The 122,265-nt window shown below is 32.3% G+C and overlaps 6 protein-coding genes, 1 long non-coding RNA gene and 1 other non-coding gene across 10 annotated transcripts; 4 read left to right on the forward strand and 4 right to left on the reverse strand.

Moving 5' to 3' along the window:
* Window positions 1-20,788: 20,788 nt before the first annotated feature.
* LOC110653212 (cytochrome P450 714C2) lies at window positions 20,789-24,721 on the forward strand. Its single transcript, XM_058143408.1, has 5 exons — window positions 20,789-21,058; window positions 21,140-21,366; window positions 21,460-21,710; window positions 23,726-24,080; window positions 24,179-24,721. The coding sequence occupies exons 1-5, from the start codon at window positions 20,797-20,799 to the stop codon at window positions 24,602-24,604; spliced, it is 1,521 nt and encodes a 506-aa protein (XP_057999391.1). The 5' UTR covers window positions 20,789-20,796; the 3' UTR covers window positions 24,605-24,721.
* Window positions 24,722-59,847: 35,126 nt separating this feature from the next.
* Window positions 59,848-63,661, forward strand: LOC110656420 (cytochrome P450 714C2-like). Of its 2 annotated transcripts, none has more exons than XM_021813155.2 (5): window positions 59,848-60,143; window positions 60,225-60,451; window positions 60,546-60,796; window positions 62,634-62,988; window positions 63,087-63,661. In XM_021813155.2, the coding sequence occupies exons 1-5, from the start codon at window positions 59,882-59,884 to the stop codon at window positions 63,510-63,512; spliced, it is 1,521 nt and encodes a 506-aa protein (XP_021668847.2). In that variant the 5' UTR covers window positions 59,848-59,881; the 3' UTR covers window positions 63,513-63,661. The 2 variants fall into 2 exon arrangements, with proteins under 2 accessions (XP_021668847.2, XP_021668848.2); XM_021813156.2 differs by having other exon boundaries at window positions 63,363-63,661.
* A 7,918-nt stretch (window positions 63,662-71,579) lies between these two features.
* On the forward strand, window positions 71,580-75,138 carry LOC110653023 (cytochrome P450 714C2-like). Its single transcript, XM_021808644.2, has 3 exons — window positions 71,580-71,790; window positions 71,906-72,133; window positions 74,830-75,138. The coding sequence occupies exons 1-3, from the start codon at window positions 71,788-71,790 to the stop codon at window positions 75,136-75,138; spliced, it is 540 nt and encodes a 179-aa protein (XP_021664336.2). The 5' UTR covers window positions 71,580-71,787.
* Window positions 75,139-81,851: 6,713 nt separating this feature from the next.
* Window positions 81,852-81,925, reverse strand: TRNAV-AAC (transfer RNA valine (anticodon AAC)). The gene has a single exon. It is a non-coding gene; the product is annotated as a tRNA-Val (tRNA).
* A 74-nt stretch (window positions 81,926-81,999) lies between these two features.
* LOC110648420 (THO complex subunit 4A) lies at window positions 82,000-84,729 on the forward strand. Its single transcript, XM_021802639.2, has 5 exons — window positions 82,000-82,323; window positions 82,421-82,567; window positions 83,039-83,107; window positions 83,194-83,375; window positions 84,364-84,729. Exons 1-5 carry the CDS (start codon window positions 82,159-82,161, stop codon window positions 84,524-84,526), a joined length of 726 nt encoding a protein of 241 aa, XP_021658331.2. The 5' UTR covers window positions 82,000-82,158; the 3' UTR covers window positions 84,527-84,729.
* Window positions 84,730-86,872: 2,143 nt separating this feature from the next.
* On the reverse strand, window positions 86,873-94,954 carry LOC110648422 (uncharacterized). 2 transcript variants are annotated; one of them, XR_009147417.1, is made up of 4 exons: window positions 94,775-94,954; window positions 93,876-93,960; window positions 91,184-91,229; window positions 86,873-87,048 (listed from the first exon to the last, which is right to left on the reverse strand). It is a non-coding gene; the product is annotated as an uncharacterized LOC110648422 (long non-coding RNA). The 2 variants fall into 2 exon arrangements; XR_009147416.1 differs by lacking the exon at window positions 86,873-87,048 and adding an exon at window positions 87,494-87,749 and having other exon boundaries at window positions 94,775-94,952.
* A 1,583-nt stretch (window positions 94,955-96,537) lies between these two features.
* Window positions 96,538-100,794, reverse strand: LOC110648430 (ACT domain-containing protein ACR9). Its single transcript, XM_058143432.1, has 6 exons — window positions 100,356-100,794; window positions 99,298-99,513; window positions 99,100-99,205; window positions 97,811-98,162; window positions 97,068-97,352; window positions 96,538-96,821 (listed from the first exon to the last, which is right to left on the reverse strand). Exons 1-6 carry the CDS (start codon window positions 100,507-100,509, stop codon window positions 96,675-96,677), a joined length of 1,260 nt encoding a protein of 419 aa, XP_057999415.1. The 5' UTR covers window positions 100,510-100,794; the 3' UTR covers window positions 96,538-96,674.
* A 3,070-nt stretch (window positions 100,795-103,864) lies between these two features.
* On the reverse strand, window positions 103,865-104,547 carry LOC110648428 (histone H4). Its single transcript, XM_021802652.2, has one exon. It carries the CDS (start codon window positions 104,478-104,480, stop codon window positions 104,169-104,171), a length of 312 nt encoding a protein of 103 aa, XP_021658344.1. The 5' UTR covers window positions 104,481-104,547; the 3' UTR covers window positions 103,865-104,168.
* Between the last annotated feature and the right edge of the window lie 17,718 nt (window positions 104,548-122,265).

The following is a 122,265-nucleotide window of genomic DNA, read 5'->3' on the forward strand; positions in this document are numbered from 1 at the left end:
CAGAGGAGGCCTACACTTTCTGCCATATAGTGCCTCATAAGGTGCCATCCCTATGCTAGAATGATAACTGTTGTTGTAGACAAACTCCACCAAGGGTAGCTAATCATCCCATTGACCTCCAAAATCCAAAACACACATGCGAAGCATGTCTTTCAGTGTTTGGATTGTCCTTTCGAACTGCCCGTCTGTTTGAGGGTGGAAAGCGGTACTAAAGTTCAACTGTGTGTTAAGTGCCTCCTGCAACTTCCTCCAAAATTGAGAAGTGAACTGGGGCCCTCTATCAGATATTATGGAAGCAGAAACTCCATGCAATCTGATTATTTCTCAAATATAGAGCTGAGCGTACTGTGTAACAGAATATGTGGTCTTCACAGGCAAGAAATGAGCTGATTTAGTCAAACGGTCTACAATTACCCATATTGAATCATATCCCCGCGTGGTACGAGGCAATCTAGTCACAAAATCTATAGTAATCATTTCCCACTTTCATTCTGGGATAGGGAGCTCTTGCAGCTTCCCTGATGGCCTCTAGTGTTCAAACTTCACCTTCTGACAAGTCAAGTACTTGGACACAAAGTCTGCTATGTCTCTCTTCATGCCATTCAACCAGTACCTGTCTTTCACATCATGGTACATCTTGGTGGAGCCTGGGTGGACATTGTACAGTGTATAGTGTGCCTCTCACATGATTTCATTTCTGAGATTGTCCACAATGGGCACACATATCCTGGAACCTTGCATAAGGGCGCCATCATTGGTAAATCTAAACTCACCACCTTCACCCTGCTGTACTCTTTCTATGATCTTCATCAATTCTGCTCTCTGTGCTAGGAAACTCTAACTCTATCTCGCAGGTCTGGTCTCACTGAAAAATGGGCCAACGATACCCCCTTATCAAAAAGATCTAAAATCAGACCTTGATCCATCAACTCATGTACTTCCTGAATCAATGGTCTCTTCTCCGTTGATATGTGCGCCAAGCTGCTAGAAGATTTTCTGCTTAAAGCATCTGCTATTACATTGACCTTCCCAAGGTGGTACTGGATGGTAAAATCATAGTCCTTCAGAAGCTCCATCCATCTCCTCTGTCTCAAATTTAAATCCCTCTGTTGGAAGATGTACTTCAAACTCTTGTGGTCGATGTATATCTCGCACACTTCACCATACAGGTAGTGTCTCCAGATCTTTAGTGCAAAGACCACAGCTGCCATTTCTAAGTCATGGGTGGGATAGTTCTGCTCATGCCTCTTTAGCTGCCTTGAAGCATAAGCCACTACTTTTCTATTCTGAGTCAAAACACACTTTAAGTCAATTCTGGAGGTATCACAGTATACGGTATATCCTTCACCACTCATCGGTAATGTCAACAAAGGGTTGGTGGTCAGACACTCCTTCAGCTTCTGGAAACTCTCCTCACAATCATCTGTCTAAATGAATGGAACATGCTTCCGAGTTAATTTAGTTAGGGGAACTGGTATCCTCAAAAAATCCTGCACAAAATGCCTATAGTAGCCAGCTAGGCCTAGAAAACTTCGCACCTCAGTGATTGTTGTAGGCCTAAGCCAATTAGTTACAGTCTCAATTTTCTTGGGATCCACTTGAATGCCTTCACTAGAAATCACGTGTCCCAAGAATGAGATGCTTTCTAGCCAAAATTCACATTTTGAAAATTTGGCATATAGCTGGTGTTCCCTCAAAGTCTACAACACCATCCTCAACTGCCACACGTGTTCTTCCTCAATCTGAGAGTAAACCAAAATGTCATCTATGAATACGATGACGAAACAGTCCAGGAATGGCCTGAACAACCTGTTCATCAAGTCCATGAAGGCCGCTGGTGCATTAGTGAGTCCAAAAGACATCACCAAGAACTCATAATGACCATATCTTATCCTGAATGCTGTTTTGGATACATCCTCATTCCTGATTCTCAATTGATGGTAGCCTAATCGTAGGTCTATCTTGAAAAAGAATCTAGCCCCTTGGAGCTGATCAAACAGATCATCGATCCGAGGAAGTGGATACTTGTTCTTCACAGTTACCTTGTTCAGCTGTCTATAATCAATACACAAACTCAATGACCCATCTTTCTTTCTCACACATAGAATAGGAGCGCCCCAGGGTGAAGTGCTCGGACGTATAAAACCCTTGTCCAAAAGCTCCTGTAGTTGCTCCTTTAGCTCTTTCAATTCTGTTGGTGCCATCCTGTAAGGCGGCATTGATACGGGGTTTGTACCTGGCACAACATCAATGCAAAACTCTATTTCCCTTCTTGGTGGAAACCCTGGAAGCTCCTCAGGGAAGACATCCATGAATTCTCTGACAATAGGAATATTTTTCATATTAACACCTTCTATCGATGTATCTTTCACCAATGCCAAATACCCTTGACATCCACGCCTCAACATCTTTCTAGCACTAATTGCTGATACCAAATTATATGGAGCCACGCTCTTGTCACCATTAAAGCTAAACTCTTCCACACTAGGTATGTGGAAATACACCTTTTTGTTTATGCAGTTTAAAGTGGCATAATGAGTTTCCAACCAATCCATTCCTAAAATTACATCGAAATCCATTACTGGTAGAGGAACCAAGTCTGCTGGGAGGATTCTTCCATCCACTACTACTGGACTACCTGAAAAAACCATATCTACATCTATGTTATCACTAAGGGGGGTAGCTACAGATAAAGGGCATTCTAAAGTTATAGGGTTCCTACCCAATCTCATGGAAAACACTGGGGAGACAAATGAGTGCGTAGCACCCTGATCTATCAAAACACGAGCCTCATAAGAACAGAATAGTAGAATACCTGCCACAACTGCATTGGAAGCTTGAGCATCCTGGTGGGTCAGGGTGAAAACCCGAGCTTGACCCCTACTCTGTATTGCAAAACCCTGATATTGACTTCTACCTCCTGATCTACCTCCAAATCCACATTCTCCTTGTCCTTGGGCCTATTGGCCACTGAACTGACTGCCTGCCATGCTGGAAGCACCAGGATACAACTGACGAGGAACATTTGCAACAGAACCCTGTGACCCCATATGTGGCTCACTGAACACTGGACATTCTCTAGCAAAGTGACCCTATTGGCCACATCGGAAACATACTCCTAAACCCATCATACAAGGTCCTGAATGTCCTCTTCCACACTGTGTGCAAGGTGTAAAGGAGGATCCTGAACTAGACCCAGAACTGCTATAACCTGAACTGTGACCACTGCTGGATCTGTACCCTGGTCTGAATCCTCGAGATTTATGTTTAAAAGCACCTTTCTTATTGCTTCTACCTCTTCCTCTGTAGTGACCTTGGTCGCCACTATCCGTGGTACCCGTGTAGGGAACACTTAAAGAACCTTCTGCTCTATTCTTTTTTGCTCTTCCACTGTCATCTCTTGTATAGCTAATCTTAATCTGTCGGGCTCGATCAACTACCATATCAAAAGACTGATCAGACATCATGGCCAGATTTGCATACTTTCTGTCCAGCCCCTTTAGGAACCTTTTTGTCACGACCCAACCTATGGGCCGGACCGGCACTAGGACCTGGGCCAGCCTAAAGCCCCCGAGGCCCGTAGTAAGCCTAACTGTTCATTAACCCAACTCTAAGGCCCATTTAGGCCCAATTTCAAGAAACCAAACGAACAGAATCCGGCCATAAAATGGACTTTCCAACGGGGAGTTTTCGACTCACCCGACCTGTAAACATAATAAATACTCAATTGGGGAGCTCAGCTCACCCTCCACATACTCATATCCTCATAAAAATAAATGGGAGCTCAGCTCCCTCATCCAATCCATCAAACATACATATCATTATACGCTGTGTCCAACATGATAATAATATTACAGACCATAATCAAATAAATACTTCTAACACATGCGGAAATTCTAGGAGTAAATAAAATTATACAAATATTGATAAACAACCTGCGAAGGAGAAAAGCAGGTTAACCAAAAATAAAATCCTCCTGTAGCCTGAAAAAAATATTGAACAGGAGTGAGCGTTCGACTCAGAGAGTAAAATATCAATTTTAACCATAATCTCTATAACTATCTAAAACTAATGCACCCTGTAGAGTGAAATGCAACATCATTTTCACATCATAACATCAAAAAGGTAATTTGGAGCACTCACGCACCCTGTAGCATCAATCATAACATATGGGAGCTGATCCCCTATACAGCTCTCTTAAATCCAACCTGGTGCCAAGAACTCAAGCCGGACTTTCGCTTAATAAACCAAATCGAGAGTCCCAAGAACTCAAGCCGTGACTACCCTCAAGGATCGGGTCCTGCCAAGAACTCAAGCCGTGACTACCCGTCCTATCCATAGTCCACACCACATCACACGCACGCCAACGCACGCACACTGCTCCAAATTACCACAACAACATCATGGCACTTTAACAGTTATCAATGCATCATAAATTGTGCCTAGAGTTTAACTACATAAATATATGCATATAAGTGATGCATGGGCATGCTGAATATATAATAATATCGAAATTACAATTAAAATTAATATTTTACTCACAGACTTGACGGTGGTCACTGAGGCGGCTGGGCAGAGGAAGAAGGCTGTCCCGGCTCACCTGACAATTTTATTACAATCATTTAATACAAATGACTCAATACAAATCAAGAAAAGACCCAATACGTCCTAAGTCATGCCTGAAATCCGGCAGAGTCTCCCCTATACCTAGGACCTACCCAACCTGTAAAAGGGCTCAAAACACACTTCTATATCCACAATCCATATATCCACAACTCAATCACATCACACAGCCCCTCCCGCCCATCAAATCAATCATCCATCACAATATGTAAAATTTCAATTTAGTCCTTATAATTGATCATTTTTGCAAAAACTGCTCAAATAAACTCTAAAAATTATAAAACTCTGCCCCGCGGTCCTTAGAAATATTACTAAGCTATTGCAAAAAGAATCGTAATTTTCTAAGCTATCACGAATATTTTATGGATTTTTAATCATATTTAAGCACTAGAAAATTACGAAAAAGCAAGGTTCGTTTACCTTTGCCGATTCCGACTTCGAACGTGCTCGATGCCTAACAATGGTGGGGTAGCCAAAATCTCGATCCAATTCGAGACTTTTCCAGAGTCGGTGCATTTGGCCGGAATTCACGCATCCGACAACCGCCGAATTTCCGCGAATTGAGGATACCTACACGAAGCCCAATAATAATATAAAAATCAGGGTGTTACATTCTTCCTCTTACGTAAAAATTCGCCCTCGAATTTTTACACAAGGCGTAATAAAGTACATGATTACACATTGAATGATAAGGGTACTTGCTACGCATGTCCCGCTTCGACTTCCAGTGCACTCTTCCACTGACTGGCTCCTCTACAAAACCTTAACCATAGGGATCTGTTTTGATCTTAGCTGTCTCACTTGGTAGTCCACTATGGCTACAGGTTGCTCCTCAAATGTCAAGTTCTCTTTTAGCTCTATCACATCCGGCTGCAGTACATGAGAAGGATCGGGAATGTATTTCCTGAGCATGGAGATGTGAAACACGGGATGAACGTGAGAAAGGTTGGGTGGTAGCTCCAACCGGTAGGCAACTGCTCCAACTCTATCAGTAACCTCAAAAGGTCCAATATACGGAGGTGCCAACTTGCCCTTCTTTCCAAATCTCATGACTCCCTTCATCGGAGAAACCTTCAGGAATACATAGTCGCCTACTGCAAACTCCATATCCCTCCGTCTGGGGTCTGCATAACTCTTCTGCCTACTGAAAGCTGTTTTCAATCGTTCCCTGATTAAAGGAACTATCTCTGAAGTGTACTGCACTAGGTCTACATCATGCACCTTCGCTTCTCCCATTTCTGTCCAACACAGAGGAGACCTACACTTTCTTCCATATAGTGCCTCATAGGGTACCATCCCTATGCTGGAATGGTAACTGTTGTTGTAGGCAAACTCCACCAAAGCTAGCTGCTCATCCCATTGACCTCCAAAATCCAAGACACTCATGCGAAGCATGTCTTCCAGTGTCTGGATTGTCCTTTCGGACTGTCCGTCTGTCTGAGGGTGGAAGGCCGCATCAAGTTCAATCAGGTGCCAAGTGCCTCCCGCAACTTTCTCTAAAACCGAGAAGTGAATCGGGGCCTCTATCGAGATATTATGGAAGCCAAACTCTATGCAATCGACTATTTCTCGAATGTAGAGCCGCGCATCGTGCTACGTAATATGTAGTCTTCACAGGCAAGAAGTGAGCTGATTTGGTTATGCGGTCTACAATTACCTATATCGAATCATATCCTCGCGTGGTACGAGGCAACCCAGTCACAAAATCCATAGAAATCATTTCCCATTTCCATTCTGGGATAGGGAGCTCTTGCAACTTCCCTGACGATCTCTGGTGTTCAAACTTCACCTTCTGACAAGTCAAGCACTTGGACACAAAGTCTGCTATGCCTCTCTTCATGCCATTCCACCAATAGCTATCTCTCACATCATGGTACATCTTGGTGGAACCTGGGTGGACACTGTACAGTGTATAGTGTGCCTCTCGCATGATTTCATTCCTGAGGTTGTCCACATTGGGCACACATATCCTAGAACCTTGCACTAGGGCGCCATCATTGGCAAATCCAAACTCACCACCTTCACCCTGCTGTACTCTTTCTATGATCTTCATTAATTGTTGGTCTCTGTGTTGGGAAACTCTAACTCTATCTCGCAAGTCCGGCCTCACCAAAAATGAGCCAACAAGACCCCTCATCCGAAAGATCTAGGATTAAACCTTGATCCATCAACTCATGTACTTTCTCGAATCAACGGTCTCTTCTCTCGCTGAAATGTGCGCCAAACCGCTGTAAGATTTTCTCGCTAAAGCATCTGCTACTACATTGGCCTTCCCATGGTGGTACTGGATGGTGCAATCATAGTTTTCCAGAAGCTCCATCCATCTCCTCTGTCTCAAGTTTAAATCCCTCTGTTGGAAGATGTACATCAAACTCTTATGGTCGGTGTATATCTCGCACACTTCACAATACAGGTAGTGTCTCCAGATTTTTAGTGCAAAGACTACAACCGCCATTTTCAAATCATGGGTGGGATAGTTTTGCTCATGCCTCTTCAGCTGCCTTGAAGCATAAGCCACTACTTTTCCATTCCGCATCAAAACACACCCTAGGCCAACTCTGGAGGCGTCACAGTACACGGTGTATCCTTCACCGCTTATAGGTAGTGTTAACACAGGGGCAGTGGTTAGACACTCCTTATCCTCGTCATTATAACTGACTCTATCGAGCTCTCTTCCTGTCCTTTGCATCTTATCCACTTCCCTTTTCCTATTTTTGGTATTGTTGGTATCTTTTCAACCTGCTGTACTTATTCCTTAATTTTAGTCCTATCTCATCCTTACACCTTTTCCTTCAAAGATGTCTATCCCATCATCAACTTTAACTTTCTTTTTATTTCTTAGTCTTATCTTGATTGCTAGTTTCATTACTGAGAGAATTCTAACCCTATGATTTACTCCTACCAAAGACATTCTTCACCTTATGTAACACTTATAATTACCCATAGAAAATTTTTCTTGTATCCCCTTTTTCCAACTTAACTATCGAACATTATCATTCCCTACCAGCCTTAGTAGGAAATTGCTTATCTGGATGAATATGAGCCCCATAAACTATAAGTTCCATCCGAACTAACACTACTGTAGGGAAATATGTGTCATGCCTTAATTCCAAACAAGATACTTCACGTGTTCATTCTCCTTAATATAATCATATATACTGCCCATAGCTTTCTAAACTTCAACCTCAAATTACCCATCAGCAACAATTTCATCTATTGAAACTCATCCATAAATAGTACTTCATCTAGCTCATAGTTTAAAACAGTCGCAAGCCTTAGTAGCTAACTCAATTTAACTCCTGTCATTACTCTGATCGTCCTTTCATACTTAACACTAGGTATGTACTTACTGTCATTCTCATATCAGGAAATTGTATATGAATTGGTGCCTATCAAAATCTCAAATAACTAGGTCTCCTTGCCTCGCCTCGCTCTCCTTATATAACGCTCGAATAAAAACACGAGCTAAACTTGAAAAGAAAGAAAATATCCTCTATATTCAACTACGCCCGATTGTCCATATAATAACGTTTAACCTATGTTTCTTAGTCTCTCTTCAAATTTCATCATCTCCTAGCACAATTGTGCTCTACCTATAAGGTATCATCTGCATGAACCCTTTACTGTACCATCGTCCTTCCTGACATAATATTTTATAATTTATTAACTTTACTTATACTCGACCTATGATTCATATCTATCATCGTTTATATTGTGCCCTTAACCCTTGTTGAATCCTGAAAGATTTCTCTCGCTAATAGATTCTTTCAACACTAATTCCACCCTTATCTATGGTCATTAATTTGATCCTTAAACTTTCTAGTGATTTATTACCATCCATACTGGTTACTTTATATTCAACCCCTCATCGTTGCTCTGTTGTTATTGCTTCACCGCAAAGTGATTCATTGATCACACTAAAAATGTTTGCCTGACATTCATAACGAACCTCTAACTACCTTTTCACTATCTCAAAAGTCTAACCTAAAACCTATGTGTCATTATCTATCATTCTTTTCCTCTCATCATACCTATTTGATCCCTTAGACTGACTTTTATTCAACTTACTGCTTACTAACTTCTCTTTCTCTACCTATTTAGGTAGTCCGCAATACCATCGCACACCTTCTAACATTTACTCATTATTATTGTATTCCATACCTCCATCACTTTTCTCACTAATGTGGTCCCATTTTGGGTTTTCCATCCTTGTCATTCTCCTTGCCAAGAATAACACTTAGCCTATCCTATATCTTAACTTTGTTCCTTTTATTATGCGCTCTTTAGGTTGTCCTTTCATTTATTTCCTTTGTCTTACCCAAAATAGAACTTGACTATTCTATCCCTGGTTCCATTCTTTTCCTAACATAATAGCTGTATTTGCTAACTATATCTTCAGAGTCTCTATCGCGTTATCATATGTCCATACTCAGATTTAGTCCTTTGACCACTCTAGCTAGTACTTCCACTAGCATTTAGATTATATTGCATCTGCAATTAATTGTCCAAACTTTCATTCTGCACTTTCTTTATCCATTGGCCTTCTGTGATTTATCTTCGCTAATTTATTACTCTTAGCACTATTATAATTAGATTATACTATTGTTTTGAATAATTTGAAATTAGAAAGGAACTCAGCAAATTACAGTCATACTTTTATTGTATGATCTCTATTCTTATCCTTTAGCTTACATAATACCCTTACCACCTCGAGAACTGATTCTGTAGTAATTTTATTTATTTGTTATTATTATTATTATTATCCATGTTTACTCAATTAGCCAAAACTTAAGGTTCCGGGCACCCAAACCCGTCATCCAATTCAAAGGATTTACATCCATCGTGATCTGATTATATATGATTCCTATAATGGAACTTGTATCCTCTCCAGGATACCCGAGCCAACTACTCTCTACCACACTCTACAGTCCCATCTGGGGCACTATTTTGTGGGTCACCATTATTAGTAATAACTTTCGATCCCTTCTGAAAAGATAGGACTATACCCTAACTTGCTGCAACAAAGGTACTACATTTACCACCTTGCCCAAAACCATGTCAAACTAATGTCTCTCTTATCATATCATAGCTCTGTAAATCATATATTCATAGTTTCGACCTTCTCTAGGTAGTAGGGTTGTACTTTTATTCCATACTGATACACACAAGGTATACTATTCTCACTAAGCTCTAAGCAAAATGTTTGTCATACTGCAAAAACCATCCAAAATTCCATACCGAAGACTAGATGGTCTCACTCTATAGGTGTCACCTTTACTTTGCAACTAGTCCGAAACCTCTGGTCTGATAGCAACTCGTAACTCTAGCTCATGCGAGGGTAACTGGGTCACTGACGCTAGTTACCACCCAACTGTGCCCTTCGATAGTCTAGCTCTAGATCCCTAACCAAGAGTTCCCCACTCCGTTGCAGATATAGAACTCGCTCGCATTATCAGTACCAAAACAGTATGCGCAACATCCTCATCATAAACACTACAGTGGAAGTACGCAGCTCTACACACAATAATCTCATGTCTGCATCGTAATCTGCAGCTACGTAATGCATACATCGAGAATATTGTATAGTTACTACGATACGCCCCGCGCATCAGGTCTCTTAATCTCTTATCTCTCTTGAATATTCTATTATCATAAACTTATTCTGTCTGGGTCATCCATTGATGACTGCCAGCAATGGTATCCTCATCCTTATCTAGGGCAACTGTACTTTCAAGACTCACTTTTATGTACTCGTGCCTTGCACGAAATGGGCACACCATTTAAACCCATACTGACGAAAATATAGTATTTATTGGAGTACGTGTTTCCAAGGTAGATCTCAATAAGTTTGCTAAATCTATTTCATGTTTCTATGTACTCCACGAAAATCAAGACACTAACTGAGGTAATCTTATATTTCCCGAGGTATAACGTAGAATCTAGAAACAATGAATTACAGAAAAGACGAAATGTAATCCTATACTCCGCATGTGACTCCTAGTAGACTCTTCCCAATACTTTAGATGAACATTCCCTAAGAATCTGGAGCCTAAGCTCTGATACCACATTTGTCACGACCCAACCTATGGGCCGGACCGGCACTAGGACCTGGGCCAGCCTAAAGCCCCCGAGGCCCGTAGTAAGCCTAACTGTTCATTAACCCAACTCTAAGGCCCATTTAGGCCCAATTTCAAGAAACCAAACGAACAGAATCCGGCCATAAAATGGACTTTCCAACGGGGAGTTTTCGACTCACCCGACCTGTAAACATAATAAATACTCAATTGGGGAGCTCAGCTCACCCTCCACATACTCATATCCTCATAAAAATAAATGGGAGCTCAGCTCCCTCATCCAATCCATCAAACATACATATCATTATACGTTTACAGGTCCAACATGATAATAATATTACAGACCATAATCAAATAAATACTTCTAACACATGCGGAAATTCTAGGAGTAAATAAAATTACACAAATATTGATAAACAACCTGCGAAGGAGAAAAGCAGGTTAACCAAAAATAAAATCCTCCTATAGCCTGAAAAAAATATTGAACATGAGTGAGCGTTCGACTCAGAGAGTAAAATATCAATTTTAACCATAATCTCTATAACTATCTAAAACTAATGCACCCTGTAGAGTGAAATGCAACATCAACATCATTTTCACATCATAACATCAAAAAGGTAATTTGGAGCACTCACGCACCCTGTAGCATCAATCATAACATATGGGAGCTGATCCCCTATACAGCTCTCTTAAATCCAACCTGGTGCCAGCGAAGAACTCAAACCGGACTTTCGCTTAATAAACCAAATCGAGGGTCCCAGCGAAGAACTCAAGCCGTGACTACCCCTCGAAGGATAGGGTCCCAGTGAAGAACTCAAGCTGTGACTACCCGTCCTATCCATAGTCCACACCACATCACACGCACGCCAACGCACGCACACTGCTCCAAATTACCACAACAATATCATGGCACTTTAACAATTATCAATGCATCATAAATCGTGCCTAGAGTTTAACTACATAAATATATGCATATAAGTGATGCATGGGCATGCTGAATATATAATAATATCGAAATTACAATTAAAATTAATATTTTACTCACAGACTTGACGGTGGTCACTGAGGCGGCTGGGCAGAGGAAGAAGGCTGTCCCGGCTCACCTGACAATTTTATTACAATCATTTAATACAAATGACTCAATACAAATCAAGAAAAGACCCAATACATCCTAAGTCATGCCGGAAATCCGGCAGAGTCTCCCCTATACCTAGGACCTACCCAACCTGTAAAAGGGCTCAAAACATACTTCTATATCCACAATCCATATATCCACAACTCAATCACATCACACAGCCCCTCCTGGGCCCATCAAATCAATCATCCATCACAATATGTAAAATTTCAATTTAGTCCTTATAATTGATCATTTTTGCAAAAACTGCTCAAATAAGCTCTAAAAATTATAAAACTACGCTTGCGGTCCTTAGAAATATTACTAAGCTATTGCAAAAAGAATCGTAATTTTCTAAGCTACCACGAATATTTTATGGATTTTTAATCCTATTTAAGCACTAGAAAATTACGAAGAAGCAAGGTTCGGGTTTACCTTTGCCGATTCCGACTTCTGGAACGTGCTCGGGATGCCTAACAATGGTGGGGTAGCCAAAATCTCGATCCAATTCGGAGACTTTTCCGATAGCTGGTCTGTCTGGCCGGAAATTCACAGATCCGGACAACTGTCGAATTTCCGTGAATTGAGGATACCTACACGAAGCCCAATAATGATATATAAAAATCAGGGGTGTTACACTTTTTACCTTCATACTTTCTGTAGCCACTGCTGTAGGGACATACCTGCTCAGTTCCTGAAATTTTATAGAATATTCATCTACATATCTGCCATTCTACCTTAAGGCCTCAAAGGCTCACTGCTTTTAATCTCTGAAACTTTCTGGCATAAACCTATTGATAAACAGTTCCACAAACTAGGTCTAAGATAATCCCTCAATACGAGATAGTAAGTAGTCTGTCATCCACTGTCTTGGCACTGGGCCTAATACACACTGCACACACTCTATAAGCCTCCTATCAGTCAATTGCAACTCCATCCCTGCCTGTTTATAGGAATTCAAAAGCCGATAGGCATCGTCTGACACATCATAAGTACCAGGTACCAACTTCTTGAAATTAATTATTTGTTTGTAAGGTTCCCCTCTTGGTGCTGTGGGCTGCTACTGTTGGGAAGGATGGACCATATACTGTGCCATCATATCGATGGTTCTCTACAATCCGGCTAAGGTAGCTGCCATTGGGTCCATGAGACCCTGAGCCACAAAAGACTGATCCTGAACTGGTGGCAGCTGCTCTTCTACTTGAGCAGCTCTAGGCCTCCTACCCCGCCTCCTTGGGGCAGGCGCCTCATCTTGTGCCGATACCTCGTCAGGCATATCAGGTTTTGGTGTTGTGGCAGCTCTTCTATTTCTATGCATTTTCCTAAAATTCAGCAGCATTAGCCCATAATATTTCAAAACGGCATGTTACACAGCTCTATAGACTTATATTTATGCACAATTATATAAAGTAGAAACTAGAAGCAAAGATGACAATGCAAGACGAATGTGGACCCTATTCTCCGCATGTGACTCCTATTAGACTCTTCCCAACACTTTAGACATATTGTCCTTATGAATCTGGAGCCTAAGCTCTAATACCATATTTGTCACGACTCAACCTATGGGTCGGACCAGCACTAGGACCTGGGCCAGCCTAAAGCCCCTGAGGCCGTAGTAAGCCTAACTATTCCTCAACCCAACTCTAAGGCCCATTTGGGCCAAATTTCAAGAATCCAACCAGACAGAGTCCGGCCACAAAATAGACCATTTAATGAGAAGTTTTTGACTCGCCCGACCTATAAACACAATATATAATAAATTGGGGAGCTCAGCTCACCCTCCACATAATTAAAAGGTCATAACTCAAATGGGAGCTCAGCTCCCTCCTCCAATCCCATCATGCACACAGTTAATAATCTTATAGGTCCAACATAACTTTTATAATACAGGTCCAAATAAGATAAGTGCTTCTAATATATGAGGAGTCTAAAAATTTAACTCAATTATACATAATACATTAATTACTATCCATGGAGCTGCGAAGAAGAAGAGCAGGTTAGTCACAACAAATAATCCTCCTGTAGCCTGGAAAAATAGATGAACAAGAGTGAGCATTCGACTCAGAGAGTAAAATATCAATTTTAACCATAATCTCTATAGCTATCTAAAGCTAATGCACCCTGTGGAGTGAAATACAACATCGTAATAATTTTCATATCATAACAGCAAAAAGGCAATTTGGAGCACTCACAAACCCAATACTGTCAAACAATACATATATGGGAGCTGATCCCCTATACAGCCCTCTTAATCCAACCTCTGCTAGTGAGTGTCTCTCGAGCTGGACTTTTGCTTAATAAACCAAATGCGGGGTCCCAACGAGTGTCTCTCAAGCCGTGTCTACCCCGAAGGACTGGGTCCCAGTGAGTCTCTCTCAAGCCGTGTCTACCCGTCTTGTCCATATCCAATACCATAACACACGCACGCCACACACACACACTGCTCCAAATTACCACAAACAACATCCATGGCACTTCAACAATTATGAATGTAATATAAAACGTGCCTAGTATTTAATTACATAAATACATATTTATAAGTGATGCATGGGCATGCTTGAACATATAATAATATCAAAATTACAATTAAAATTAATATTTTACTCACAGACTCAACTGAAGTCACTGTGGCGGCTGGGCAGAGGAGGAAGGCTGTCCCGGCTCACCTGAAATTTTATTATAATTATTTAATACATTTGACTCAATACAAACTAAGAAAAGACCAAAGATGTCCTAAGTCGTGCCGAAAATCTGACAGAGTCTCCTCTATACCTAGGACCTACCCAACCTGCAAAAGGGCTTAAAATGCACTTATATATCCACAAACCACACAGCCATAACTCAATCACATCACATAGCCCCTCCTGGGCCCATTCAAACAGTCAACCGTCACAATATGAAAAATTACAGTTTAGTACTTATAATTAATTCTTTTGCAAAAACTACCTAGATGAGCTTTAAAAATTCTAAAACTTTGCCCCGCAGTCCTTAGCATTATTACTAAGCTAATGCAAAAGAAATTATAATTTTCTAAGCTACCACGAATATTTTATGGATTTTTGATCCCATTCAAGCACTAGATAATTAAGAAAAAGTAAGGTTCAGGTTTACCTATGTCGATTCCGACCTCAGGAACGAGCTCGGGATGTCTGACAATGGTGGGGTAGCCAAAATCTCGATCCAGTTCTAAGACTTTTTTGGTAGCCTGTCTGTCCGGCCCGAAATTTACAAACCTGGACAACTGTTGAATTTCTGCGAATTGAAGGTACCTACACGAAGCCCACAACACGGGGGTTAGTATATAATTTTTACAGAATTTTCTAAGCTCATTTAGTGCTCGAAAAAACACTATGAAGTTTCGCGGGACCCATCGAAAAATGGTGTCAGAAAATTTGGAAATTGGTATTGCCGCGAAGCTCTCGACGAGTGGAGCACTCTAGTACTCTCGGTTTTCTCGTGGGGTTCACGGTTTGCGAGAAATTTAGCCCAAAAGTTGAAATGGGCTAAAACTTTTCGGACAAAAATTGGGCAAACCGCTCAATGGATTTTGGTATTTTTGGTGTCTATGGAAAGCTCTCGAGGTGTAGATGAGGTTTGACATAAGACCCACTCTGATTGGTACCAGGATCGGTCGAATTTTGGCCAGAAAGGTGAAACGGCGCGCTGCTCGAAGGGGAGGTTTCGCTTAACATTTCTTGAGGCCTGGAGCGTTGGCCGACGGTGGGGAGGGGCTGAGGTGGCACGCCTGCGATCTGGGAAGGCTGGGGTGGCGGCGGCGCAACGAGAGGAGGAGAGAGGGAGAGAAAACCGGAGAGAAAGAGGGAGTGTCGGGTGCGCGCGCAGAGAAAGAAGAAAAGGGAAATGGCCGGTCCGATTCGACCGGTCCGATCCAACCTGGTTCGATTCGGCCAGTCTGATTCACGATACAAAGTTTTGAATTTTTACTTTGACTTAGGACCGAAAACAAGGTTCAAAAATTCCAAAAAAAAATCTAGAAAACTCAGAAAATTCGTAGAGTCCAAATATATTTTTAATTTTATCACGTGGTCTTTAAATTAATTTTTAAAAATCATCAAAGTTTTATATTTTCAGAAAATCGAACCCGATTTCTAAAATCTGAAAAATTTCAAATAATTTTCTAAAATTTAAATAAAATAAAATATTAATATTTACCCATAAAATAATAAATTTAAAAATTAGGGATGTTACATTTATTAATGTTTTTGAAGTTCTTTTTTAATTTAATTTCTTATAAGTTCATTTCAAAAATATTTCATATAAAATAAATTTACATTTTTTAATTATATATATATTTAAAATTCTTAATTATTAGATTAATATATAAAAAAATATTTATTCGTTGATTTATAAAAAAATATTTAATTAGTATGTAATATATAATAAAATTATATAAATATAAAATTTTTAAATAATATATAATTACATACAAAGCATATAAAATAAATTATATATATAAGAAAAAAAAAAGATAAATATATTACTTAAAAAATTAACAATTAACATAATATATTAGGCTTGAGTTAAAATATAAAATTGATAAATTAATCGAATGATTAAAATTTATAATATTAATTTTTTTTATTTTAAAATGATACATTATTAAAATTTTAAAAAATGTTAATGTGTGTGCATATAAAAAAATAATGATTTTTCTATTTTTTTAATATTATAATCTTATTATAGAATGATAAATAGTGAATACATATAAAAAAAATTAGAAATCATACTTTGAATATAAAATTTTTATTTCAACTAAATAAATTATATTTAAAAATAAACTTAAATTGATGTTTTAATTTAAAAGTAGTCTAATTTTCATATGAATATAAGTATTACATTATTTAATAAAATTTTTATTTATTTGAATTCAATAACTTTCTTTATTGAAATTTCATGATTACTTTAAAAAAAAAATAATTATAAAAATTTTAATTTAAAAATATATTATAAGTTAGTCTGATAAAGTATTTTATTATAAATCAAATAATTATTTATATATTTTTTTAAATATTATAATTATTAAAGAAATTTGACACAAAAATATGTGAAGTAATGAAATAATAAATAGTTAAATTTATATATTTATAAAACATAATAATAAATTTTATTAAAATAATTTTTATTTTTATTAATATATTTTTATTTTTATTAATTTAATCTAAAAATTATAACTATATATATATATATATCATAAAAAGTAAAAAATTATTATATTATCATAATAATAATTATGATACATACATTGAATATAAAAAATAACTAGTATATATTAAAGTTTTAGTTCATAGGAGGCAATTTTGTAATTATTTTTTATAGGGATTGGAAAAGTGAAATTCCAACTTCTGAAATAAATCAGATAAACATGTAAAAATAATTATTTCATCATTAGTTAATATATTTTATAATTTATGAGATTAAAAATTTAAGGTTTAAATTTAATTAGAATTTATATTTCATACTTTGAAATTATGTATTAGATAATATAATTAAATTAGGAGGCCAAAATCACGGAAGTATCTCAACTGCAAACACTTTTATGATTTTAAAATATATTAAAATAATAAATTAAATTCAATACACTCAAAATTTGATTCTGACTCCCTGACATTTTAACAATATAATATATGTATTATTTATTAAATAAGTAATTAAAACTTTATTATATATTATAATTAAGAGTTTAATAAACAATAGCCTTATTGATAAAAGTTACTTTTAACTAATCATTAGCATAATTAAATATGACATTAATAACTCTTTTTCTTTGTATTTTCATGTATATATATATTCATGATTGAATTAATTGCACAAGTCTTAATATAATTAATTTTTTTAAAAATTAAATATATTAGTGGGAGTCATTTTTATAATTATTATAATAAATATTTTAGGTTGTTTTTTAGGGTAGGTGAACAATAGATTGATTAATTATATTGGCAGTCTGTTGTGATTCACGTGGGATAATAAAATTGGAAGCAACCCTATAAAGCAGTATGTAGCACGTGGGATGGGACCCTTAATTTAAAAAAAAAAAGAAAAAGAAAAAAAAAGGGCATGGGACCCTTCACCATCTAAAATAAAGAGAAAAAAAAAAAAAAATTCGGTGAGCGGTCGAAGTCACGCAGATATTATGGGAAGCCAAAATCTATTTATTATTTATATAAAATAGGTGTCGTCTTGTAAATAAATTTTTTTGTTAATTTCCTCTACCTGCCATATATAAATTATTAAGATTTATAATTATATTTATTATTATTATTATTATTATTATTATTATTATTATCTTTAATTTTATAATTAAGAGTCTATTTATTTTATAAAAAATATTTTTTTATATTTTTAAATATTTAAGACATTTAAAAGAATAAATTAATAAAAATATTTTCTTTATTAAAGAAAAAAATTAAATAGTTGTCAAGTAAAAGAGAAAGTTTTTTTTTTATTTTTTAAATTTTAATAATTTTTTTAAATTATGAAAATTCTTATCACACATTATATAAATATACATTATTAATTTAATATTATAATTAAATAATTAAAAATATTTTTATGAAAAATATTATTTTTATAAAAAATATTTTTTATATATAAAATATTTTTTATAAAACAAACAAAACCTAAATGATTGAAAATTTATTTATTATTATTATTATTAAATAGGAAGAATTTCTTTTGGTGTTACCATATGGATATATTTTCTCTTGATTTTGTCACATGTTACTTAACATAGATTGGTTATTATGCTTTATAATGCTATAATTATGATAGTTATCATTTTTATACTAAGTATTTAATTCTATTTCCTTTTTTTAATTCTCTTTTTATTTTGTATTTCTACTATTGCCATTATTAATTATCCTAACATTAATTATCATCAATTATTATAATTATCATTATATAAAAGTGTCATGATTTTATCATTACACTAAAAAAACTTTTTTTTTTTATCAATTTTAATTATTATATATATTTATTTATGAGGCTATATTGAGTAATTATGTGAATGTTATAATAATCAAATTGCTGCATGTGTTTATTCATGGGGCTTCATTAGGCTATCATGTGGATGTTACAACAATATTTACAAAGTGTTGATGAGAGAGAGTACAAAATCATGTCATGCATAAGAATAAAAACATAAATTAAATAATATTTATTAAATAAATAAATGATTCTTAATAGGTAGCTAATTATTAAATTATAATTTACATAAATATTATATATTTATACATTATATTTATTAGTATATTATATTATTTTATGGCACTTTCTCAAAATAATTTCAATCTTCAACACCAGATAATTTTTTAAAGAATTTTTCCCAAAAAATATTCCAAGAAAAATATTTTTGAAAATATTTTAAACAAACAATATTTTAAAAAAAGATTTATAAAAAAAAATTTTAAAAATCTCTTAAAATCAGTTTTCTGAATTTTTTTTAAAAAGGAGGAAATATTTTAAAGAAAAATAATCAAGTAATAATTCTAAAATAGCATATTAAGATCAATTGTTTGGTATGAGCAAATCACCAGGTGGTCTAATAAAGTTTAAATTATTTTTATAAATAAAATTATTTTAAAATATTTTAAAGAAAGTAACAATAGAAATTGTAATTAATTTATATATAAAAAATAAATAAGTTATTTTTAATTAATTACACTAAAAATTAATTAAAATGTACTACAACCTTTAAAAAATTATTTTAATTAAATTAATTAAGAGAAAATTCTAAATGAAAAATTAATTTAATAATAATAATAATAATTTATCATTATTTAGAAAGTTAAATTAATTAAGAAAAATTTAGATTATAATTAACATATTAAATTAAAAAATGAAAATGATATATTATCACCATACATAGCAATAAATACCAATAAATATCATAATAATGCAAAATTCTTTTTTTTTTTCTTTCAAAGACAGACAGACGCACACACACGGCTCAGCGATAGGACACACTCTTTGATAAAATTATAGCAATTTAATCAAGATAGGATAACTCATATAAATCACATACACACACACGCTATCCATAACTAATGTAGAGTCTCGAAGGACCAACCCTTCATTTGGAGGACTACGTGTCCGTGGCTCATGTTGGGAGGGGGGGGGGGTGACGAATTCTATGCACACACCGACTCTCTCTCTTAGAGATTTTGAGTTTTTCTTTTAAATACAGATAGATGCATACACACGATTCAATGATAAGACATAATCTAAATAAAATTATAATAATTTTACTAAAATAAATTAACTCATATAAATCATATATACTATCAATAATCTATCAACAAACAATCAATATAGAATCTAGAATGACCACAAAATTCTCTTTCACTAAGCAATAAATGAACAAGTACTAGTAATAGAAAAGATACTCAATTTATGAGAAGCAACTTGGACGTCCCCACTGATGTGATCCATGTGGAGAGCTTGGACCCACATAAATTAAAAAAAAAACATATGAATGCTTTAAAAAAGCAAGCTTTCTGCTTCAAAACGCTGTTATAATTTTAAAGTTTGACATTGAATTTTAAAGTTTGAAATTACCTTTTTAAAAAAAAATATAATTTTAAAGGCTATTGAAAAAAATAGTTTAAAAAAAAATTTTTTTATTATTTTAATATTTTTATGATTAAAATTAATTAAATTTAATTTTTAATTATTTTTTAACACTCTCTAACTAGTATATTAGAGAATATATTTAAAAAATTGATTTTTTCAACAGTAGTTTCAACAGTAATGCTAAACAGACCTATAAGTAGTGTTCAAATTACTTTTTTATTTTTACTCTATCCTATTAAATAAAAATTACCCCTTCCAAAATTATTTTGTAAATCGCCCTTTGAGTTTTTATTTTTTTTTAAACTTACCTACATAGAAAAAAGCCCTTAGATGTGTCTAATTAATTCCAGCCTATATATATACGTCCTTTAGACAGGCAGTGACTTGTGGGAAATAATGGAAGAAATATTCCCTCTTTTTTCTGGTATTTTGCTTCTGCTTTGGAGCTTTCTAATTATTTATCTACTCCATGTTTGGTGGAAGCCTGAAAGTTGTAGAATAAAGCTTAGGGAGCAAGGGATCACAGGTCCTCCACCTTCTATGATATTGGGAAACATTCCAGAAATGAAGAGAATGGTGTCTCAAATTTCTGAAACTCCAAAGATAGATGGTTGTTTAACAGTCTTGCCATATTTCCAGCACTGGACCAACAACTTTGGTACCATATCTTATGCATATTTTTATTTAGATTTTGTCTATTTAATTTTCCCATTTCTCATCTTAATAATATTTATGACAGGAAAATTATTCACATTTGAACTTGGGGGAATACAATTGTTATACGTGAGTAATCTAGAGCTGGTGAAGGAAATAAGTCGCTTTAGATCATTGGACCTTGGGAAACCTGCATACCTGCAAAATGAAAGAGGAGCTTTATTGGGCAAGGGCCTTATTACAGCAAATGGTGCAGTTTGGTCTCATCAGAGAAAGACCATTGCTCCACAGCTCGGCACGGAGAAGGTTAAGGTAATTAATCAAACTTAAATGTATAGGTTTTATTGATATTATTATATATTTAAGTTAATAAATAAGAGATTAATAAAAAAAATTTTTTTGCAGGATACGGTGAAGCTGATGGTGGAGTCTGGTGATACACTAGTTAAAACGTGGGAGCAGATAATTGACAGCGAGGGTGAGGATGGGATTGTCGAGATCATGGCGGATCAGCATGTGAGAAACTTTACCTCTTACATAGCTTCAAAAATGTTATTTGGGAATGATCACCATAAAGGAATAAAAATATTTCCCAAGTGTCAAGCTCTTATTAACGCCATGGGTGGTGCTACAGCTCTTGGGATTCCCTTATCGAGGTATGTACGTCTCTCCTTAATTTCATGGTGTTTTTTTTTTTTGGAAGAAGGATATTTAGGCACATGGGATTTCTGCCTTGTATTAAAAGTGACAGGAGCGCTGTTTTTTTTAGTGTATATAATTTAACGTTATTGGTAGTTAAGCGACAAAGGGACTGATGACATTAAATAATATGACTAAGGGCTAATGTTGCAGGAAAAAGCTGATGTAGTACTGACTTCAGTGCCCATCAATATTTTTAGTACTTATTTTATTTTGAAATTTAAGTGTAGGAAAATGAAAGCATAAATTTTAAATTGTCAAAAAAAAAAAAAAAGAAAACTCAGACTTGAATGCTAAAAACACTATAAGATGCTTAAGTATATTTTTTCTCTTTATTTACTAATAAATTCTCATATTTTGGAAAATAAATTTTTAAATATTATAATTATTTTATAATATAATTATAATATATTGGAAGAGAGAGACAAATAGATAATTAAATATTATCTGTTTCTCTCTCTTTCCATTTATCTTTTCTTGAATGGTAAAATCACAAAAATACATGATGCTTAAGTAACCTTTTCTTTTTTATTTATAAATAAGTTTTTAAATATTATAATTATTTAATAATATAAATTATGATATAGAGAGAGAGAGAGATAGAGAGGGAGAGACAAATAGATAATTAAATGTAATGCTTTTGCCTTAGTCTCTCCCTCTGGCTTTGTCTCTGTGTGCTTCACACCGTGTCTCTCTATCTTTCTCTCTTTCTCTCTCTCCCCCCATGTCCCTTGCCCTCTCTCCTTTCCTATTTATGTTTCTTTCCATTTCTTTCTCTCTCTCTCTTCATTTCTCTCTCCCTATCCTCTCTCCTCATTTTTGTTCTCTCTTTCTTGTGTTTTTATTATTGTTTCTCCTTTATCTATCTCTCTTTATATTTATAAAAGGAATTTCCAAAATTTAAAACAAGTTGTAAGATTCACAAATTTGTAAGAAAGAGAGATGAAAATGAGGAGAGAGATAGAGAGAGAGAAAAGGAGAGAGGGTGATGCATTTTGAGAGAGAGTTAATCTCCCCCTCTCCACCTGTCTCTCTTCTCTCTATCTCTCTTTTCTTGTATATCATAATAATGTTATTAAATAATTATTTATTTAAAAATTTATTTATCAAAATATAAAAACTTATTTACAAATAAAAAAAAATACATTTAAATATATTGTACTTTCACGCGTTTAGTATTCAAGACTTAGAGCTTTCTTTTTTTAGCAATTCATATTTATATTTTCAACTTTTTGCATTTAGATATCAAAATAAAATAAGTATTAAAAATGATGATGTGGCTTTGATGTTAGTGCCACATTAGGTTTTTCCTACCACATCAATGCTTAGTTAACATAAAATAATTTTTTGAATTTATTTTTAAATTATTTTTAATTTTAAAATATTTCTTTTAAAATTATTTACAATTTATAAGTAAAAATTAATTAAAAAAAATAAGATTTAAATGTCAAACAATTTAATAAATTATTATTTTATGATTAGTGTAATTATTCACTTTCCAAATTTCTTAAATGCATTCCACTTTAATTCTTTTTTGTACTTTCTTTCTTAATTATATAACTACAATAGTACATGAACAATTATATTGCCATTTCATCAATTAAACGTAATGTATATAAGAATTTGAAATTTGACAAAAAAAAAGGGTTAATTTATCTTTTTTTTTTTTAAATTAAAATTGTCACAATAAAAGCATTTAGGGAGCCAATAAAAATATTTCTAATAAGACAACTTTTATAAATTTTATATTTATATACTTTGGTCCATGAAATTTTTCTGACCGTTTGAGCTACCGGAGTATAATTGAATGACATGTGGGAAATGAAGTATACCTAAAAATTTATCTGCTTGCGGACTAGAAAATAGAAATTGAAGAGATATTTATTATCTTACAACTTTTTATTTATTTAATGTCCATGCTTATCATGTGTGCATGTTCATACACGATCTTATTGTTTCGTTCATGAATCAGATTTCTCCCCACCAAAGCAAATAGAACAGCGTGGAAATTATCCAAAAAGATTCATGGCATGATTATGGACATAGCTAAGGAGAGAATTGGATCTACATCCGAGGACATGTTACAAGTGATCCTAGAAGGTGCCGAGAATGGTGAGCTTTGGCCATTAACAAAAGATGAGTTCATAGCTGACAACTGCAAAGATGTCTTCTTTGGTGGCTATGAACCACCTGCTCTTGCAGCAATTTGGGGTTTAATGCTGTTAGCTTCGCATCCTAAATGGCAAGCTCGTGCTCGTTGTGAGGTTCTAGAGGTCTGTGAGGGCCAACAGATCCTAGATTACAATATGCTTACCAAGATGAAAGTGGTGTGTACAATATTAAATCAAAAGAAAATCACCAATTAATTAATAACTTACATTCCATGATTTAACTAGCTAATTTGTGTTTTCATGAACTTGTGCAGTTAAAAATGGTGATCCAAGAGGTTTTGCGGCTTTATCCAGGAGTGGCATTGGCATCAAGGCAGGCCTTGCAAGAAGTGCAGATTGGTGATGTGCAGGTTCCAAAAGGCGTAGGAATTTGGATATTCCTATTAGCATTACATCGTGACCCTGAGCTTTGGGGACCTGATGCAGACGTGTTTAATCCCGAGAGGTTCATTAATGGAGTTACAGGAGCTTGCAAGTCTGCACAAGCCTATATACCTTTTGGCTTGGGAGCTCGAATTTGTCCTGGACAGAACATGGCTATGATAGAATTGACAGTGCTGTTTGCTCTCATATTGTCCAATTTCAACCTTACCATCTCTCCTAATTATCGTCACTCTCCAAAATTTGGTCTTCTTTTGGAGCCTGAGCATGGTTTGAAACTTCTCGTTCGAAAGATATAACTGCTTTGCCTGATTTAGCATAGTACGCATGTAAGTGTGCTGAATAAGTCTTTGAAATATTTAAGTGCTTAGAAATGTGTATGGAGTGATTATAAATGTGTATAGTATGCTTAGTAATTTGTGTGAAGTATATATATATATATATATATATATATATATATATATATATATATATATATATATATATATATATATATATATATAAAAGTGTTATATCTCAACTTTAATTTGTTAAAACAAAATCCTTCAATGTAGAAAAGTCACTTAAAGATGCTACAGTAAATTTCAGGTTAGTATATATATATATATATATATATATATATATATAAATATGGGCAGAGTAAAAAAAAAATTTGTTGAAGGAGCCAATGCAAAAAAATTTTAAAATATATAATAAATAAAATATTTTTAATACTTTTTAATATATTTTCAATAAAATTAATAAAAAATAAAAAATTGGGTCAATATTTTATATTTTTATTAGGGATAATGATAACAAAATTCTATACTTTCAAAATTTTTTCAATTCTACTCTATATTTTAAAAATGGCCAATTAAACCTTATACTTTAATATGTTGCATAATTCTACCCTACCGTTACTATTTTTGTTAAGTAATTAATGGAAACGCTATGTCAGCACGTCACACTAATAGTATGGTGGAATTGTATAATATTTGAAAGTACAAGGTTTAATTGGTAATTTTTTAAAATATACGATAAAATTGAAAAATTTTTGAAAGTACAAATTTTTTTTTACTAATTTTCCCTAAATTTAAATAGGTTTGAGTATTTAAAATACTAATTGAATTTAGATATGATGATTTTAATATGGATTTTATAATTGCTATCCTAGCATATATAATCTAAAGACCTAAAATATTTTTTACATTAAAAAATATATATAATTAATAAAATTATAAATTAAAATGGATTATGAGTATTTTTGGGAGAAATTACCAACTTTAACTAATTTAGGAGACTTAATTGTTATTGTTGTCTATAATTTTATTAATTATATATAAATTTTAATTAAATATTTAAGAATACCTATTAAAATCATCATTTCTAAATCTAATTAGTATTTTAAATGCCTAAACCCATTTAAATTTAGGGGAAATTACTAAATAAATTTTGTACTTTCAAAATTTTTTCAATTTTACCCTATACCTTAAAAAATTACCAATTAAAAAAAAGAGTTAAGTAAGTATATAATTTATTTTTTATGAAAAAAAATTATATAATTTATTCATTGGTACTGGAGTGGTCTTTAGAGTTGCCAGTTCTCAAATTTGAATTCCAATTGAATTTAATTATATAAGAAAATTTTTAGATATACATAAAAGTATTTTAAGTTTAAAAATTCTATTAGGTAGCATAAATAAGACAAAAATATGCTTAATTTGTAATCATCATTTTAATATTTTAACATATTAAAATTATTATAAAATATCTTTATTACTGAAATTTGATTTTTGAAATTAGTTTTTTTTATTTAAAATTATATATATATATGTGTGTGTGTGTGTGTATGTCACGAATCAACTCTATGGGCCTGACCAGTACTAGGACTTAGGCCAGCATAAAGCCTCTGAAATCGATAGTAAGTCTTACTGCTCTCAAACCCATGACTAGTCCCAAATTCAAGGCCTAGCATACAGAATAAAAATAAAATATTATAAATCAATTTGGGCAAACTCAACTTAATAACCATCTAAAATTCACAACTAGAGGAGTTCAGCTCAACTCTGATACCCAACATGCATAAACTATATAATACCATTAATTAATACTATATATTTATAAAATGGTGTCACAACAGAGTTTTAAGAATAAAATAAATAATTAAATAAACTAATAAATAAAAATTTCTAATTAACAGTATTGTATTCTATGGGAAAAATGCAGATTAGACTCTGAAAAAAATTACTCCTCCTACAACCCGGAAAAAAAAAGTATTGAATATGAGTGAGCGTTTGCCTCAGTAAGTTTAGATATTGATTATAGATGTAATTTCTATAACTACCTAAAAGTAATGCAGTTCTACCACGAAATGCACATCCAACACATACAACAAACAGTTCATTCAATACTCACACGAAAAGATAATTTGGAGTTATTTACACAACCAATGTATCACATTAATGCATAAATATAGAAGCTGATCCCCTATATAACTCTCTCAATCTAAATCCTGCTAGCGAGCTCAACTTAAGCCAGACTTTTGATTAAATCTAAGTGCAGGGGCCAGCGAGATTAACTCAAAGTCGTGTCTCACCCTGACTTTTCATATCTATAAGGATCGAGTTCTAACGAGACTACTCGTCTACTCTATATCCATCATACCATATATAATACAAACACAGCTCCAAATTATCTTCAGATCGGCAAACACAAGTAATTTAATAATAATAAAAATAATTAAATATGTAATAATAAGAATGTTCCTAATTTATTTAACTAAGTATGTAAATATATTTATAAAATGTATGAGCATGCTAAAACTATAAATAATATTGAAATTACAAAAATAATCAATATTCAACTCACATACTGGTTGACTCGACTGTAGGAGAAAATGGTTGGCCTGATCACCTATATAGAGCACTGACATCTATCAAAATACTGATAGAATTAACAAATTAATTTAATTTACAAAAGCAAGAATAGATTCTAAGGACTTACCAAAATTTTGGCAGAGTCTCTCCTATAATTGGACTTAACCCCCTATAAGAAAACTCAGCAAAAAGCAATACACAGAGCCTCAGGCCCATAACAACAACACATGCTCATTCAGGGCCTATAAGAAGCTAACCTAAGTCCAATCATCCAAATTTCAGCTTGGGTTCCTAACTCTTCTAAAATCTAAATAATAATTTCCAACACTTTAAAAATTATAAAAATATTTTTGGAGGTCCTCTACCTCTCCTTGTATTAACTAAATTTATTTTACTTAATTTTACTCATCCATGAATATTTTATAGACTTAACCAGCTAGTTTAATCAAGGCAAAAATTATACAAATTGAGTTAGGAACTACCTTTGCAAATTCTATTGCCTGGAATGCATTCAGAACATCTGAAAACACTAGAAATGATTGTAGATGACCACCTTTCGGGACAGCCCATCGAGCGCTGGCTCGATCCCAAAACTCAGTCCCAAGTGCCAGTGAGCTATAACCAATCAGATTGCACCTAAATGAAGCCCATAAATTATTAATAATTATTATATAATTATATTTAATTTATAGACATAAAAAAAGTTCAAAAATCTCATCAAGCAATTTGAATTGTCCGATGATCGCCTTTTTCAAATGATGTTCGATTGGAGCGGAGTTGGCCCCATCTCTAAGGTTTCATCACCCTAAGTCCATTGATGGTCTCGGATCGTCGATCTGATGGTCAAATTGGTCTAAATCGGCCCCAAAAGTTTATGTTTCTCTCTCCTTAATTTGTTAGATTCCATGCCAGTGGTTTGGCTTCGATCTGATGTTGGAATCACTGAAAAATGGTGAAAAACCATTTGGATCCCCCTTTCGCGTTTCATTGGAAAGGCATGCCAATCGCCGCTGTTCATCACCTGATAAGCTTGTGTCGATGTTGCTAATGATCATTGGAGGTTTTCCAGTAGTCGTCCACTGCTAGGTTTTACCGGAGGACAGTGAATGGAGAGAGGGAGTGAGAGATGCGGGAGGAAGTGCTTATTGGTTTACAACCCCATAAGTACACATATTGTTGACAAATAATAAAGTGATGAGTAAAGTATCATTCTCACGAGGACCGTATTGAGTACCAAACTATAGTGATTTTAATTATCTAGATGATTGAGTTATAGATAAATAGTAATTAAATCTAAATAAAATAAAATAAAATCTAAAACAATTAACCAAACTGAAATACCAATAGATGAGACCATTCCAAAGTTAACGGTTTACACTTCAATCAATTGTAGATTCAACCTGATTCATTCAATAAGTGGGAGGTTATTACTATGAAGGAAATTAATCCTAAGTTATCTTAAGTTCTCTCTCAAGGCACCCAAGTTGTATTTTCATTAATCCAAACCCTACTTTTGTGGTGATTAAATTAATTAAAACCCATTATGTTCTTTGATTAATTGTTAAATCTACATAGAATTCCAACATATCTCTAGATCAAGAATCTTTAGTTCAAAATCTTGATTTCTTAATATTAATCTTCACCTTTTAGCCCTTCAATTAATATCTAGAATCAATGCTAAGTGGGTACCAACACATAACATACATTAAGATCATAAGAAATTAAATCAAAGAATAAGATGCCCAATATATTAAATAAAATCAAATAAGATCCACAATTAGATTGAGAGTGCTACATCCCTAACCCTTGAATAAAGGAACTACTCACACATGGTGAGTTTTACAATCAAGTTTATAAAATAAAGAAAAGACATGAGAAGAAATAAAATGAAAGAACCCAGATGAAGAATTGTAGCCTTGGACTTTTAAAATTTCAGTTGAAAATCCCTTCAAGCAATCTTACAAATCTTGTTTCTCCTTAACCTCTCTTGAAGTTAATATGCACTTTTGAATGTAAATTGGTTCTCTTTTAATGTAAAAAAGGTTCCTCTCCTTAAATCCTGACTTATTATATTTATATCTAGTATAAAGACCCTTGTTTCAAAGTCCTAAAAGTCTTAGAAGTCCATCCGGGCCGAGTTAGAATGAAGAGAAGTTGAGTTAGAATTGCTGTCTGGGGACAATACACGGACCGTGTAACGTTACATGGGGTACCCCATGTAATTTTCTGTAGTTTAAATTTTTTTAGTTTTCTTTTGTTCAGAAAGTTGCATGGGGTCCAGAAGGTTACACGAGGTAGGTTACACGGCTCGTATAATTCTTCTGGCCTTCCATTTTTCACTTTTTAACCTCCGGATCTCTTCCAAACTTGTCATTGGCTCAAGAACCAGATAAAAACACCTGATAAAATATTAAAAAAAATTAAAGAATTGGGTTAGATTAACAAATTTGCTAAGACATTACTAAAAATACATAAAAATAAACATAACAAGAGACTAAATACTAATAAAATGCAATAAATATTAACCCTAAATGTCTATATAATTTGACTTCATTAGGAAGAGAGATTTTTTTTTAGGGGGAGGGGGGGGAGGGGCCTACTGGTTTTTAGAATTCAAAGTTTTTTTTTATAACTTTTAATTATTTTTTTAATCCCTAAACTTTTCATGGTTTTACAATCCAGTCCGAAATACTTTTCAATTATGTTCATCCTATTTAAATTCCCTTAAAACAATATTTTAAATAAAACAACACTAATAATAATCTAATTCACAACATTTAATGTTTATGCTTTTTAATAAAAATAACTACATAAGTATTACAATAATAATAATTAGGAATATAAAATTTAACTTTAGAAAATAATAATTTAATTTAAAATTGAAGTTTTGAATCAAATTTTATAAAATATGTTTAAAATAAATAAAAAAATATTAAAATAATTATTTATACAATTTATTAAATTTTAAAAATCTTCAGGGCGTTACAATATTTCTCCTTTAAGAATATTCATCCCTAAATGTTCAAACAAATAGGGATATCAGAAAGATTGGAACAAGTGCGAAACTTGTCATTCTACCATACTTTGGTGCTTACTTGTATTTCACTATGCTAACGTGTGCACTTATGACTCTTGTCCTCATTCCTCTGTCTCTTCAATCTTTGCTCTCATATGGTTGTAACTTATTTTCCATGCCATGGTGTCCCCTTTGAGATTATTACTTACACTGGGGGCCACTGAAGCCCTAATAGCTTAGCTATCCTCTTGTTCATCCTCAACCTTGTCCCTGTTCTCCACTGTTATACTTTTTCCCTCGATGACATCCATTCCATCATTATCAACTTTAACCTTTTTTTTTATTCCTTGGTCTTGTCTTAATTGCTAGCTCCATTACTTTTGGAATTCCAACTCTGCGATTAGCTTTTTCCAGTACACCTTTCATGTTCTACTTATCACTACAGTGCTGATCCATTACTAAACTTTGCAACACATGCAATTCACCATGGAGGATTTATTCTATACCTCATTCACCAATTTAGCCATCAGAACATCATCATCCCCTACTATCTTTTGCAGAAAATTGCTTATCATGGTTAGATAGGGGCTCTTAATTTTATAAGTTCCACCTGAACTAACATGGTAGTGGGAAATGTGTGTTATACCACAATCCTAGACAAGATACTTTATGTGCTTTATTATCTTTGATATAACCACACCTATTGCTTATAACATACCAAACTTTAGCCTTAAATTTATCCATCAACCATGTTCCATCCACTAAAACTTACCCACAGATAGCATTTCCTTTAACTTATAGTTCAGAAGGGTTGCAAGCCTTGGTAACTAACTTATTCTAACTCTTATCACTACTCTGATCTTTCTTTTTGCCTTGGCCTTAGTTATGCACTTACTGTCATTCATTCCTACCTCAAGAAATTGTGTATGAACTAGTGCTTATCACATTCTCAGATAACTGGGTCATCTCAACCTAGTCTCCCTTCCTTATATAGCCTTCTAGAGCCAAAAGCATGAGCTAAACTTAAAGAGAGGAGAAATCTCCTCTTATAGATTTTCTGATAAATAATGTTTAACCCATGTCTATTGGTCTTCCTTTTCTCTTCAAATTTCATAATCTCTTTGCTGTTATTTTGCTCTTTGTCACAAGGGTTTTGCGGTAGCCGGATGGTTCTCATCGAAGTGGAAAAAGTGAGGAGTCGCCACTTTAATTATAAGGAAAATTAAAGGAAACCATTACTAAAAATAAAAACCACTTTTGAAATAAAGATTCTAAGTTCGGAGTCCGTTTACGGGTGGGGAAGGTGTTAAGCACCCCACATCGTCTCCTAACGAGGGTCAGCAAATTTAACGATATGCTCTTAATAACTTACGATTGATAATTTTGGGGGGTTTGGAGTCATGATGTCGCTCCTTATTATTGATAAAAGGAGCGTTTAATATCTCACCATTTTGGGTTTCCCAAGAACATAGGTGCATGGGATGACCCTACAGTGAATTGGTGTTTTGTTTATTTGATTCGTTACATATTTTATCCAATTTTTTCGCTTTGAATTAGGACTCTAATTCTAAAGAGGTGTTATTTGGGTCCCTAAAGATTCATAATGAATGAGGAGGATTCTCGGCTCACATGTACCTCGGTATTTAGGTGTTAGTAATATTAAAATTTTGATTGAAAAGATTTTGGGAAAGGACTCTCTCCCGATCTCTTAAAATATTCTTATTAGAATTTTTGCTAAGAGAATTCAGGTAAGGACTCTCTTCTGATCTCTTAAAATGTATATATTAGAACTTTCATTGAGAGGATTCGGGCAATGACTCTCTATCGATCTCTTAAAATGTAGTAAGGACTCTCTCTCGATCTCTTAAAATGTATATATTAGAACTTTCATTGAGAGGATTCCGGCAGGGACTTTCTTCCGATCTCTTAAAATGCTTTTATTAGAGTTTTAGCTAAGAGAATTCGGGTAAGAACTCTCTCCCGATCTCTTAAAATGTTTTTATTAGAGTTTTAGCTAAGAGAATTCGGGTAAGGACTCTCTCACAATCTCTTAAAATATTTTTTTTATTAGAATTTTTACTAAGAGAATTCGAGTAAGGACACTCTCTCCCGATCTCTTAAAATGTATATATTAGGACTTTCGTTGAGAGGATTTAGGAAAGGACTCTCTCCCGATTCCCTTTTAATTCATTAAAAGTGAATTTTAAAAGGTCTCGATCGTGAGACCGAACCCGTTTGACCCTATTAGATATGAGAGCATTACTCGCGTCGCCTCTCGCTTTTCATATCATCCCAGACTTTTAATTTTCGATCTCATGATTTATTTATCCGAACTTTCCTCAGCTTATTATGACTCCTCATTTGGAGTCTTCTAGACATCTTATTTCGGAGGTTTGCCGTCCGAGCCTAATCCAGAATCCCGACCTCATTTCTGTTTTTTAGAGCTAGTCTGAGTAGCTAACCTCTCAATTTGTTCGTACTATTTCTAATCATTTTTATCCTGATCGGGAATCTCCATATTGTCTTCTCCCATCCGTACTCCTTACGGTACTTACAAAATATCAGTGTTCATAATTATCTTCTTTTTTTTACACAAAATGACATAAAGAAATTAAGGATAACATAAAAATAAAAGGTAAAACTTGCGAACGTCACAAAAAAAGTGAAATAAGCCCAATTCGACATAAAATTATTCTGAAGATTTGTTGTGATGAAGAATGTAACAAAGACTTTTCCATGAACATTTGAGAATGATAAGTTGAGCACTTACCTGTAGAAAAGGTTGAAATAATGAGTAAGCTGGTACCGATGTCCTTGTGAATCCGAAGCCACTAAAACTGAGGCGGTAAGGTGATTTTGAGGAGTTACAAATGATTGAAATGGGATCTTCTTGACAGGTGGTGATTGAGTTTTCAAGACGGTGCGCAGTTGTTTAGGGTATGGATTGCAAGGCTTATAGCTTCTGCGGTAAGATTCTTTAGAAAACTTGTTTCTAAAGTCTCTAGGAACCTTGAGAGTTTCTGATTGAAAATAAAGCTATAGCAAAATTTCAGGGTTTTTCCTTAATAATCACCGCTACCTCCATAGCATTGCATGCAGGTATTTATAGGAGATGGGTGCTCGGAGATAGAGGGTCACGATTTCAGCAGGAGGAAATGAAGGGTTAGGATCCAAAAGGACATAATCCTACGTTCCAGAATTAAAGAGGATCAAAATTGAAGGTTAGGATTGCATTCCAAATTCCTATCCTTTCATCCAACGGTTAGGAGTCACGCCTTACAGAATGGATCCGAAGGTTGGGAGTAAAAGGTGCCGAATTAGTTATTTACTTTTGATCTAAGGCCTTCAAATCCATCCTTACAATTATGATCAACGGTGTAGATTGGAATGTATTGGGCTGCTTTAACCGCCTGCAATCCAACGGTAACGGGCTAAACTCATAAATTAAAGGTTATGATTGGGAATGGTTGGACTCTTCCATCACCTCCGATCTCTATAGGTTATTCCTCATTTTACTCGATCTCTCTTATTTCTTGATTCTGACCTATATCAGTCAAAGCAATAAATCCTCTGATTACCGATGAACCACTTCGAGTTCTGAACGTAATAAATGCCAAGGCCTTATATATATGCAAGAGAATTTTGTCCTTCACATACTCACAACCTCCCTTCTCCGGTGAATTTCCAATGTTTTATTTTCCCGTTCTTGGCTTTTCCGGCAAGAATTCTTCTCACGACAACCACCTTAATCTTTTTCCGAATGTTTTCTTTGTCCATCTCCTGAAAATGAACAATTTCAGTGATCAAAGGTTTATGAGGGCATCGTCTGATGACTGTGAGGGAACTAGACTAATTGACCAATCGAGGTCGAAACTGACTACAGTGTCGATCTCAGATCGGCTTATCGGTATGGCTTGCAGACCGATCTCTGACAAGGGGACTACTAATTTCAATCTTAATATCGGTGACCGCCTCTTGAAGTTCATTTGGCTCCTAACCATCTCAGGGGTCTCGATCGTAGCTCGATTTTGGTTGATGACATCGATGAATACACCGAGCTTCCCATAGTCTTTGCCATAGTTGACGAGAGCTACCCTCACGATCTCCATGTATCTCTTGAACGGCATCTTGAAATCAGTAGTGGTTTGAACCGCAGGAACAAGATAGGTAAAATGTAGTGAAGGGAAATTTGTAATTTTTGATCTTGAGAGATTGCCCAAATGATGTAATCTGACCTTTTGGAAATGAAATAAAGTTTTATTTATTCAAAATTGATTATTTACTTTATTTTATTGTTGTATTATTTTCTAATCTCTTATAACTATATCTGATCTGATCTCACAACTCACACTTATCGACCGATCTCTCCTAATCGCTCTTTAAATATTCAATCTCCCTGCCACGTTTTTGGAATTCACCTTTAATGAGTTAACAAAACAGTCCAATCTCATCAACCTATGCGTCTCTTAGGGCTTCATGAGCATTTAATGCTCGGGCATGTATAAATAGGGAGGAGTATTGGCCATTTGCCTACTTACGCCATTTTAAGATTCTCTGAGCAACTACGACATTCGTTCTTGCCTTCTGAAGTTTTTCGGCACCGTTTTACACTCCAATAAGAGCTTTAATCTTTTTTCTGATTAATTTTATCTTTATCTTCGAAAATGAGCGTACCGACGGTCAGAGAGCTGCCAGTCCTCCTTCTGTTCACATTTCATTGACATCGGACGAAGGTGAAGTGGCCAGACCGAGTAAGCAACCTCAACCTTCTACGACCATTGTCCCGGTCCATGGTCGAGCAACCAAGTCAAAACAAGTGTCGTCTTCAAGGAAAGAGAACTTACCCGTGGACGAGTTGCCATCAGTCCTCAAGGAGACCGACCTTCAGTTTATTAGCTAAGAGTACAACCTTCCGACTGACTCCTTCGAACTTATCAGATGCTATGGCGATCTTCGAGCTGATTATTTCTTTGAAGAAACTGACCTGATCAGTGTAAGAAGAACAATTAAAATCCGGGCTTTGGTTTCCCCTTAATGAATTCTATAGAGCCGTTCTGAAGTTCCATCATGTCTGTGTAGCCTAGGTACATCCGAACTCCTGGCGGACTCTGGTGGCCTTCAGAGGTTTATGCCGAGCTAAAAAGCTTGAGCCCACAGCGAAGGTTTTTGCCGAGTTGCATAGGCTCGCTCCGCGAAAAGACAATGATTTTTTATTTTTCCAAGCCAAGCTGAACTGCAGGCTCTTCACCAACCTACAGTTAGCAATACTTGATTTTTGATTTTTGAGGGCATTCCACATAGTTAGCAATACTTGGTTCCTATAGTACCAAAGAAGGTCAATCTAAATAAGGATGAGGACACCATGCTGAAGGAGTTGAAGGATTAGGCAGCCACTCATATGTACTCATGTTTGGATGCAGTTATGGCTGAATTGAAATGATGGTTGATGCAAGTGATCGCCCATGAGGACTATAAGCTGCAACTCTCTGACCTCGGCCCCAGGATCGGTATAATCTAGATCTTCAGTCTCCTAACTTTGGTGATCTCACTAACTTATTCTCTGTGTAGGTATGGCGGGAGACGAGAGTGCAAAGGAGAGCCGCAAGCGAAAGAGGGAGCTCACCCAAAAAATGCGGGAGATGAAAGTTGCTGCTGCTGCTGCTCAGACGCCAAGGCAGGACTTGGTAGAAGTACTGAGCTCTCCGTTTCGACCTCTAGAGCAGCCAGCCTCATAGGTAGAGATCGTTCATTCTCCACCTCGATAAGCCAAACCTCCACCTCCGCCGGTCTGTACAAGTGCAAAAGGGAGGACTTCCCGATCAGTCGTAAGAACACTATCTCGAGGTGCTCAAGTCCTTATCCATTCTCTGGAAAGGAACTGTTCAGTTTGGGGTAATCCTGATCTAGCCAAGGTCCTGGGCGCCACCATCTGCTTTCAAGAAGATTGGAATAGATTGGCCTAGGATAACATTGATGATCTCTTGGCACAGATGATGAGCTTAGGTTTGGAGACTATTGCGAACCAGCATAGGATCAGAGAAAAGGCTCATCTCTTAAGATAGCAGATTCTGAAGGCGGTCCAGGACACAGCTACAGTCAAAGCCAAAGCCCAACTCTCTACTGCCTAGGATCACATCGCCCAGAGAGAAGATTGGACGAAGTCATACGAGGAAAGGATAGCTGAACTGGAGTGAGAACTTAAAGACGCTCGGGCCTGCTGATCTGCCGATGTCACTTGACTTACTGAAGAGATCAAGGCAAAAGAAGAAAAGGCCCTAGCGAAAGAGGCTAGTGCTCATGTGAATGTCTTCTGGCCGAGCTCGTGAAGCGCTATCTTGAGGAAGACTTTTCCTAGATGGAGGATCTCGTCCCGAGAGCTAAAGAAGATAGCGATGAGGAGCTTGAGAGAGAGAGAGAGGGAATGATGAAATTAAAAATGTACCTGAAGAGCAGGTTAGGGGAGACCCTCCCGCCAAATGACTTGTATATTTTCTATTTTGAAATGAATTAAGTATTTCATGCTCAATTTTCTTATTGAGATTGGAAAACATCAAACCAAGTTGCATGAGTATTGAATAAAATTAACTCTTAATCAATTGAATAAAGTTGAACATTAAACCTGAGACTGGTTATTAATCATAAAACATCAAACCACTTAAAGAGATCGGAAAACCATTACACGTGAACATGAGATCGAATGGTGCTGTGACCGAATATCGACTGAAACCTTGAAACATTTGAAGAGTGATTTATAAAATTGTAAAGATTTGAAAATAACATGAGCTTATTAGGATCGAAACAATTATTTAGGGATCAGATAAAACATTAACTTTGTTAAAAAAATATTTGAATAATTCGAGTGAGATACCTGATCACAAAACTATACACAGATTTGGAATTTTGAGGTATTTGAACATAGTGAGATCGGAAAATAATAGCATATAAGATCGGATGGTCTGAAGATCCAATATCGATATGAACACGTCGAATACAGACGAAGAGATCGAAAAAAAACCTAACTTGAACGTGAGATCGAGTTATTCCAAAACCATTGCTGAGTTCAGATAAGTGACCTATAATCGGGTCAGTAGTTGAGAACGGATAACATTAAGATAGAAAATCCATTTAAGAAAGCATTTGAAATTACAACTTCATTACAACTTTAAAAGAAAATTGTATGTTAAGTTATGCATTTGAGGGTCGATCAAAATATGGTGTCTACACTCTTCCTATAGGATATGAACTACACTAACCCTTTGTTGTACCATTGTCTTGCCTGACATGTTATCTTTATCTTGTGCCCTCACCTTCTACTATGTTCTGAATGATACCTTTTACTAACATATTCTTCCAAATCTAACTCTAATCATACTTGATGTCATTACTTTAATCCCTATACTTAATAGTGACTTATGACTACCACTTATACCTACATTTTCTTATTTTATCACCTTCTGTTATTCTATCATTAATACTTCTGTACAAGTGACTCTATTGGTCACGCTGAAGACATCCATCTGATTCCTCATAACAATCTCTAACTCCTACTTCACCATCTCTACAGTCTAAGCCAAAGCCCTTATGTCATAACCCATCCTTCTATTCTCTCATCATACCTATATGATCCATTACATTGACCTTAATCAACTTACTATTTACTAGTTTCATTCCTTAGCTTGACAAGATAGTTCAAGACACCATTGTATGCTGTCTAGTAGCAACTTGCTCAAGTTTCATTCCTTGCCTGACTCTTCTAGTATTGTTAATAGGTTAAAGGAATCTTGTCCCATTACTACCTTACCTTAGGAATAGGGAACAGATAGAGTCTGATCCAATCTTGCAACTCTAAGCTCTATATTTTGGCCCCTAGCACTGCCCCAATAATGTCATGCTCTAAGTCTCACACTGCTGGGTCCTATACCTCTATCAGTATTCTCACTAATGTGGTCCCATTTTAGGTTCTCCATCCTTATCGTTTACCCTACCAAGAACAAGACCTAGCCTACTCTATATCTTACTCCGTTCTTCCTATTCTGCGTCCTTCAGGTTGTTCTTTAATTTATTTCTTTTATCTTACTCATAATAAAACTCTGACTATTCTATTCCTAGCTTTATTCTTTTTTCTGACTTAACAGCTATACTAGATAACTAGATCTTTCAGCGTCTCTGCTAAGTCATCACACCTCTGTGCTACTCGAACTTTATTTTCTGACCACTCTGCCTAGCACTTCCACTGGCATTCAGTTTATGCTGCATCTGCAACCAACTGTCCAAAATTTTCATTTTTGCACTTCCTCTGTCTACTAGCAATCTGTGACTTGTCTCCACTGATTTACTGCCCTTAACATTATTCTATTTAGAGTATACTCTTTTCCTGGGCAGTAAGAAGTTGGGACTCAGGAAACAGCAGCCGTGCATACATTGTGCAATCTTTGTTCCCATTTACTAAATTATAGACTACCCACCCTTTACTACCTCGTAGGGTTTCCTTCTTCCATTGTTATATATTCAGTTGAACTTAAGGTACTAAGTACCCAATTCCCATCACTAAGCTTAAAAGAACTACATCTATCCCAATTTGATCACTTATGATTCCTACAGTGAAGCCTGTACCCCCTTAGGACACCTGAGCCAACAATTCTCTATCACATACTATAGTCCCATTTAGGACGTTATTCCATAGGCCACCATCACTAGTAGTAACCTTTTACCTCTCCTGAAAGGATAAGGCTATACTCTACAATATTACTGACTGCAAGAGAGGCATTGCATTTACCATATTGCCATAACCTTATAAGGCTATCTGTTCTCTTATCATACTGTAACCCTTTCTAAAAATGTCATTTCATAGGCCATGAATATCATTCATAGCCTTTAGTCACCTTTAGGAAGCAAATTCGTATTCTACACCTTGTTGCTACACAAATAAGATATTATTCTCACTAAACTTTAGGCAAAATGTCCATCGTAATGCCAAAACTGTCCAAATCTCATACCAAAGACCAAAAGATCTCACTTAGCAGGTGCCATCCTTACACTGCAACCATACTAAACCTCTAATCCCATGATAACTCATGATATAACTCTAGCTCATGTGAGGGTGACTGAGTCCTTGACTCTAGTTACTGCCCAATTCGGACCTTTAATATTCTAGCTTAAGGGTTTTAAACCCCTAACTAAAAGTTCCAAACTCCTTTGCAGAAATAAAAATCTATTTTGGTATAACTATGCCAAAACAAAAGTAGCTACAACTTATAGCTATTTGAGCCATTAGGGACAAATTAGAGATGCATATAGTTTTGTATAACAATCCCATTATCGATACCATAATCTGCAGCTTACAACGCAAACAATGAGAGCATTGCATAGGTTACTATAGTACATCCCAACAAACCACGTTTCCCAACATTTTATCTCTCTTTAACCCACTAATACTATAACTTGCCCTGACTAAGCTATCCACTGATAACTGCCAGCAGTGGTACCCTTACCCCATCTAGGGTGGCTATATAATAATAATTCACCTTTATGTACTTTTTCCTTGCACTAGATAGGCACACTTCTTAACCTCATTTTGATAGACACAATAATCTTTGGAGTACGTATCCCTATAGCAGACCTCAATACATCTGTTGCTCAAATTCACATCACTAAGTACTCCATAAAAACTAAGACATTAAACCAAAGCACTCTTACACTACTCGAGGAATAATGTAGAATTTAAAAACAAGGAATTACGAAAAAAGACCAAATAGGATCCTATACTCCGCATGTAACTCTAGGTACACACTCTTCCATAAATCTAAAGCCTAGGCTTTGATGCCAACTTTGTCATGTCCCAACTCTATGCGCCAGACTGGCATTAGGACTTGGACCAGCATAAAACCCCCGAAACCCATAGTAAGCCTTACTACTCCTATACCCATGACTAGCCCCAAATTCAAGGCCCAACATACAAAAAAAAAAAAATTATAAATCAATTTAGGCCAACTTAACCCAATAACCATATGAAATTTACAACTAGGAGACTCCACCTCAACCCTAATATCTAACATGCATAAACCATATAATATCATTAATTAAAACCATATATTTATAAAATAGTGTCACAGCGGAGTTCTAAGAATAAAATAAATAATTAAATAAACTACTAAATAAATAAAAATTTCTAATTAACAGTATTGTACCTTGCGAGAAAAATACAGATTACTCTGAAGAAAATTACTCCTCTCGCAACCTGAAAAAAAAATTATTAAATAAGAGTGAGCATTTGACTCAGTGAGTTTAGATATTGATTACAGATGTAATTTCTACAACTACCTAAAACTAATACAATTTTACCATGAAATACACATCTAACACATATAACAAGCAATTCATCCAATACTCCACAAAAGATAATTTGGAGCTACTTACATAACTAGTGTATCACATCAATGCATAAATATGGGAGTTGATCCCCTATACAGCCATCTCAATCCAAATCCTGCCAGTAAGCTCAACTCAAGCTGGACTTTTGCTTAATTCCAAGTGAGGGGGCTAGCGAGATCAACTCAAACCTGTGCCTCACCCCAACTTTCCATATCCATAAGGACTAAGTTCCAGTGAGACTAGCTCAAGCCTTGACTACTCGTCTAATCCATATCCATCATATGCCATATACAACACACACATAGCTCTAAATTATCTTCAGGACAGCAAACAAAAGTAATTTAACAATAATTAAATATGCAACAATAAGAATGCTCCTAATTTATTTAACTAAGTATGTAAATATATTTATAAAATGCATGAGTATGCTAAAACTATAAATTATATTAAAATTACAAAAATAATCAATATCTAACTCACAGACTTGTTGACACGATTGTAGCTAGTTCAGCTAAAAGGAAAAGATGGCCGATCCAATCACCTATACAGATACACTAACTTCTATCAAAATACTGATAGAATTAATCAATCAATTTAATTTACAGAAGCAAAATAGATCCTAAGGTTTTGCTGAAATTTCAGCAAAGTTTCCCTTATAACTAGACCTAACCCCCTGCAAGAAAATTCAGCAAAAAGTAATACATAGGGCCTCAGGCCCACAACAACAACACATGCCCATGTGGGGCTTACAGGAACATAACCTAAATCCAATCATCCAAACTCTAGCTCGGGTCCTTAACTCCTCTAAAGTCCAAACAATTATTTTCAGCACTTCATAAATTATAAAAATATTCCTGGAAGTCCTCTACCTTATCCTTGTATTAACTAAATTCATTTTACTTAATTTTACTCAACCAAGAATATTTTATAGACTTTACTAGCTCGCTTAATCAAGGCAAAAACTACACAACTTGAGTTAGAGACCACATTTACAAATTCAACTACTTGGAATGCATCCAAAACATCTGGAAACATTAGAAATGACTGTAAACGTGACCATCTTCTAGGATAGCCCATCAGGCACGGAGCCTGGCTCGAAAACTCGATCCTGAGTACCGGTGAGCTATAGCCAATCCAATCACACTTAAATAAAACCCATAAATTGTTAATAATTATCATATAATTATATTTAATTTACGGGCATCTACAAAGATTGAAAATCTCACTAATCAATTTGGACTATCCGATAATCGCTTTTTCTAAATGATATCTGATCGAAGAGGGGTTGGTCCCATCTTGAGGGTTTCGTCACTCTGAGTACATCGATGGTCTCAAATTGCTGATCCAGCGGTCGGATTGGCCAGAATTGAGCACAAAATTTTCTATTTCTCTCTCCTCGATTTGCCGAATTTCGGCGATGATAGGGAGTGAGTTTTGGTTGGATCTAGTAGCCTAGAGGAAGAGGAGTTGAATGTTGTTGGTTTAGCTTCCATCAGAGGTCAAAATCGCTAAAAAATAGCAAAAAAATTTGCCCCCCCTAATGCGTTTGACTGGAAAGGCACGCTGGCCATTGTTGTTCACTGCTCGATGAGTTTGTGCCGGTGTTATTGATGGTTGCCGGAGGTTCGCTGGCAATTATTTGTTGCTAGGTCTAGCCAAAGGACAGTAAACGGAGAGAGAGACTGAGAGATGCGACAGGAAGAGAGAGAGAAATTTTGGGAAGGGCGAGGGGCTGCTGTTTGTTTTCAAAATTCAAAGGTTTTTTTAATTACTTTTTAATCCCTAAACTTTTCATGATTTTACACTCAAGTCCAAAATACTTTTCAATTAAGTCCATCCTATTTAAATTCCCTTAAAACAATATTTTAAATAAAATAACACTAATTATTATCTAATTCACAACATCCAACATTTAGTGTTTTTAATAATAATAACTAAATAAGTACTACAATAATAATAATTATGAATATAAAATTTAACTTTGAATCAAATTTTATAAAATATGTTTGAAAGAAATAAAAGTAATATTAAAATAATTATTATACAATTTATTAAAATTCAAAAAATTTTCAAGGCATTATATATATATATACACACTTAAAATTGACGAATTAAATAAATGACTCCAAATAAAATTTTTAACTCTAGCACTGAGATAATGTCAAATATAAAATTAATTTAAAATAATTAATTACTCCTATTATTTATATAATTTGAAGGAACCAATGTTATATATTAAAAAATGCTTTAATATAGTTTAGCTAAACAAAAATTTTTTTAAGGGTACGACTATAAAAATTTATTGGATGTATGATAAAAATAATAAAGAATTCAAATATTTCATATTATTTTTATCATAATAAAAATTATTAGAGGGGCCAATAATTGAAATAAAATAAAATATTGAAAGAATATACGCAAATATATAAGGAATTTTTAGGAGGGTTGGGGATATATATGTATAGTTTGCCGTTGCTGTTTTCTTCTCTTTCTTTTTCTCCCTTCTCTTGCTTTCTTTCTTTCACAATTTTTTATAATTACATTAATTTATATTTATTGTTAATAATTAGTGATTTAAATTTTATTAAGTTAATTATTTTAAATATCATGAACAATTACTTTATTAAATTTAATAATAGAATCATTTATTTTTTATTTATTATATATATATATATATGTAAGTAAAAGAAATTTTAATAATTAGAATAAATTATATTATTAAGAGTCCATAAATAAAAAAACGATAATTCTTTGTTTTCAGAGGTGGCCATTGCCGTATAAATGTACATGAAATCATAGAAAAATATTGAAAATTAACAATATGAAATCAAATAAAAATGTCAGTATCATGACATGGAGAGAAAATTTTCTAATAATTACATGATAAAAATAATGTTAAATTATTAATTGTGATCCAAAAAAGCTCTTATTTGTAATACTCGCCATTTTTTGATGTAGGAATATCTGTCTTTGACGGAGTATTTTGGTGAAAATTAAAATTTCACTGACAAGAAAATGGTAGTAAAATGTGAAAATATGTTTATGTATGTATTTGAAGTATTCAAAATACTTTTAAAAAAATGAAAATATTTTAATGGTTTTAATCAGAGAAAAGTTTTGAAGTATGTGTTTGGGCAGAAAGAACTTCGACAGCTGAAGGATGGACTTTTGGCAGCTTAAGTCATTTTTTTCTGCTTAAATCCCTTTTTGGGCAGAATGCACTCAAACAACCAAAACTGAGGCTTTCGGCAGCCGAAAGTCCAACAACCTTGAGGGTATAAAAGGGACTAAAGCCAAAAAGGCTTTTGGCAACCAACACTTGGCATTTTTTCTTCTTCTCTCTCTTTCAACTACTAGGGCATACAAGGAGCTCTTTGAAGAGATTTCCTTAGGTTTTTCAAGATCTAGAGGTGAATTTTTTCATTTAGAAGATTGGGAGAGTAGATTCGAACTTTGGGGCTTTGATTCTCTCACTTCCAAGCTCCAAGAAAAGAGGTAACATTCCTTTCTTCTTAATCTAATAGGTAGATCTAAGAAAGTTGATGAGGGATTAGGTTTCTATAAATTCAATTTCATAAAATATTGTTTTTAAGATGAGCTTTGGGAATTTATGCATGATAGGGTTAGGGTTTTGTGATTTATATTGAAATTGCATATTTTATTATTAGGTTAGTTATAATTAAGTATTAAGGGCCTTAAATGGCTAGATTCCCTTGATGGATTTGATAAAATCCTCATATATGCTATGTAAGGTTTGGGGAAAACCTAGGATTTGAGTTTTTGGTTAATGTATGCGAGTATTAAGCATGTTTTCGAGTTGTTTTAGGCCCTAGAGATGTGTCTATGTGGTTGGTTTTTGTTTTAGAACTCTAGGATGAGTTTTAAGGTTTTTGGGAGAGGGATTCTGCAGGTTTTTTATTTGGAAATTCTAGAAATTCCCAGGTTTGGCTGCTAAAAACTATAGGTTTGACAGCCAAAGCATGCAGTTTCTCAGAAAATCTAGAAATTTTCTAAGTTCGAACGCCGAAGTTTCAAACTTTGACAGCCTCAGTGGCTACTACCCAAAATGGATACCCGGTGTTCCAAGGTTCGGTAGTCAAAGCCCAAGACTTAGGTAGCCAAACTTGGTTCTGCCCACTTTATTTCTCATATGATTTCAAGGTTCCAAAACCCAATTTCATGGTTTCTAAGGGCCTAGAATAAGATTTTATTATGTGTATAGAGTTTTAGAGCCTTTTATAACTCTCTAAGGTTTGATTTTATAGGATCAATCTTAAGATTAAAGATCAGAGGATAGCTATCATTTGAGTTAGGTAGTTGATAAGCTACAAAAGGTGAGTAATTCTAAACTTAATAAATGTAAATTTTTAAATTTAATTTATGATCATCCTCATACATCATGTCATATTTATTTAAGACGTATGTATCAAGAATATGAAGATGTTGCATAATTGTTATTGGTGCATTGAAGGATGATGGATGACTCACTGACTCCCCCTATGTTTATGACTATGTTATATTATGTATGTTATGGATCCATATGTAAATCCCATGAGGAGATCTTTATGATGCTCCATCACGGGAGATCTCTAAGTTGCTTGGGGGGCATAATACATGTCAAGTTTAAGCGAAAGTCCTAAGGAGTCTCTATATGAGCCAGGCACATTAGATTTGGAGAGTCACTGGTGACAAGTCCATACTACATGAAATGTTTGTGATAGGAAAAACCATTTAGATGATGCATTGCATATCTATGAAATGAATGATATAATTAATGTTGATTAGTTTACTCACTAAATTTGTGTAAGCTTACCCCTTTCCCTTAACCCCAAGATGCAAGTTTGCAGGATTAAAAGAGTTCTATGAAGAGAGAGCATCAGAGATAACTTTAGAGTTTTTCTTAATGTATGATGTATGAGTAGACAGACATATAATATATGAATGGATAGTACTATGCTGGTAATAATAGTACTATTACGCTTTAGTACTTATGTATGTTAAGGTTCAAATTATGAATCACTTTTATATTAAAGATGTTTATGTATGGATGGAAAGACTAAAGATGTTTATGTTATAAGATTGGGCCTGAGGGACTCAGAACGTTAAGGATTTGAGGTAGCTACTGTTTGAGTTAGGTGGTTGATAGGCTACAAGAGGTGAGTAATTCTAACCTTAATAAATGTAAATTTTTAAATTTAATTTATGATCATCCTCATGCATCATGTCATATTTATTTAGGATGTATGTATCTAGAACATAAAAATATTACATAATTGCATAATTATTGTTGGAACACTGATGGACGATGGATGACCCACTGACTCCCCCTATGTTTATGACTATATTATGTTATGTGTCATATGGATCCATAAGTAAATCCAATGGGGAGATCCTTACAATGCCCCGTTAGGGGAGATCTCTAAGTTGCCCAGGGGGCATGATGCATGTCATATTTAAGCAAAAGTCTTGAGAAGCCTCTGTATGAGTTGGGCACATTGGATTTGGAAAGTCACTGGTGACAAGTCCATCCTACATGAAATACTTATGATATGAAAAACCATTTGGATGATACATTACATATGCATGAAATGAATGATATAATTAAAGTTAGTTAGTTTACTCACTAAGTTTGTATAAGCTTACCCGTTTCTCCTAACCTCCAGATGCAGATTTGCAGGATTATAAGAGTTCTATAGAGAAAGAGCATTAGAGGTAACTTTAGAGTTTTTTCTTCATGTATGATGTATGTGTAGCGCCCTCACTTTAGGTAGTCCGTACATTCTACTGTTTCAATAACTAATGTCTGTTCGGACAGCTAGGATGTCTAGAACTACACTCAAACTAGAGTGAGGAGGCATAAATTAATCGAATAAGATTAAGAAAAATTAAGGAAAAAATAAAAGAAATGAATTACAAATGAGTTAAATAAGCCGGGGTTACAGCGATGAGTGACCTTACTAGGAAGCGACTGCGGAGACAGTTGCTGACCCAAGACCCACGAGGAACCCTAGGGAAATAATTTTTAGGACCTAATTAAAGGTTTATTGAGGTAAAAATGATATTAACAATGTCAAAGAAAATTCAAAAAAATTTATTAATCGGTACAGATAAAAATAACCCGATAAGTATAATGAAGGATATTTTGATCATTTCAACCCCAGAGTTGAATTTTGACCTAAATGTTAGTCAAAATGAGAGAGAATAAAATATTAAAAATAAATTCAAATATGAATTATTAAATGAAAAAAGGGGAAAAGAAAAGGAAAAAAAAAAGAATGAAATGTAAATTTAATTATAATGTCATAATGACATCATAAAAAGTGGTAACCAATGGGAACTTAACAAATGCTTATTAAGAGATAAGAGAGAATTTAAAAGAGACAAATTTGACTATTGAAAAATTAGCTACATCTTCTTCTTTTTCTTCCTATTTGGCCAAACCTCCATGGCCATTCCTTCCACCATTTTTTTAAGCTTTAAGCTTGAATTTGCTCTTTATCCATCTACCAAAATCCCTAAGTCCCTTCACAAAAATTTATCCCTACACCATTAGGAAAACTTTGGCTGCCAAGAAATTGAAGAATCTTAGTTTTCACAAGTTAAGAAGTGGACATCTAAAGGTTAGTGCAATAATCACTCTATCTCTCTTCTTTAAGTGTTGTAAGCATGTTGAAATAAGTTAGCATGACATGAAAATTGAAGAAAATAACAAGTATATGAGGAACTAAATTTTTGGCAGCCATGATGTAAATAGGTAATTGATGTTCTTAATTGATATAAATTAGCTTAGTGATGTTGATTGATAAGTATATATACAATGGAAGTGAAATTGTAATTAGTTGTATGGTGTTGGGAATATTGAGTTAGGGTTTTGATCTAATTTGGTACTTTTGTATTATGGCTTAAAATTGAGCATGTTGAGATGAATTATTGATCGTTGAAGTGCTATGTATGCCAAATTGAAGTATGAGAGTTGGAGAAAATTAAAATTGGGAGTGCAATTTTCTTGCAGGAAATTCAGACTTATAAGTCCAGTGTATTATTTGAGCTATAACTGAAATTTTGTGGCTCCAATTGGTATGAGGCCAATTGGAGGTGAAACTAGACCCATAACACTCCATTTTTTATGAAGAAAGCCTACTTAAATTCTGTCTATAAGTTGACCAATTTACTATTCCAATCCAAATGTCCATACACTAAACCGAGGAAAATAACCAAATGCCTGTTCATTTGGCCATAACTTCCTCTAGACAGGTCCAAATAACCTGATTTTTGTGGCATTGAAAATCTTAGACATAGGACTATAACTTTTTTCAAGAACACAGAACCCAAAAATATCTCTAACTAAATCAAATTGCTAGTACAAGTTAGGTCAATAAAACTGTCAAGAACAACACTGTCCAGAAATTCTGGACTAAAACTCACCCGACCAGTTTTGGCAAAATGGCCATAACTTGGTCTATAAAAATTTAAATGCAATGAAACTAATGGAAAAATTTTTATAAGACATAGGTCTACATTATTGGTTTTTTAACCAAAACCCAGAACCCAAAGGAACTAGGTCAAATGGTTAGAAGAAATTAACACATCAAAATCTAAAGTTTGACCAAATTACAATTGACCTCATAATGGTTTTTATAGTATTTCTTCCACAAGGAAACTCTAATTAGGATGAGCCATACTAATCTAGAACCCTAAGAAACAGGGCTCCAACTTTATTTCAGACATTGTCCTTAAATTAGGAATATAAGGACCCTAAAAGTTGAGTCAAATCTACTGACCTGAACTTGGACCCTGAAGACACAGGGTACCTGAGTCTAGGCTAGTAATTTGGTCATAATTAATTCTACAAAACTTGGAAAATTGTAAATTAAATTTCTGATTGACCATAAGACATAGGGTAATAATTTTTATGAAGAACACTAGGCCTAATTTTGGCTGTAACATATTTAATTAATTAGGTAAAGTGCAACTTTAAAATCTGCCTATTTAAGGAACCAGAATTAGCAAATAAACCAGTTATAGTTATTTGACCATAACTTGAGTTGTAAAATTTTAAATGATATGATTCAAAAAGGAAAATAAAGAAAAGACATAGAGGAACAATGTAGCCAAATAAGGGCCACATTTTGGCCAATTTGCTAGGTGAATCTAAGATACTAAACCTGGACCTTGAGAAAGGTTCCTAATATGATTTTGCATATGAGATGAAATAAATTATAATAACTTGCTAAGCATGAAAATGACATGAATCAATGAAACTATGAGTATTAAATAACATTATTTTGCCCAGAGTATACCTAGACTCATTTATATAGCTTAGATTGGTATACCAATTAGGGACTACAGATTGCAGTACTGCCCACATGAATGACCATTGACAGACAACATATGTCTAAGATGATTGTTCTACTGGCTTTATGCCTGCCCGTTGGTTATAGTGCCTATTATTATTACTGGCTTATGCCTGTCTGCTAGCCTAGTGCCTGACATGACCGTTGTATACTGGATAGACATACGGATGTCGAACTAGTATACTCCCGTGTATCTAGTCTTTATAGTCTGTCATAGGTTACTTGGGCACAGATATGAGTAACACATCTTAAATTTAAATAAGTATATGAAGAGATCACTGTCATGGATTTAATAAGACTGAATATGAAATATATGAATAAAAAGATCTCGATAATCTGTTGTTTCCAAAGTTTCATAAATATGTAATTAATTCAAAATTTTAGTAAATTTTATATGGACAATTATTTTATTATTTTTATTTCAAATTATTGCACCACTAAGCAGAAATGCTTAGCGCGTTAGTTTTTCCATCGCGTAGGTACAGGAGAGCACCAGCAGCCGCAACAGTAGTAGGAGAGTATAGATAGAGAGGATCAGATCTGCTACAAGGTCGGTGTCACCTCACCAGTTCATTTTGGGTAAGGCTCATGTGTATTTAAATTTTGCATTTTGGATCACTGTACATAAGTAGATAGTGTAAATTATTTTAAGACATGTAATTAGATTTTTGGATTGTATATAAATTGTAAGTATTGTACTTAATTTTATATGAATGAAATATAGTATTTTATTTACTTGAAATGAGTATAAGCATTATGATGACATGACATGATTTATGGAAAATGATATGGATGTGTATTTTTAACAGGTAAAATAAGTAAACCCGCCATGTACTAGTAAAACAGAAGAGACTCTGTCCGAGTCTCCATCCAAATGAAATGGGATTAAAAAAAAAAATTCTACATGTATGATAATACAATTAAATAGAAAGTAAAATAATATTGTACCCGACAAGACAGGATGGGGTGCTCCGACACCGAATATAGCACACCTTGCTCAGCTACACTGTAGAAGGGTGAGGGGTGTTACAGTATGAATTGACGGATATGTAATATGTGAATGGATAGTATTGTGCTGATAATAATAGAAAATTGGAGTTATGTAATATTTTAAATATGAATGATGATGTTTATGTTTATGTTAACTCTCTTGGGAGTGTATGGTTTAGTGCTTATATATGTTAAGGTTCAAATTATAAACCACTTTTATGTTAAAGATGTTTATATATGGATGAAAAGACTAAAGTATAATAGTTTGTTATATGTTTGAGTATTGATAGTAAAGTTGTTAAAGGTAATTTCATAGGTTTTAGGCTTGATACAGGTTCCGACAGTTTTAAACTGACCCGATCCCGAGTGTAACACCCCCATACTAAGTAGGCTATATATTCTACTATTCCGGTGACTAGTGTCTGTCCGGACAGTTAGGATGTTTAGAACCACATTTAAGTTATCTAGAAAAGCTATAAATAAAAATTAATAGAAACCACAAGAAGGTGAAATGGAAATAAGAAAAACAAAGCATTATCGGGTAAATAAGCTGAGGTCCCGGCGATGGGTGACTAAACCGGGAAGTAACTGCGAGCTCAGTTGCTACCCTAATTTCGTGTGGGACTCTATGACACCTCAGGCCAAGGGATAATTGCGAAGTTAATGGTAATGTGAAAACCATAGAAAAGAATAGAGAACCAGTTCAATCAGAGTTCAGGAAGCAACCTAGTGCTATTGAAAAAACTGATCAGACTGATAAGGGGCAATCTGGTCAATTCACCCTTAGAAGTGACTCTTGGCCTAAATGTTCATTAAAATGTAGAAATTAAAATTTTGAAAAAGAATTAAAAATGTAAGACCCCTCACCCGACTATAGTGTAGCAGAGCAAAGTATGCTACATTCGGTGCCGGAGCACCCTATCTTATCTTACTTTATTCCTTTAATAATTTGATCTCGTTATATTTTAATATCAATTATTTTTAAACGGAGAAACCAGCAGAGTTTTTCCTATTTTATTATCAGTTGGTGTACTTCACTATTGACCTGCTTGAAATTTTCAATAATATTTTACAATAAAAATCTCAATAATTATTCTCATAATCATCTCATAATTCACATCTCATTCATATATCTCAATTTCATATTCATTTCCAAGCATTTCCATTCATGCACCATTTATGTATAGAAATTCTCAAGTTTCATTAATTTACATGATTTACATACTGATTACATAAATTCATAATTTACATGATCTACAAATTAATTACAGTTCCATAATCTATATTTCAACATATAATTCATAGTTTACATTACAAATAATAACTAATTATAATATACAGAATATATAATATGATCTATATGGGCTCTATATACATGCATTGCTGAGGAGGTGACAACTTTGAACACTTTGCAGATCAGAACTCAAAAATCTCTGTTTGGTATTCGCTGGGCTTTAACTTCAGTACCTGTACGAGGAAACAAATCCATCGAGCTAAGCATTATTGCTTAGTGTTGCAATAATATAACAAGAAATAATGTATACAAATAAAAATAATTGGAGCATATTTTCTATACTCAAAAATTTTACTGGGTTCATATGAAATTTTCTATACAATATATCTTTTGTCATTTATGTTGCTCTCTAGAATAACTTCTTTCATAAGTTTATAATAATCATTTATATAATGTACAAATAAATCTAAAATTTATACTTATACTTATATTCTTATGAAAGTCACATTTGTAATGTTATTTAAGTTATAATTCTTTTACTAGTCTTCTTATCACTTCCTTGATACTTTCTAAGTTGTTTACAATCATTTCGTAATATTTAAAATTTTTAGAACTAGTTTAATTTACTTCAAATCATTATAAGGAATAAATTTTTGGAGCTAATCTAATTTATTTCAGAACTTCTTATCATTTATTTACTTTCTAGCATTTTTAATTGCTAATATTCATAACTTATTTTAATAAATTAAACTACCCAAGTAACCTACAACAGGCTGACTAAACTGGATAATGGGTCGTTGGCACTGGAAACCGCAGTGTCTTGGGCCGTCATACCATGAGATACAGAATGTCAACCATGTATGCAGTCAATATGGCTAAAAAGCCATGATAACACATAATCGGGCATAAAAGTCATGAGTGCGGGCATAAAGCCATGAATGCGGGCATAAAAGCCTTTCGCAGTACTGCTAAAACAATACCCTATTGGCATGCCAATCTTTCCAATCTGACACACATGTCTAGGCAATACAAGGGCACATAATATCATTAAATATTAATATATTATGTTTTATGACTTTATTATTTCATGACGAATTCCATAATTTATACATTCATCATAATATTCATACATTCCTTACATCATTCATATTAATCACAATTCACATTCAAAATATCTTTCCTTTCTCTCTTGATGGGAATCTAAATCCCAAATGACACTTTTATCACATTTATTCATTCAACAATCTATTCATGTACAGTACATTCCATACTTCAAGTTGTATTCCTAATATCTTATGAACTCCATTGGTGTTGGGAGTATAATTCTCAACAATCCATCTAGGTTAATTTCATTTCATATTTAAGTGATATCACTCATGTTTTATTAAACCTACTAGTAATTGAAATACAAATCTTAATTATATATTCACATAACTTAAATGTTCATTAAGTCATTTAGGTAAATTACTATTTCTATTCCAAGTAATCCATGAACATTTCATGGATTCCAAATTTCATACCTTAATTTTCTCTACCAATTTAGTTCTTAAACTTTGTGTCTATTCACATTACTATTCACTCAAATTATTAACTTTTTAATACACAATAAATTTATTGAACCTAAGTTCTCCAAGATACCACATTTTGCATTTTATTTTTGTTGGTATTGATTTCCAATACCATTTCAAAGCTTATCTTATGTTATTCAAAATTTTCAGATTTCATACCCTAGGTTTACTATTCCATTGGTTATTTGTACAGTAGGAATTTGATAAAGTTGTCTCATGAAAGTTGTTCCTTATTGTGTCTAGTTACATTTCTTTTTTTGAATCACTCTATTTGGAGTTTTGTAGCTCAAGTTATGATCATTTTACCATAACTGGCCGGATTGACCTGTACCCAGAATTTCTAGGCAATTTGGTTCTGCCAGATTTGGTGACCTAAGTTTGGTTAGCAATTTGACTAGGTTATGGTCAGAATTTGGATTTGTGTTCTTCATGAAAGTTGTTGGGATATGTCTCAACTATCATCTGGTAAAATTTTAGGTCAATTGGACCTTTCTGCACTGAGTTATGACTAAATGAATAAACACTATTCATTTAGTCATTTTGCCTAGGCAGAATGCAAGTCACTCGGATTAGGGCAATTTTTAGGTCAACTTGGTTTGGTTTTCTGGGCAGGGTTTCTTCACCAAAATTGTGCCATTATGTGTCTAGTTTCATGTCCAATTGTCCTTGCACCAATTGAACCTATACAACTCCATTTATGGCTCAAACAATACATTGGACTCAAAGGTCTGAATTTCCTGCATAAGAATTAACACTCCCAAATTCAATTCTCCCAACTCCACAAACTTCATTTGACATATTTGGTACTTCTAATGGTCATTAAATCATCTCAACATCATCAAATTCCAAGCAATAATACAAAAACTAAGTTAGGTCAAAACCCTAACTTATAATTTCAATCTCAATCATACATCTATGCAATTTGATTTCTAATGCCTTAAACTTCATTAATCATCTTTACTAACTAAAACAAAATCATCAAAACCATCAAATTCATTTACTTCCTAGGGCTTCCACAAACTGAAACTTCAACATATTCCAAGTTTTCTTTTCTTTTCATGCCATTTCAACTTAATCAAGCATGTTTTTCATGCTTAGGAAAGATAAAGGGTATGGTTAGTGCACTAACCTCTTTGGAGCTTCACTTCTAAGCTTGGTAAACCTCATTTTTTCTTCTTCTAATTGCTGCCCTAAGCTTGCTCAAGTGGTAATGACAAGTTTTTGTGAAGGGAAGATGGGCTTTTGAGGTGATTTGGTAGGTGAGATGAAGCTTGGGTGAAGTTTGTTAATGGTGGAAGGAAGGGAGAGGGTGTGTTACGGCTGGAATAAGGAAGAAGTGAGCAGAATTCCTTTTGATTTTTGAGCCCATTTAACTCCTTTGATTGGGCTTATAATGAGGTGTCAAAATGTGATTAGGTGGGAGTGCTTTAGTGACATAATGTGATGTCATAATTCCCAATTTCTTTCATTTTTCTTTCCTTTTCTTTTCTACTCATTTTCAATTAAATTTTTAGCAATATTTATTCACATTTTATGTCATAATAATTATTTACTTAACCAGACAAGTCGGTCAAAAACCATCTCTGAAGACGAAATGATCAAAATACCCTCCGTTTGGCTTAACAGACTAAAATTGTCTATACCAATTGAAAATTTTCTCTAAACCTTTTCTTGGCATTCTAATGCCATAGAAACCTCAATGACTCTTCTCTGGAATCTCAAAAATTATTTTATAAATTTTCCTTCGGGTTTAGGGCTCCTAGTTGCTAGAACTGCAACTTTCCATTGGATTACTCATTGCTAGGGCACTGGCTCATTTAACTTGGTTATATTTTATTTCTAAAATTTTTTCTTGATTTTTCTTACCATTATTTGAGTTAATTATGGTTCCTCACTCTAGTTTAAATATTTTTTTCAGACGTTCTAACTGTCCGGATCGACACCGGTCACCAGAACAGTAAAATGTACAGAATTGCTATAGTGAGGGTGTTACAAAAAACCTAAGAGGTGTATGGAAGAAAAAGAAAAAGGAAAATTCAAAATTTAAGTGATTATGACATCATCAATGATGCAAGCATGACCTAATTAATATTATAATTTAAAATTATGAAAAATTAGGGATAATTATCATTAAAATGAGACAAAATTTAAAGGAAAAAAGTCAGCCATCTTCCTCAAAATTTCAGCTGGCCACCATTATCATTTCTCTCTCTCTTTTCTTTTCCTTTCCACCATTAAAGATCACCAAGCTCCAAAAATCATTAAAAATTTCCCTAAAATTTTATAATTCATCACTAGAGAATTTGATTATGGACCTTGATTGAGAAATTGGGGGCAAGAATTTAGGAAGAAAGTGAAGGAAATTGAAGATTCAAAAGCCTCACAAGAGGTAAGTTTCTCTCTCTTCACTTAAGTTAGTTTATACTTATAGAAATAAAGTTGAGCAAGTAGAAATTACTTAGAAAATTGAAAAATTATGCATGTTTGGTGAAGGGAGAAAATTTCGGCCAATTGATGGGGGTTAGGGTTTGATGGAAATTGATGGAATTAAACATGTCCTTAAGCTTAAATGAGTAAGAATAAGTGATTAGTATGCTTGAAATTGCATGAATTAGGGAATTGGAAAATTAGGGTTTATGGTGATTAGGGTTTGGAATGACATTGGGAATTTTTTAGAATTGTTGACCAATTGGTGTGTATAATGCTCAATTTTTGTCATTTAATGTGTTTTGAATTGAGAATTGAGGAATGGAATTGAAATGAGTTGTGAATGTTGAATGGTTAAATTCTGGACCAATAAGTCCTATTAATTTAAATGGTCATAAGTTAAATTGTGTTGCTCCAATTGGTATGAGGCCAATTGGAGATGAAATTAGGGTCATAATGCTACATTTTTTATGAAGAAATCTTATTCAAAAATTGACCATAAGTTAGTCTAAAATTGAGTTGAATCCAAAATTGGTGCCCTGATTTTGGGCAGAATTGACCAAATGAACAATACATGTTCAATTGACCATAACTTTGTGTAGAGAGGTCCAAATGACCTAATTTTTGAACCATTGGAAAGCTTAGACATAGTAGAATAACTTTCATGAGGAACAGAAACTCAAATTCTAACCATAACCTAATTAAATTGCTAACCAAAATTAGCTCACTAGAACTGCCAGAACTAGAATTTGCCCAAAAATTCTAGATAATGACCAATCCGACCAGTTATGGTAAAAATGCCATAACTTAAGCTAAAAAACTCCAAATGGAGTGATTCAAAAAGAGAATTAAATTAGACACATTAAGAAACAACTTTGATAAAGAAAATTTAGTCAAATTTTTACTGTAGAGTGGTCAAATGGAACAGTAAACATAAGTGACCAAATCTGAAATTTTGGAATTACATCTAATAAGCCTTGAATTATAATTGGCAACCAATGCCAATCAATTTGTGACCCAAAATGTGGTATGACCATGTGTTTAGAAATTTTATATCTATTAATTATGAAAAGTCAACATTTTGCATAAATAGTGAAGTGAATAGTAACCACAAATACACCAAATGCAAAGAAATCAACCCTTATGAGAATTTATAGGTAAAATTAAGTATGAAAAATTTAATTGTTAGATTAATTAGTAAAAATGATTAGGATGGATATTAAAATACTTTAATTATGTGTTTCAATTGAAAAGAAGCCCTCCAAGGAAGGAGGAAGAGTGGATTGAGTTAAGGCAAGCAAAAGAGATTTGTGCACAACAAACTTAAAATGCTTAGTTTCTATTTGAAAAACTATTTAAATAAATGTTGCGAACAATTTTTTATTATCATGACTTTGAGAATTTTATTTGAAAAATAGTGTGTTGCCTACCTTGTAAATGAGAATTTGGAATGCAATATGATTTGTAAAATGTATGAAATATTTGAATAATATGGTTTTGAATTGAACTTTGAAATCACACTAGGCATGGCAATTCCATTGTATTCCTCCTCTAATTATGGAGTTGAGATTGATTATGTTCCTCTCTTTCTGACTTGCCAGTTTGATGTTGAGATCAAATGAGTACTCATATAGCTAGCTAGCCACCTCCCTCATTAATTTCAATTAGTGAGGTTGTAGATTGCTTTATCGTAGTGTACAACACAGCATTAATCATAAAATTTTGTGTCATGACCTAAGTTGTGTAATTATTGGCAACACTATTATTTACAATTATTTTGATAAATTGTTGTTAAAAATATTGGCATTGGCTTTGTGAATTATGATTGCAGAATTTTTTTTTAATTTTGTTCCCAAATGAATGATTATATTTCTTGTGATTAAAAAAAAATTATTGTTGTGCACCACTGAGTAAAATTACTCAGCGATGGCTTTTTCTTACTGTCGCAGATAGGGAGAAGGATAAAGCAGCAGAGTAAGCTGCTATAGCTACAGGAAAACATATTTTGGGATCTTGTATGGGTGTAATATTTTATAGCCTTGTAAATTTCTTTTCATGTAAATTTTTATTCTTATGTATCTATAGAACTGAATGAGCAGTTGTACAATCAAATTTGTAATAATATTATTTTTGTTCTCTTTTTCTTGAATTGAGACTTTTGTATGTTAAATGATCTCAATTAAATTATATTGAGAATTGTTGCAATTGTGTTGGTTGAGATTGAATTGTGTTGATTTTAAATGGAGTTGTGGATATTTGTATATTGGGAGTGTTTTTAACAGGTTTTGAAGAACTGTTTTCTCAATTTCTAGTCGGTATTCTGTCAAAATTTCTGAAAAAATTTTGTAATACCAAATTAATCAAAGATTTGGCCCACGACATAAACTTTAATTAAAGGCTTTTTAATAAGTATTCAACATTACTTTACTTTTTAAAATGAATAGAAATTGATTTAAAATCCTTTGTAGTATATTTAATGAGTTATCGGTAGGCGAAGTTTAGTAATTCATTAGGTATACTACGGGATCATGTTATACCTTACAGAGGGTTAGGGTGTGACACTTAGCACCAATAACGACCCCTAGCTTAGATCGTTATACTATTATTGGCTACATATATAGGTTTCAATGTAAATTTATAATTAATCACTTAATCATGAGTTTAGACTTAACTTTATAAAATAACAGAAAAGGCTGCGCTAATTAATATTGTGGTAGACATTGCCATAATATTTGACAAAATATTTACTTGTAACCAAATTGTAATAGCAAACATATCAATGACTAGCTTACCATTTTCGATACATTCAGTCTCGACACAAGTCATGCAAATGAAATTTGTATTTATAGCAACAATAAAAATATCAATGACTAGCTTGCCAAATTTTGGGAAAGCCATTTTTTTTACATAGCTGAAAATTTAGTTGAGGAAAGGTTATTCAGTGCAGGTCAAGGCATACTACCAATCTCTTTGAAGAATTACAATAGAATTTATAGATCTCTCACTAAGAGAGGTGGTTGGTAAGAATTAAATTCTCATCTTAATTGGAGCATTGAGTTAATCTTACCAACTAAATCAAACTTTATTGAGTAAAAAAGCCAAATTTTATATAAATAATATAGATATCAGCAAGAGTAACCAAATTTTAGGAATCTTCAATGCTCTTTATATCTCTTTAGTTCAAAATACCATTTTTCTCTCTCAAATACCCAAAAATATCATAATAATGCAAATTTTAGTTGATGAAAGGTTATTCAGTTCAGGTCAAGGCATACTACCAATCTCTTTGAAGAATTACAATAGAATTTATAAATTGCTCACTAAGAGAGGTGGTTGGTAAGAATCAAATTCTCATCTTAATAGGAGCGCTGAGTTAATCTTACCAACTAAATCAAACTTTATTGAGTAAAAAAGCCAAATTTTATATAAATAATATAGATATCAGCTAGAGTAACCAAATTTTAGGGAATCCAAATTTTAGGAATCTTCAATACTCTTTATATCTCTTTAGTTCAAAATACTTTTTCTCTCTCTCAAATACCAAAAAATATCATAATAATGCAAAATTTAGTTGAGGAAAGGTTATTCAGTTAAGGTCAAGGCATGCTACCAATCTCTTTGAAGAATTACAATAGAATTTATAGATCGCTTACTAAGAGAGATGGTTGGTAAGAATCAAATTCTCATCTTAATAGGAGTGCTGAGTTAATCTTACCAACTAAATCAAACTTTATTGAGTAAAAAAGCCAAATTTTATATAAATAATACAGATACAAGCTAGAGTAACCAAATTTTAGGAAAGCCAAATTTTAGAAATCTTCAATGCTCTTTATATCTCTTTAGTTCAAAATACTTTTTCTCTCTCTCAAATACCCAAAAATAGCATAATAATGCAAAATTTAGTTGAGGAAAGGTTATTTAGCTCAGGTCAAGGCATACTATCAATCTCTTTGAAGAATTACAATAGAATTTATAGATCGCTCACTAAGAGAGATGATTGGTAAGAATCAAATTCTCATCTTAATAGGAGCGCTAAGTTAATCGTACCAACTAAATCAAACTTTATTGAGTTAAAAAGCCAAATTTGATATAAATAATATAGACACCAGTTGGAGTAACCAAATTTTAGGGAAGCCAAATTTTAGGAATCTCCAATGCTCGTTATATCTCTTTAGTTCAAAATACTTTTTCTCTCTCTCAAATACTAAAAAATACCATAATAATGCAAAATTTAGGTGAGGAAAGGTTATTCAATTTAGGTCAAGGCATACTACCAATCTCTTTGAAGAATTACAGTAGAATTGATATATCGCTCACTCAGAGAGGTGATTGGTAAGAATCAAATTCTCATTTTAATAGGAGTGTTGAGTTAATCTTACCAACTAAATCAAACTTTATTGAGTACACAAGCCAAATTTTATATAAATAATATAGACACCAGCTGGAGTAACCAAATTTTAGGTAAGCCAAATTTTAGGAATCTTCAATGCTCTTTGTATCTCTTTAGTTCAAAATGCTTTTTCTCTCTCTCAAATGCCAAAAAATATCATAATAATGCAAAATTCCCTTTTCTAAGGAATAAATGAATAAGTGCTAGTGATAGAAAAGACAATCAATGAAAATTGCATATTTATCACACAAAATAACAGGGTGGGTGGGATCTCAGTGTTAGGTGTGTATAGTTAATTTCAAATACAGCCTATATATGTCCTTTGTCAAGTTGTGACTTGTGGTATGAACTTCTATTATTGCTAGGAAATAATGGAAGAGACATTCCCTCTTTTTTCTGCTGTTTTGCTTCTGCTTTGCGGCTTTCTAATTATTTGTCTACGCCGTGTTTGGTGGAAGCCTGAAAGTTGTAGAATAAAGCTTAAGGAGCAAGGGATCACAGGTCCTCCACCCTCTATGATATTGGGAAACATTCCAGAAATGAAGAGAATGGTGTCTCAAATTTCTGAAACTCCAAAGATAGATGGTTGTTTAACAGTCTTACCATATTTCCAGCAATGGACCAAAAACTATGGTACTATTTTTTTACATATTTTCACTTAGATTTTGTCTATTTAATTTTCCAATTTCTTAATCTTAATAATATTTATGACAGGAAAATTATTTAGGTTTGAACTTGGGGGAATACAATTGTTATACGTGAGTAATCTAGAGCTGGTGAAGGAAATAAGTCGCTTTAGATCATTGGACCTGGGGAAACCTGCTTACCTACAAAATGAGAGAGGAGCTTTATTAGGCAAAGGCCTTATTACAGCAAATGGTGCAGTTTGGTCTCATCAGAGAAAGACCATTGCTCCACAGCTCGGCACGGAGAAGGTTAAGGTAATTAATCAGACTTAAATGTATAGGTTTTATTTATATTATTATATATTTAAGTTAATAAATAAGATATTAATAAATAAAATAATTTTTGCAGGATATGGTGAAGCTGATGGTGGAGTCTGGAGATATACTAGTTAAAACGTGGGAGAAGATAATCGACAGTGAGGGTGAGGATGGGATTGTCGAGATCATGGTAGATCAGCATATGAGAAACTTTACCTCTTACATAGTTTCCAAAGTAATATTTGGGAATGATCATCATAAAGGAATAAAAATATTTCCAAAATGTCAAGCTCTTATTAACGCCATGGGTGGTGCTACAACCCTTGGAATTCCCTTATCAAGGCACGTACTTCCTCTCCTTAATTATATTTCACCTTTTTTTTTTCCTTGGAAAAATACACTTAGATATACTGTAGTTTAAGATTTTTATTGAAAAAATATTTATTTATTTATTTTTAATTTTTGACTTAAGTGTCGTAATTTAATGCTATTAGTACGTAAAAGATAAAGTGATTAATGACATTAACTGTTGATGTGGCATTCACGTTAGTGCCACATCATCATCTTAATACTTATTTTATTTTGGTGCTCCAACGCAAAAAACTGAAAACACTGTTATTAAATGCTAAAAATGTGAAAATACAAAATGTGTAAATATACTTTTTCTTTTTTTTTTTATAAATAAGTCATTAAATATTATAATTATTTAATAATATAATTACAATACACAAGGAGATAGAAAGAGAGAGATAATTAAATATAACTCTTTTGTCTGTCTCTCTCCCTCTCTCTCTCTCTTTGCGTTCATATTTGTGTCTCTTTCCATCTCTTTTCCCCTTTTTTTCATCTCTCTCTCTCTCCTCATTGTCTCTCCCTTATTTATTTCTCTCTTTATTTTTTCAAAGGAATTTCCAAAATCCCAAAAAATTTGCAAGATTAATAGATTCATAAGAGAGACGAAAATGAGGAGGGAGAGGGGGAATGGGTGAGGGAGAGAGAGATAGATAGAGAGACGCAAATAGGAAGGGAGAGCAGGTGAGGACATGGAGAGAGAGAGAGCTTGCAAGATTAATAGATTCATAAGAGAGATGAAAATGAGGAGGGAGAGGGGGAATGGGCGAGGGAGAGAGAGATAAATAGAGAGATGCAAATAGGAAAGGAGAGAGGGTGAGGACATGGAGAGAGAGAGAGAGAGAGAGAGAGGGGGGGATAGAGAAAAGAAGCGAGAATGTCAAAGGAGTTATATTTAATTATGTCTCTCTATTTGTCGCTCTCTCTATCTCTCTTATAATAATTAAATACTTATTTAATTTGTCAAAGTAGAAGTACTTATTTATAAATAAAAGAGAAAATACAATTAAGTTTCCTACACTTCTGCACTTTTATTATTCAAGGCTTGAGCTTCTTTTTTTTCCAATTATAAAATAAGTATTCAAAATGTTGACATGGCCAATTTTTTCTAAAAATTATTAATTACTTTGTCCTTATATGCTAATGATGTTAAAGAAGAAAAAAAAAAGAAAAAGAAAAAACTCATGCCCTTTTAATAAAAACCCAACACCATATATAATTTAAACTTAGGATTGCCACCCAACTCTGAAAAGATTCTACCACCATTAAGTTTAAGTTGAATTATAGATATAAATATCATTTCTACTTTTTTATTTCGATTAAAATATATTACAAATTGTATAACATGATATCTCCTCATTTTGATTTCACTTAATCCTATTAAAATAAATTACTTACATCCAAACCGAAAAATTTATAAATAAAGAAACCATCTATATATCAAAAGAAAAATATAATTCCAATCAAAGTCTAATTAATATAAAAAGAAAAATATATCTTACTATCTAATTCTAAAAATAAAAAATTTTTAATACCAAAATGAGAATGAGACTAAAAAATATGACATAATATAACATATTATTGGTTCAGTCTACAATATGACATGGGAAGCGAAATATATCTAAAAAAATTCACCTGCTTGTGGACTAGAAATTAGAGGCACATCAGTTTATAATTGAGATTTTTCTTATCTAAACTCTGTCTATTATGAATTTAAGACACAAGACTGATAAGAATTTCTCTTACCATCAGTTTTTTTGTTTTTTTTGTTCATGCACGTCATGTGTGCACGCATGTTCATACGCCCACTCGTTTTGTTCATGAACAGATTTCTCCCCACCAAAGCAAATAGAACAGCGTGGAAATTATCCGAAAAGATTCATGGCATGATTATGGACATATCTAAGGAGAGAATTGGATCTACATCCAAAGACATGTTACAAGTGATCCTAGAAGGTGCCGAGAATGGTGAGCTTTGGCCATTAACAAAAGATGAGTTCATAGCTGACAACTGCAAAGATATCTTCTTTGGTGGCTATGAACCACCTGCTCTTGCAGCAATTTGGGGTTTAATGCTGTTAGCTTCGCATCCTGAATGGCAAGCTCGTGCTCGTTCTGAGGTTCTGGAGGTCTGTGAGGGCCAACAGATACTAGATTACAATATGCTTACCAAGATGAAAGTGGTGTGTACAATATTAAATCAAAAGAAAATCACCAATTAATTAATAACTTACATTCCATGATTTAACCAGCTAATTTGTGTTTTCATGAACTTGTGCAGTTAAAAATGGTGATCCAAGAGGTTTTGCGGCTTTATCCAGGAGTGGCATTGGCATCGAGGCATGCCCTGCAAGAAGTGAAGATTGGTAATGTGCAGGTTCCAAAAGGCGTAGGAATTTGGATATTCCTATTAGCATTACATCGTGACCCTGAGCTTTGGGGACCTGATGCAGACGTGTTTAATCCCGAGAGGTTCATTAATGGAGTTACAGGAGCTTGCAAGTCTGCACAAGCCTATATACCTTTTGGCTTGGGAGCTCGAATTTGTCCTGGACAGAACATGGCTATGATGGAATTGACGGTGCTGTTTGCTCTCATATTGTCCAATTTCAACATTAGCATTTCTCCTAATTATCTTCACTCTCCGAAATTTGGTCTGCTTTTGGAGCCTGAGCATGGTGTGAAACTTCTCGTTCGAAAGATATAGCTGCTTCGCCTGAGTCAGCATAGTATCATATAAGCGTGCTAAATAAGCATTTAGAATAAAGGTTTATGAAAAAGGGAAGATTGACCCTTTTGTTGTTGGAAGTATAAATTTAAGATATTAATATTAAAATTATCATAATTTTATCAAGATACTGAAGTGTTGTCTCTAAGCGTTGGGTATATGCGTTTTACTTATTGACAAAAAGACTAACGTAAATATTGCGTATCTAGTGTCATTGAGATAAGTAAATTTAGATGGACGTAAGGAGTGCTTAGGAATGTGAGTGATTAAAATAATTATTATAGCAACACAATTAAAATAAATTTATTTTATTATTTTAATTTTATTTTGATTTTTTATCAAGAATCAAATCAGAGTCTCAATCAAATAATTGATTATATATATATATTTTTTTTATTTATATTTTTTAAGTATATCATATTGTTTCAATAATATTATTATATTATATGCAATTAAGATTATTTTATATATATACTTAATTTATTATTAATTATAAGTATACATATGTAACTTAATATTAATTTTTATTATTTTTAATCATAAATATATTAAATTACTTTATAATCATTAATTAAATCACCTTTTAATCGTATAGTATGCTTTATAGATAAAAATTATATAATTGAAAATTTTATATAAGATAGTAGAATGTATTTTTTAAGATATATATATTATTAAGTAACTTAATTTGTGAATGTTTTCATTGGTGTGAATTGTGATCTATTCAAAATGTCAGTGGTGCAATTGAAATAAAATATTTTGTAAAATTTGTGATGATAATGAGGGGTATGAGTGAAGTAATATTTAAAAGTGAATGTTATATATATATATATATATATATATATATATATATATATATATATATATATATATATATATATATATGCTAAAGAAAAAAAAATATTAATGAAAATTTCACACTTATGTTTACCATCAATTGACACTTGTCATAATTAAATTAAAAATTAATAATTTTATTTAATTTTTTTTAACTCTATTTCTAATTATAAATATAATTAATATTTGTTTGGTTTAATTTTATGGTAAAATTTATTTCATTTGCAAATGAATTTTATGATATAATTCATTTACAAATAAATTTCTTTGTTTAGTATATTTTATATTAAATATAAAATTTATTTTAAATAAAAAGAATTTTATATTTAAAATAAATAAAATAAAATAAAATAATATATAATAAGAGGATAATTTTATCAATTAAAATATATATATAATTTTAAATTTAGATTTCATTTGCAAATTCTATTAATTTTAATAGAATTTGGGTTAGTTATAATAAATTTCATAAATTGATTATGAAGAATTTCGAATTAATTTTTATTTAAACCAAACATTAAAATTTTAGATTTACAAATAAATTTTATAAAATTTTGTGGAATTTATTTATATCAAAAATTATTTATATGTGTTAAATAATATTTAATTTAATAATTTTGTCTTAACTAAGTTTGAAATTCCATTTTAACTTTTTTTAATTATAATTTATTTATTGGTATTAGATAATGCTTAATTTAATAATTTTATCTTAATTGAATTTAAATTTTTTATTTTAATTTATTTTAATTATGCATTTAGTTTTTATTAGACTTGTTACAATAATTAAGAATTGAAAAATTCATATATTAAGAGCTCCTTTTAAAATATTAAATTCATGTGACATCTGTTAAAAATAATTTATCAAGTATGTGACTAAATTATATTTTTTACTTTAGAGATATTAAATCTTTAATCATTAATTTTTACTTAATATTTTTACGTTATTTCATATTGTAAGTATTTTAAAAAATTAAGCGAGAATTTCTGAGGAAAAAAAATGTAGCAAATAATTCTTTATTGATTGCTAATAGCAATTGATATTTGCAACTAATTGTAAATTTTTTCCCTCAAAAATTTCCACCTAAATTTTTTTTATTTGTAATTAATTTGCAAATCGGTAGCTAACAGTAATTAATTTTTACAATCGATTTTTTCTTCCAAAAATTTCTATTTAATTTTTTATTTTCTTTTTTTGATTTACAATAGATTTGCGAATTAATTGCTATCAACAACCAATTAAAACTGATTGATAATAGTAATCAATTTTTTATTCCCGTCAATTTTTTTAATTTTTTTAATTAATAATCGATTTGCGAATTGATTGCTAATAACAACTGATTTTGCAACTGATTTTTTTCTCAAAAAATTCCTATCCATTTTTTAATTTTTTTTATTTTGATTTATAACCAATTTGCAAATCAGTTGGTAACAACAACCAATTTCTACAAATCAATTGAAATCGATTGCTAAATAGCAATCAATTTTGTAATCAATTATGAATCGGTTGCAAAAAATTTTCCCCTAAAATTTCTACCTAATTTTTAAAAGAAATTAACAACCAACAATTGATTACTAAAATCGATTATTAATTTGCTTATATCAACTACTACTCATTTTCTTTCCTCATTACTTATTTTTTTACCCCTTTCTTCTACTTTTTCTCATTTTCATCATGTTTTTCATTCTTATCTATTTTCTTCATCATCTTTTTTTTCTCATCTTTTTACTTCTTCATCTTCATTTTCTTTTTCATATTTTTTATTTAATTTATTTTTCTTTGACATAAAATAAAAATTTTTGTACAAATATATTTTTTGTTAGTAAATAGTAATTTTTTTTATTATAATATATATATATGGTAATTCTTTTTTTATTATAATATATATATGGTAATTCTTTTTTTATTATAATATATATATATATGGTAATTCTTTTAGTAATTTATCTTATAAATATTTTTAATTTAATTTTTTGTTAATATTTTTTATAATAGTTATTATTTGTGATTTTTATAATATTTTTGTATTAATTTTTAGTACTAATTTCATTAATAATTTATTATTTTAATAATTTTTGAAAATTTTATTTATTTGAATTTTTATTTCTTATTTGAAAATTTAATTTTTTATAATTTTTTTAAAATTAGCAATCGACTTTTCAATTGCTAAATTAGTTACAAATAGCGACCGATTTATAAAATAGTTGTAAAATTATAAAATTAAAAACACCAAACTTTTTACAACTAATTTGGTTGCTAAATCGACTGCTATTATCAACCGATTTCGGTTGTTAAATTTGCTGCTATTAATAACTAATAGTTTTTTACTAAAAGTTTTATTTTTTTAAATTTAATTAATTTAGCAACCAATTTAGTTGTCGGTTGCTATTTACAATCAATTTAGTTGTTTATTGCTATTTACAACCAAGCTTATTACAACTGACCGAATCAATTGCTAAATTGATTTGTAATCGATTTTAACGGATTAGCAACCGATTTAGTCAATTGCTAATATATATATATATATATATATATATATATATATATATATATATATATATATATATATATTTCAAGATATAGAGAAATTTATTCCGTTGAAGTTTATTAATTTGAATACAATAAAAATTAAATATAAAAAATTTAAATTATGACCAGGCAATGCGTGGATAAACGACTAATTAAGGAATAATCTGAAAGCATGGTGTGTATGTATGTATGTATGTATGTATGGTTGAGCTTAGTTTCAAACATAACAAATGGAACTTAATTTGGACCTCAAATAAAAGAGTGAAGTATTTTTATGCAAGTAATATCAGGTGGACAGATTTTAACATTTCTATATATATTTACAAATAAAATTTCAATATAAAATTTTAATTTATAATAACTAAAAGTTTATAGTTTAAGGTTTAATGTTCAATTATTTAATTTTTATAAAATGTTAAATTATTTACTTTTTTAATATGTAGATAAAATCCAATTATGTTGTTAAATTACACTATAAATAGATTCTTGTTATGATAATTTGAAATTAATTTTTTTTATTAATATTATGTCTAATTAATAATAAACAATAATTATACATATTCTCAATTAACTTTTACTCTACATATCATTTGATAAATTATTTAATAAACATGAGCCTTATTGATAAAAAGTTTTTGTGGGAATTTTTTAAGTGATCATCAATAATTAAATATAATATTAATATATTTTTCTATTTATTTTCAAATATAAATATTAATGATTGAATTTATACATTTTTTAATATGATTAATTTTTTTAAAAAATAAATATATTAATGAGAGTCATTTTTATATGAGAAGGTGTATTAATAGATTAGATTAATTATACAGGCAATTCCATGATTGATTCACATGGGAAAATAAACATATCATGTGACTAGCTTACCAAATTTTAGGAAAGTCTTTTTTTATTATTATAGCAGAAAATTTAGGTGAGGGGGAGATTCACCAATTTTGAGTCAGGATATATCACTAATTTTTTTAATAATTATACTGAAATTTATAAATTATTATTAAGAGAGGTAATTGGTAAGACTCGAATTCTCAGCCTAATATGAGTATTGAATGAGTCTTACCAACTAAAACATCCATCATTTATTAGAAAAGCCAAATCTATTTATCTATACAAAGTAAGTAACTTTTTTTTTTAAGGTGTTACCGTGTGAAAAGATTTTTAATTAAAAATAGATAATTAAGTACAATTACAATTAAGATTTTTAGGATTTATTAAATATTATAATTGGTAAAAATATATCATTTAAAAATGATTGATGTATAATTAATAAGAATATATATATATATATATATATATATATATATATATATATATATATATATATAAAATACATATACTACAAAAAAAAATCAATTTTACAATCAATTATTACAATTGATTGAAATTGGTTGTCATTACCAATCGATTATGTAACTAATTAGTGATTCAATTTTTTAGTACAATATTTAATTTTTAAAAATTTAGCAACTAATTTAAGAATTGATTGCTAAATCAATGAGCAATGATTTATAATTGATTGTTAAATTAGTTGTTAATCAATATTAGAAAAAACTTAAATATACGATTAGCAATCAATTTTAAAATTAATTGTTAAAATCGATTGCTAATAGTAATTAATTTAGGGGATCGATTACTAAATTAAAAAATTATTTTAATTGGATTCAAAGTTATCAACCGATTTGTAATTGATTGTAAAAATTCAATTACTAATATCGATTATTATATCGGTTGCTAATAGCAACTGATTTTTGTAATTAATTACAAATCAGTTGCTAAATTTTTTCTTCCGAAAATTCTTGTTCAGTTTTTTTATATTTACAATTGATTTGTGAATTGGTTACTAATAGTAACCGATTTTCGCAACTGATTAAAATTGATTGCTATTAACAACTAATTTTACAATCGATTTTTTCCCATCAAAATTTATGTCCATTTTTTTTATTTACAATTGATTTGCGAATCAATTACTAACAATAACTGATTTTTGAAATCGATTAATATCTTTTACTAATAGTAATCAATTTTGTAACTAATTTTTTCTCCCAAAAAATTTCTGCCCATTTTTTTTTATTTTGAAAATCAATCGCCAATAACACCGATTTTTGAAACTGAATTTTTCCCCCAAAAAATTTCCCAACATTTTTTTTATTTTGATTTACAATCGATTTATGAATCCGTTACTAACAGTAATCGATTTTTGCAACCGATTGAAATCGATTGCTATTAGCAACTGAATTTGTAACTGATTGCGAATCGGTTACAAAATTTTCCCTCCAAAAATTCCTACCCAATTTAAAAAAACAATTAGTAGCCGATAATCGATTGTTAATTCACTCATATAAATTACTACTCATTTTTTTCCTATTACTCATTTTCTTCCCAACTACTCATTTTTTTTTGTCTCTTTCTTCTCTTTTCTCTCATTTTCTTCATCATCTTTTTTATTTTCATATATTTTATTTATTATATTTTCTTTTCTAATATATTTTCTTCATCATTTTTTTCTCAACTATTTTTTTTTTATCATCTTTTTCTTACTCATCTATTTTCTTCATCATCTTCTTCTTTCTCGTCTTTTTTCTTCTTCATTCTCATCTTTTTTATTTAATTTATTTTTTTGACATAAAATAAAAATTTTTGTATATTTTTTGTTAGTAAATTATTTTTAGTGTTAATTTTTAGCAAATTTTTTGTTATATATATATGGTAATTTTTTTTAGTATTTTATCTTATAAATATATTTTTATATTTAATTTTTGTTAATATTTTTTATAATAATTATTATTAGTAATTTCTTATAATTTTTTTATATTAATTTTTTTAATAATAATTTTTCATTAATAATTTATTATTTTAGTAATTTTTTGAAAAATTTATTTATTTGAATTTTTTATTTATTATTCAGAAATTTAATTTTTTTTATAATTTTTTAAACTAGCAACCAAATTTTTTATTACTAAATTAGTTGTTAATAGCAACCGATTTATAAAATAATTATAAAATTATAAAATTAAAAACATCAAATTTTTTATAACTGATGATGTCTTTGTTGCTAAATCAGTTGCTATTAGCAACTGATAGTTTTTTATTAAAAATTTTTATTTTTTTTAAACATAATTAATTTAGTAACTAATTTGCTTGTTGGTTGAAATTTGTAATTGATTTGGCTATCGATTGCTATTATTATTAGGCTCATTGTAACTGACTGAATGCAATCCATTAGCAATCCATTTTAATGAATTAGTAACCCATTCAGTCAGTTGCTAATTTATTTTTTTAAGTGCTATATAACTATTTTATTTATATATATGTTATTAAATATATAAATCAAGTTAAACTTTTATTGGAGGCCGCACATGGTGCTTCCTAATAAGAGCTTAATTTGCTAATTATGAATATTGTTTTTTTAAATATTATTATGTTAATGTTTTATCTTTTCTTTAATAATTATGTTATATTGATTAAAAAAATGAAATAATAAATTTTGCTTTGTAACTTATGGCTATTAATTAATGACTATTGAATGGCTAAACTTTTAATCCCAAATTAGTGGTGATTAAAATTGTTTAATAATTAAATGTAATTTCTTTTGAATTGTTCTTTATCATCTTCGCTATAAATAGAAACTAGAGAGTATTTTGTGCCATTTAAGAACTACAAAATTTTCTTTTATCATCTAATATTTTTCAAATTATTATTTTATTTCTTGTATTTTTCAATGTTTATATTAACTTTTATTTATTGGTCTTAATTTTCAAAATTTGTTTAAATTTCTGCTGATTTCTTATTCTTTATAATATTAAAAAGAGACCGTTGAATCCAAAATTAAAAGATTAAGTACTACCAATTATTAAAAAAAAATAGTAGTAATGTAAATATAATTATTTGTAAATGTATGCAAAGATGAGTTTCCAATATTGATTTTACATATTTTTTTATCCTTATTTTTTAGTTATTTTTTTATTAATGGACTAATCATCATGAAGATACTTTTATATATTTTTAATATTTTTTATTTGTTTATTTTAATGAGTAATGATATATTTTAATTATATATGTTAACTAATTTGTTTTTCCATAGAAAATAAATTATAAAAATTAATAAAAAATTAATTTTATTAAAAAATCTGAATTGAATATTTAAAGATTAAAAAAAAGTATTTATGTGAGAGAATTATTCATACTATAAATTTTAATAATTAAATTATATAACAAAATATTAAAAATAATTTTAATAAAAAATAAAATATCAAATTAAAAATAAAAAAATGAATTTCAGGTACTGGAAATCTGGAATAACCAAATTTTAGGTAAGCCAAATTTTAGGAAAGCCAAATTCTCTTCATATCTCTTTGGTTCAAAATGCTTTCTCTCTTTCTCAAATAAAAAATATCATAATAATGCAAAATTCCCTTTTACTAAGCAATAAATGAATAAGTGCTAGTGATAGAAAAGACAAGTAATTTAGGGAAAATTGCATATCTATCACACAAATTAAACAGGTGGGATCTCAGGATTAGGTGTGTCTAATTAATTTAAAATGCAGCCTATATATATATATATGTTCTTAGTCAAGTAGCGACTTGTGGTATGAACTTCTGTTATTGCTAGGAAATAATGGAAGAGATATTCCCTCTTGTCTACTGCTTTTGCTTCAGCTTTTGGGCTCTCTAATTATTTGTCTACGCCGCGTCTGGTGGAAGCCTGAAGGTTGTAGAATAAAGCTTAGGGAGCAAAGGATCACAGGTCCTCCACCTTCTATGTTATTGGGAAACATTCCAGAAATGAAGAGAATGGTGTCTCTAATTTCTAAAACTCCAAAGATAGATGGTTGTTTAACAGTCTTACCATATTTCAAGCACTGGACCAACAACTATGGTGCTATTTTATACATATATTTTCCTTTAGGTTTTCTCTATTTAATTTTCCCATTAATAATTTCATCAGAATGTTCAAAAGGAAAAAGTTTAAAAGAAGCCATTATTTGCGACAGGAAAGTTGTTCAGGTTTGAACTTTGGGGCGCTACAATTGTTGTATGTGAGTAATGTAGAGATGGTGAAGGAAATAAGCCGCTTCAGATCATTGGACCTTGGGAAACCTGCTTACCTGCAAAGCGAAAGAGGACCTTTGTTTGGCAAAGGTGTTATTGCAGCAAATGATGTAGTTTGGTCTCATCAGAGAAAGATCATTGCTCCACAACTCTGCATGGCGAAGGTTAAGGTAATTAATTAAGCTTAATTATATAGGTTTTATTTATATTATTATATACGGAAAATTACTATATATTTAGTCTTGGTATCTAATGAAACTCACTATTTACTCTCTTTATTTTAAAAAATATACTATTTAGTCTCATATTTTTAATATATTCAATTTTTCCTTAGACAATGAATTTTAATACTAGTTAAACTATTTATTAGTTAATCTATTTTACTGAAACTAATTAGTTAACAATAATTCAAGAAAATTGTTTCCTAATTGAGAAAATATAAAAATTGTCATGACTCAACTCTATGGGCTAGATCGGCACTAGTATTTGAGCCATCATAAAACCCCTGAGCCTATAATAAGCCTTACTACTTCCAAACCCAGGAGCAAATTCAATTTCAAGGCCCAACATATAAAATAAAATGAAATAAAATATTATAAATTAATTTGGGTTAACTCATAACTATCAAAAATTCACAATTAGGGAAGCCCAATTAAACCTTGATGCTTAGTATATACAAAACATTTAATACCATTAAGTTTAATTAATTAGTACAATATATTTATACACTGATATCACAGTAGAGTTCTAAAAAAATTAAACAAATAGATAAATAAATAACTAAATAATCATAATAAAAAAAACTACTAACTAAGAAGCACAACAATCTGTAGTGAAAAATGCAAGTTAGACTCAAAAATAAACTTGTTCTTCCTGTAACTTAGGAAAAAAATATTTGAACCAGAATGAGCGTTCGACTTAGAGAATTTAAATATTAATTATAGATGCAATAAAACTCAACCAAATATAGCACACAGGGCATTAGGCCTACAACAATAATTACAATACCCATTCAGGGCCTACAAGAAATTTAATCTAGATTCAAATGTTCAAACTCTAGTTCGGGTCCATAACTTCTTTACCGTCTAATTGATCATTTTCAGCACTTCAAAAAAATTACAAAAATATTTCTGGAGGTCTTCTACATTGTCCTTATATTAATTAAATTTATTTTACTTAATTTTACTAAGGTAAGAATATTTTACAAATTAATCAGCTAATTTAACTAAGGTAAAAACTATACAACTTGAGTTCATGACTACCTTTACAAGTTCCGCTACTTGGAATGCATCTCAAATGTCTGAAAATGACTGCAAACATGACCACCTACCAAAACTGCCCATCAGGCGTCTGGACCGAGCTAAAAACTCGATCCCGAATACTGGTGAGTTATCGCCAATCTGATCGTAACTTAAAGAAACTCATAAATTATTAGTAATTATCATATAATTATTTTTAATTTACAAAAATCGAAAAGGCTTAAAAATGTCATCGATCAATCTAAACCGTCCGATAATCACCTTTTTCAAATGGTGTAGGATTAGAGAGGGGTAGATTCAATCTTGAAGATTTTATTGCTTTATGTTCAATGGTGGCCTCGTATCCCCAATCCAAAGACCGGATCGTTTGGAATCTCATTGGAAAGTCTTAGAGAGACCCATTTTCTTTCTCTTCGATTCTCTCTCTTCAGGCAACCATAAGAGCTACCATTAGTTGGAAAAGGAAGCTGGGGTTGAGAAGAGTCCAACGCCACCGAAAATGCATCATATATATATATATATATATATATATATATATATTCTCAACTTCACCGAAAAAGGGGCTGTAGCTCGCCGTTTAGCGTCCCAAGTGGTCGTCGGCATTCGCTGGAGGGTGGGGGAGGTGGCTAGAGTCGTTGCCGGCTGTAGTTTGCTTTGTGGTCGGAGGAAATTGAAAGGGAGAGAGGGAAGGTGGTTGTGCAACGGGTGGGGCTTCTAGTTTTGTAAATTTGTTTTTTTTTTTTTGGTCTTTAATTTCCTATAACTCCCTAAACTTTTCTATTCTTTTCGCTTAGATCCTTTTTCTTCTTTCAATTAGGTCCAATTCTAATTTAACACTTAAAATAAAGTTTAAGTAATAAAAATAATAAATATTAAACTTAATTAAAATATCTCAAACAACAAATGCTAAAAATAATATATTTTTATATTTTATAATAAATTTAAATACCACAAAATAATAATAACAATAATCTTTTAAATGAAATTTTTAATATATTCAAAGTATTTACGCAATAAAATTTATAGTACATTAATAATAATAATAATAATAATAATAATAATAATAATAATAATAATAATAATAATAATAATTAATGTGGTTCAAATGGTTGTTTAAATTACAAAAATATCAATAAAATAATATTAAAATTATAAAATTTAAATTTTTAATTTCATGTTATTACGAAAATGATACTCAGGGAATTGAACAAAATACTTGAATAATTTTAAAAAAAATATAAATTTATATTTAGTCTCTACATAACAAAATTTTCATTTTAAAATATTATGTTTTTCCAAATACAGGGACAAACTTATTATTTTCACTAAAATAGAGAGATTAAATAGTAGTGTTTTTAAAAAATAGAAACAAATTAATTTGTTTAACTTAAATAAAATGACTAAACAGTAGTTTGATTAGTATTAAAATCTATTGACTAACAAAAAATTTGATAGGTGTATTAAAAAATTTAATAAAAACAAAATATAAAGACCAAATAGTTAATTTATTAAAATATAGAGACTACCTAATAATTTTCTAATTATATATGGTCTCATATATATTGAAGTTAATAAATAAGAGAGTAATAGATAAATCATATTTGCAGGATATGGTGAAGCTGATTGTGGAGTCTGGTGATATACTAGTTAAAACGTGGGAGAAGATAATTGACAGTAAGAGTGAGGATGGGATTGTCGAGGTCATGGTGGATCAACATATGAGAAACTTTACCTCTTACATAGCTTCAAAAATGATGTTTGGGAATGATCACCATAAAGGAATAAAAATATTTCCAAAGTGTCAAGCTCTTATTAAGGCCATGAGTGGTGCTACTACCCTTGGAATTCCTTTATCAAGGCATGTCCTTCCTCTCCTTAATTATATTTCATGGTTTTTTTTTTTAGAATTAATTTGATGGTTCTTAAACAAGGCTAAAGGCATGTACTTTTATTAGTTATTTTTTTAAAAATTATTTTCTCAAAAACTATCCATTACTTTGACAAAATTAAGAAATATTAATTAACTAGAGAATTACTGTGCTAATACTCGTGACAATTTATAATTTTAATTTATATATATTTTTTAATTTTAATATATAAAAATAATATAATATTTTAAATTTTATTTTTATTACTTTTATCTCTTAAACTTTTTAATAAATATTTCATAATAGAAATAATTAAATATATATATATATATATATAAATAATATGTTAATATATTATAAGTTACATTACAATAATCATCACTTATTATAATATTAATAAGATAACTATTAAATAATTTATAATTTACATATAATAGAAAATGCTATCTAACAATACTATAAAAGAGAATACCGCATGTTAGATGAGAATTGCTCGTGCTAATATACATGGCTATTAATCACTTTAATTTATAAATTTTCTTTTAATTTTAATAGATAAAAATAATGTAATATTTTAAATTTTTTATTTATTATTTCAAATTTTATTTTTATTATTTTTATCTCTCAAACTTTTTAATAAAGATTTCATAATAAAAATAATTAAAATCTATCTATATATAATATAGATAAAAATATATATAATTAATATATGTAAATATATTATAAGTTACCTTATAATAATGGTTACTTATTATAATATAATAGAGTGATTATTAAATATTTATAACTTACATATAATAGAAAATACTATTTAGCAATACTATAAAAGAGAATGCTAGGTGTTAGATAAAAATTGTCAATGCTAATACATTTAACTATTAATAATTTTAATTTATATATTTTCTTTTAATTTTAATATATAAAAATAATGTAATACTATAAACTTTTTATTAATTATTTCAAATTTTATTTTTATTACTTTTATCTCTGAAATTTTTTAATAAGGATTTCATAACAAAGATAATTAAAATCTATCTATATATAATCTATATTATATATATAATTGTATGAAGGGAAGGGAACATTGACTTTGCCTAAATTAGCCTTCATTCTTAAAATTAATTATAATTATATTTTTATTATTTAAATTAATTTAAAAGTCTGTATAAATTTAAAATTTGTAATCTTACTTATACTGAACTTCAATTAAATATAAAATTTTATAAAAATAATTAACTAAAATAAGAAATTAAAAAATAAAAAATATTATTAATCTATTTATTAATTATAAAAATACAAAAACAAAATGTATTTATAGCAACAGATAAATAATTCGTTACCAATAATGTATATTAATGACAATAACTTGTCACTAATCCATATAAATTTGTCACTAATACTATTTAGCGACAAATAAACATGTCGCTAATAATTTTAGCAATAAGTGACTTCCATACATATCGTAGCTAAATGTCTAGCAACATAAAATTTATTGCTAAATCCTAATGATGTCAATTCTATAATAATATGTTATATCGTCGCTAATAACTTTTAGCAATGAAATATCTGTAATTAAATACCTAATAATTTTAATTTCTAATATTACAATAATTAATATAAATTAAAATTTTAATATTATTTTAATAATAATTCTACTTATGCTAAAAAATATATTATAATTCTTAATATAGTAATTCTACAATTATAATCCTACAAGTATTATTTATTTATTAAAAATTATTTAATGTATTTTAATAAAATTAATAAAAAATAAAACGCAATATTATTCATTCTAATTTTTTTTAATTATTTTAAATATCAATAAAATTATAATTTGAAAATTTTATTTAATTTTTCAATAAAGATTTCTTAGAATTTAGAATTTAGTTTTCTATATAATTTTAGAGTTTATATAAACATAAAATTTTTAATCCTATTGCATTTAAATTATACTTAGTTAAATTTTATTATACTACTTAGTTAAATTTTATTATAATGTAATTTAAAACAAAATTTATAAAAAGACCTTGTGATTTATATTATTTACAATAATATAGGAAGGTATTTTATTTTAATGAATCATTTTTTTTACTGAATCCTTATAAATTTTATCTCTATCTTATCATTATTTAATTAAAAATATTTTTATACAATATAATTAAATTAATGTAAAAGAACGAAAAAAAAAATGTTGTTAGCTAAATATATGAATTCTTTTATTAAATTTTCTTTTAATTTAATTTCTTATAAATTCATTAAAAAATATTTCATATAAAAATATATTTCTAAAATTTTGTATTATTACATTAATATATAAGCTATGTCACGACCCAAAATTCTGAGCCGTGACCGACGCATAATTTAAGTATTTTTAAATCATTCAAGTTTTATCAGAGTATCTTGAATAAATATATTGTCACTTATTAATCCCAAAAAATAGACAAAATCCAAATAAACAAAATACTGAATAAACATCATAAATATCCCATAAGTAAACTGAGGAATCTCTACAGATTTCAAATGAAAACTTAAACTGTTTAATAAACTAAACTAATTATTAGCCCGATAAAACATGAATTCGAGCATACCATGAGAAAAAATAAAAGATTGTCCTTCTATAGAAAATAGACTAAATATTTGGATCAGCTACAGAATTCTACTGATCTAAAACATATAACAGACAGGGAAAATGTGGTTTGAGCTAATGCTCAATGCATGATAATTATAGCACACAACGAAACAGTAACAGACAAACACTTGATTAATTTCACGATAAATTTTCTATTCAAATAAAATCATGCTCATGCTATCAAAATTATTAATAAAATAATTTAATAAAACATATATATAAAAGAAATTCATTCAATAAAATTTTATGGTACAGTACACTAGGGTGATGATACCCCATATCACTAAAGACCAGATGGTAAGTGCGCTACTAGATATTAGATACCTTCCTCCTCCTTCACAGATATCAATGCATATGATACTAATGCAAATCATAAATTGTAATAATGCATGACTCAATAATGCAACCTAATACCGTGATAGTCTACACAGTGGGGTCAGATAACAGATACAAATACTGGGCACAGATACCAATTCAAAACAGAAAATCAATTTGTACAAATCAATCAAAATCAATAAAAAATTTTCAGATAACAAATAATAACTGATAGTGCAATTCCAATAGTTTATTTCAATAATTTCAAATAATCAATAAGATCAAATCAATCTCAAATTAATTCAGTGTAACACATCGATAAATTTTATAGTCAAGTATCAATCAATATAAATATATTAAAGGTCTGTTCTCAGAATCCTAATGGCTCTAATGCAGAAATAGTTGACAAGATCAATTATTTAATCAAAATCGAAATAAAATTCAATAATAAAATAAAACTCTAGAAAATGACATGTAAAATAATTTTTAAAATATTAATTTAAAATTTCATTTAATAACAAACTTAATACTAAGAAATTTTAAAATGGACTAAAACAGTGTCATGTACTATAATTACCACTCATCTGGAACCTCTAAGACAATGGTTATTTTCAATGGACGAAAGATAATTTCAACTGACATATTGAATATTCGAATCTCTTACACACCCAAAATATAAAAGAGAAATATTAAAAAACAATAAATAAAATAATATATATATATATATATATATATATATATATATATATATATAAATTCAAGGTTATTATCTCACAGTATTTATAATCAACTCAATTTAATATCAATAATTAAAGAAGAGAAAAAAAAATAGAATTTCTAAAGTAGTTGTAATAAATCAAGAAAAGAAAATAAAATCAAATTCACTCATTATTGAACAAAAAATGAAAATTTTTACCTTGAAAACAGAATTAAATGTGATGAATAAAGAAGTAGAAATTTAGAGATTCTCTGCGCACATCAAATTATAAATAGTATATATATATATATAAAATGATGAAAATACCTGTTGAGAGTATTTGGTAGAAAAAAGAGGTGATAAATAGGTTTTGAGAGCAAAGTTTAGCAGAAGAGATTATTAGGGTATATATATTTCAATAGTTCTATTAGGTGCAGAATGAGATAAGAGTTATTATTGAATTGAGTTGTTCAGATTACAGATATATATTTAATTTCAAAACATAATATATATATAAACAGACCATCCAATAAAATATTCTTTATCTTATTTTATTTTATTTTATTTCTAGATAAATATTTTAAATTATTATTAGATAATTAAAATAAATAAATAAATAGATAATTATTGGGTTCCCACAAGTTAGTTCTAAATAAAATTGAATTTATAAATCCTTTGTAAATACTACTATATATATATATATATATATATATATATATATATATATATATATATATATATATATATATATATATAACAACGGAAAAGTATTATAAAAAAAAAATTCATGTCTATTATAAAAAATATTTAATTAGCATGTAATATATAATAAAGTTATATGAGTTTAGAATTTTAAATAGTATATAATTACATACAAAGCATATAAAACAAATTGTTTATATGAGAAAAAATTTAAATAGATAAATATATATTATTTAAAAATTAAGAAGTAATATAATAAGTTGAGTTTAATTATAAAATTAATATAATTAATATGGCGATTAGAATTTATAATATAGATTTTTAATTTTAAAATAGTACATTATTAAAAGTTTAAAAATACTAATTTGTGTAAATGTTAAAAAAAAGTATAATGATTTTTTAATTTTGTTAATACTATAATTTTATTCTAATATGGTAAATAATAAATACATATAAAAAAAATTAGAAATCATGCTTTGAATATAAAATTGCTATTTCAATTTAATAAATTTATATTTAAATATAAATACAAATTGATATTTTGATTTAAAAAGAATCTAATTTTCATATGAATATAAGCATGATATTGTTTAATAGAATATATTTTGATTTAATATATGTTAATATTTTATAAGTTACTTTATAATAATGACTACTTATTGCATTATTAATAAGGTAACTATTAAATAATTTATAATTTACATACATTAGAGAATGTCATGTGACAATACTGTGAATAAAAATGCTATGTGTTAGCCGCGTGACAATATTATGAAGATATTTTCTTATGAATACTTTTCTACTTTATATAGATAGATAGATTATTTTTAATTTTATCCTTATCTCTATTAAATAAAATAATTATCGTCACTCTCCGAAATTTAGTCTGCTTTTAGAGCCTGAGCATGGTGTGAAACTCCTCGTTCGAAAGATATAACTGCTTTGTCTGAGTTAGCATGTGGTATGTGTACAAGTGTGCTGAATAAGTATTTGCAATAAAGGTTTACGAAAAAGGGAAGATTAACCCTTTTATTGTTGGCAATATAAATTCAATATAAATTTAAGTACTAATAAATTTAGATATGTTTACATAATATTAATTAATGTGAATATTAAAGTAAATTCCACTAACCGTCCCTAGCTTTGTGAAAAATTAAAATTGAACCCTTATTAATTTTATGAAAATTAAAATTTTATACGGTGCTATAGACTTAAAATTAAATTGGCCCCTTAATTTTGTGAAAAGTAAAATTTTAATATGGTGTTGTTTAAAATTAAATTAGTTCTTTAATTTTAAAATTGTTCATATTTTTAGTCTATTTATCTATTTGAATTTGTAATATCTTGGTTTGCCGAATAAAAAGTTTTATTTATAGTATAGTCCATAATTTTATTAAAATATTTTTATTTAAAAAATATTATCTTGATTTTATTTCTCAAAGTAAAAGCTTACAAATGAAGTCAAGTTCCATCTCTGGTTCTATATGTATAAGAGTTTGAGATATGTATATCTGTCAATACCATAAGATGTTTGTATGTGATGGTTGAGAATAATAAATTAGCATATTATAATTTTTATTAGGAAATTTGCAAAAGAAATTTTTATGTCATATATATTAATATAATTAATTTTATATAAATAGCCTTATTACGAGTTTGGGTAATTTTAAGTTTAGGATGGGCAATTAATTAATTCCATTTCAATTTAACTGAAAAAAGAAAGAATTGAACCTCTTATTTTTATAAACCAAACCGAAGCAATAAGTGAAATGAATCCAACAAAATCCCAAAACAAATAGGAGAAAATCCACGAACATGAGACATTAAAGTTCACCACCTGAAAACTCAAGAAATACATTTAAAATTCAACATTTAAACAATCAAAAGCCAAAGTTCAATTAAAAATATAAAGCAAAAACCAAGAAAACCACTTTGGAGAACAGGTCATGGAGGTGATGGCTGAGGAACAGAATAGGGCAAATCTGCTAGTAGGGTCGCAAGGACAAAGGTAGTTTGGGAGTTACCGGTAGAAATGTTAATGGGAGGCAAGGATTGCTCCTTCCGTCTCTGTTTCATATGGAATTGAAGTTAAGATAGGGACTTTTTCGTTAGGTGATTTTCTGTGAAGAATTTTTCTTTTAAATTAACCCTCCACAAATATAAAACTAAAATGGGATTGAAGAAAATTAATCATGTTCAGTGGGTTGGATAGGGTTTAGTAACAATGGTCATCTCTAGTTACTAGGTCTGGGTTCGTAACATACAGAGTGGATTTTGGGTTTCTTGGCACGATAGAGGGGAGATGCTGCCTTTATGGGTTTGGTTCACAAAGGACTTTTTGTGGACAATTTAAAACATTGCCCAGCTGAAAGCAAAAGTGTTTCCCATTTCGAGAAAAATCATTAGAAAAAAACAAAATGGCGTCGCCCGGACTCGAACCGGAGACCTTCAGTGTGTTAGACTGACGTGATAACCAACTACACCACGACACCGTATTGATGTTTTAGCATGTTTAATTTTACAAAAATACAGCACATAAAATTCATCCGCTTTCTTGCTCCAGTTCTTTTAACACCTGTTCCGGCTCCTCTTCGAGGAAAACCGAAAACCCTTTCTTCCTCCTCTGGCCTCTTCTTTCTCTCTCTTCAAATCGATAAGCTTCCGCTGATTTCTTTCTCTTCTTGCTTTACCGTATTTGCTTTTACAGAAATTTTTGAACAAAAAAATGTCTAGCGCTTTGGATATGTCCCTTGACGATATCATCAAGAGCAATAAAAAGTCTGGATCCGGCAACGCCCGAGGGCGGGGCCGAGCTTCCGGACCTGGACCTGCTCGCCGATTCACCAACCGCATCGCTAATCGGGCTGCTCCGTATACCACCACCGCTAAGGTGTTTGTTTAGTTAGGGTTTCGATTTTGTGGTCATTTGTTTTCTTCTGAATCTAAATCTGTTGCTGATCGGAGTGATTGGAATGATTTGTTTTCAGGCTCCTGAAATGACGTGGCAGCACGACATGTTTACGGATCAGGGTATTGGGTACCCAGGGCAGGCAGGTCGGGCCTCGGCCATAGAGACTGGAACGAAGCTTTACATTTCTAATTTACATTTTGGCGTTTCAAACGAGGATATTAAGGTAATTATTGGCTCTATTAGGTTTATTCTGTTTGGTATTTTGAATGCCTTGGTATCTATTTTGATAGTTTTACAAATCCTGAATTAATTTTAAACGGATTTACTTGATTAAATTGTTTGCTCAAATAATTTGGCGTGTATTTAATTTGATCTTGCATGAAGAATGGAAATAAGAAGATTTATTAATGGCTATTGAAATTAAAGGTTTGTTGTGTTTTAAATTATGAATGGGCAATATTTGTATATCTTTTTGGAAGGAATTCTGTCTTGATTGTTATAAATGCCTTGAAAAAAAAATTTTGTTTTAGTAGTCTTTATTCTACCTGTTTGTGATTCTGTTATTTAGTAATTCCATCTCTCACTTTGTTGATGGCTGTGAAATTAAATGGGAAAAAAATGTGGATAAGTGCTGAAAGCAATGCTTTTACGTTTTGCATGTTTCTTTAACTAATGATTGTTAAACTATGTGCAGGAGTTGTTTTCTGAAGTTGGCGATTTGAAGCGGTGCTCAATCCATTATGATAGGAGCGGGAGATCGAAGGTATCTAATTCAAGTTTGGCATGAACTACATCCTTCTGATGAATACTTTGTGTCCAGTTGTAGTTTAGAAAACCTCTTTTTCTTAGGGAACGGCAGATGTAGTCTTCTCCCGGCGAGCAGATGCCTCAGCTGCTGTCAAGAGATACAACAATGTTCAGCTTGATGGGAAACCAATGAAGATAGAGATTGTGGGAACAAATATTGCTACTCCTGGTGTACCTCCAGCTACTAATGGCACATTTGGAAATTCAAATGGAGCTCCTAGAGGGTTTGCCTTGTGCTTCCTTTTGTTTTACTTCCTGCACTTTCTAATTGTGATTCATGGTTTGAAAAGTAGCCAATTTATTATGTTTCTTGCACGGCTACCCATAATGAATTTTGTTATTGATTATCACTTAGATCTTGATAAATAAGTTTCAGCAGGTTTAGAAATTGGGTTTTGAATAGCATTTATTTGTTGTAAAAGGTTTAGTTAGTTTTTGTTATCTAGGATAGAAAGTTAAGAATCATTATAATTGTTCTAGAGATGAAATCTTACAGTTCAACGAAAGTTTGCTCCTAAGAAGGATGTGCTGAAGTCTCATGGAGAAATTATGGTTTTGTTTAAAGTAGTTGAATGACCTCAAAAGTGATTTGCATGTGATTGCCAAACTATGGTTCTTGAATATGTTTGCAGTTGATTTCTGATTTGAACTATTCAATGATTATTAATACTGCTGGTGTCAGTTATGCAACTATATCTCCTTTTTGGTAGTGAATTTTCTTAGAATTTGAAATTTTGCTTTTTCTTTAAAAAAAAATGTAAACTGTTTTCTAATTTTTAGTCTAATCTTGACATATTGTGTATGTGGTTCTAAATTTGATATTGTTACATTTATTTGCTTGTGAAATATATTTTGATGTGTTGATTATTGTATGCCTTTTATGTGCGTGTCTTTCAACAATAATATTGGGTTTAAACAATCTATGTATCATATTGATTTGTTCATCCTTTGTGTGGCAAAAGTACCTTTATTTACACGATGCGATGCTGCTTGTGACACTGATTTGTTTGGGTCTGTATACTTACCTAGAAAAGGTTTAGTCTTGTGGGTAATACAATAGCTATCTGTCCTAGGTTTGGCTTGCTTATACTCTCTTACAAATTCTTATTGATAGGTTTGCATTTAGTTATGTAGTAATTGTTTTACAAAGCAGTGTTTGTCAAAGGTTTTGTTACAGTGTGTTTGAGTAATTTTCCCTGCCTTCTTTTTTAGGGGACAAGGAAGAGGTGGTGCGATGGGGCGGGCACGTGGTGGCAGTGGCCGTGGATTTGGAAGGGGTCGTGGACGTGGAAGGGGCCATGCTGAAAAGGTATCTGCAGAAGATCTTGATGCTGATCTGGAGAAGTATCACTCAGAAGCAATGGAGACAAATTGAGTGCATTCCTTTTGTTTTGTTGGTTGGTCTTACACGTTTCTTTTGTGGCCTTTTATGTGCTTGATGATGCAACAACCCTGACTATCTTCTGTAACTTTATCAAGTCTTTAGGAATTACAGAAAAACTCAAAGAGAGACTGTTAGAATCTTTATTATGGAGTTTGGGCTTTTATTATCAATTGCTCCTTGACTTGGGTATTAAATACGTGGGTTATGGACAGCAGTCAGATTGCAATTGCACTCTTGCTTTTCGTTTCGTTAGCTTCTCAACTCCTTCTGTTTTACTCTGCAAGTTGGAATAGGAAGTGGAAATATTTTTCGTATGTGTTCTTGCACAATGAAATACTGTCTGCAAGGAGTGGAGGATTCAGCCTGAACAGAAATTGCCCAGTGTTCCTGTTTCTTTGGGTTGCTTCATCATAAAAACAGGGAGATTTCCTCTGAGGTAGATTTCTTTATGTTTGAATTATAACTAGCAGCATTTTTCCCCCCCCTGTCAGAACTTGTCCCTTGTTCATGGTGCAATTGATTTTGATGGTTGAGTTGTTAGTTTCGTAAATTACCTCTCTTTTTGTATTCTGTCCAGGGAAATTTTAGTTCCCGAGTATTCCATATGGCTCCTGATGTAGTATATTATAGTTTTGGAATCTATCTGCTTCAGTCAGCCTGAAAATGTTTAAAATACAGGTGAAGAGGAAATCTGGAACATGTTTTTGTCTTTTTGAGTAGTAACTTGCTGTATGTGTTTGTCAATCTATATTGGATTTTAAGAACTTGGCAATGATGTCCTTTGGTCCGGGAAAAAGAGTTCTTATTTAAACCTCCTTGGTTGAGGGTTTTAGAGCTTCTTTAATTGGCTGTGAAGAATTGGGCTGCTATCTTAAAGGAGCTGCACTCAGTTTTATGCACTACTAGTACTTGTTCTCAAACAGCACTGGAATATTTGGTACATATGTGCAAATTTGTCCAGTACTGTTTACAGAATTGGTGCTGCATTCTTGTGTTCATGCTATGTTGTTGATGCAGTCGAACTTATTAAGATCAGTTCCTGCTTTGTCAAGAGCATAATGCTGGTTTACTTCCGGCTCCTTGAGAAGTGACTGGCCACAGGCATTATAGTCTGCTTGTTGTGGAATGGAGCGTAATACGTATTCAGGTGATGTAGGTGTCTTACTCGGGCCTTTTTTAATTTGGAATTCAAAGATGGTTGTATTCGAGTGGAAACGGATGGGAATGATGGCAGTATTTTTTGTGTTGCTGCCTTCGAATTCATCCTTCTACTTTTCTACTAACTCTTTATACTGTTATGTTAGGACTGGCTGAAAAAAATGGTTGACCTGCTGTTGAAAGGAAGAAGTGAAATGAGAAAGAAACTGTACCAGCTGCTGTAACGTGTAATGTTCCAAGCTCTTCTTTTTTCCTTCGATGCACATGCCTTTACCCCTTGTGGTTATTGGTTATGATACATGTGTACATGGAGGTATTGATACATGTGATAATCGAGTGTAGGAGCAAAAAAGTGAAAAGGGTATAAAGATAATTAGCGTAATATATCTAAAGGCTAGGATTAAATGTATAAAGATAAAAATAATAATGGAAAACACATGGATACAAACAACAATAACCCACCGCTTTTTTATATACTTGAAATTGCTTGTTCACCAAATTTGGTTCCGAAGAAGGCAATGACTTGACATATTGTGGGGCGACAGGAACAGGAAGTCACGATGGGTGAGGTCTTTCCTTTGATCAGAGTTCTTTTTAACTTCCGAAGGAGGAGAATCGTGGCTGTTACTGTAAGCCTGCTGAATCACCAGGGCGCATCCTAAATCGATTTGTATATTTTGATTTTTAATGTTTAAAAAATTTTAATTGAAAGCATTGTAATTAGATGTAGGATTTAGGATTAAGGGCGAGTAATCTACAATTTCAGTTCCATTTTTTGATTTAAACAGTTCGATTCAATTATCAATTCATAGAAAGTTTGGATTTTGGTTCATTTCAATTATTTATTTAAAAAAACCAACCAATAATCAGACCTACCCATTTTTTATTTATTTTCTTAGGAAAAGTTTAATATTTTTTCCTGGGAAAAGGGTGAGAAGGATACGATCTATTTTCCTGGGTAGGCCCTACTAAATTAGTTTTTATTACCCGTTTGATTTATGCACGATTTCATTTGGATGCACTGTGCGACACGTGGGCTTGGGAAGAGTTAATGTATGCAGACTTAATTCTTCATAGAGAGATATTTCGTGACTTGAACTCGCGATCTCATATTACAAGTAGAGTAATTTTACCGTTGCATCAAACTCAACCTCTATTCATTATTCATGTTAATATTGATTGGGTGTTAATGCAGATATATCACGAGGGAAAAAAAGTGCTCACAGGGAAAAGCAAATCTAAGCCTTCCAGGCTGCATTACGAAGAGCTCTGGTGGGATACAATGGACCACCAGGAAGTAAAGCTATACAAACATGCCCTTAGTCTTGTACTTGAGGTCATTCTAAATTCCATACCTACAGAAATTCAATATCTACCTTATTAAGAACGCTAGCAAATAGAAATCTAATTTGAGAGAGATAATGCAATAGAACTTGCTCCACCTTCAACTTCTAAAGCTGACCGTCAAAGGAATTCCAGCACGATTAGAACATGAAAATACAAGCATATGTCTAACTACATACAACAGATAAAATATGAAATTTCAAAAACAAAATATGTATAGTCTAAAGATTGACTATACTTTGTCTGCAAGTTCAATCACAAAAAAGTCCACTGGATCACCAACCAAGAAAGCATTTGGAAAAACAGGAAAATGCTTTAAGAAGATTTCAAGTTTGTTATCTACACAGAACAAGGTATCATAAATAAGCAAATGACCATGCAATTTGTTGTTTAATGTTGAATTTATGCAAAGCAATAAAGCTTACCTAAGTTGTAAAAAGGTAAAAATATTGAAAGTAGAAGAAACAGATCTCGTTGCGCTTGAATTAAAGATTGACAAATTACATTCTTCAGTGAAAATCAGATTAAAGAAAATTTCACGTAATTGGTAGCTGAATAATGGCTCTAAAGTTCTAAATATAATTTTACAATAGAGTAATAAATGCAGAGCAAAACAATTGCTTTCTGAGACAGAAGGAAGCAGTGACTTCCTGAAATGCACTGGAATTTTATTCAAGTGCTTAGGCTTTAGTGGAACTTCCCCAAGTAGATACTGAAACCGATAAAGCGCAAAAGTAGAGAGAGAGAGAGAGAGAGAGAGAGAGAGATAGAGACTAACTCTAAACTAAACTCAACTAAGCCTTTATCCCAAAAATTTGGGGTCGGTTATATGGATTCGCTTTTTCCACTCTGAACGATTTTGGGTTAAATCCTCAGAAATGTGTAATGCTTCTAAGTCATGCTGTACTACTCTCCTCCAAGTCAATTTAGGTCTACCCCTTTTTTTCTTTCTATCCTCTAGCCTAATGTGTTCTACTTGTCTAACTGGAGCCTCCGTATGTCTACGCTTCACATGACCAAACCACCTCAATCTCCCTTCTCTCAACTTATCTTCAATTGGCACCACTCCTACCTTTTCTCTAATACTTTCATTACGGACTTTATCTAGTCTAGTATGACCACTCATCCACCTTAACATTCTCATCTCTGCAACTCTTATCTTAGATGCATACGACTCTTTCAGTGCCCAACACTCACTACCATATAGCATAGCCGGTCGTATGGCTGTACGGTAAAATTTTCCTTTTAATTTATTGGGAATCTTACGATCACATAAAACTCCCGTGGCACGTCTCCACTTCAGCCATCCGACTTTAATCCTATGACTAACATCCTCCTCACATCCCCCATCTACTTGAAGGACTGAGCCTAGATATTTAAAGTGATTACTTTGGGACAGTGCCACTCCATTCAAACTAACTCCTTCCCTATCACCAGTTTGGCCTTCACTGAACTTGCAATTCATGTATTCTGTCTTCGTTCTACTTAACTTAAAACCCTTTGACTCTAGAGTACTTCTCCAAAGTTCTAGCTTCCTATTGACTCCTTCTCGTGTCTCATCTATCAGAACAATATCATCCGCAAACATCATGCACCAAGGAATACTCTCTTGTATATGTTTCAGTTCATCTAAAACTAATGTAAAAGGTAAGGGCTTATGGCTGATCCTTGGTGTAATCCAATTGAGATCGGAAAATCTCTTGTGTCCTCCCACCGTGCACAATAGTAGTTGCTCCTTCATACATATCTTTCAATACTTGTATGTACCTAATAGATACCCTCTTTTGTTCTAACGCATTCCATAAGACCTCTCTTGGAACACTATCATAAGCCTTCTCCAAATCAATAAAAACCATGTGTAGATCTTTCTTCCCATCTCTATATTTCTCCATCAAGCTTCTAATGAGAAAGATCGCTTCCATAGTTGAACGACCAGGCATGAAACCAAATTGATTGAGAGAGATAGAAGTATCATGACGTAGTCGATGCTCCATAACTCTCTCCCACAACTTCATAGTATGGCTCATGAGTTTAATTCCCCTATAGTTTGAGCAACTCTGTATGTCTCCCTTATTTTTAAAAATAGGTACTAAAATACTCTTCCTCCATTCATCAGGCATTTTCTTTGAGTTTAGAATCTTATTAAATAATTTAGTTAACCATGCCACTCCCATATCTCCCAAATACTTCCACACTTCAATTGGTATTTCATCGGGTCCACAGGCTTTACCTACTTTCATTCTCTTAAGTGCTTCCTTTACTTCTAAAGATCTAATCCTTCTAGTATAATTTACATTCTTTTCTATTGTTCTATAATTTATATTCACGCTATTTCCATTTTGACTATTATTAAAGAGATCATTAAAATAATTTCTCCATCTTTCTTTAATGTCCTCATCTTTCACCAACACTTTTCCTTCTTTATCCTTAATGCACCTAACTTGATTGAGATCTTGACATTTCCTTTCTCTACTCCTTGCTAATCTATAAATATCTTTCTCCCCTTCTTTAGTTCCAAGTTTCTCATATAACTTTTCAAAGGCACGTGCTCTTGCTTGGCTAATCGCTTTTTGCCTCTTTCTTTGCTATCTTGTATTGTTCATATGCCTCATTATTATCACATTTAGGTAATTTCTTATACCATTCCCTTTTTCTCTTCACTGCCTTTTGTACTTCCTCATTCCACCACCATCTCTCTTTTGAGGGTGGTCCATGTCCTTTAGACTCCCCAAGTACTTTTCTAGCTACTTCTCTAATCTTTGATGCCATCTGTATCCACATATCATTGGCCTCCATATCTAGCTTCCATGCTTCAGACTCAAGAAGCTCATTTTTGAACTTCACTTGCTTTACTCCTTTGAACTCCCACCACTTTGTTCGAGCTACACTATTTCTTCTGACCTTACTTGAATTGTTCCTAAACTTGACATTCAAGACCACCAACCTATGTTGACTTGTTAAAGCCTCTCCTGGAATGACCTTGCAATCCTTGCATAGAGCTCTATTTGTCTTCCTGGTTAAGAGGAAATCGATTTGGCTTCTATGTTGCCCACTTTTGAAAGTCACTAAATGTGACTCTCTTTTTATAAAGTAGGTATTTGCTAGTATTAGGTCGTATGCCATAGCAAAATCCAGGATGCTTTTTCCCTCCTCATTTCGACTGCCAAAACCAAAACCTCCATGAACATTCTCATAACCTTGCCTATCACTTCCTACATGTCCATTCAAATCTCCACCAATGAAAACATTCTCTTCATTCGGTATGCTTTGCATTAAATCATCCATATCTTCCCAAAACCTTTGTTTACTCTCACTGTCTAGTCCTATTTGTGGGGCATAAGCACTAACTATATTTATTGTTTTTCCGTCTAGTACTAGTTTTACTAGTATAATTCTATCTCCTACTCTTTTCACAGCTACTACTGCGTCTTTCAATGTCCTGTCTATGATTATACCCACTCCGTTCTTGTTTCTCTCCTTTCCGGTAAACCACAATTTATACCCTGAATTACCCACTTCCTTACTTTTCTCTCCTACCCATTTAGTCTCCTGAATGCAAGCAATATTCACCCTTCTCCTTTCCAAGGTATCCACAAGCTCCATTAATTTTCCTGTAAGTGATCCAACATTCCAAGTACCAACACTGATCCTCCTCCTATCCTGCTCCTTCCTAATTGGTCTCCTTCTATGATATCTTCTATTATTTTCTATGTCTATCTTGTGTTCTGTTTCACTATTTGTTCTATTATCTGTCTTATGGACTAACTTCTTTACCCACACCCGTCCATAATGTGGGAATCCTTGCTCACTTAACACCACACCCGGGCGCCGGCATGGCGCGTTGCTTTCGGTGAACGCCCTACACCCTTGCATATTTATCACTACACCCGGGCTCCGATGTAGCGCGTCGTTAGTAGAGGACGCCCCAACGTTTATATCATTTGAATCCATATCATAGGGTGTGACGAAATTTTTACGCTGGTTGTCACCTACCGCAACCCTCCTCTTTTATCCGGGCTTGGGACCGGCTAAGCACAAACTACTTAGGTGGAGTTAGAGAGAGAGATAGAGACATAGAATAAAATATATTTTAACAATGTATATCAATTTGAATTGGTCTCATTATATCATTGAAAGGCCTCTTACCAGAAAGAGGGCTTGAAATCGCCTAGTGCTCGTTTGGTTGTCAATCCTGAAATAGATATTAAACAAAAACAAAAAATTACTACATCTTTCATCATTCTTATACATTTGCAATGGGATAATGGAATATACAAGAAGTTGTCTCCAACCACAAGGTAAAATACAAAATTTTAGTTTCCTTTACCTTGAAACATAAAAACAGTATTAATCTGACAGCATAGAGTTGACAAGAGAAAAATTAAGAGAAAAGGTAAATATAAACAAGCCCCCTCTTCCCTTCCTCCCCACCCCCACCAACCAAACCCCCTCTTCCCCTTTTTCTTTTATTCTTTCCAGGTTGACGTCTTGGCCACATATAGAACCTCATCTGACCAAAAGAGACAGCTGTTCAGTTGGAGCACCAAGATTGTTAAGAAGAGTATGAATTGGACATCTTAGTTCAGCATTAAGCCACTTAGAAATGCGCCAGTGTGATACCCAGATATTCAACAACCCGAAGGAAAAACAAAATACATTGATTTTTTAGTTCAAGAAAAATGCTACAGATAACAAGCAGTGAACAGTTAGATTTTGATCTGATTTCTGACATGGAATTGATTTCATAGGGTGAACAGATCTTAACTCATCTTGAAAGAAGAGGAAAACGGAAAGAGATGTGCAAGATAAAAATAACTCTGAATCTTAAGATAGTCAATTTCAAAACTAGAGAGTATTTCTTTTTCCCAAATCCAGTGTAAGAAAAAGTCAGTTTCATTCCTGATGTGTATTGATAAGCATTATCTAAAAGTGCAGCCAACACTCAATGGTAATTCAATCAAAAGCCATAAGTAACTCCTGAATAGATGCTAAATTACTACCAATCTACACAAGATTGCCAATATTCATACCAGAAAACACTTGTAGCACCTTGAACAAGAGCAGCTGAATAACATAGAAGTACTTCAGCACTATCAAGATGGGATTCAAATAGCAGCAGAAAGATATAAGTACTCATCAGGCATCATAGGACCTTAGAAAAGGGATCCAGAGTTATCCTTTACTACAGAATTTCAATAGTTGAAACAGATGTCATTGGTATATTGTTAACATAAAAGATCATAACAAGGCCTGAAATCATATTCATAGAAGCAACCTTTTACATGAAAACCTTGACTTAGATAATTGCATTATATCTGAATTCTGAACTACAAAGGCGTTGAGTGAATTCTGCCCAGTTATTATTTAAAATAAATACAATGGGAACTGAATGAGGGAAGAAAAGTTAAAGAGGTGAATTCAATTTATAAAAATCATTTGTTCATTTTCTAAGAAAAGAAACACAAGAATAGCATTTTACTGGAGCCCAAAATATGTGACAGGTCACAAAGTTAAAAATAAGACAGGATACTAGTAGTTTGCAATAAAATGATTTTTTTTTTTTGGAAAATTAATAAGCCCAGACCTCACTTAACCTTGGACTCAGTGTTGCCTGGATAAATCAGGAACCTAAACTGGAGACCCAAAAAATGACCATATGGTACAAAATTAAAAGGTATTTTTGTCTGCTTTGGAACAAAATATTGTATCCTCTCTTCAAATCTTGACTGTGGGCCAACTTGGGATAATGGCACTTGTGTGCTTACAGATGATAGTTTAATAAGTTAATTTGAAGATACATTTCCAGTTCAGTATATATATATATATATATATATATATATATATATATATATATATATGCATGCGTGTGTGTGTGTGTAATTTGTAGATCTTTTTAAATTTGTTCACCACTGTTTTTTCCCCAAAAGAAAAGAAAATATCAAATTAAAGCAAGAGGCATGGATGCTTAATACATTGCCAACTGATCCTACAATTGCATATAATATGATTCATGAATTCAACGACCATCACAAAATATATTTAACATAAGAATTCTGTGTATTGGGACATCTTCTCATACAAGTGCTAACAGCCAGCCAGGCTTCTTTTCTTGCATTGTCTTAGTAGCCACCTTAACAACAATTTGGCACCATAAAAGGCTGACAAAAATAAATATTTTTCTTGAGCTTGGAATCCAGATGTGGAGATTATCTTTTCCCACTAATGAGGAAAGGGATACGATCAGAGAATATCCTAAGAAATCATGAAGGTTACAGCCACACATGCTAACTTTAACAATTTGAACTATTGTTGCCATAGCAATTCTATTTTTCAATTTTGCCTATTTTGAAAAGTCAATATACAAGCTACCAGAGCCCACACCTATTTTGCCACTTTAGAGCTCCTATAAGTTCAATTTTAAACAAAGGATTAACAAATAACAAGTCAATAAAGTCTTCTACTCATAACAAGAGATAAAAGCAGAAAAGTAGATGTCCTGCAGGTTTTTAAGATCCATTCAACAGAGTTCTAATTTCCCAAAAGAAAAATATAAGAACCATACAATAACAACAACAAGTCTTGATCCCAAATAAGTTGGATCGGTTATATTGATCCTTTTCAAAAACAATTCCTCACCGATATCCAAAAATTAAAATCATTTGATACTACTTCTCGTCACCCCCTATATTCTTAAAATAATACAGTTCCATATCTATACTAATGTTGTTGGCTTATTTTAGTCCTCCTACTTAAAATAACAACTTTATTAGCTTCTAGATCCTGACTAATTTTCCAAATAATGACAAAGAAAAAGAGTATTTTACAGCACTAAACTCACCTCTGGCTGGATCATCTACTTGCAAAGCTATGTCAGCAAACAACTCTTGCAACAAGTTGCGTCTCTACGATGCAGAAGCTAGCGCCTGCAACAAAATTTTAAATTAATTTGGGATCAAATTAGGTTAATTCGGAAATGCTTCTCTTGCTTTCAAATAACAAATATCGCAATTCATTTTCAAGCTCAACAAGCAAGAGAAAAAAATTCACGATGCAAATTAACAGTAGCCCGACATTTCAACGACGTAATAATAACGAAACAAAATTTTGAGATTTCAGCCATCAACTTCTTTCGATTTCCTATTACTTTTAATTATTCTCGGGAAACAAACGGAAAATGAAAGAAGACGAGGGACAGAAAACACACACATTGAAGCTTTTTCTCGATTTCTAGTGTGACAGCAATGAGATAAGCTAAGCTCGGAGGCGTTGAAGAAGCTTTTTCCATTTTCTCTAAAGATTTGATTATTGAAACCTCAGTCACAAAGAGAATATCACAACAGCCAAGAGTGCAGATTGAGATTGGCTTTGCATCAATATATATATATACTTGAGCTTGAAGCTCGTAAATACAGGAGAACAATGAGGAATTCATTGCCTCTTTCGCTCACAAGTCATCTTTTATGAGCGTTTCCCCGTTCCGGAAACGGGAAACGGGAGGCGGGAGCGTTTCCCCGTTCCGGAAACGTTTCCTCGCCGGAAACGGTAGGACACGGCGAGGAAACGTCTCCGGGCCGTTTCCGTAATTCCTTGAAATCGGAAACGCGTTTCCTTCGCCGGACACGCGTTTCTTTAAAAAAAAAAAAAACAAAAAAAGTCACACCTCCAGGAAGAAAAGAGAAGGCAAAGAAAAAAGAAGAAGAAGAAGAAGAAGAAGAAGAAGAGGAGGAGGAGGAGTACCTGGTGTGGCAGCGTGCCGGCAATGGGAGGTGACTGGTCTCTGCTTCCTTCCCCATCCGATGCTGCTCTGCCAATAAGCCTCCCTTCAACGATGGCGCTTCTCCTTCTTCATGGTTCCGCTACTTGCCCGAATCTCCTATTTGAAATTTTTTTTTAATCATTATTTTTTTTTCAATTTTCACTATAATAAAACTATCAACCTTTTATTTTCAACATTTTAATATTAATTTTATTATTCTATATATTTATTATTCTAATTATTTATAATTATAAATATATAAATAATAAAATTAATTAATTAATTATATATTTTTTTTAATATTTAAATTTATTATAACTAAAATTTTCAAATATATATATATATGTGTGTTATTTATTTATAAATATATCCCTATATTTTTTATATTTATGCGTTTTCCCACATATTTGTTTTCTATTTTTTTGAAAATACCATTTTTTAGTGTCCATTTCCGCGTTTCTTCGTGTCCGCGTTTCCGTTTCCGAGCTACTCTTAACTTTTCCTTTTTATCCAATGCATGCTATTTTTCTTTTTAAAATATTATTTTGAAAGAAAATAGTAATTAATTTATTAATTTAATAAGTTTTAAGAACAATTTAATAGTATAAATTATTTAATTTAAAAAAAATAATATAAGTAAGAGTATATTTAAAAAAATAAATAAATAAAATTTATGCTTTTATTATATAAATATATTTTTTAATTTATGTAAAAATATAAATAAATTTATTTTTATAAAATAAATAGAATAATATACAGAAAAAATATTAAAAATAATATTTTTCTATAAATATAAAATTTAATTATCTCTTGTAAAAAAAATAATACAATTATGAGAGAGGAAGCACTTGTTTTGAGAGTATTTGCTTGAAAAGCTCATAATAATTTCTCTAAACAATGGGAACGGTAGACGAATGTGATAAAACGAATGTGATAAAATTACAAGCGGATGACAAAAGGGGAAGGATGGACACCTAGAGATGAGAATGTGATAAAATTACTAGCGGTCCACTTTAGTGTTCTGGTTATGTGGGCAGCCTTCCGGCCCCCGTTTTTCTATGTTGCCTTTTCTTGCTGAGTTTTAACTATCTGCCCTGGGACTTAGTACTAAGCTAATTAGTAACTTAGTTGGTCTGTTTATCGTGGCCTTCTTTTCTTGCAATGAAAATGTCTTTACTTTCAATTTAAAAAAAAAAAAAGTTCAATTAGTATTTTTACAGAAGTTTTTTTTTTTAAGTTTTATTCATTTATTTTCATAAAAAAAAATGAATCTATCATTTTTCTAATTTATAACTTTTATTTTATTTCAACGTATAATTTATGAGAGATCTAAAGAATAAAAGTATAGAAATTAATAAAATCTAATAAAATAAGATCAAACCGATTAACCGATTTGTTGGATTTAATTTCAAATCAAATCGAGTAATTGCACACCTAACAAGACTCTAATTTACAGATCCTATCAAAACTTCTTTTGAGGAATGGGCCAGATTAGTCATTTCTTAGAACAATAGTTAAAGGATTTGATACCGCCACTCGAATCTAAAACCTAAGTGTTGATGCTTCCACTTCAGTAAATTTTGGATGTCTACAAGATTAGAAAAGATGAATTTTGCGAACATAAGTTGCCAAAGTTCAACACCATTACATTTGGCAACCTACTTCAGTGCACCACAGTTACAATCTGAAAAGAGACGAGCTTATCGTAGGCTGCACAATTAGTAGCTAAAAGGAGACAGCTCTATAATACAAAACACGTGCATCTTATGCAACTCAATTCGTGCTATACAAATAGATAACTGATCACTGAGGGCCAACGTGTAATCCGAGTAGAGAACAAATTATACATAGTTACATCAAATTACAAAGAAATGAATCCACTCAACAGCCCATTAGTGTTCTTCTAACTCTATCTACTATGTGATTTCTAGCTACAATATTCGACAGCTGAAGTTTTCCATTCTCCTCTAGAAGAAATCTGTAGAACTCCCATTCACGATCTGAGGCGGAATATCTTCCTATTTCAGCCTGAAAACCAAGACTGCAACTTGTAAGACATACTTCACACCATATTGCAAACTGACTACATTGTATAAAAGTGATTTAAAGCAACGTCAAGGGCCTGTGCTAGGCACTGGCACTGAAGAATATCAAACAAAAAGAATGATAACAAATTGCTTCAAGATTCTTTTATGGTCTAACTCGCAAGTTGAATGACATTGCAATTTGCAGATGGATCTTTGAAGCACACTAACGGATGTAAAAGATTATTACCGAGAATATACAGATCCCAAGTGATTTTAAAGCAAGTGTAACATCATAGAAAACTCGTGGCCTTCCCTTTCCAGATAGTTCAACTGGATTAGCAACCAGAAGTTCAGTATCAGGCCCTCGATTTGCAATAATCACACGTAATGGGTGAAGCATTTCAACCTTCAAGCAAGAACACAATGCGTTTTGCTTCTCCAGATCCACTATCTTCTTCCCATCCTTTTGCTGAATAAATAGGTCTAAATCACGATATCCATTGTTGTTTGCTGAGAATCGACCATAAGCTATCTGGGTAACAAGAAACAACAATAATAACATTATGTCAATAAACTGGAAACAGAATGGCTGTCTGCATAAATGCAATGCAAACAATATCAAATAAATATGATAAGTGATAATTTAATTAAATGGTACATATTTAGGGCAATTTTTTTATTCCCAAAATGGTATCTAGTCATTTATATCATAGATAAATTAAAAAAAAAAAAAAAAAACCCTTTTCTTTGGAAGTGCATTGATAGCCCAAGGGCAATTTAGAAATGTACCAGGTTGAGGTAATTGAACTCCAATCACATCATCATGGAAACCATTCACGCAATATGATGGCTAGGATCTCATAAAAGTACCATAAACTGATAAAATAACATAACCCACAACGCCTCTATGTAGAGGATTAAAACACTAATCATAACCAATCCAGACCATATCTCTACTAAATGAATATCATGGAATGTACAAACCAATACCTGCATATTGCAGTCTTTCAAAGTTCTCATTACATCGTAAAGTAGACCCTTTTGATCAATGCAGTGTACTTGAAGCAATGTATGAGCAGGGCTCAATGAATTGTCTATAGTTACATTGGTCTTTTTCAATTTCGTCATATCAGGACTAAGAGCTTGTGAATGGATTTCTTTATCTGATATGTCACAAAAAAATAATTCTTCTGCAATAACAGGAGAAAGAGAAGACATGCCCTGATGACACTCGTACTCGGGGCCTGTCAGCTGAAGTTCACAGCTGATACATGATTCGCCTAACACAGCATGCAATTGTTCAAATGTCTCATCTTGTCGTTCTTTTGTGTGTAGCAACTCCCTGAAACAAGATTAATAATGAGAAAAATTAAGGCTTGACTCTTCCATTTTTAATTAAAATCAATCTCATGGTTCATCAAGATTTCTTCATGACATTCCACCGAAAAAAAAAAAAAAAAAGATTTCTTCATGACATATCTAACAAGAAACAAGCTCCTACAAGAATATGAAAAATTAAGGCTTGGCTCTTCAATTTTTAATCAAAATAGATCTCATGGTTCATAAAGAAGATTTCTTCATGACACATCTAACAGCAAACCAGCTCCTGCCAAATGTGCTCCCTCCTCACCAATCACTGGCAGACTTATTCAATATTTAAATAATAATTTTCTTCTCATGCTAATTTCAGTTTTTTATAAAAAGTTTGCTAGGTCATCAATAGAAGGGAAACACCAACTTTAACATCATCAATGAACATACAGAAAAGAAAAGAAAAGGAAAAGGAGAATACATCAAGGTTAGATAAACTAACCACCATCTCTATTCATTTACTCATGCAAGTCTTAATAACAAAGTCCTGAAAAAATTAGCTCAGTTTCATATCATAAAAATAAAAATAAGGTATTGTTTTATAGATTGAACATATTTTTTGGGAGGAAAAAGATTAGGCTAAGGACTTTTAGAAACAAGAAATTCAATAGAAACGAAAAACCAAATATAAAACTTCATGAGATCGAAGGCTGTAATGCATGAGATGAAGTTAAATAATTACAAGGCATTCACTTGCACTTAAATTAAAACAGGACCCGTAAACAGTGGTCCAAATAAAGTTCTGGACTTCATAGTCATCATGTGATAGAAGGCTGCAATGCGTGGGATGCTGTTGAAAGTTTTAATATTTGATAATCTCTTCATTCAGTTGAAATAAACCACAAGATAACCATATAAAAAGACCTCAATGCAGGATTTCAAAGGCAGGCACAGGGTGGAATGCTTACATGTTATCTGTAATGAAGAAGAGGTCCAGGACTCTGCCATCTGGGGTAGTCGTAACCTTAACTCTTTGAATTGTGAGCTCAAGTTCAGAGAGAGCCTGAGTAACATCTACAGAGAATTTAAAATTGCATTAGAATTATACACATAAGCACTCACAGAACAATCAAAGAACATCAGCAAGTAAAGAGAATTCCTACTACCATGTAGTAATCCTTTTCTATCAAGGCAAAAAAACTTCAACAAGTAAACTGGAGATGAAGTGGATGGCGGGGGCTGTTGGTTTAAGTAAAAGAAGACTGAACACGATGGACAAATAGATAGAAGACGGTTCTTCAAATTTGACCATCTTACGAGCAAGCGAGAATGAGGAATCACCCAGAATACCATATAGCACCACTTTCCATCAGTGGAAACATCTGTAATAATAAAACATTCAAGATATATAAATGTTAGAAACATCTTCAACACCAACACTAGGGGCGTAAATGAATCAAGCTGAGATTTGAAGAGCTTAGGCTTAGGTTGTTAAAATTTTTTTGAGCTAGAAAATGAAACAAATATAAATAAGATCAAGCTCAGCTTGTTTAGAAAACAAGTCAAGCTAAACTTTTATCAAACCGAGACTCAAACAGCTCATGAACAACTTGACTCATAGTTCCAGTTAAGTTTTAGGTTTAGGGTTATTAGGTTCAAAACTAAATTTTATTAGGCTTAAGATAATAAGTTTAAAACTAAATAGCTCACTACAATAAGCTCAAGCTTAACTCTTTATTAAATGAGCAAAAATTAGGCTCAAATTTAGCTCCTTTGTAAAAGGACTCGAGCTAAGTCGAACTTTTATGGAGTCCAGCCTCAAATAGCTCACAAAATAGTTCATTTACAGCCCTAACTAAATCACTATTGCCAGCCAACCAAAAGCTAACCCAGAATTTGGTTTCTCCCACCAAAAATGTGTACAAAAGAAAGAGAATTAAGCATAGGTGCATGCTTTTTTCTGATATCCAACACAAATGCTGTTCCACCTCAATCAACTCACGCTTTATTCTTTTGGGCGCTATATAAAGGCAGAATTTGACGTATCTATTGTTGAATAACGCCAATTTTTATATGTTTGGCCCAAAAAAAAAATTAAAAAAAATGAACTGTTGAAAAATTAGACATTGCAATTTTACATCAAGCATATAAAAAACTCCCCCAAAAAAATTGAGCTGAAAAAGAGGGAGGAAAAGAATAGCATAAAAAATATTTGATGAAATACCTCCTTTGGTGACGTAAAGCCCAAAGTCGAGAATTATTCTGCAAATATCGCAAGCGAGACCAGTCTTATCGGGGCAATTAACGGTGACAACATGAGGCTCTCCTGGCTTCTTCCCTTTCTGGATGACAACCGCGTCGTCGCTCGGCACTCCCATGGCAGAAACGGGCGAGGACAGAACAAAATGCGTGAATCAGGTTACAGCTAAAGAGCACCACTCTCGTTAACTTTCCCTTTCCACTGCGATTTCCAAGCCTTTCTCCGGATTTCTACTAAAATCTGAAACCTTCAAAGAGGAGATAATCAGATAAACCTGGGACGGAGAGGAAGGAGAGACGAAGGTAGGTAGGTACCGAATCCGTTTCCACTTGGTGAGTGTTTTCGTTTGTGTAGAGCAGGTACAGAACGCGCAAGCCAAGTCAGCAAATCAGGGACCTTGAACTAGACTCGTGGCGACACTGTGGTGGTCGGATAAAGCTTTCTTTTTCTGTTAGTATTCCAAAAGAGATTAGAAGGATATGATTATATGATGGACAAGTGTCAGCATCACACTGTAACTACTAACTAGTGTTCCGTCGTATTGTCAGTTTTCAAGCTGTTGTCACGGCAGCTGTTCTTCACACTATGGTACCTAATTTTTGCCAAAGATGGCTAAGGACAAAGGTTATGGATAAGCATTTATCAACTTCAAACTAGTAATCAGATCGAATTATTTAAATTCGATATTTTTAGTTTGAATTTTTTAAAAAAATTAGTTAGATTAATTATTAAAATTTTGAAAATTAATTTTTCCATTCAATTCAGTTAATTCATTAAAAAAATTAAATCAATCAAACCGAATCTATTTTTCCTCTATTTACATCGCCGTTCTTACTTTAGGTGTAAAAGCAAATTTTGCCATCTCTCTTTTCACCTCATGCAATCTCACTTTCATGTTGGGCGTCGGCCACAATGATCCTCTCGATTCTTCTTTCCCTTCCCTTGGTTTTTGTTTCTTTGGTCTTATTTAGCTATTAAATTTTAAAGTCTCAAACTGTTTTTACTGAATAAAAATATTTTTTTTATTATCGTTAGGAAAAATACATTAAAACTATGGAGAATCTTTTAATTTGAAGCACTTGTGGCCCCCTCAATTCCGCCGCAGTCCACAGAACTACATTCTCTCGCTTCTCGACGAACGGTGTAGATCCACAAGGACCACAGACTCCAGCCTCCTGCTTACTCGACGACGCAGATCCACAGTTTTGATGGCTAATTTTTGAAGTGCAACTTGCAAATTTTTTATGGTTAATTTCTTTGAGGCGCCAAGAGAATTGCTTTTTGTTGTTTGTTTAATTTGCGCCGAGCCAATAATTTTGTATGTATAAACCAGTAATTTTGAGATGTTTATTTAGTTTGAGTGAATATTTTTGAAGACTTAATTGTTGTAGCTAATTTGTTTAATGAACTGTAAATTATTAAATGGTTTTTTGTTGCCCTAAATTGTTGTATTGAGGCTTGACTAACGTCATAGAACGCCTCTGTTTTTTTCTGTGAAACCGTTAAATTAAATTGAATTAGACTAAATTAATTTCATTTAATTTAATTATCTCATCAATTGAGTTTGGTTGAATTTATATTTTATATAATTTTAATCATTTAATTTTTTTAATTTAATTCAGTTTGAAATTAAACCGACTAAATGTTCATTCTGACTAAAGTAAGGTAAAAGAAAAAAAAAGATAGAAGATTTCAAATTGTTAATCATTATGGTTAGGAAAAAATTGATACATGATCAAACAATTGAAAATAAATAAAATTTAATTTAATATTTTAAAATAAATAAGATTCAAGGTAAAATGTAAAAATAAATAAAGCAAGGAAATAATTTTATGAAAAAAAAATTATTAATTGTATATGAAAATTTATATATGATAAAGATTTAATAAGTATTTATGAAGTTAAAAATTTTAATATAAATAAAAATGAATTAAAAAGTTTAATCTAAATAGGAAATATATTCAAAGAGGAAATAGTTCTGGTCCTGTTAGCGTTGTCACCAACACTAGTCCCGGTCTGATGAACCTGATTTAAATTTTGACTCTCATTTATTATTTATTTGATTTTATTATTGAAATTGTTATTAAAAAATTTATTTTTTTAGATATATTAGTTTTAAAATATTAAAAAATAATTTAAAATTAAATTTAATAAATTTTAATTATAAAAATATTAAAATAATAAAATAATTTTTTTTAAATTATTTTTAATGATATTTAAAATAATATTTTTATTAAAAAAATAAAAATTTAAAACTTTCAAATGTAATGCCAAATAGATAATTAGTTTGATTTGATCTAGATTTGATCTAATTTGATAATTTGTTTTTCCTAGTAACAAATTCGATAGTTTTTTTTTCCTAGTAACAAAACTGGCTCCTAACTAGATGGTTGAACCATTGGTTTTGATCAAGTTCAATTTTAGGGGAATAACAAGATTAACCATTCTAAGGACTTATTTGACATTTCGATTAAAACTACAATTAGAAAATTATTTTTTACATATATTAATTAAAGAATATTAAAAAAATTATTTAAAGTTAACAGTTTTTTTAATTTGCTTTTCTCACTAGTAAACATTTTCAATCCTCCACGCCACATATACACTAAACTGGTATGGTTCGGTTGCACTTCACATCGAGCCCAACATAGATCGTGATCCCGTTAATGCCTGTTATGGTCCGGTTTCACTTCAGATTTTGAGCCCAACACAGATTCGGGCAACCACAATCAGATCGACTCAAAACTAGAATTTTAGACACAAAACATAGAAGACATTAATAAATTATATATATATGTATTAATAAAATATCTATTTTATTCGTAAAATAAAATTTGAGTATCCAATGTACTTATTTCAAATTGAAAATAGAGTAATTCTCTCGTGGTTTTTATCATTCCTTTTATAACTTATCCTCCAATTTGGTTTGTTTCATCATCGGTTTTGGGCACGATCAAGGGAGGCAATTGCAGCTTTGGATCCGATCTCTCAAAGGGCAAACTCTGGAGCTTGTAGAGGAGGCGTTTGTAGCTTAAGAGCCCAACTCTCAAAAGGAAAAATCTGGAGCTTGTAGAGGAGAGGGTTGAGTGCTTTAGATATTGGCAATAATACTTGATGTGTTTAGAAATCTGTGTTCCATTCTACAGACGCCTCATGCCAGAGCAGAAATGGCAAAGAAACAATCAATTATTAACATCCCGACGAGTTATATTTAAGCTCAAAGTAAATTAAGGAGCGAATATAGTTTTATTAGCAAAAGCAATTTCAATTATAAGGACAAGAGAGTGATAACCGTCTGCCCTTGTAATGCAACCACCTATTATAAGCTAAACAGAACAAACAAAATTAAATGAACAGAACTCCCTAAATGCACAAGCGAACCGAATCAACACCTTCAACTGTATGTCATTTCAACAAACATGTTAGGGGCACACCAACATGGTTGCAAGAAGCACTCATCAATTACCAACAAGAAATTTAAATTGTTCTAATACGACCGTCGAACCTGTAATCAAATACATTTTCTAGTGCCTTTCCTCGGCAGTTTCCGTGAACCCAAACGGCAAAATGAAGAAAATAAGAGAACATAGAAAGTAAAAATTCTCCCAGAAGATGAAATTCTATTACTTCTGAAAAGGATGCCAATTACAGTAATATCAAAACCAAATCAAGGAAAAAAAAAAGAGAGAGAGATCTAGAGCAAAGATCTAGAGAAAAGATCTACAATCCCATACACTAACATCCTACGACCTGCAACACAAAATAAACAAATTAAACCTAACCCCCAAAACCATACAGAGTCCTTCCCTGCCTCTTGAGGGCATACACCACATCCATGGCAGTAACAGTCTTTCTCCTAGCGTGCTCAGTGTAAGTAACAGCATCACGAATCACGTTCTCCAAGAAGATCTTGAGGACTCCACGAGTTTCCTCATAAATCAAGCCACTAATCCTCTTCACACCACCTCTACGGGCCAAACGACGAATTGCAGGCTTAGTTATACCTTGAATGTTATCTCTTAGGACCTTCCTGTGCCTCTTGGCTCCTCCCTTTCCCAGACCCTTCCCACCCTTTCCACGACCCGACATTTTCTCTATACGATTTTGAAGTTTTCCCCGCCGAAGATTTCGAAGATTGCAGAGCTTTCGTTAGAGCACTGAGGCGGGCGATTGGGTATTTATTGAGTGACTTGGGAGGATTTCGGATAAGGCGGGCAATATTTGAAGCCGTTGGATTTAGTTTTAATCGACGGTTATTAATGATTTTGAGAGTTGTGCCACGGATTGTGCTTTTTTACCACTGACGATTTGGATGTTGTAGCGCGGTTTGGTAATGATCGTTAGATTTGTACTTATCGACGGCTATGAATGTAACTTGACAAAATTATATGTGAACCGTGGATTATATGAGATTCAACGGCTACCAGAGTCGATCCGCGTGAAATGAAAACTTTAGATATGAACCATTGATAAGTTTGCAATCGACGGTGAGTTGGTTTTGGGGGTTTGTTGAACGGATTGTGCTTTTTGCTTTTTGCTCTTCATTGGGCGGGCGATGAATAAATCAAGATTTTTTTTTGAACAGGGAAGGAAACGGCTCCTCAATTTCAGATTTTTTTTTTTTTTCAATTTGTTCAACCCTCTCATTAGAGTGTACAAAGAAATCACTGTACCAACAAAAATTCGAGAATCCAAATTTAAATCAAAATTAATGATTTTATGTAATTAAATATTAAATATAGTTTAAAAATAATTATATATTAAATTTTTTATTTAAATTTCAGTTTAATATAATAAAAATTTAACATAAACTATATGTGTGTATACATATTAAAGAAATAATCTTATTTTATTTTTTATTTTTATTTATTAAATAATATATTTTACATTAACACTTATTTTTTAATTGGTGTATGGCAATATATATATATATATATATATATATATATATATATATATATAGTTAATAAAAATTAAATTATAAATTTTAAAAAAATAAAAAAAAATTATAAAAATTAAACTTAATCTACTAAATGTTTTATAATTTCAGTTGCTTGTTTAGATTTGAATCTATTAAAATTAACTTTGTCGTCAATTTGATTTGACAAAAATATAATAAAAATATAAAATTATTTCTTTAATTTGAAGATAATAATAATAATAATAATAATAATAATAATAATAATAAATCTCATTGCATTTTGGCAATTTTGGTTCCCAAGAAAGCAATCCCCTAATCTTATTCAACTATTCGCCAAATAAATCATAGAAGAAATGGAGAAGATGACGTTATTGTATTTATATTTTAAAAATTAATAATTTTATAAAATATTTTATTTTTTTATTTTAAATAATATATATATATAATTTAATTATTTATTTTTATAAATGAATTCGATTAACAAATATTTAACATATAAAATTTAATTTAAAATCGATATAAATATTATTTTTCAAATTTAAATTAAATTACATATTATTTAAATTTATTCTATTAAAATTTAATTAAATTGAATACTCACAAATTCTCAATCAATTGCCACTGCTATTCACATGCCTGCACAGCCTGTTTTTGGTTTTCGTATTTCACTATCGTTACCCATCACTTTATTAAGTGCATAAGCACTTCTTTTTTTTAAGGTACATAAGAATTGAGAGTTGAAGATCGTGAGACTTGAACTTAGCATCTGCTAAGTTTGAGTTGTGCCATTAGCCAACATAACTAAGTTGTGATAAGCTACATGCGTGTTGTTTCACAACAATATAAATTTATCTTTCACATGATAAGGATGATTTGCATATGGAACATTCCAATTTTTGAAGAAATACTAAATATGATTATTATTTGAAGGAAAATATAATTTATAAAGTTTTGAAGAAAAAAGTTTAATTTAATTTTAGACTTAAAAGTAAAGTTTTAAAAGTTTTATGATAGAAAATATGATTTTTAGAGAATTCAATGATTAAAATAAAATTTATTTAAAAAGAGGGACATTTGGTAGCCCCTTCTCTAGAATTATAAAAATAAATTGAAGAGTAGAAGAATTAAGAAAGATAAACGGAAAGGAAAAAGAGAAAAGGAGAATAAGAAGAAGGGAAGGAGGGAGATGGTGACCGAATTTTTGAGATTTCTCTCACAAAAATGGACGCCGACAAGGAGAATAAAGGGAAAGTAGTCTGAAAACTAAGAGATTAGAGAGAGAGACAGAGAGGAAGATGATAAATAAGAACAGAAATAGGGATTGAGCAGGGACAATAACTTTGTCTTTCGTCCAAGTGAGTTTGGTGCTCTTTCACTATAAATTTTTAGAAATGTTTGAAGGTCTATATGTGTAAAAATTATTGTTAAAATTTGGTAATTTTTAATGGTTGGATTTGAAGAAATAAATTGTTGAACATAGGTTGTTTACATTTGAAATTCTGAATTTTAGCAACTAAAATTTGAGAAAAATAAATAGTTAAGATGCTTAGAAAATTATAAAATTTGGTAGAGATGATCTTTGAGGATACTTGGGCTATTTTAGTAAATTTTGGTAAAAATAACTTAATACTGAAATTTTTACAAATATTGTATTTAGATGTCTTGAAGATAAGGTTAAAATTTAGAATTTATCTAACAATTATAATATTTTATATAAATTTGAATGGAAAAATTGCCAATTTTTGTATTAAGGATTAGGTTAAGTTGAATATGTTATTTTGATGGACTAAAATTATTTTGAGATAGTATATGGTATTTAATGAATTTTTAAGTCATTGTGAAATATTTTTGGGAAATAAGTATAAATATTTAGTTTGATTTTTGGTGATATGAATATATTATGGAATATTTTAATTTAAATTTGAGTATGAAGTCTTTGAATTAATAATTTATGAAAATATAAGTTGAAAATTTATGTAAATTGATATAATTATTAAATGATAAATTTGAGTTTTGTGACAAGGATTTTAGTCCAATTTTAAGAAAGAATACTGTAAAATATTCATTAGAAATTTAATATAGAATTGAAGTTTTATTAATTAACTTGATTATAATTATATCATGATATTTTAGTAAGAGCTTTTGAGATTGTCTTTTTAATTAGACTGTAGAGGAGTTCAAGAACCGAGCTGGAGATTAAAGTTTTGGACGTAGCTTAGGATACTTGTAAGCCCCAAATGGGCGTTGTGTTATATTGTGTTTTGTTGTGGGCCTGAGGCCTTTAATTGTTGAGATATAAATGAGATCTTTCTTATAGAGAGGTTATGTTATAGATATAGAGAAAACTCTATAGAATTTTCCACAAAAACCTAGGAAGTCTTTTGTTTCTTTAATTAATTATTGTTGGTCTGTTATTGATAGTTATTTGGTATGTTTGTTTAAGTGATCCAAATCAACAATTTTCTTTGCATTGTGAGTTTAATATTGATTTTATTTGTAATTTTAATATTATTAATTTATATTCAAGGCATGCTCATGTAGTCACTTATATGTGTGTATATAATTAGTTAAATATCAGGCATGCTCCTTTGCTGCGTATGTTATTAAATTTGTTTGTGGATGTCACATTAAGATAACTTGGAGCTTTATGTGTGTGGTTGCATGAGTATGGTGTGGATATGGATATAGATATGGGTAGGATGGGTAGTTACGACTGGAGCTTGACTCGCTGGGACCCAATCATTATATATAGATAAGTCGGGGTGAGCATGGCTTTGAGTTGATCTCATTGACTCTAGCACTTGAATTATTAAGCGAAAGTCTGGCTTGAGTTGACATCGCTGGCAGATATTGGATTAAGAAAACTGTATAGCAAATCAGCTTCCATATATGTATTGATATGACACATGGGTGCGTGCGTGCCAAGTTATCTTTTGTGTGAATATTGGTTGAATTGTTTGAACTATATAAATGTGTTGCATTTCATACATAGGAATGCATTAAATTTAGATAGTTATAGAAATTATATTTAAAATCAATATCTTACTCTCTGAGTTAAATGCTCACTCATATTTAACTATTTTTTATCAGGTAATATGTAGTTTTATTTGTGATTAATCTGCTTTTTTTTTATCGCAAGTTTAAACAGAAAATATTTTGATTTACTTTTATTGTCTTTTATTTAAATCTAAAACTCCATATAGACCAATGGTTGTATTTTTATTTGGGTTATGATAACTTAGTTCTAGAGTTATAAAATTAATTATGTGAGATTGCATTGATGTATGATATGTTTATTATTGATGACTGAGCTCTCAAATGTTGATATATGTAATTTGAGGATTGTGAGGGTGAGTTGAGCTTTCCATATTATTAATATAATTTTTTAACAGATCAGGTAAGTTAATGCTCTTCATTGGATAGTTCAATTTATAGCCGGATTCTGTCCATTTGTTTTCTTGAAATTAGGCTACCTTAATGGACTTTATGAATGAATTAAAAATAATTAGGCTTACTACAGGCTTTGGGAGCCTTATGCTGGCCCAAGTCCTAGTGCCTATCCAGCTTAGAAATTGGGTCGTGATAGCATAGCTCACATATATGGTCCTTTGGGCAATCTAGAAGAATTAGTAATGATATGTTATGACAAGGCCAATAAGCTTTAGTTCAATAGATCTTAAACCTCACATCATCCTTCCTTCACAACTACGTATTAGCTTGAGTCTCCCAAAAAGCCTCTAGTGCATCTATTTATAGTAAAAGCCTATTTAATGTTGCATTGAAGTGGTTGAAGCCCCCTATTGGTTATGCGAAGTGTAATATTGCATTGCATATGCCTCATTGCTTACTCAAAATCACAAGTTAGGTGTTGGATGGTTGGTACGTGATAAGGTGGGGATAGTTAGCTATGCTAGTCGATCAGCCTTCTTTGGCCTTATGGATCCAAAAGTTGCCAAAACCATGGCTTTTAGGGAAGCTTTGGATGCCACACAATATTATATTTGAAACTGATTCTGTCACGACCCAACCTATGGGCCGGACCGGCACTAGGACCTGGGCCAGCTTAAAGCCCCCGAGGCCCGTAGTAAGCCTAACTATTCCTCAAATCCATAACCAGGCCCACAATTTAGACCCAATATGCATATAAGATAATTTAAATTAAACTGTTATAATTTCATTTTGGGTCAACTTAGCCCAGAACTTTTAAGAAAACTAAAATCAGGGGAGCCCAGCTCAACCCTATTACCTCATTTATAACCATTTAAAACTCATAAAATTTTTTTTCTTTTCATTTATTAATATGAAAACTTGAATTCATACAGTCTCTGATAGGCTTAATGCTACTACTAGCACATGCGGAGTCCTAAATTACAAATTTAGAGAATAATAATACAATTAAGTAATCTTTTCATAACCTGAGAGGAAAGGGACAGGTTATTCTGAAAAATGTCTCCTCCTGTAGCCTGGAAAAATATGGTGAACAGGAGTGAGCGTTCGACTCAGAGAGTAAAATATCAATTTTAACCATAATTTCTATAACTATCTAAAACTAATGCACCCTGTAGAGTGAAATGCAACATCAACATCATTTTCACATCATAACATCAAAAAGGTAATTTGGAGCACTCACACACCCTGTAGTATCAATCATAACATATGGGAGCTGATCCTATACACTCTCTTAAATCCCAATTGGTGCCAGCGAATTACTCAAGCTCGGACTTCCACTTAATAACCAAATCGAGGGTCCCAGCGAATTACTCAAGCCGTGACTACCCCTCGAAGGATCGGGTCCCAGCGAATTACTCAAGCCGTGACTACCCCGTCCTATCTATAGTCCACACCACATCACACGCACGCCAACACAGGCACACTGCTCCAAATTACCACAACAACATCCATGGCACATCAACAGTTATGAATGCAACATAAATCGTGCCTACAGTTTAACTACATAAATATATGCATATAAGTGATGCATGAGCATGCTTGAACATATAATAATATCGAAATTACAATTAAAATTAATATTTTACTCACGATGCAAATCGACTATTGTGGTCTTTGGATGCGGAAAATAGTTGATCTCGATCACCTAATAATTAAATTATAAATTTATTAGTACTAACTCAAAATAAAACTCTAAAGAGGCAATAGATACTAATTCATGCTAAATCCAGAGTTTCCCTATACAGGACCTACCCAACCTGCAAAGAGGCTCAAATAACACTTCTAAATTCTCAATTTCCACAATCACATCTCATTAATATCACATGGCCCCTCCTGGGCCCTCCAAATCAGACTATACTCAAAATCTTAAAAATTACGTTTTAGTCCCTATAATTGATATTTTTCAAAAACCCACTCAAACAAGCTCTAAAAATTTTAAAATTTTGCCCCGCGGTCCTTAATAATATTATAAGGCTATTGCAAAAGGAATTATAATTTTCTAATCACCCATGAATATTTTATTCAAGAATTTTACTCGATTCCATAAGTTTCCAACATCTAACGTATTCTTAATCCAACCCAATTAAATATTTACATATTTAAACTTCCATCCTCAAGCTTCAACCAATTATATAAAATTTAATTATCTTAATTTCAAATAATCTTATATGCCCATATGCTAAAAATTTAACTAAAATCTATCTATATTTTTCAAAAATATTCTACAATCACTCAAAAATTCAACAAACACCATAGAATATCTCCAAATAATTTTACTTTCATCATATATTTTTCTTAGAATTTTTCTCCAATTTTCTGTTTAAGAAACATCGTATTTATGCTCCATGCAGAGAAATAATGAAAATTGTCTTACCCGAAGTTTATCGTGTCTCAAAAATTTCAAAAATTTATGAGGAAGCTCTGGAAGTTGAACCATCTCCATAGCTCACGGAGCTATCACGCACCACCACAAGACGGTGGCGGCCACGTCGCCGCGACATTTGCCGGGTCTGATCATACCACCATGTTCCTCTCCTCTTCCTCAGTCCATATGTGGTCTCGGATCGTCGATCCAACGGTTGGATCGTCGTAGATCTGACGAAAAAGCTTGAAAAACCCGAAACTTCTCTCCTCTATATCTCACTCATCCGACCTCCATTTGCTTCAAAATTGGTATCAAAAGAAAGCTCTCGGAATAAGCTTTCCAACGCCACTGGAATCGCCTCGATCGGACGTCGGATGAAGCCGGAATCGCGCTGGAAAGCCGCCCATCGGCGCGTTTTTTCTCTCCTCTCTCTCTTGCCGCTGCCGTGGTCGCCGGAGGGTCGCCGGCCGGTGGGGAGCTGCTTGGGACGTCGCCGGCCGGTCACCGGAGAAAGGAAGAAGAAGAAGAGAGGGAAGGAAAGGGAGAGAAGAAAATGAGGGGGGGGGGGGGGCTTCCTCCTCCCGTTTTTGATTTTGATTTTTTTTTTTTTTTTTTAAAAGTTGCTGTGACAGTGGGAAACCCACTGTCACACGCCAATCCCATTTTTCAAAATATTTTTTTTTTCCCACTGTCACACGCCAATCCCATTTTTCAAAATATTTTTTTTTATTTTTATTTTCTGGGTTGTTACATTCTTCCCCCCTTAAGAAAAATTCGTCCTCGAATTTACGAATAAACAAGAGATATGGAAAAGAAGATTATCGAAATAAGTGCAATCATTACTCCTCCAGCTATGCAGATATTGGTAAAACATTTATTCTTCGAACTCTTCGTATATTATATATGACATTCTACTGTTCTCTGATTCTACTATAGTGTCCTATTTGTCATCATTTCTTTCTAGAGGGCTTTTATCTTGTAACTATTCATTGACCATTTTTCTGACATTTCAAGTATTCGCTATACCTCACTGTTCTTGACTTGATGTCTCATAACTTCAATCAACTTTGGTGCTTACCTCACTTTTATTACGCCCCAACATGTCTCTTGGTGACTTCAGTCATCATTCCTTTGTTTTAATAATCTCTGTTTCCCCAATGACATAACTTATGTTCCTTATTCCATGGTATCCTATGAGTAGCTTTCCTGTAGCTCCTAATATAGGCATCTTGTTCGAGATCTTCACTCTACTTATGACCTCAGTGGTCAATACCTATAAATCTTCTCCTCCCATGATACTTCAAATTTTTAATCTCTTTTGTGTCATTACTAAGGTACTTAGACCAACCTCTATCGATCTTATGTAACTAGTCAGGTAGAGTCTCCTCCAAGGGCCAAGTGTATCATTTATCAATATTGGAAAGTAAACTGGGTCTCTCCTTCTAGGTAACAAAAGTGTTTATATTCTCTGACAACTCAACCCATGCGACTTATCAATTCTCACTCCTTCTCTGGAATATAAATATCTAGACTTCTTCCTATAGCTTCTTAGTATATGGCCTACTTCTGACACATTGGCACTCAGATCGAGGCTCTACTACCCCTTTAATCTATCATCTCATAATAACTTGTTTTAAACAGCTCTTGGTGTGTTCCTAGCATACCTATTCCTCCTTATCCTCATCATTATAACTAGCTCTATCGAGCTTTCTTCCTATCGTTTGAATCTTATCCACTTCCTTTGCCTATTTCTGCTATTGTTGATATCTTTTCGACCTGCTCCACTTATTCCTTAATCTTAATCCTATTTCACCCTTACACCTTTTTCCTTCAAGGATGTCCATCCCATCATCAACTTTAACTTTCATTTTATTTCTTAGTCTTATCTTGATTACTAGTTCTATTACTTCGAGAATTATAACCTTATGATTTACTCCTACCAGCACATTCTTCACCTTATGTAACACTTGTGATTAACCATAGAAATTTTTTTTTTTTTTGTATTCCCTTTTTCCAACTTAACTATCAGAACATTATCATTCCCCACCAGCCTCAGTAGGAAATTGCTCATCCTGGATGGATAGGAGCCCTTGAAACTATAAGTTTCATCTGAACGAACACAGCTGTGGAAAATGTATACCATGCCTTAATTCTAAACAAAATACTTCATGTGTTCATTCTCCTTAATATAATCACATATACTGCATATAGCTTTCTAAACTTCAACCTCAAATTATCCACCAGTAACAATTTCATCTATTGAAACTCATCCATAAATAGTACTTCCTCTAGCTCATAGTTTAAAACGGTGGCAAGCCTTGGTAGCTAACTCCTTTTGACTCCTGTCATTATTCTGATCGTCATTTCATATTTAACACTAGGTACGTACTTACTGTCATTTTCATATCACGAAATTGTATATGAATTGGTGCCTACTAAACTCTCAAATAACTAGGTCTCCTTGACTCAGTCTCTGTTCCTTATATAACCTTTTAGAATCAAAAGCACAAGCTAAACTTGAAAAGAAAGAAAAATATCCTCTTATATTCAACTACGCCCAATTGTCCATATAATAACGTTTAACCTATGTTTCTTAGTCTTTCTCTTCAAATTTCATCATCTCCTAGCACAATTGTGCTCTACCTATAAGGTATCATCTGCATGAACCCTTACTGTACCATTGTCCTTCCTGACATAATATTTTATAATTTATTAACTTTACTTATACTCGACCTATGATTCATATCTATTATAGTTTATATTGTGCCCTTAACTTTTGTTGATTCCTGAAAGATTTCTCTCACTAATAAATTCTTCCAACACTAATTCCACCCTTATCTATGGTCATTAATTTGATCCTTGAACTTTCTAGTGATTTATAACCACCCAGACTTGTCATTTTTCGTTCTACCCCTACTATTGTCCTGTCGTTATTGCTTCACTACAAAGTGATTCTGTTGATCACACTAAAGACGTTTGCCTGACATTCATAACGAACCTCTAACTACCTTCTCACTATCTCAAAAGTCTAACCTAAAGCCTCTGTGTCATTATCTATCATTCTTTTCCTCTCATCATACCTATTTGATCCCTTAGATTGACTTTTATTCAACTTACTGCTTACTAACTTCTCTTTCTCTGCCTAATTAGATAGTCCGCAATATCATCGCACACCTTCTACTTTTTACTCATTATTATTGTATTCCATACCTCCATCACTATTCTTGCTAATATGGTCCCATTTTGGGTTCTCCATCCTTGTCATTCACCTTGCCAAAAATAACACTTAGCCTACCCTATATCTTAACTTTGTTCCTTTTATTATGCGCCCTTCGAATTGTCCTTTCATTTATTTCCTTTGTCTTACCCAAAATAGAACTTGACTATTCTATCCCTGGTTCCATTCTTCTTCCTAACATGACAGCTGTACCTGCTAACTATATCCTCCAGAGTCTCTACCACGTTATCACATATCTGTGCTACTCAGATTTGGTCCTTTGATCACTCTAGCTAGTACTCCCACTGGCATTTAAATTATATTGCATCTGCAATCAATTGTCCAAACTTTCATTCTGCACTTTCTTTATCCATTGGCCTTCTATGATTTATCTTCGCTAATTTATTACTCTTAATACTATTATAATTAGATTATATTATTGTTTTGAAAAATATGAAGTTAGAAAGGAACTCAGGAAATTGCAATCATACTTTTATCGTATGATTTCTATTCTTATCCTTTAGCTTACATAATACCCTTACTACCTCGAGAACTGATTCTGCAGTAATTTTATTTATTTGTTATTATTATTATTATTATTATTATTATTATTATTATTATTATTATTATTATTATTATTATTATTATTATTATTATTTTCCATGTTTACTCAATTTGCCAAAACTTAAGATTCCGGGCACCCAAACCCGTCATCCAATTCAAAGAATTTACATCCATCGTGATCTGATTATATATGATTCCTATAATGAAACTTGTATCCTCTGCGGGATACCTGAGCCAACTACTCTCTACCACACTCTACAGTCCCATCTGGGGCACTATTTGGTTGGTCACCATTATTAGTAATAACTTTCGATCCCTTCTGAAAAGATAGGACTACACCCTAACTTGCTACAACAAAGGTACTACATTTACCACCTTGCCCAAACCATGTCAAATTAATGACTCTCCTATCATATCATATCTCTGTGAATCATCAATTCATAGTTTTGACCTTCCCTAGGTAGTAGGGTTGCACTTTACACCTTACTAATACACACAAGGTATCCTATTCTCACTAAGTTCTAAGCAAAACGTCTGTCATTCTGCAAAAATCATCCAAAATTCCATACCGAAGACTAGATGGTCTCACTCTATAGGTGTCACTTTTACTTTGCAACTAGTCCGAAACCTCTGGTCTGATGGCAACTCTTAATGCAACTCTAGCTCATGCTAGGGTAACCGAGTCATTTACTCTAGTTACCACCTAACTGTAACCTTTCGATATTCTAGCTCTAGACTCTTAACCAGGAGTTCCCAACTCCTCTGCAGATATAGAACTCTGTTCTGGTATTGCTGTACCAAAACAGAGGCCATCAGTAAACACCCTCATTATGTAGCACCATGGGGATGCACGCAGCTCTACACAATAATCTCATGTCGATACTGTAATCTGCAGCTTACAGAGCAGACATTGAGAACATTGTATAGTTACTACGATACGTCCTAACAGACTAGGTCTCCTAATCTCTTATCTCTCTTGAATATTCTATTATCACAAACTTATTCTAACTGGGTCATCCACTGATGACTGCCAGCAGTGGTATCCTCATCCTTATCTAGGGCAATTGTACTTTCAAGACTCACTTTTATGTACTCGTGCCTTGCACGAAATGGGCACACCATTTAAACCCATACTGACAAAAATATAGTATTTATTGGAGTACGTATCCTCATGATGGACCTCACATGTCTACTAACTCTATTTCACCTTTCTATGCACTCCACGAAAATCAAGACACTAACTGAGGCACTTTTATAGTTCCTGAGGTATAACGCAGAATCTAGAAACAAGGAATTACAGAAAAAGATGAAACAGAATACTATACTCTGCATGTAACATCCTAACAAGACTCCTTTTACACTCCCAATTATATTATTTCCCATGAATCTAGAGCCTAAGCTCTGATACCAACTTTGTCACGACCCAACCTATGGGTAGGACTCAGACTAGGACACTTTAAAGCCCCCGAGGCCCGTAGTAAGCCTAACTATTCCTCAAATCCATAACCAGGCCCACAATTTAGACCCAATATGCATATAAGATAATTTAAATTAAACTGTTATAATTTCATTTTGGGCCAACTTAGCCCAGAACTTTTCAAAAAACTAAAATCAGGGGAGCCCAGCTCAACCCTATTACCTCATTTATAACCATTTAAAACTCATAAAAAAAATTTTTCTTTTCATTTATTAATATGAAAACTTGAATTCATACAGTCTCTAATAGGCTTAATGCTACTACTAGCACATGCGGAGTCCTAAATTACAAATTTAGAGAATAATAATACAATTAAGTAATCTTTTCATAACCTGAGAGGAAAGGGACAGGTTATTCTGAAAAATGTCTCTTCCTGTAGCCTGGAAAAATATGGTGAACAGGAGTGAGCGTTCGACTCAGAGAGTAAAATATCAATTTTAACCATAATTTCTATAACTATCTAAAACTAATGCACCCTGTAGAGTGAAATGCAACATCAACATCATTTTCACATCATAACATCAAAAAGGTAATTTGGAGCACTCACACACCCTGTAGTATCAATCATAACATATGGGAGCTGATCCCCTATACAGCTCTCTTAAATCCAACCTGGTGCCAGCGAATTACTCAAGCTCGGACTTCCACTTAATAACCAAATCGAGGGTCCCGGCAAATTACTCAAGCCGTGACTACCCCTCGAAGGAACGGGTCCCACAATTACTCAAGCGTGACTACCCCGTCCTATCCATAGTCCACACCACATCACACGCACGCCAACGCACGCTGCCGCTCCAAATTACCACAACAACATCCATGGCACATCAACGCTATGAATGCAACATAAATCGTGCCACAGCTTTAACTACATAAATATATGCATATAAGTGATGCATGGGCATGCTTGAACATATAATAATATCGAAATTACAATTAAAATTAATATTTTACTCACGATTACAATCGACTATTGTGGTCTTGGATGCGTAAAAATAGTTGATCTCGATCACCTAATAATTAAATTATAAATTTATTAGTACTAACTCAAAATAAAACTCTAAAGAGGCAATAGATACCTAATTCATGCCGAAATCAGTGAGTTTCCCTATACCTGGGACCTACCCAACCTGCAAAGAGGTTCAAATAACACTTCTAAATTCTCAATTTCCACAATCACATCTCATTAATATCACATGGCCCCTCCTGGGCCCTCCAAATCAGACTATACTCAAAATCTTAAAAATTACGTTTTAGTCCCTATAATTGATATTTTTCAAAAACCCACTCAAACAAGCTCTAAAAATTTTAAAATTTTGCCCCGCGGTCCTTAATAATATTATAAGGCTATTGCAAAAGGAATTATAATTTTCTAATCACCCATGAATATTTTATTCAAGAATTTTACTCGATTCCATAAGTTTCCAACATCTAATGTATTCTTAATCCAACCCAATTAAATATTTACATATTTAAACTTCCATCCTCAAGCTTCAACCAATTATATAAAATTTAATTATCTTAATTTCAAATAATCTTATATGCCCATATACTAAAAATCTAACTAAAATCTATCTATATTTTTCAAAAATATTCTACAATCACTCAAAAATTCAACAAACACCATAGAATATCTCCAAATAATTTTACTTTCATCATATATTTTTCTTAGAATTTTTCTCCAATTTTTCCTGTTTAAGAAACACTGTATTTATGCTCCACAGACAGAGAAATAATGAAAATTGTCTTACCCGAAGTTTATCTGTGTCTCAAAAATTTCAAAAATTTATGAGGAAGCCTCTGGAAGTTGAACCATCTCCATAGCTCATCGAGCCATCACGCACCACCGCAAGACGGTGGTGGCCGTCGCCGGCGATATTTGCCAGGTCTGATCATACCACCATGTTCCTCTCCTCTTCCTCAGTCCATATGTGGTCTCGGATCGTCGATCCAACGGTTGGATCGTCGTAGATCTGACGAAAAAGCTTGAAAAACCCGAAACTTCTCTCCTCCATATCTCACTCATCCGACCTCCATTTGCTTCAAAATTGGTATCAAAAGAAAGCTCTCGGAACAAGCTTTCCAACGCCACCGGAATCGCCTCGATCGGACGTCGGATGAAGCCGGAATCGCGCCGGAAAGCCGCTGCCTACTGTGCGCGCGTTTTCTCTCTCCTCTCCCTCTCTTGCCGCCGTTTCTGGTGGTCTTGGTGGTCGCCGGAGGGTCGCCGGCCGGTCACCGGAGAAAGGAAGAAGAAGAAGAGAGGGAAGGAAAGGGAGAGAAGAAAATGGGGGGGGGGGGGGGGCTTCCTCCTCCCGTTTTTTATTTTGATTTTTTTTTTTTTTAAAAGCTGCTGTGACAGTGGGAAACCCACTGTCACACGCCAATCCCATTTTTCAAAATATATATATATATATATTTTTTTTTAATTTTCTGGGTTGTTACAGATTCTCCACTATTTGTATATGCTTTATAGGCAATTCAAGTGGATGCATCCTACTTTAGGCTTTGGTTTATGAATGTAAAGCAATGCTAGACAACTTCTTGAGTATCTTTGTTATTGTTCGCACTAAAAATAATTTAAATAGCTAATTAATTATTTTAGGCTAATGATTAATTAAATTAATTTTTTATAAAATTAATTTAATTAATTTTATTGTATTAATTTAATTATGAGGCCTGAATTAAATAAATAGATATTATTTTTTATGGTTATCAGAAGAAAGCTATAAGGAGCTACAGAAAGTTGTCAAGATCATGGGCAAGTTATCAGCGATTAAGGAACTAGTGCTGGGAAGTTAAAGAATGGACTAAACGTGCAACATAAAGCAAATGCTAGTTTTGAAATCTTCACAGAATCAATGAGGTGTTACTATAAATATGCTTTTTTGTGCAACGTTGAAGGCTAGACCACTCAATCAATCAAACAACAACAGACTCCAGCAGTCTATCTATCTTTAATTTTATCTATCTTTTATTTTTCTAACATTGCATTTTATTTTCCAAACCTTGAACTTGAATTTCCAGCCATTAATACAATTTTCGATTACTTTAATTATTCATTTGAAGTGAGATTTTGATGAAGCTTTGTTCAGTATAATTAGGTTCTCACAACCGTTTGAAAAAAGTCAGAAAAGTGTATAGTTAATACAGTCAGTATCTGGCAAGCCCACATTCTTAAGCTATTAGGCAGCCAAATTGTTTTATAAGAAAATAATTTTTAGCACGCCCAGCGGGACACATCTCCGATAGTGTCAAAACATCATTCTTCACAAAAAATTATCAAATAATTTTTGGCATGCCCAATGGAAAAAAGGTCTCATTTTATCATTTGATAGCATCATTTTGCAAGCAACACCATGTGTCCAAAAACCAGAAGCAAAGAAACCACCAAGTCTCAGGATGCCGAGGGAAGTCCTATTGCAATTGGTCCAAATATGCAGGTTTCGCTGATGGTGGAACACTTCAACAGGCGACCATCGCAGGGCGAAGAAGTCCAGATTTCAGATGCAATAGAGGTTGTACTTACCTTGCTTGCTAACCCAATATAGGAGTGGGGTGGAACAGTTTATAATATTTTTAATATGAAAAAACTTGCGTCTACCATCATGAATGCTTTGATAAAAGGCATCAATTCGTGAGTAGAGAAATATAATCAATTGGATGCAAAATTTATTTCTGCAAAATATAACATTCCATTTTCTGTGTTTACTTCCTGATGGCCAGGGTCCTAGGCCAGAGGAGTTTGAGTCAGCATCCAGGAGCTCTAGAGATATCGGAGGGCGGTCTGCCACAAGCTCCCTAAGCCAACATCGAGGGAAGCAGAATTCAGATTGAAAAAAGGTACCAAGCACCACCACAAGAGAGATGAGAAAGTGGCGGGACTACCCAAAAAATCAATGCAAATCAGCCACCCTAGCAGCAGAACAGGTACTTCTATGTAAATTATTAGAAATGCTAACCTTGTGACTCATCTTAGTAGTTATAATGCAGAGACTATTATAGGTCCTCAGACTGCTCCAATGCCTCAGTAGGTGCTTACACTATAGGTAAGCTTTGGCTCAGGGGACAACAGTTACAGAGGAACCAATGTCCCCATGGTGCAAGTGCCACAACCAACCGCACTAAGGCCTTAGGTGCCATCACCCATGGTTAAGGTTCTAGCAGCCCCAGTTGCACCACGGGTGAACATCGATGCAGTTAGGGATGCCGTTTAGGAGCTGTATGAGCCGAGCCTTAGGCAAATTCCACAAGCCATATCCTGACAACATTAACAGGGAGAATATTGCATCCCTGAATTCAGTGTTTTTTTAGGGCAAGATAGGGAGTCAACTTTGGAACACATAGCAAGATTCACGATACAATGTGAAGAATTGGCAAATTATGAAAATTTTGCCAGTTACAAACTGAGATTGTTCCAACATTTACTTATTGGAACTGCCCTCAATTGTTTCTGAGAAACTCTATTTTTTCTGGGCAGGAAATGGAGAGGTTGCTCCATACTTAATTCTTTCAAGCCAAACACGAGGTATTTATAGCTGAGCTTTATAGAATGACCCAAAAGAGTGGAGAGTCAGCAAATGCTTTCCATTGTTAGTACTGTAAAAGGTGATGATGGTGGTACTTGCTCTCCTATGACTTCCTCCATGGGGTTATGAGTTTCCATGATGGTTGAAGAGCTATAGGGATACTATTGGGAAGGATACACAGGATATGGGTTGAACTGTGGGAAGTAAGGTGGATAGGACATGAACGAGGGAAATTGAGGGTAGCCCATAAACTCAGGGTTTCCAAAACTTTCTTATTGCTGAAGCCATATCCAAACCCATAATCCAGCTTTTGCTAAGGTGGGGGCACAAACTTTGACCAGTCTCCTCCTTTCATAAAACTGTCTTCTCCTATCCTTCCTATATCAGAAGGCTTGGGTTCTCATGCTATTATGGAAGACTATGAGAACTCCTTCGTGCATGTAATGACATTCTAGGTGCACTGGAGGTTTCTTTGCTAACCTCAAAATACCTTATAGGGCCGCTTAAAGATTCTCCCCTTCTACTTCTGCTTGCTCTCTCCCTGATAATAGGGTTGGTAGGTAATGCTCTAATACCCTCATTCTTGGGTGGAGCATCGGTCAACCTAGCAAATCGTCTTGAACCTCGCATTTTCTGAAAGTAAATAAAAAGTGATGAGCACACATAAAGTTCATGTGAAGTCATATGAACACACGACATATCATCAAACATAGCATATATATAACATACAACATGTAACAAATAGGGACTCAACCCTACTGAACATATGTTTTCCTAATTGTGCTGGCAAACATACTTCATTTTCATACTTATCTTATCCTTTACTAGCATCTAGGTCCACTCATCTAACCTAGAGCTTTGGTACCAACTTTGTAATGACCCAACCAGGGAGCCGTTGCCAGCGCTAGAGGTCTGGTTAGCTTAAGGCTATCAGAACTCATAGCAAACCTAAAAGCATATTAATTATGAATATAGTCTTGTATCTCACAATTCAAGCATGCTCACAACTATTACACTTTAGATTTCTCATTCATCATCAACGTAAAATCAGTTCAGAATTTGAAACTTTTCTTACATGAAACACTAAAGTGAAATTGGTTCACACATGCATTCTCATATGAGGAGTTAGCTTAGATTTAAAATATATATAATTAAATTATTTATATTTAAGATAAAATATCTGTCAAAACTTAATTACCAGTACAATAACTATCTCTTTACATATTACATGTCTACTACTTAAACAACATACATTTAAACACTTCACAACTATCTTTGCTACTCAAGCTCTAAAGAACTCTTCTATTCCTGCACTCATACACTTAGGGTTAAGGGAAAGAGGTGAGCTTACATA

The sequence above is a fragment of the Hevea brasiliensis genome, chromosome 1 (genome assembly GCF_030052815.1).
Source record: "Hevea brasiliensis isolate MT/VB/25A 57/8 chromosome 1, ASM3005281v1, whole genome shotgun sequence".
Classification (NCBI taxonomy): Eukaryota; Viridiplantae; Streptophyta; class Magnoliopsida; order Malpighiales; family Euphorbiaceae; genus Hevea; species Hevea brasiliensis.

Excerpts from the sequence above, each read along its gene's own strand:
- LOC110653212 (XM_058143408.1), top strand. The coding sequence starts at position 20,797 with ATGGAAGAAATATTCCCTCTTTTTTCTGGTATTTTGCTTCTGCTTTGG. Across the intron at positions 21,059-21,139 it reads GCACTGGACCAACAACTTTG|GAAAATTATTCACATTTGAA; the intron begins GTACCATATCTT and ends TATTTATGACAG. Across the intron at positions 21,711-23,725 it reads CTTGGGATTCCCTTATCGAG|ATTTCTCCCCACCAAAGCAA; the intron begins GTATGTACGTCT and ends TTCATGAATCAG.
- LOC110656420 (XM_021813155.2), top strand. The coding sequence starts at position 59,882 with ATGGAAGAGACATTCCCTCTTTTTTCTGCTGTTTTGCTTCTGCTTTGC. Across the intron at positions 60,144-60,224 it reads GCAATGGACCAAAAACTATG|GAAAATTATTTAGGTTTGAA; the intron begins GTACTATTTTTT and ends TATTTATGACAG. Across the intron at positions 60,452-60,545 it reads TCGGCACGGAGAAGGTTAAG|GATATGGTGAAGCTGATGGT; the intron begins GTAATTAATCAG and ends TAATTTTTGCAG.
- LOC110653023 (XM_021808644.2), top strand. Across the intron at positions 72,134-74,829 it reads TCTGCATGGCGAAGGTTAAG|GATATGGTGAAGCTGATTGT; the intron begins GTAATTAATTAA and ends TCATATTTGCAG.
- LOC110648420 (XM_021802639.2), top strand. The coding sequence starts at position 82,159 with ATGTCTAGCGCTTTGGATATGTCCCTTGACGATATCATCAAGAGCAAT. Across the intron at positions 82,324-82,420 it reads CGTATACCACCACCGCTAAG|GCTCCTGAAATGACGTGGCA; the intron begins GTGTTTGTTTAG and ends ATTTGTTTTCAG. Across the intron at positions 82,568-83,038 it reads TTTCAAACGAGGATATTAAG|GAGTTGTTTTCTGAAGTTGG; the intron begins GTAATTATTGGC and ends AACTATGTGCAG.
- LOC110648430 (XM_058143432.1), bottom strand. The coding sequence starts at position 100,509 with ATGGGAGTGCCGAGCGACGACGCGGTTGTCATCCAGAAAGGGAAGAAG. Across the intron at positions 99,206-99,297 it reads TAGAAAAGGATTACTACATG|ATGTTACTCAGGCTCTCTCT; the intron begins GTAGTAGGAATT and ends AATTCTCTGTAG. Across the intron at positions 97,353-97,810 it reads TGAAAGACTGCAATATGCAG|ATAGCTTATGGTCGATTCTC; the intron begins GTATTGGTTTGT and ends CTTGTTACCCAG.
- LOC110648428 (XM_021802652.2), bottom strand. The coding sequence starts at position 104,480 with ATGTCGGGTCGTGGAAAGGGTGGGAAGGGTCTGGGAAAGGGAGGAGCC.